General features: G+C 47.2%; 1 long non-coding RNA gene across 6 annotated transcripts; it reads right to left on the reverse strand.

Annotated features, from left to right (window-relative positions):
- Positions 1–40989: 40989 nt before the first annotated feature.
- Positions 40990–113063, reverse strand: LOC119820323. 6 transcript variants are annotated; one of them, XR_005286479.1, is made up of 6 exons: positions 112517–113057; positions 107064–107158; positions 99879–100014; positions 51340–51516; positions 48086–48230; positions 40990–41577 (listed from the first exon to the last, which is right to left on the reverse strand). It is a non-coding gene; the product is annotated as an uncharacterized LOC119820323 (long non-coding RNA). The 6 variants fall into 6 exon arrangements; XR_005286480.2 differs by lacking the exon at positions 40990–41577 and adding an exon at positions 53385–53599 and having other exon boundaries at positions 47913–48230; positions 112517–113063; XR_005286478.2 differs by lacking the exon at positions 40990–41577 and adding an exon at positions 100539–100604 and having other exon boundaries at positions 47913–48230; positions 112517–113059.
- Between the last annotated feature and the right edge of the window lie 31116 nt (positions 113064–144179).

The raw sequence follows: 144179 nt of genomic DNA on the forward strand, positions 1-144179 counted from the left end.
AGCTATGTGAGGTGGATCATAGCATCATCACAGAACACAGAGGGATTCTGGGAGCTACATGAGATAGATCATGACATCACCTCACAGCACAGGGATTCTGGGAGCTATGTGAGGTGGATTAAAACATCATCACACAACACAGGATTATTGACCCCTGCTGCTGGGACTCCAGGATCCTTAGAGGGACCTGGAGAAGAGATGAAAGAGCCAAATATGGTCACATCTTTACTGAAGACAGTGGCAGAGCAGGGACGAACATGGATCAATCTTATTCCACCGCAGTAGGCTTTCGTGTTGGCAGGACTTTCTGCCCATAGAATACAGAGTCTCTTGAAGACAGCACGGACCTCTTGTACCCTCCAGCCCCCCCACTCTCCCAGTGTTCCCCTCTGCTCCAGCTTCTCTGATATGGAAGGACCCAGAGAACTGGCCAAACACCACCCAAACCTACAGCAGTCAGCCCAGAGATGTGGATCTCTGGGGAGAACTACTCTTCAAGCTTTTAAACAAAGTGATGGCCCACTAGAGCGTTGGGCTAGAATCCGTGTCTGATAGGACCGTTCCTCATGTAGGAAACTCAGGATGTATCCAGCAGAACTGAGAGGCTGAGGGCTACGTGAGGTCCCTCGCAGCTCTGCGGAGTTTTCTGTCTTTATCCAGACAGGTGTGGATAACACGGTGACATTCAAACAAAAAGAGCCCTGGTGTCTAGCCTGCTGAGTGACGGATGGGCACAGTGAGAGGGAGGTTTCTGCTGTGCCTTCTGACAACAGGAAATCACAAATTGCATTGCTTAAGAATCTTCGAAAATGGGATTGTCGGACTAGAGAGATGGCTCAGTGGTTTGGTGCACACTCTGTTCTTCCAAATGACCTGAGTTCAATTCCCAGGCTAAACATTGAGTGGCTCTCAATGATCTATAATGCTAGCTCTCAGAGAATTCAAAACCTCTGGCTACCCCAGGCACTGCCACTCAAATGCACACACCCCCACACAGCCCTCCCCCCCACCACACATATATAATTAAAATCTATGATAAGTTTATCCTCATCATCCCCTGTCTCCCCTGCTTTCTGCTCTCCTTGGCCTTTAGGCACTGGTATGGTCAGCACTTAACCAATTTGAATTTGGAGTTGAGAATGGATGGAAGAAAGGAGGAGGGATAGTGAAATAGAGACGTAGACCAGGATAACCCAAACTCAGCTTTGTCATGAAAGAGAGCCGAACAAAAGGTTGGAGAGCTGACGCTTAATTGAGAGCAGAAATAGAAATGCATTTGTTCCCTTTGCCTTGACTGTGCGCCAGTCGGCACGCCGCCGCTTCTCTCTGTGTCTGTGTGTCATGCGCTGGGTGGCTCATGTTTTCCCTCCGCCCCGAATTCAGAAATACTTGAGAAGATTCAACAGATGTGATTCTATCTCCGTTTCTCTTTGTTATTTAAATTAGGGAGGGAAGCGACATTTCAGGGCAGTGGTTTTAATTAACAAATAAAATAACAGCATCTCAAACCTGCGAACTAGCAGATCTGAACTTGATTTGCGAAAAGGAATTCGTTAATCCCTTCGACGGTTTTTGAAGCTAGGGTTGTGGAAAAACGTGATTCCGCTTTCACAGGGAGACACTGCCTCTGTGAGAAGGGAGGGGGGTGTACATTAAGGAAGACTCTCCGAGAGGCAACGGCTTAAACTCCTTGTAAACATCAGTTGAAATGGAAACCAGAGCGAGGCTGCATCTCTGTGAATCACCCGCACCCAGATGTGGCAATCTCAGCTGAGAAACTCCTGCTCTGGCTTCCAGATGGCTTGAAAGCGGCAGCGCGGCCATCACTGGCGTGCTTCTTGTCCGTATTAGGCGAGTCCGAACTTCCTACTCCACAGGGCAGTGCCACAGTGAAGCTGGCCATTATCCTGCCAGGTCTTTGGGGTGGGGCTGGACAAAAAAGATCCTCAATGAAGACAGGACAGTGCTGGAGAGTTGGTTCTGAATTTGCCTGTTAATTCTCAAGGCGGTCTTGGTGCAGACCCCGCCCTTTCCGGTGTTCGGGCCCCAGTGAATTGCATGGTGGTCCCCAAAAGGATATGCCCAGGTAGAACCTGTTCTGTGCCCTTACTGAAAAGTCTTTGCTCGTATAATTAAATGAAGCATCTCCAGATGGCGCTACTCGGCCCTAAATCAAATGACAATTGTCCTCTTAAGAGACAAAAAAAAAGATGCCAGTGGAAGATAGAACATGACCATGTGACCAACCAGCCAACTGCCTAGAGCTGGAGGGGGTCGGGCGGGCAGGTTCTCAGCCAGAGGAAGCTCAACCCTGCCCCCTCCTTAACACTGGAGTCTGGCCAGTCTAGCCTGATTGGTGAGCTCCGGTGGGGGAATGGGGCAGCCTGAGACTCCAGCTCAAAAAGGAGGTGGGTGGTATTCCTGAGAATGACATCAGAGGCTGACCTCTGAACTCTATATACAACACACACACACACACACACACACACACACACACGAAAACACACACAAGAAAACACACTCATGCTCTTTCTCTTACACACACACACACACACACACACACACACACATTTTTTTTTTTTTTCGAGACAGGGTTTCTCTGTGGCTTTGGAGCCTGTCCTGGAACTAGCTCTTGTAGACCAGGCTGGCCTCGAACTCACAGAGATCCGCCTGCCTCTGCCTCCCGAGTGCTGGGATTAAAGGCGTGCGCCACCACCACCCGGCACACACACACATTTTTAAAAGGTATTACCCTGACCATTTTATATTTTTTTATCTTTAAGACACACAATTCTCATAGGAAAAGATGCTAATGATTGAGGAGTTTCTCACATAAGCCACTATTCTTTTGGGAGAGACACCAAGACCCAAAAAATAGCTTGCCCAGGACACGAGGCAGTAGATTTTAGGATTGCAAAACTAGGATCAATTCTAGAAAGGGAAGTAGGACCCCATGCCTCACAGGATACCTAAGGCAAGAGATCCCCAGTTCCACATGGAAAAGACATACAGGGGGTCGGGGGGCTCTCAGTCCTGAGCCTTCCTCTTTGGATGGAGCCCATGTTCTCCGAATGGTGGTATTTTCCAGTTTGAGATTAGAATGTTAAACGTGTGTAAGTGAATCTCTAAATTCAATACCAGCCTGGTCTACGTAGAGATTTCAGGACCTGCTAAGGTGCGGTGGTACCACTTCACTAATGGGCATTACAGGATGGGTGCCTCCAAAACATAGGTCAGGAGGACACAGTAAAAACGGCAACTGCTGCCGGGCGGTGGTGGCACACGCCTTTAATCCCAGCACTCGGGAGGCAGAGGCAGGCGGATCTCTGTGAGTTCGAGGCCAGCCTGGTCTACAAGAGCTAGTTCCAGGACAGGCTCTAAAAAAAGCTGCAGAGAAACCCTGTCTCGAAAAACCAAAAAAAAAAAAAAAAAAAAAAAAAAAACAAAACAACAAAAAAAAAAAAAACACGGCAACTGCTTAGAAGTCTGTGCAAAATAAAAATAAAACCCAAATTAACTGGAGCTTGAAAAATACTACTGAAATATAAAATAAAGAAAGCAACAAGACCACCAAGACAGACTCGGTGAAGAACTGAAAAAATAAAAAAATAACAAACAGGCAGAGTCTCGGGACCTGTGGACGATAACTGGAGGTCTGTGTGCATCAAAGTCTCAGGAAGAAAAGGAGACCCCGGTCCAAGAAATAATAACTACGGTTATCCAAATTTGCCCAAAGATATGAACATACACATCTGAGAAGAAATCCCAAATGGGATAAACTCCACATGTAAAGCTGTCGTAATCAGCACAAAAGATGGCTCCCATAAACTGCTTGCCTTGCAAGCAAGACAACCCCAGCTCAGTCTCCAGTCCCAGCACAAAAAAGTTGAGTGAGCCTTGTTTCTGTCAGCCCATGCTGAGAAGGCTGAGACGTGCGGGTCCCTGGAGCTCATGGGCTAGCTGAGCTGGTGAGTTTTCTGAGCCAATGAGAGACCATGCTTCTAAGAACAGGACTGACAGCTCTGGGGGTATAATACCTGAGGTTGCCTGTGAGCACACAAGCATGCACACACACACACACACACACACACACACACACACACACACACACACACATGCACACACGCACACCTTGGAATCAGTAACAGGAAGCACTACTTGGATCCAGGAGGGAGCAACTTGAAAGAAGGTGGGTTTCTCTGTAGATGCCAGGACACAAACCCGAGTGCCATGCCTGGAATGATGCTCTGGAATAGAAACGTGACCCGGAGAAAAGTCATTGCAAGTGTGTGCTGCCGGCAAGCCTGTCTGAAGGGAATATCCAGGGACATTCCCTAACAGAGAGTGAGAGGCCTGTGGGACCCAGAAAGCAGGGCCGTGGAAAGAACCAAAATGATGGACAGGCTACTTTGGAGGCCTGATACTCCAGACCAGAAATGTAGCCACCCAGGCTCTGACCAAGGGTGTGTCAGAGAGCTTCAATTTAGAGCGCCAGAGCTCCCCTTCCAGGAAGCCGTGATGAGGCCAGACCCTCTCTTTCTAGGAGCTGACAGGACCAGTCAGAGAGAGAGGATGGTGGGTGGGTTGGAGATAATAGGTGTGCCCAGTAACGAGGCTCAGAGGTCAAAGGTATTCACTTGCTGATCTAGAAGAAGCCTGCGGATGACTATGGTTGGCAACTTCCAGGAGCCAAGGGTCTATAGCTGCAAGGAATCCCACCAGCAACTTGAAGGAGCTGGGAAGAGTCACCCGATAGGACCCTGGGTGAGCAGTGTCGAGACTCTTGGTTCACAGCCGCTGCAAGACACCAATGTATATTGTTTTTAACCACACATAGACACACACAGCAATTACACAGTTCACTGACAACAAAGCTATGTCCAAGTCAGTTGATGGTTTACTTAAATGCAGATTGTCAGTCAGTAAAATAATAGGGCACCATTCTGGGAGTGTTGGTTCAGTGAGAACATTTAGTTAATAGTTCTTGAAAAGGAAATGTGGAATTTGTCGTTTATATTCATTTCTTTTTAAACTTTTATTTTTTTATTTATGCATATGACTACTTGATCCACAAGTATGCCTGTATGCCACAGGCATGCCTGGTGCCCATGGAGGCCAGAAGAAGGTGTTGGATACCCTATACCCAGAGTTACAGATGGTTTAAGCTGCCATGTGGGTGCTGGGAATCTATCCTGGATCCTATGGAAAAGCAGTCATTGCTTTTTAACTTCTGAGCCTTCTCTTCAGCTTTTATATAAGTTCAGTTATATATGGACATGCTTAGCTGATAGCCCTGTACGGTTAATGTCATCACTTGATAGGATCTAGAATCCCCAGGAGATAAACTTCTAGGGCTGTCAGTGAGGACCTTCTAGACTGGGCTAACTAAGGTGGGAAAATCTGAGTGGCCTGTTCCTCAGGGCTGGGGTTCCAGACTGAACGGAAAGGACAAAGGGAGATGGGTACCAGCATTCATCTCTCTCTGCTTCCTGACGTTGGGTGCCATGTGACCAGCTGCCTCACGCTCCTGCTGCCATGGTGGCTGCTCCCCTTGAACTGTGAGCTGAAATACAGCCTTCCTTTCTCAGGCTGCTCTTGCCAGTTCATCTGTCGCCGCTGTGAGAACGCTAACAGGATCCCTAACCGCCGGGAGTGCGGCCCTGTGTGAGTCGTGGCGCATGCTCACAGCAAGCCCCAGCCATCCAGATGAAGCACTGAGTGCATACACATGCCAAACCTACCAATGTGAAGCCAGTGGAGCAACGTGCAAACAACTATGCTACTTGATTTAATTGCTATAAAGGACAAAATCAAAACTTGGACAACCCTAGCTATCTGCAGTGTTAAGTTGCAATCGTTGGGAGCTTCAGAAGGCGAAACAATGGAGCAGGCTTTGGGGGTGCTGGTCATCCTGATGGCTGGGTTCCTGTGTATAGCTGGTTTGTATGTGCTGGGAAATCCCACTGCTCTGCTTGGATTGGGTGCTGGCCTCCTAAGAACCGCAGATCACATCCACTCCTCCACACACAACGCTACCCCATGGCCAGATGTGCACTAGGCTATGACATCACTCCACGCCAGGAACCATTCCAAACAACTGGGCTCAAGCCTGTAGACAAATCTCATTTTCCTCCCTTTAGAACCACCACTGAGTGGAGTAGGGACGGCAGGAAGGTGCTGTCTCAGTAGGTAAGAGTGCTTGCTGCCGCAGGATACAAGATTATCTCAATAAAATTAGTAGCCCTCCTTTTCACAGATGATAAATGGGCTGAGAAAGAAATCAGAGAAACATCACCCTTCACAATAGCCACAAATAGCATAAAATATCTTGGAGTAACTCCGACCAAACAAGTGAAGACCTGTATGACAAGAACTTTAAATCATTGAAGAAAGAAATTGAAGAAGACACCAGAAAATGGAAAGATCTCCCATGCTCTTGGATAGGTAGAATTAACATAGTAAAAATGGCAATCTTACGAAAAGCAGTCTACAGATTCAATGCAATGCCCATCAAAATACCAGCAAAATTCTTCACAGACCTCGAAAGAATCATATTCAACTTCATATGGAAAAGCAAAAAACCAGGCTAGCCAAAACAATCCTGTCCAATAAAGGAACTTCTGGAGGCATCACAATCCCTGACTTCAGACTCTACTACAGAGCTACAGTACTGAAAACAGCCTGGTATTGGCATAGAAATAGACAGGAGGACCAATGGAACTGAATAGAAGACCCAGATATCAATCAACACACCTACAAACACCTGATTTTTAACAAAGAAACAAAAAATATAAAACGAAAAAAAGCATATTCAACAAATGGTGCTGGCATAACTGGATATCAACATGTAGAAGAATGCAGATAGACCCATATCTATCTCCACGCACAAAACTCAAGTCCAAATGGATCAAAAACCTCAATATAAAGTCAGCCACACTGAACCTCATAGAAGAGAAAGTGGGAAGTACACTTAACACATTGGCCCAGGAGACCACTTCCTAAATATAACCCCAGCAGCACAGACACTGAGAGCAACAATTAATAAATGGGGCCTCCTAAAACTGAGAAGCTTCCGTAAAGCATAGTCAACAAGACAAAAAGGCACCCTACAGAATGGGAAAAGATTTCCACCAACCTCACATTGGATAGAGGGCTGATCTCCAAAATATACAAATAACTCAAGAAATTGGTCATCAAAAGAACAAATAATCCAATAAAAAAGTTGATGTACAGACCTAAATAAAGATCTCTCAACAGAGGAACCTAAAATGGCTGAAAGACATTTAAGGAAATGCTCAACATCCTCAGACATCAGAGAAATGCAAATCAAAACAGCCCTGAGATTCCATCTTACACCTGTAAGAATGGCCAAGATCAAAAACACTGATGACAACTTACGCTGGAGAGGATGTGGTGTAATGGAAACATTCCTCCATTGTTAGTGGGAGTGCAAACTGGTACAGTTCCTTTGGATAGCAATATCATGATTTCTCAGAAAATTAGGAAACAACCTTCCTCAAGACCCAGTAATACCACTTCTGGGTATATACCCAAAGGATGCTCAATTTTGCCACAAGGACATGTGCTCAACTGTGTTCATAGCAGCATTGTTTGTCATAGTCAAACCTGGAAACAACCTAAACACCTCTGAACTGAAGAATGGATAAGGAAAATGTGGTACATTTACACAATGGAGTATTACACAGCAGAAAAAAATAATGACATCTTGAATTTTGCAGGCAAATGGATGGATCTAGAAAACATCATATTCAGCGAGGTAACCCAAACCTAAAAAGACAAATATAATATGTACTCACTCTTAAGTGACTTTTAGAAATAAAGCAAAGAAAAACCAGCCTACAATTCACAATCCCAGAGAACCTAGACAACAAGGAGGATCCGAAGAGAGACATACATGGATCTAATGTACATAGGAAGTAGAAAAAGACAAGAGCTCCCGAGTGAATTTTCAGATCTTGATGGGCAACAGGCACACATATGATGAACTTGCATATGTATAGGCAAACACTCATACACATAAAATTTCAAAAAAGAATAAATTTTCAAGTCCCCATAGATGCAAATTTACTGCAGTGGTTCCCAACCTTCCTCCTTCTGCAGCCCTTTAATACCTCATGTGGTGACTCCTGGCCATAAAATGACTTTTGTTGCTACTTCATAACTGTAATTTTGCTACTGTTACGGATCATAATATAAACGTTTTTGGAGACAGAGGTTTACCAATGGGGTCACCACCCACAGGTTGAGAACCACTGCTCTAGACACTTGCTTAGCTGCTCTCTGGAACCGCTGACATCAGCTGCTGGCAAAAGTCCCTCCCATGCCACTTTGTCAGGTAGGAGACCCAGAGTTTAGGGAGGAAGGGGACTGCAGTTAGGAATGTTGGTTATTTGCTCTGGGGACAAGTGAAGAGCGGGCATGGAGTGGGCCAGGCAGGCTCCTTTGCTCTAAGTAAGTCCCTGCCTGGTCCCCACCTGCTCAGAGAATTATAGGAAGTCCCCTGCTCTGATTAGCTGGTGGGAAGCCCTGTCCGTTCTCTAATCAGCTGGAGTCTGAAGATGGGAGAAGGGAAGAGGCAGCACGCCCACCTGCCCCAGGCAGGATGCCCACCTGCCCCAGGCAGGACGCCCACCTGCCCCAGGCAGCACTTAGGGCTGAGGTGTCCTCACCCCTGAGCATCCACCAGCATCCTTACCTCTAAGGGTTGAGGGAACAGCCTGGTTCCACTACAGACCAGCTGCCTCTGTGGACCAGCTACACTCCTGGTCCTCTCTTCCCTGCTCCCTTAACTTCTGGATGGGAGCAGCTCTATGCCTTCTTGGTGAGATTTATGTGGCTTCCACCCCAACAGGCATCACCCCTTGTCCTCCTTCAGGAATCTTGGTACACTGGACTAAGCTGCTTCTGGAAGTATGATGGAGTGTGTTGTGTGCCACCCAATATCATCCCCAGATGTGCGGTCCACAGCTGTTCAATCTGGTATCTCCTAGGACGAGATTTTTCTGCTGCAGGTGGCCCATTTCCCACACCTCTGCTCAGAAGCCAATACCCACACTCCAGAGAGCTGCAGCCTTGTAGGATTAAGAAGTCAGGTTCTGTGGGAGACAGCCTCCTCCGCCCACCCCCCAGCAGTTCACCAGACCCTGGCAGAGAACTTAGAAGACTGAGCTTAAAGAGTCAATGCCAACTCTGCAGGGCCAATGGAATCCCACAGGGGCAGGGTTTAGATACGTCCATGCCCACTCGGAACAGGCACCCACACCTCCTAAACCAGGAGGCAGGTACTCCCAGACAGACAGCTCCTCCCCCTTCCCCAAACAAACAGAGATATTGGTCAGGGCTGCTCCCAGTGGTGACAACTCCGAATTTACCAGATTGCCAAACATGTTTCTTCCAGGGCCCCAACATTTTAAAGAGAAGGTTCTGTTTGCAACAGAAGCCACTACACCGTGGTTAGGACTGTTCAGAGGCAGGCTAATGCAGAGAGCAAGCTAGACACTTGTGGTTTCAGAAGGTAGCTGGAGTAGAGTCAATGACAAAGAACGATTCCTTCATGTGCCAGGGGAAGACCAAGCTAACCTCGCTAATCTCCTGGACTAATTGATTTGTGTCTCTAGAAACTCAAATAAAACGTTCTTTTGTCATCCCTGTCTATTCTCTCAAGTTAAGACTTTTATCTCGGATAACAAGCTATGTTGGAAGCCCCTTTTAGTTTTTTATGTAGCGAAGCCCATACTGGCAGTTTTTAGGATTTGCAGAATGGCTGTGTTTATCTCCCAGATTATAGGATCTGACTCCACGCCCTGAAACACAGCAGAGAGCACACTGGCTGGTGCTGTGCCCACACAGGGCACTTCCCCCTCCTGCCCCCATTGGAAGTGCTCTCAGCTCTTCAAATTAACAAATCACTTTGTAGCAAATCACTCCGAGGGCCTTTTGGGTCCAAGCACTTCTAAAGGACCCTGGCATTCGAATGTTTGGAGCAGGAAACCCACTTCTAAAGTCTTAAAATTAACCACTTTAAATCTGAAAACACATCAGGTGCCTTTTTTTCTCTCTCTCTCTCTCTCTCTTTCTCTCTGGTATTTTAGTTCATGTTTCAAGAGGCAGTATTATTTCTAAAGAGGAAAAACTACGACCATCTGAAGAATCCTTTAATTGTACCAGTCGGGCTACCCCGCTGAAGAGCCCAGCCTGTGGACTTCAAAACAGCTCTGTCCGTGTGTTAATAGTGGGTCTGAGAGCAGATCACGACAGAGGGTCATGCTCTCTCTAGGTTGTCCCGACTGTGACTTAGCAGTCAGGGGACCCTTCAGGGATGCACCAGACAGCTCAGAGAGGGCCTCTAAGGGAACACCTGCCTACCATAGGAAGGGTAGGCAGGCTTCCAGTTCCTAATGACTTATTGCCTCGAAGGTTGCAGGACTCCGGAGGGGTGAAGTGTGCTGCAATGCTGGAGCGAGGAGTGGGGGCGGGGCGGGGGGGAGAGTAAACAGCCATGACCATTAGCTTTTACTAGGGGAGCATGCTGCCCACGCCTTATTTTTTCTCTTAGAAGTGCCTCTCATAAATGGTGGGAACCCTATAAATATCCCCTCCCTAGATCCACCGGAGGAAGGCGCAATGGGGAAAGGGGAGTCTGAAGCTGTGGTGGAGTGGAATTCCACGACCCTAATTCAGAACCTTTCCCTGCAAGACCCTTCTTCTTTCAAGCGGTCCCTGTATGGGGCTCTCAGAGTTTGGAGGCTGGTGCCAAACCAACTATCTCTGCTTTTTATCTACTGACGGAAATAGGAGCGGTACACACAAAATTAGCTCCATAAATAAATGCCGAGGTCTAATTGCCCGGCCAGCCCTAGCCCAGGAGGTTGTGGAGAGACGCTCTGGTCTCTTTCATCTCTGGTTGCAGCTGGCCCGGCATGCAGGAAACCCTGTGTTTTCTGCCCTCGGAGAAGTGCTCTGGTGGCCGTGGTCCACTTTCCTGGTGGAGAAATATTTACTTTGTGCTAATTGGTCTCCTTTTGGCAGCCTCTGTGCCCCATCGTGATTCTTTGAGTTGAGATTAAGACCTCTGGGGAAGGAAAGAAGGTGGCAAAGCTGCGTGGCCCAAGGACACAGAGCTAAGGGAGACAGCTTGTGCTCATCTGGAACCCACTCACTAAACATCTGCTGAGGGACAAACTCTGTCCTTAGAGTCCTTGGCTCACAGTCTTTCCCCAGGGACACCTCTGCCTTCAGATACCATTTCTGTGCAAGACACTGATTGCTAATCTTAAAGTGCAGGATGTCCCCCAGGTCTTTCTGATTCCTTTTGCCAAGGACTCTAAATATCTTAAACAATCATTTGTGACTTTGATAAAGTGACCATACCCATGCTAGGAGATGTGGAGAATGCAGAAACAGTTATCCATGAAGACTGTCACAATCCATCACCCAGAGGAAACCACACCAGGAACTGGGGAGATGGATCCATAGATAAGAGGGCTTGTTACACAAGAGTGAAGTCCTGAGTTCAAATCCTCAGCACTCATGTAAAAAGTTGGGCATGGGTCTATAGTCCCAGCACTATGGAGAGGGGAGTCCAGACAGGAAGATTCCTAGAGTCTGCTGGTCAACGAGTCTAGCAAAAAGTAGGGAGGGGATGAATTTCAGGTTGAGTGAGTGACTCTATATCAAGGGAACAACCCAGAAAGTGATAAAGCAGGACACCTGGCATCCTCCTTAGGCTCCCACTCACCCACGGGCACACATCCCACACAAGCGTAAACAAAAAAACAAGAAGTAATCACCCTGAACATTGCCTCCTTAAATGGGCTTTGTGAGCCTTATCCGCTTTCAGCTAACAGGACAGGGACATTTTCTGCTCTTACTTCAGACTCTTGGAGAATAGTTTACATGGGCAGTATAAGGTTTCATCGCTAATTTTCTGGTATTTATTTGAAGACCCGCATCTGGTGATGGACACTTGGTTGTGTTCAGACTTCCTTCTTATAAATGAGGTGGTGACGAATGCCTTCAGGCTCAATTGTTCCCACTTTCCTTATCCCCTCCTCCCCAAAGAAGACGAGTGGGCTTGGCATTGCTGAATGATCGCCTTTAATCTACACTTCGAAATCACTTTCCAAAAACATTCAGTTGGCTAATGTCCCCACCCCTTCCACAAGAACCCACAAGGGCACCCAAATTCTCCCCACTTCAGCCCAGTGAGGACAATGGAGCTTTAAAAGAAGAGGCTTAGTGCTTGCTTGTCTTATCTACAACTTCATCAGTGAGGGTAAAAACGCTTTTATTTGCTCATACTGCCATCTGTATTCTCGTTACTCTTAGAGGCTCCCCCCTTTGAGATGATATACTGGTTTAAATAAGAGTACCCCCTATGGATTCACATATTTAAGTACTTAGTCCCCATTAGTGGCACTATTTGGAGAGGCTTCGGGGGATGACCTTGTGGGAGGAAGTTCATCCCTGGTGGTGGGGTTTGAGATAAAGCCCTGTGTCACTTCTGGTTAGCTCCTGCAGGTGAAGATGGGAACTGTCGTTTCTGGCTCCTACAGTTTGCTGGTGTGCCTTCCTGCCTGATGGACTCTCATCCCTGTCAACCGTCATCCCAAATAAACTCTTTCTTTCCTAAGTTCCCTTGGCCATGGCAAGAGAATAGGAGCTACTTGCTAAGCAGCCTAGGCCGTCTTAGTACCAGTATCCTCTCTGTAGTCTAGGCTGGCCTCGAAACTCATAGCAATCCTCCTGTCTCAGCATCCCAAGTGCTAGCAGTACAGGTATATACCACCATGCCTGGCTTCTATTGTTCTGTTTTCTTTTTAACTCTTTTATCTTATTGATGATTCTTACGTGAAGCAGACAGGGTGTTTGCTGAGGAACCAACAGATTCCAGTGAAGACCACTGATGGACTCGTGACTCTGTGATATTTGCTGCATAGTCACATTGCTCCCCCTTTTGGGGTGATTGCCTCTGCCCTCCCCAGCTCATCTGTCTGTCATCACTGTGGGCCCGTGTGGTGACAACAGACATTGCCTCACTGTATCCTGTCGATTCCTCCACTGGCGGTGCTGACGGCTGGCCTGCTGCTTCCCTCACTCAGATTCTCCTGCCTTTTCTTCCCTCCTGTAGTTTTCGAGGGGTTCTCCTGACCCTCGATACTCTGTAGTTTGCTACATCCTGCTGTCATGTGCACCTGTTCCTATTAATCTTTCTGGAACTCAGAGGGATCTTAAAGTCTCAGTGTCTGCATCCTCCAAACGTCTGGAGACATTTCCAGCATGTTCTCTGCAGACATGTCCTATTCCCCAGTCCCACCAGCCACCGTTCTCTCTGGAGCTCCTGTGAAATATAGGTCCAGGCTTCCCACCATGTCCTCTACGTCTTTATCTCTCGGTTGTATTCCCATTTCTTTATCTCCCAGGTCGCCTGCTGATGAATTTCCAGATTTTGCATCCTTTAAGTTATTTGTGTCTTCATTCTCATCCCATCTTCTGGCAGAGAGGCCAGAATGGGATTGAGGAATAGATGTTATTAGCCCCTGGCCTCTGGAGTCTTGGCATCAGCTACCTTCCAATCCAGACTGTTCACCTGAGCTTATGTCTGCTTCCATGCAGGCTCAGGAGGAGCACTGACCATCTCGAACACCCCAGTAATACTGGAGGATCCGCAGGATGTGGCCACAGATGTTACATGCAGAACAGGCCATGTCCTGCCATACGGAACTTTTCTAGGTTCGTTGGCAATTCACGGCATGTATACCCTGGCCTTCAGAGAGGGCCATGGGCATGAATAAGGTAACCAAACATCTGAGCGGTGTCCATAGAGGGGCTGGTTTTCTCTGAGCCCATAATTCTTAGCTACAGAGTACAGTCAAAGCAATGGTCAGATGGAGGTTCTCAAATAGCGACCAAATTCCCAACCTAAAAATTCTAGATTTTCTAGAAACTCTATCATCTGCACACGGTTACAGTTGACCCAGAGGTTCTCAAATAGCGACCAAATTCCCAACCTAAAAATTCTAGATTTTCTAGAAACTCTATCATCTGCACACGGTTACAGTTGTCCCAGACACAAATGGCACAGAGCCACAGCTTTCCTGGGACTTTGACAAGTTGCTGGTGAAGTTCCTCCGAGTCCAAAATCTGATTGTGGGCTGGCAAGACAGCTTAATGGTCAAAAGTGCTTGTTGTGTGAGCCTGGTGACCCGAGATGAGTTCCTGGAGCCCACAATGGGAGGACAGAACCAACTCCTGAAAGTTGTCATCTGACCTCGGCAGAGGTTCCATAGCCCATACACACATGCACACGCACAAACACACACACGCACACGCACACACATGTGCACACACACACACACACACGCACACACACATGCACGCACACACACACCATACACATAAATACTAATAACAAAATATTTAAAATTTGGCACATTAGGAGATAATAAAATAAATTAGTAGTAATAATAGGATTTAAACAAACCCTCCAGCCATTGCTACAGCTGCACTTTGGGGACATTATTAAGTAATGTCCTGGGAGAGCTGGACAATCAGATCACCAGGAAGCTGCTAAGAGACAACAGCCCACAGAACACACAGAGTGTGGACTTGCTGGGTGGAGGAGTAACTCACACCCTGGTAGGATGGGGCGAGATAACAGAGAATAAAATAATTAGACACCACTAAGTGCACAGTCTGCGTGCCTGGCTACGCTGAAGACCAGCTGCAGCTCAGCGCCTTTGTGGGGCTTAGTTTCCAGACTCTAGATTTCATTGTCTTCTGTATCAACCCTAAAACTACCTGTCCACTTGCTCGTATAATACCCAATGGTAAAAGGCTAGATGCTATCTCCTAAGATCAGGAGAAAGCCTGGGTATCCACACTTGCCACTTCGCTTAGCACTGCACTATAAACCCAAGGCAGAGGCATAAATAAATAAACAATAACGTGACATCCAAATCAGGAAGGGAGAAGTATGCGCTTGCAGAAGATCTGCTTTTCCACGTGACAAACCCTCGAGTCTAACAAACAGACCCATCCATATGAATGACTGGATTCAGGAACGTTGAGAGAGACAAAAATCAATATACAAAAGCCAGATGTGTTCCACACACTCACTATGAGCCATTCAGAAAGCTATTAAGAAACCAAGTCCCATTTATAGTGGTGTAGGAAGGAACAAAACACTGAGGAACACACCAAGTCCCTGAGGCGAGAGGCTCGCATGCGGACAGCCAGGGCACGCTGCCTGCGCTGCCTTGTGGACTGAGACAGCACTGACTGCATCCCCTTCACAGCAACCGATGTGAGCTAAGGGTCATGAGAGTAACAGTAGCTCCTTTGCTGGACCATGCTCACTCTTCAGTGTTGGGCTTCATATAGACGATTCTTCTCAAGTGCTCCATATACTCTGACCACATCCCCACCCTCCCCTTTAGCTCTCCACTCCTTTTGTTCTGGACTCTTCCCTTCCACAGGTAATCCTTCCTCTCTTCTTCTTCTCCTTCTTTTTCTTCTTCTCTCTCTCCTTTCCTCCCTCCCTCCTTCTCTCTTCCTCTTCCCCCTCTCTCCCTCCTCTCTCCATCCCTCATCTCTCCCTCCTTCTCTTTCACATATACACACAACATTCTGTATAACCAGGACCCACAAATGACAGGACACATTACATGAGATCACCTGACAGAATAATCTCTATTTGCATCCATTTTCCACCAAGTGGCATAATTTTATTCTTTCCAGCTGAATAAAGCCCACCGTGTATATTTGGTGCATATTCTCCCTCCATCCGAGGATAGGCATCCCAGCCGACTCTGCAGTCTGACTGCAGAGAGCGTGCACACACAGATGTCGGCTTTCCCTGTGCGCTGCTTTGGTGCTCCTCCATCACATACCTTGATGCAGTGGAGATGGATCACACAGTGGGTTTATTTTTAATTTTTAAACAGTTCTTTTTAACACAAAAGCAGTGTGTGTGTGTGTGTGTGTTATAGTAAATACAGACACATCTTTGAAGATTCCTTCAATCTCGCACTTCAGAGGCATCCACTGCTCATGTCTTGGTGTCCACCATCCCTTCCACAGCCCCTTTACTTATCAGCCCCCTTCTCTGTGGGAACGTCTGTACCCAAGACCCCAGTGGATGTCTGAAGTCAAAGACAGGACCACACCAGACGCCTGCCCTTCCTATACATACACCTGCAGTAAGTTTAGCCTATAAACCAGTCATGGTAAGATGCTAAACACAATCACTGTAATAAAACACAGCAACTATAACAAGAAGTGGTCACCAAGGTAGTGTGGATGGGCCTCTCTCCCTGCTCAAAGTATCTTACTTGATTAGGCTGGCATTTCTCACCTGTAGCCAACTGAGACCAGATGCACGCTGCAGATGCTGTGAGGTGTGGGAGGGAGGTGGGGGGAGGGGTCCTGACAGTTCTTGACACAGAAAGGCCAGCAAGTGCTTGCTATGTGTTGTTTACTTTTAAACTGAGATCTTTTAAAAAATGATTTATTACCTTTTAAAAAGTTAAATATACTTTAATTTGTTTCATTTACATTGTCATGTAGACACTATACATACTTACAGAGTATACTTCGTAATTATATATTTGTGTATCTTTTTCACATAAGTAACAATAATCAATTTGAGGGAGCATGGAAGGGAGGAAAGGGAAGGGGGAAAGTGATAAAATTATATTTTAATTTAAAATGTATTATAAATAAACAAGTACACAGTATTACTTCTGGCAGTGACGGGGCTTGAACCCTAGGCCTCACCCATGCTAGGTAATTGCTCTATCATTGAACTACATCAACAGTCTGAAGACTAGCTCCTTCATAGATTGCCTCTTAAACTGAAAGCCACAGCATCCACACCTACATGTATCATCTACACACGCCCAGCCATCCCAAGGCACCACGCTTCTGTTGCTTCCGGGTGGATTCATATTGTTATAGCAGCTGTAATTAACATCACCCAGCTGAATGGTTACACACTCTCACAGGCATTCCCCGGGATCATACTTTAGAAGTAGATTGCCTGGCTAAAGCTGTGTTCCCGTTATTGCTTTTTTTTTTTAATTACCAAGTTGCAAGAGGTACTTTGATAATTCAGTATTAAGGTTGACAAGATGGCTCATAAAGGCACTTGTCACCAAGCCCTATGGTGGAAGGAGAGAAGCAGCTCCTACAGGTTGTTCTCTGATTTCCACAGGTATGCTGTAGGCCACATGTGTGCACACACACATACAAATACACACACACATGCATGCATGCACAAAATAAAATTTAAAAGTAAGAATCTGGAACCCTACTTGTTCTCCTTCCCCACTGCACAGCCGCCTGCTTTGATGACAGCTCTGAACTGGCTCTTGCAGGAACAATGTCCTCCAGGAGGAAGGGCCTCGTCTTAGACAGGGAGGAGACTAGAGAGACAGAGGGACAGAGAGAGCTCCATAGCTTGGCTGGAACCAGACTTAGACACACTTCCTTATCAGAGGTCTTTTGAATTGGTTCAAGTGAAAAGCCAGCCAGTGGTTACTGGTGTCTGGCAGCTACATAGAATCTATATTTAAATCTTTATGGTGCACCTCCTTTTTACTTGGTGAAGTTTGTCCTTTTCAGCTGGGGCCAACGAACACAACTGTCCACCTGCCAGGGCAATTGTGATATCCCATTGCTCTCCAGCTCATCTCAGCCTTGGAATCAGGAAGACACAGACGTGAGTCCTCCAAAGGGAGATTTCATTTTAGGAAGTCCATGTGGCAAAAGCGCCTCGAGGTTCCCTTCCAGCCCACTGACGCTGTTTGTTCCAAATGTGGGAACAGCCGAAAGAATGTGTGTGCTCGGTGCCAGCAGCACTAATTCAACAAAACTTCCTTCGGAGCCACCCAAGTTCTCGGCTCCTGCCAGAGTGCATTTCACAGCCCCTCGTCCCTGGGATGCCCACCCAGGTTGAGTTGGAAGTCACTTTGCAGAGAAGTGCAGCGGAGCAGGGGTTACCATCCCCGGGGAAAGACAGGGAAAGCATGCAGACACATGAGCAGCCAAGAAGCAGGCCCCCTGTGTGCCGACGTGGTCCATGCGTTTGAGGTCCAGCCTTCTCTCTGCCCTTCATACAGTCAGTGCTGGGCAGGATGGACACTGGGAGGAAGGCAGAGCCACCAGCAAAGCTCTCTGCCACCGGTCTGTCTCCCTGGAACCTTCTGCACACACCCTTTGCCACAGCGCAGACTCACCACCGTACAGAGGCCTCCAGCTAAGAGGACCAATGGAGTCATGATGCAGAGGCAAAGCTTTGACTCCCAAGGGAGAACCACGCTGCGAAGCTGGGCAGGAGGGCTTGGTGATAGCTGGCAGAGTGGCATGCACCAGAGGGTTCAGTTCCAAGCTTCTGGTAGGCACTCACTCAGAGAGAAAAGGATCCTCCACAGCCTAGGGTACCCACACAGCGAGTCGCTTCCTCAGAGACTGCTTCATGACATCATCAAAGCAGCACCACAGAGATCAACATATGCCTTTGAATAAGGAAAGACACGAAACTCAAACACAAGGAAAAGTCAAACACACATGCACACACACACACACACACACGCACACGCACGCACGCACCCAAGCACACACACTTTTTTCATTAAGACAGAATTTGTGTGCAGTAAAAGGCCTTTTTTATTTTATGTACACAAAAGTCGACAGTCCTGTAACCACCACAGTAAGGGCCTGGTCACCACAAGCTGCCGCATGTTGACTACGTGGCCCCAAGAGTGACGACCCTTGGTCCAGGCTTGGCAGCGAGTGTGGATATATAGTGACATAGTCTCGCTAAAGTTGCTGTCTTCTCAGTCATCCTCAGATGGAGTTAGCCCATCTCCAGGAGCCCAGGAGTCAGTGAGGTCAAGCGAACTGAGGGATGGTGGAAACCACATGCCAGGCCCCAGACACCCACATTGGCGTGTCCAGACAGTCTGGGGTCTCCTTCCCCTGGTTTACTGGCTGCATGGAGAATGCTCCCACCGAGCAATTTTGCCAATGTCATAAATTGCTTTGTGCCCCAGGAAGGTCCTGAAGGTTCTCTGCAGGGGAACTCAGTCTTCACAGGAAGGGCATGCCCACTGCCGTACGTAGATAAGGGGTAGCCTCCTCACCACTGACTGGCAGGGCATGGGTCTGGTCTGAGCCAGGGTCTAGGTGTTCAGACATGCCACATCCCCTGTTCAGGATCAAGGGTGTAGTCGGGGCAGAAAAACAGTTTGGAACCATGAGCGTGAGTACTCGCTTATGAGGGAAGATGTGCCCACACAGACAGCACAGAACAAACACCGATTAAAAGTGTGTGAGGGAGCCGCATGGTGATGGCACACGCCTTGAAGCAAAGCCAGGCAGATCTCTGTTAGTCTGAGGCCAGCCTGGTCTTCATAGAGAGTTTGAGGCCAGCCAAGCCTATATGGTGAGAATGTTGTTAAGAAAAAAAATGTAGATACAGGATTTGAATAGATATGTCTCCAAAAAAGGCAGTCCGTGGTCTGTTAATGGGATCGAGAAGGTGTCAGTGTTAGAGGGAAACAAACCTAAACCCCAGAGGATCCTATAACCTCAAATCCTTGGAACAGATAGCTTTATGGATGTAGGTCAAAAACTGAACATTACATAGTGGGCAATGACAGGGAGAAACGGAATCTTTGTACAAGACCTGAGGGAGTGTATAATGGCACAGCTGTTATGGAAAACAGCAGGGCCATTCCATAAACAAACAAACAAACAAACAAATAAACAAACTAATGAATGAATACAACCAAACATAGACTCACCATTATGACCCACCAATCCAACTTCTGGGTAAACACCCAAAGGCCAGAGCTAATCCTTGAGCACGTATGCTAACACATGAGCCAGAGGTGAAACACACACACACACACACACACACACACACACACACACACATTCCCACTTAGGAATGGACCGATAAAATGTGGTATGCACACATGATGGAATACCATTCAGCCTTAAAAAAGGAAGATGAGACCAACAGGTGCCGACACCAACTTGAATGAGCCTCAAGGTCATTAAGCTAAGGGAAATAAGCCAGTCACAGGAAGACACGCGTGGAGTGGTTCCACTTGGGTGAGGTTCCTAGTGTCCTCAGTTCATAGAGACAGAACAGGATGGAGGGGCAGGAAAACGGTGAGGGAATGGTGGCCGTAGGGTTTAGTGGGAACAGGGTTTGGTGTTATAAGATGGGGAGTTATGGATCGTCGTAATGCTTGCATGGTGTAAATGGACTGGGTGCCCCAGAACTGGGCATTTAAAATAGTTAATATGATGAGTTTTGTATGTTTTTATCACAGTGTAAATCCTCATGAGTCTGCTAGCCAGTCCTCACTGTGTTAGGGCGCCTTTTCACGGTCTGCATTTTCTTTCTTTTTTTTTTTTAAATTGTTTTTATTGGACTATACATTTTTTTCCACTCTCCTCCCTTCCTCCCCTCTCCCCTTCCATGTTCTTCCATAGTCCCCATGCTCCCAATTTACTCAGGAGATCTTGTCATTTTCTCCTTCCTATGTAGTTCCATGTATGTCTGTCTCTCTTAGGGTCGGTCCTCTTTGTCTAGGTTCTCTGGGGTTGTGGACTGTAGGCTGGCTTTTCTTTGCTTTATGTCTAAAAGCCTGAGTGAGTGCATATGATATTTGTCTTTCTGGGTCCGGGTTACCTCACTCAATATGTTTTTTTCTAGATCCTTCCATTTGCCTGTAAATTTCAAGATGTCATTATCTTGGATAAAGAAAATGTGGTACATCTTTACACAATGGAATACTACACAGTCTGTATTTTCTTAAGAATGCACATGACAACACACGGAACTTTGCTGTCAGGAAAAGGACTGACGGTCCCTTCCTGAACTCTTCTCAGTCCCTTTCCTGCCCTCACCTCCACTGACTTTTCTTTCTTTGCCTCTCCTCAAAGATGAGAAGGTTACCATCAGAACCCTTAAGCAAAGAAGACAGAACCCGAGAGGCAAAGTGGCCCCAGGGTCACGTGAGCATCGTGGGCAGGAGCCCAGACAGGCCCTCCAAGTTCTAAATGCTTCTCCTGCAGCCATACTAGAGAGGCCTCCATCTCTGCAGACTTACCCCATTGCCTCACCCTGTCCGCTGGAATGCTTTTGTTTAAGTAACTGGAGTCTGCCTGTTAGAGACCCGTGACATGCCTCCATGGTGGTCATGTCTGGGACATGTCCATATGCAAATTTACCCAAACACAGTCAGTGCTGCCTCCCCCCCATCAACCCTGCTGACTGACTTCCGGGGAATTCCACCACTCTTGTCCCCTCTCCTGCGAAATCTCCTCTAAGGGGAGCCTGCCTGCTCGAGGCTGGCGGTGGCCCTCAGATCCCTAGCTGTACTTAGTATAGACGGAGTCCACCCCTGGAGCTGTCCCCTCTGAGTCCTATAGAAGCAGGGAGGCTGCTGTCTGGCTTCTGTGGTGACATATAGGTGACCTTTCCATCCAGCCGCCTCTTTCAGAATGCTATCTCCTTGGCTTAATGAAGTAGCTGGGCTGGGGGGGCTTCTGATAAGGACCCTTTCCAGGAGGTTGAAAGCAGTTGTCTGCAGTCCGCTAACTTCTCTCTCATAGATGCTGTGACCACAAATCGCATTGGTTATGGTCATTTTTATATTTGATTATCTTTGGTTTGTTATTTGCAATTCTAGCCATTAACAGACTACCTTGAACGGGCCTGTGGCCGCATAGGGAGCCATGGCCAAAGGTTGGTGCAGTCCAGGAGGGGACAGAGGGATACATACGGCCAGGCCTTAGGTCCCACCTAGAGCCACGTTGCATTCTCCAGCTGGAGACACCAGAGTGTGAGTGGTCAGGGGTGGACAGGCTGAGGACACTTGTTGGTTGATTACTGTCCTCTCTCACCAGGTCTCTTCCTTCTAGAACCTTCAGCAGCAGCACAAAACCAGGCTCTACAGTGCGTTCAGCCAGCTTTGGCCTCTGCAGCCCCACCGTGGGGGCCCAGAGCTGTGTTTATTTGGGTCTTTCTGAGGGCCCTCTCACCGTGTTCCATTTCTGGAGACATATTTGGCAGAGCTGCCCAGATTTCCTCTTCTTCTTTTTTTAAGTTGCAAATGCTTAAAATTCTGCCGGCCTTTGAGCTCCCAAGGGGAGCCCCCCATCTCCAGCCCCCATGTGCCGTTGCCATGACGACCTCTCCTTCCCTTTAAAGTCTGGAATGCCACATTCCATAAGATTTGCACAGAAAGTCGCTTGATCATACGCAAAGGCCCGTCTGTCAGCTCCAACATTCTGTATCAATAAACACGCTGGGAGACCCTCTCTCAGCCGCTCTTGTAAGAAATCAAACCTTGACACTCGTCTGTGGATGCTGAAGGACTCCAGGGCAAGAAAAGCCCCAGCCTGGTGAAGCCACCCCCCCCCCCCATGCCTTTGCCTGGGCATACCAACCTTTTTACACTATGATGACATGAGCACCAGCGTGTGTTACACAGCCGGGGAAAATTACAGTATGCCGCGGAATGCAACACCCGGCCCCAAATATTGAATTTTACACAGATACTAAGAGCATTTAAAACGGTAAAGCCCATTTAAGTCCTCAAATAAGTAAGTAAGTTTAATTACCTAAAGAATTAGATTTCTAGAAAATGATGGTTATTTGCTGGAGGAAAATAACATCTAAGCCGTGTTTACGACTTAATGGCTGTCATTCTGGGAGGCATAGTCTTTTTTTTTTAAGTCCATAGGTTCAACATTTTCCGAAATGAGCCCAGGACCAATTGCCCTTGGGTAAAAGATTGTTGTATATTTTGTCTTCCATCAGTTGGATGAAAATAAACAAAAGACACAATGTTTCTTTGTCAAAATAAGATTCCCACAGCTAGAACAAAGCATAAACCAGACACTGTCGATATTTCTGTTCCTGTTATAGAAAGCCCCGCTATACAGACTAATGACAGATTTTATGTTTGTTACTAAGCAGAGAGGTTTTGCCCTTAATTATTTCAAGAGTCCGTTGCTCATTGTTTGTAGCCTAGCTCGTTGTGATATTCAGCGGGCAGGAGGTGTCAGCTACTGATTAAAGGAGAGCCAGGAACACTGGCTAAGTGCACAGAAATTTTGGCATTGGTTGGCGATAGCCTAAGGGCAAGCCACACACCTGCAGGGCTTTGGCACAGTGATCCTGCAGAACCGGACAGAACCGGGCAGAACCGGGCTCAAGGGACAAATCAACAGGAATTTACACATCTGAGTCCCTCAGAGACAGCTGACAGGGAGACAGAAGACATGGCCAGGTCAGCTGTGTGTGGGCAGAGGATCCTCAGGTATGTCGTGGCTATAAATCTGCTGGGGGCACTTGGGTGACATAATCAAAGGCTGTGCAGCCTTCATCAGTAACTCAGCTCTAGGAACAGGCAGCGGATGGGGCCTGAACGACGGGCACAGATTCCTTCCGGGCCTCCAGCACCACTGATCCACAAAAAGTTAGGCTGCGGCTGGCTTTGGGCATTTTATCCTCCAAACAGTGACTGTCACATGGAATATTGCTTCAAATTGGCTCCTTAGAGCTGTCTGCTGTATATTGTTTCCTAATTATACAATATACTTCCCGTCGCGAGGCTTAGGCGGGAACTCAGTCAGCCAAGCTCGGCTTTTCCACAACGTCTTTTTTTTTTTTTATACAAGTTAATGAGTCAAAGCCATCCATTGTTTAAACACTGGGCTTGCGATTCAGAAAAACGTTTAACTTTGTGTTGGTTGTGTTTGTTTGTCCATCTGCGTAAAAACCCAGCCACGGGCATTGTGTACAAGTTACACCTGCCTAACGATCACAGCAAAGAAATCCTTCCCTACTGCGGCGACGCTGCAGAGCTAGGACGCGATTCCTAGGACTAATTTAAAGCAGATCCAGGAGGGCCTTATAACCTAAGGAGACTCCAGATGGAAAGGACTTGTGTTCTTCTCTTTTATGCCATCAAGTTCAGGAAAAGACAGGGCCCTGAGACAGGGATTCTCATTAACATCAAAACAAACAAAACAACGCACTGTGCCACGTCAGAGGTGTTATCTCCGGAGACAGCGGGCAAATCCAACTTCACCTCCCGGAAAATCTCTCCAGGAAGATGTACGTGATTGCCTACACTTCTGCCGAGTGTGAGGGCAATGGGCGAGAGGTTTCATTAAAACCAGAGCTTTAGGGTTTGTGTGCTCTTTGTTTTGTTTTGTTTTAAGGCAAGTTTGCGAAAATGAAATTACATTAAGGCTGACACTAGATTTATCAACTTTCTCAGCGTTTTTAATTTATTTCAATAGCTGCATTTAAGAATTCAGAAGATCCAGACTTTACCCCGGACCCATAAAAAGAAAGAAAACTGTGATTAAATAGTATCTTTCCCTGCGTAATTTTAAATTAGTTTTAACTTTTAATTAAATGTGAAATTGCTTGGGAAGGTGTTGCTGCCTCCTCAGCTGCGATAAAGAAGAAATTCATTTTGGCTCATTTTAGCAGCCTTCTATTTCCTAACGGCTCAAATAAGTGAAAATTAAAAAGTAATTTAAAAAAAAAAGAATTCCATTAACTAAAAATGGTCTGTATCCGTTTATTAGAAGTTATGGACTTGTTTCCAGAGCACACTTTCAATTTTAAAACTATGTTTTAAGAGACTTAAGCGGAACAGCACTTAGCAAAAAACAAAACAAAACAAACAAACAAAAAAACCCTTGAAGATCGTTCATGAGAAAAAAAAATATCTTGCCCTGATTCTCCAAAACCATTTAGGACAGATTGGGAATTTCAGAGTTCCACGCTGGGTGCCACCGTGCTCACACATCTCCTGGACTCCAGGGGAAATATCTCTTTATGGCACTTTCATTTTCTGAAGTGATTTGCTGGAGTTCGTAAAAACCGTGTGCTGTATGAGCTTGGCTTCGTTTTATGTCACTGCTCTCCTATTTGCGGTCTGAGTGGCACCACTGAACTATAGGTAACCTTCTGAGGACCGGCTGCCTTTCTGGGACCGGGACACTCTGCATCAGAGTGGTATGGAATCGGCTCCTGCTGCTATCCCTGTGACCCCGGAGCCTGGCCTGGGCTGCCCAGGGCACCTGGGAATTGGCCGTTTTGTAAACTGGAGGGAAGGAGACATTTGGCAGATCTGGAAAGACACAGACAGCCTGGCTGGGTGGAAAATGGCTGGCTCCCCCTGCCCCCCTGCACCCCAGGATTCAGAAAGAAAAACCTTCCAGGAGGCAGGGAGCGAGCGGGGGTACATGATTGAGTTTGGCTTTGCGCTGTAATTATGCTTTAAGGGAAGTGGCCAGGCTTGTAGGAGCACTGTTGAGGGGGAGAGCACTTCAGTCTGTAAAGGTTCCAAACACCAGGGTTGTAGACACAGGGAATGCAAAGACTGACAGCCGCAATAACTGTCTCCATTGATTATAACTAACCAGCAAGGGTGTTCTCAAAGCCCTCATCTTTGGTGCCTTGGGGCTCCTTGGGAAAGTGGGGGGGGGAGTTTAGCATAAACCTAGCAGTTATGGAGAGTGACTTTTGTATTTTTCCTGGAGATTCAATGAAGTGGAGAGAGAGCTAGGGAATGACACAGAACATGTGGCATTCTGTGGCCACATTGGACTTCCAGGCCTTAGTGGTAACCATACCGGGCCCGCAAATTCCCTCTGACATCTGCTAGTTTGAGAGCCACCCCCCTTCCACAAGCATGTTTTCTATCTTTTAATATCTATCCTAAAGAGAGGGAGTTTCGGCTTTCTGATCATTCCGAGTTCAAATCCAGATTATAAATTTCTTTTGATTGGGGATTGTAACCTCAGGCACAGCCTGATCAAAAGAGCCCTGGGTAGGGAAAGAGTTCTAGGTTTCCCCAAATACCTGTAACCCTAGATGATGGTGTGAGAAAGCCAGGCCTGCCAAACACCTTGCTCCAAAAAGGACACAGATTCATGGTAATAGGACTCTCCAGCATGCACCCTGCTGAGCAGGTATACTGACTCTAGCAGGACAGTGGCTGCTGCTGCAGAAGCAACCCAAAGCCCAAACAGAGAGCCAATAAACAGAAGATGTCTGCCCAGAGGATGATGAATCTCTTTTTCCCACATTGCAACACGAAGAAGACACTGTCCTCCATGCAACAAGCCCCATGCAAATGATAAACGCCACCAGAAACTACCACCAGCCACCCGTGTGAGTGTGCTGATGATCCCAGAGCTCTGAAGGCTAAGGCAGGACGATTACTGCAAGTTTGAGGTCAGCCGGGGCTTTAAAGTGAGCACATATGCTTAAGACAGTGTCTCAAGAGATCAGAGTGTGAGGAGGCAAATAAATACCATGTGGCAACCTGTGTGTGATGTCCCAAGAAAACTTCATAGGATCAAAGCAGAACGGCAGGTTCTGGGAACTAGGCAGGAGACCAGCAGTTAGTGTTGAATGGAGATGGGCTCAACTTGGGACGATTTCTGAGCAGTAATGGCTACATAACACTGTGAATGCGGTACACAGCGTGCTGCACCGGGCACCTGAAAATGACTAGCATGGGAAATATCATGATATATACATATTGATATATATATATATGTGTGTGTGTGTGTGTGTATGCAATCATAATAAAAAGAAATGACATTTTTAACCTCATACTAAATAATAACACAAACCCAAGAAAATTTGCTACCTGCTCCTGAGCCCCCAAGTAGCCCCTTCTGACTAGTACCTTAGCCAAGGAAAAGTGACCCAGAGCATCTGAGAGACAGGAGGCCGGTGAGACTCTGGGACTCATCTACCGTTCTATAAGCCTCTCTGGCTGGGTGCTGGGCAGAAGGGTCTGAACCTTGGCTCCTGGGGGAGATGGTGCCTGCTCAAGGTAAAAGGAGCCATAGGCAGTAATAATAACAGACAGCCTGCAGGGCCTCCTAGATCTCAGGATGCCCTCTACCCGGGGTCGTCCAGTCTCCACTGAAGGCTCAGGGCTCTTCAACTCCTGGGGCTAGTTGTGGCGTATGTAGCCAACGCTGCTTCCCAAACCACAGCTGTGTGATCTAAGGCTAGCCACTCTACCTGTCTAGGGGTCCAGTCTACCCTACTCTTGAATATGAAGACTGTCTTAGACATTTTTTCCAGTTTGGACACCCTGTGATTTTGGAATCCCCCCCCCCCTTTTTAAGCCTAAGATTGGTATTATTTCCTTACTGCAGAGGAGAGCACTGTGGTGTGCCATCTCTCTGACTGGTCGTCGCTGCGTGTATTCACGCATGTGGAAACAAGAGGGGCAGCCGAGCCTTTTCCTAATAGAGAACACATTGCCCACTCGCCTTTGAAGTCTTTCATCTGCAACGAGACCACAAGGGGGCGATGCACACTGGAATCTTCCAGCACCATGCTGAGCGCTGCCTTCAAGGAGGGGGCTTTGTTCTCTCCCGGAGTTTTGCGGGGTCCGGTCTCTGGAGATGCTCTAGGGGGTGGGGGTGGGGGTGGGGCTCCCACATCTTCAAGAGCAGAGCACTCGGGCGGGGTGGGGGTAGGGGGACGCGGCTGGAGATTGCCCAATAGACTTCACCGAACAATGAAACAAGGGGTGTTTTCGAGGCAGGTACTTGACTGTGCAGTAAGGCAGCCCGCGGGGGCTTGCATCCCTGCCTCTCAAAGGTAGGCTCAGAGTTGAGGCAATTTTAGACCTAGAAGCAGAAATGGCTCAACTACCGGTCTCCTGAAAGGCTGGGTAACTTGAAAACCGCAAAATTACCGTGGAAAGGAAGAGAAAATGACGTGTTTCTTGTTCAAACATGCTACTCTTCTACCTTGGTGGAAACTGAGGGGTTATGTCCTGGGTCTTGTCCCACTGTGTCTTCATTAAGTGACACAGTTACTCTTGTGGTTGGGAATGCCCTCCGTGTCCTAAAGAAGATATGATTTCTTTTTCTGAGGCTGACACCTGCTTCTGCTGGCATTCCAGTTGCCAGCTGCTGGTCAGCCTGACTTTGGACTGCCTGCCACAGGACTGACAGCCCTAAAAGTGCCATGCCCCTGGTGACAGTAGGGAGCAGAGTGTCTGCAAGCTCTGGTGTCTTTGCGTGGTGGAGTCTTGCCTCTGTCTTTTACCCATCTTATGCTGGAATTTTATGTAATTGATTTTCAAGAGCTTTTCACATGCCCATTTTAAGAATCTCTTTTCTTCCTTTACCTATAGACATTCCATACATTAATGATGGTACATTTCCCAAGCACCCCTTTGCCTGTGATCAGTTGTGCCCCGTACTGTCAACCATCAACCAAATAGCACCAGAACTGAGAATAAAAACCTGACTTCACTTGGCTCAAAGACAAATTTATTGTGTTCACGTTTCAGCCCAAACTTACGATAAGCACTGATAAATCATATCTCAATGGGAATTCCTCCCTAAGCAAACACTGAAAGCCTGGTGTATGCAAGACAGAGTTACTAAGCCTCCAGATTGCTGGGAGACTCAAAAGCTTCCTTGACCTCGGTAATTTAGTCTATGGGAAATAGACCCATGCACAAATCGACGTGGAAGACAACACTTAAACCTGAAGCTTGGGAAGCTACATTACACTTGTATTGAGACTCCCCGGCTAAAGTAATCGTTTATTCACATAGCCTACATACATTTGACATTTATCGAGTGCCTGGGCCATTTCAGGGTATTAGGAAAGACAGGTCTGGTATAGATAGAGAGAACCTCCAAACAGCTCTAAACCTTGTCAATTCCTTCTGGCCCATATGGAGCAACAGGACCAAGTCTACACTCTTCCTATGACAGAAACAAACAACAAAATGGGCTAACAGTATGACGCAACGTGCTTCCCATTCCTAGACCAGACGCTGAAGGCTAGCAGTCACTAGGGGATGGTGAACGGGAGATGAGCCCCAAATAGCCCAGTTCACCGCATTGTTTTCCAGCACACAGCACCAGGCCGAGTCCTCCAGGCTTCTGACACTGAGAAGGTAGAGCTGAGAGAATGGAGAGACCAGGCGGAGTCCCAGAGGAGAGAGAACTCTGGAAATGAGACGGCCAAAGACTCACCCCGTCAGAGCAGTGAGGCAAGGGAAAGAACTGCCCAAGAGTCTCCTTAAGGGAGAGGGTATTGTACCTGGCATTCACATAAACCTCACAGTGATGTCTTCCTCCCCCCAGACCTAGAGCTCAGGATTCAGAGCGCTCAGCGTTTACCCCCTGCAGAGAAGAATGAGAGCCCTAGATCCAGCGGCAGTGGCCCCACCTGACAAATCAAAAGCAGGACTCCAGACCATGAAGAAACTCAATCGCATCTTGAAGAAAGTTCAAAGTCACCCAGCACCCAACAAGATGAAATTCACAGTATCTGGCATCCAATCAAAAAAACAAATCACCAGGCAGGCAAAGAAACAGAAAAATATGACCTGTAACAAGGACAAAACCCAATCAACCCAAACAAACCCAGAACTGATATAGACATTTGGATTGACAGATGGAGAAGTTACGTGACCATAACTGTGCCCCATATGTTCAAAAATCTTTAGTGAAGACTCAGAAACTACACAAACGATGGAGTGAGCATTAGATGGGAGAGCTGTAGCATCTGAAATCAAACACAGCAGGGAGGGATTAGCGGTGGGTTGTTCTTTGCAAGGGAAGCTATCAGTGGACTTGAATACACGGCGATGGGAACTTCCCAAAAGAAAGCAGGAGGAGGCGAATTTAGAAACTAAGTGAAAGCAGGGCCAGAAAACTTCCACAGGCCTGAGCCGTGTGGCGTGAAAGTCCCGGAAGGGAAGGAGAGAGGGCCATGTATGTAGGCAGAGACACGTGTCGATGGGATGGTCAAACTGCTTCAGATTTGATGAAGACTCTAAGCTCAAACAGCCAATAGTTCATCCAAAGAGGAGCACACATCACACTAAGAAAGCTGTAGTGTGGAGCTTCACATCCCAGTGGTGGCTGGGGAAACCTTTAGGGTGGAGCATGACATTTTACATACAGGGAACCATGTGAGAAGAGCGTAAATTTCTCAGAAACATCCACGAGACAAGGGGAGCAGCATTCAAATCACAAACAAAGCAGCTGTCAGGCGAAGATTTCAGAGCTGGTTTTAATGTCAAGATGACTAAAGAAAGTAAAATAAAATCAGTCTTTTTTTTCTTTCTCAGAAAAAAAAAGAAGCCAAAGGAATTTACCATCAGCAGATCCCTCTACAGGAAATGTTCAAGAAATCGTGTGGGAAAGAAAATGGCACCAAATGAAAAGCGAATCCTCGCAGAGGAATCGGGGTGCTAGGACCCGTGGTCACAATAGGAGCATAATCTCCTTCCTTTTAGTTTATTCTGACTTCCTTTAAAAATTGTCTGAAACATCAACATGGTATAGAATTTATAACGTTTGCATGAGCCCAGTGAATGACCATGTTAGCATAAATCCCAGGAGCAAAGAAATGCAGGCAGCATTGCCTGGAGACAGGCAGCAGCAACTTACAGGCAGGCACCGTAAGCACAAGAGGGCCACTAAAGTAGCAGAAATCTAAGAAGCCCCCATATAAGAGAACATAATGGAATCATAGAAACCATGCATGGGTCCTTTAGCCTGTAGGCCAAAAGCACACAGACCTGGAGGAAGAAACAGGCAAATCACAATTCTCAAAGAGAATTCAATACACATCTATCAGTAATGGCAGAACATAAGGGCAGAACCCACAGAGACTGAGAAAATAGGTACAGCAGGCATGAAGACTGGAGTTCAGATCACCAACCACCATGAAAATATCAGACGGGCAAAAGGGCTAACTGTCATCCCAGCATGAGGACTGCAGAGGCAGGGAATCCCCAGAGCAAACTGGAGAGCTGGGCTATCAGTAAGAGACCATACCTCAATATATAATGTAATATATATGATCATGTGATATAATATAATATGATCAAGGAAGACACCTGACATCAACTTCTGGCCTCCACATGCATGTGCACCCACATATACATATGCACCCACACATGTGAATATGTAAACACATAGGCATAGCACATATATACTTGTGTGCACGTACATGTACACACATGTACATACACACACACTATAGAAATACATTCAGCGCCGGGCGGTGGTGGCGCACGCCTTTAATCCCAGCACTTGGGAGGCAGAGGCAGGCGGATCTCTGAGTTCGAGGCCAGCCTGGTCTACAAGAGCTAGTTCCAGGACAGGCTCTAGAAACTACAGGGAAACCCTGTCTCGAAAAACCAAAAAAAAAAAAAAATACATTCAGCATCTCAGACCAGCTTTTAAAAGATGAAAGTTCTAAAAAAAAAAAAAAGTCCAGCTGTGTTGATGGAGGTTTCTCCCTAACTGCCTGCAGAAGCTCCAGTGGGTGGAGCCTGTGAGCAGCCTGAAGCTGTTCACTTTCTATTTGTGGAGGAGGCACAGTAGATAAGGAAAGTTCAAGTTGAGCTTGGCCACAGATGAAGCTCCTTTTTGGAAGTCATAACCAAGCTGCAGAAGTAAACACCTCCTGGGTATCGATACCTTCAGATGATCCTGTAGCTCAATCCTCCCAACCCTCCCACCGGAGATCCAAGAAGACAGTTGAGCTGAGACCTCTGGGGATCCTTAATCTCAGGGACTCAGAAAAGGTTCACCAGGAGAACAGAAGAAGAAAGGGTACTTGGTTCACAGAGGAAGATCATGGTTTGGGAAACTATATACCGCAGGACTTGGAAATTAATTTTAGCATGTGACTTCTGAGTCCCCGTGGAACTCAGGATCATAGTCTCTGTAAACCTAGAGCTAATAGATTGATAACAAGCAAATTCCCCTCCTGTCTGCAACCCCTTGCTGGGGGAACCATTCCCAGCTCCAGATGAGCGCTTCTGGTCTTGCTCTACTCCAGACATGAACTTGACCTTTTCCAGTTACATTTGTGTTCCAAAAGGCTCTCTAAGCCCTGGTGTTGGCTCTTCTTGTCTAGCCCCTGGCCACTAGAGACTGCCACTGGGTCAACAGGCATCTGGTTCTACTGGCCTGGCTTGGCTCATGTCTCTTTTTAATCCTTGTTCTGGTCATTTCTTCTGCCTTCAGCTGCCTCCTATTAGTCCCCAGGACCGATGAGACCCAAGATAGCGTTGTCTGGTTACACTGCTCTATGTTCTTCGGAGATGTGCATTCAGTGCTGGGAATCTGACTCAGACAACACAGCTGCAAGGTCTGACATCCATGCTCAAGGCCACCTGCCTGAGTAGGAAGTCTGAGCTCTCACTGTTCAGTATCTCTGCTAGACATGGTAATGGAAAAGTGGAAACCAGCCTTTCCCGCCCACCACTGTGAGGCCTGGTGGGCTCCACTGAGACAAAAGCCTTACTAGGCCTTCTCCCTGGCCTGGCTGGTCCCTGACCCCTGGGGGACATCCAACACCAGCTCTTGGGGCTGGGGATTACCATTTAGAATCTGTGGAAGGGTTGGTTGCAGAGTGCTGAGAAGGGGCCAGCTGGGTGCAGCAGGAGGGTCTGCTGTCCCCGAGGGTGTCAGGTGATGCTGAAGGCCATAGCAGGGGTTAAGTCAAAACCTAAGCAAATGAGACAAGGCTCTGAATTGGTCTTTGACTCACTGAGGATTAGAACTCTGTTCTTCCTGACGTCCTATGTCAGACTAAGACCATGCTCAGCCTCGGGGCTCCCGGCCACCAAGGGAGGCAGTTTACAGTACCTAGAAACACCCTGCTCTCCCAGCAGTTTCTGCATTTCCAGATGGACAATGTCTGGCTCGGGGGGAGATGGACCAGGATCAGGGTGACTCTCTGGATGACCCCGGTGTCCTTGCACTAAAGGAAAGCATGATTCAAGACTTCTGTGGTCTTTGACATTAGCTGACACCCCTGGGGAGGGACCTCCGTGATGTACTTGCCTGCCTCTTCTCAGTCCCTGCAGCCACCTCTTCCACTGCCTGAGTGGAAGCCCAGCCCTGAGAGCTGGCGTCCTTTGACCCTCAGCAAATCGTCTTTACTTGGAGAAGACAAATGCATCTCAGACTCCACAGCCCATCGCTGCCTGTTTAAACAGTCTCTTATCCATCCGTTAGCTGCTTGAGATAGAAACTGGGGAGACAACCCCACTTTGGCTTACTCACTGCCCAATCGCTCCCAGATTCTGTCAGCTTTTTACCCAAACCATGTCCAGAGTCCTCTGGCTCTTCTTCGCACTCAATGCTATACTCCCATCCAAGAGCCCAGTCTATTGGGTCTCCAGACAAGGCTCATCAGGAACAATGCTCTAGTCACAGGGCGTCTCCAGGAGACCTGGGATGGGCTAAGGAGAGGGCGCTCCATCCTCTCCTCACCTACTGGGGCTTACATCCCCAACTACCGTTACCAGGATAGCCTCTTAGCAATGGAGAATAGCCTCCATCTTGCTCAGTACTCTCGAAAACTGTCCCATCATGCCTGGGGAGAGCCCGTATGCTCTTCCTCAGCAGGCATGCCTAAGATCTGGCCTCTCCTCCTGTCTTTATCTCTGGACTCACAGTACCCGGATCTCCCTAGACAAGCTTTCCATTCCATCCTTGGGGACCCTGTTTTACTTCCCCTCAAAGATGCCTTCCTGCCTCCCATTCTGGGGGCATCTCCCACCTCCGTGATCCTCAATGCCCTCCAAATGGAACCCTCCTGGTAACTGGTAAGCATCCTCCTGCCCCTGATCCCAAACTGCACAGGACACAGTCGAGCAGGGCTAGTTTGTACCTGTGTCTCCAGCACTGCTCTCTGACCTGCAGGCTCTGAGAGCGAGTAAAGAGCCAGTGATGGCAGAAGCCAGCAGGGCGCAACTAACACCTGTGGCGTGGTTCTTGGTTCCTCGGGTTTCTTCCCGCCATGCTCTGCCCACTGGGATTCTCGGAGATTGTCTCCCCCTGGACATCTCCCGAGATCTCCTTTGACCCTCTTCTGCTGTCACTAAACAAGGGACTTGCCATTCCCAGACCTATCTGGATAGGTCTCCTTGAGACAGTAACTCTAGCTCTGCAGGTCTTCCGGAAGTCTCGAGGACGGGCTTGCTGAGGACCTATAGATCTCCTCAGAGTCGTGACTGATTTAGTCACGACCAGTTTTCCCCAAGAACACGAGGAACACTTGCTCACAGTTGACCCCAGAGAGAATCTCTAACATGGCCCCCATTGCATGCAGATGTATGTTCAGGGAGCTCAGTCTGGCTATGAAGCATTCAAGACACAGACAAGACGTGAAGTGGGCAGGGACTGATCGCAATGGCCACACCAGTCTGTGGAGAGGAAATGGCTGTTACGCTCATGCAGGAGCCACTTCTCGGCGACTTTGCACACGGTTTCTTGATGGGCTGTGAAACCTCCTGAAAACACTCAGGGCCTTTGAAATGTCCATGTTTCTGAGGCACTAGAACTTGGCCATAGACTGATGGGGGTGGAGGTGGCGGTAGAGGTGACCTTCTTCTTGCTGGTCGTGAACGTTAATGAAGAGATCAGGAGCTGTGACACGGGAGAAGGCGGCAGGCTCGGCAGGAAGTGACTGGCCTGTGCAGTGTGAGCTTGAAGGGCTGTGCACATGAGTACAGCTTTGTTCTTCCTCTGCAGCAGCACGCTGGGCTCAGCCATCAGGCTGTCTTCATCTGTTTGGGAGAAGAAGGTGGCTGGTGGGCTCTCTGAGACTTAGGGTCTATTTGTAAACCACAACCCCTGTCCTGTGACCTTTAGGCCTTCTTTTTTCTTCTCTCCCTCCTTCCTTCCCTCCTTCCTTCCCTCCCTCCAACCCTCCCTCCATCTATCCCTCCCTCCCTCCTTCCCTCCCTCCTTCTGTCCCTCTCTCCATCCCTTCCTCCTTTCCTACCTCTGTCGCTCCCTTCACCATCTTGTCCTTCCTTTCTTTCTTGCTTCCTTCCTTCCTCCTTGTTTTTCTTTTTCTTTTTTCTTCTTGAGTCTGGCCTCAAACTCAATATATAGCCCAAAGGATGCCCTTGAATGTCTAACAACCCCCTGCCCCCTGTCTCCACTTCCCAAGTGCTCTGATTGAGGGCATGGACCACCACACCTGCTATTGTGCAGAACTAGGGGTCTAAGCAGGGCTTTGTGCTAGGCAAGCGCTCTGTCAACTGAACTGCATCTCCAGATCACCTCCTTTCTGAAAGGATTAAATGCTGGGAGGAGGTCAGAGCAGACTGAGCACCTTAGTCCTGGACATGTGAGCTCTGTGAGGTCACTGAACAGGGTGACTGTTGTCTTCCTTCCTTCTGGACCTCACGCAGCTATGTGCTGCTGCTGCTGCTGCAAGTGTTTGTCTTGGCGACACCTTCCTCTTCTGGATTCAAATGAAGCACAAGCCCACAGAGTCAGAGTACCTGTCTCCTAGGATCAGCCTTGCTCTTGTTCTTCCTCCACGTCTCCCACTTCAGGGGTAATGGCTCCTCCTCCTCCTCCTCCTCTTCTGCTTCTGCACAGGGCAATGCAAAGGACTCAGCTCTGCTCTCATACAGAAAATGCACAGGACACAGTCGAGTGGCAGCCACCACAGCAGAGTCCCTTCTTCCCTCATGCGACATTCACAGGGACTCTGCAGTCAGGTCTGATGAGCCGTATCCACCTCAGCCCTCCCTCTCAGCTGAACATCCAGGTCACTGTTTTCAGTTCCTGTGGAGTATGGTACTCACGTTTCCCCACCCTACAAGGACCTTCAAGTTGGAGTGCTAAAGAGAGTCTTAGAAAAGAAAGGGATTGAGAGAGAGAGAGAGAGAGAGAGAGAGAGAGAGAGAGAGAGAGAGAGAGAGAGAGAGAGAGGGAGGGAGGGAGGGAGGGAGGGAGGGAGGGAGGGAGAGAAAGCAGAGTGAGCAAAGGTTTTCTATATTCAATGGAAATAAAAAAAATTAAAAAATCATAGAGACAAGAAATATAAGAAGCTGCAAGCACAGAAAGAAAGCTACAATCACTAAATGGAATGAAAAGAAGAAAGAAAGGAAGAAAACTGCAGACTTAGGGGAAGATGCCTGACCTAAGAAGGATGTCATTTGGCTCCCTGCCAGGAGCAGATGTAAAGCAGAAACACAGGAACGAGGTGACATCAAACAGAACACACCGAAGTACTGAAAGCAAAAGCTACAGGTTTTTATTTCCCACACGCAGCCCTGGAGCTGTGTGTTAACTGTCGTGACGACACTTCAGGGTGGAGTGGGAGATGACAGTGCACACCAGAGCCCTGAAACAACACAATCTAGTCATGTGACAGAAAAGCCATCACAGCCAAAGGGGCGGCAGTCACGTGGCAGATGAGGAAGGGCAGGGCTTGTGAGAGCTCTCGGCTAGGGAAGTGTGAAGCCATGCCATCAGTAAGAGAGCGCATGCACCCTCTCCTTGAACACTCAAAGCTTCCAATAGGCTGCCTGTGCGTGGCGCTGCCCCGAAGGCTGCGGGAAATAAGACAAATGGAAGTCCTCGAGCAGATTGAGCTCAAGGGATAGACAACAAACAAGCTAGAAGCTGATCGCAAGTGCTGTGTGGGCAGAGGGAGCTGGGAAAGCCAGGAACACCTGGTGTTTAAGAAGGGACACCATGCCCCATGTGGGGATTCCAGAAAGGCTAAAGGTGTCTAGGGTCCTAGCTTGTCCTATGGCAAAGGACTCAAGCAAGCAAGCAGAGCAGGCTGGGTTAAAACAGCCATGAGGGCAAGGGCTGAAGGGACTTGTGGGTAATTTGAATGAGAACGACCACCCACCCCCCCATGCATATGTTTGAATACTCGGTCCCTAATTGGTGGGACTGTTTGGAAAATATTAGGAGCTGTGGCCTTGTTGGAGGAGCTGTGTCACTAGGGGTGGGCTTTGAGGTTCTAAAAAACTTGCACCATTTCCAATGTACCCCCTCCCCCGCCTCCTACATGCAGACCAGGATTTGAGTTCTTGGCTGTTCCTGTTGCCGTGCCTTTGTTCTGCCATCGTGGAGCCTAATTCTCTGAAACTAAAAGTCCAATTAAATGCTTTCTTTTATAGCCATGCTCATAGTGTCTTGTCACGGGAATAGAAACATAACTCTGCTCCTTCCCATTCCTGCCACTGATGTTGTGGAAGCTAAGGACAGGGGCTTGTTCAGGTCTTCCATGACTTCTGGGTGCTGCCTGTGATCATGTTTCTGGAGGAGACAGAGGAAGTGGGAGCAGGGGCAAAGTCTCAGAAGGCTATGATGCCACTTTTCAGGCAGTAGGAGGTTCAGGAGAGAATGGACACCCCCAGGTCTGCTTACATGGGTGGATGGTGACCAACATAGGGAGGGGTCATGTCCTGAAGAAACAGGAGGTCAGCAAGACTGAGGAGACAGTGATGGAGAAGCAGTGAGTACCCAGGAGAGGGCAGGAACATGAAAGGGGATCCACAGGATGGAAGAGAAATCATATCCCAAACTGGAGTTGGGAGGCAGACTGAAGAGAGAGGCGGGTGTTTGAAACCAATGCCCAGGAAGGGATGCTGCCATCAGGAATGATCAGATGAGCTAGGAACCATAGAGGAGAATAGTGGAGAGAGGAGCCCAGATACTGAGCAGGACATTTCCGAAGACAACAGGGATTCAAGAGCCATGAGGGAAAGCTTGCAGGGGAGAGGAAGAAGGGGCTAGAAGAGCTAAGGGAGGAAAGGAAACTCACAGAGCAGAGGTGGAGGAGGGATGAGCTGCAAACAACAGCAGAGCATCTGCCCACCCGGGAGCACAGCCACAGGGGAAAGCAAATGGGAGAGCAGGAGCTGAGCGCACCCGTGGGAGAGCGGCACAGACAAGGCTACAAAAGGAGGGAGGGGGCAGGGCACAGGAGAGGCAATGTTGCAGCAAGGACAGCAAGGCAGGGTAAGTGGGTGTCCTGGATGCTGAGGGTGTGGTGGAGAAAAGACTATGTAGTCTCCAGGCCAGGCTGCACTGTTAAAGTACGTATCCAGGGAGGAACACCCAGGACTGTGAACGCCTGGAGCCCAAGGTGGAGGTGCCACAGGGGGCACACATTGACACCCATGCACAAACGACATTTACCATAATCCTGAAAGGGAGGGTGGATGTGCATTCTGAGTACATGACCGTGGAGGCCAGGGGTGATGGTCCTTCATGAACTGACCTCCTTAGAAGTGACCACAGATGACAGGTCTGAGAGAGTACACGACACATGTCGTCAACAGACCGGAGGCAGAGACGCATCATCTTCCATCCACAGTGGTCTGCGGAAGCAGAACAGGGTCTCCTTCCCCTCACCAACAGGAATTCTGGTCCGTGTCTACGCAGTCGCCACCTCTGGCTCCACCCAGCCTCCCCGCTGCACTTCTGGTTCTGGGCAGAGCGTGGGAAAGGAGAGCTGATCCTTTAGAATGCACCCTGTTCTCCATCCAGGGGCTAAGCACTATTGCTGCACACAGAGGAAAGATAAATGGGAGCCTTTGCTAGTGTGCTGAGCCCTTTGACACGTGCTCCTTCGTGTGATAAGGGGAAAAATGTTTCTGCTAGTGGAGAGCTCCTTCCAAAGCTGCCGTGACCTAAGGGGATTATGGGACTCGGACTACACGAACGCACAACTTGCATAAGATGAAGCTGTCACCATCAACTTTGGGGACAGCTACAGGAAAGGAAAGATGCCTTTAAATAGTCCGGAAATATTTATATGAGGTGGGACTTTTGATCGTGGGTATATGGAAATGGAGGAAGGGAAGGAAGCTTCAAAATAACTGTAGCAAAGGTGCCCAACTCCATGGGTCAGATCACAGATCAGGGGCCACGTTCACACTGGCTTTTCCATGTGTCTTGCGTTCCATTCTGTGAAGGACAGGCAGGTTTCGGGTATGGGTAACAGAGGGACACAGGGAGGAGTGGAATTGGATTTTAACTCAATGGAGCAAAGACTGAAGGCTCTATCACACTAAGCCCTGAAGTGTCTGCTGAATGTCCCAAGAGACAGGCATATTAAGAATTTAGCATAGCCCTTTATGGCCAAGAAGTTGACCATAATTACTAACCAATATCCAGCTGTGTCCTGCGCTGTTCTGAACACACTTTCCCTAGACCCCCAGTGACAGGTGGCTTGTGTCTAAGCTTCATGTGACTAGCCAGTTCCAAGTGTTCAAACATCCTTCTGTCTCCCATTCTGGTCTCCACCCCAGGCAATTGGATACCTCAGACGCACTGATCTAATAGGTAAGCATCATGATTTAGACAGAGACATGTTGCCAAGGAAGGCTGTGTGAGAACAGTGTTCAGATAAAGAGTAGAAAACTATTCTCGTGTGGGAGGGGCAGGTGGGACTTCCCAGCTCATCAGAGGCAGAGCTAGTACAGCAAGTCTTTCTCTGCCCTTGACTCCAGCTGTTGGCTGCTTCTGACCCTGGTTTCTGAGGGCCCAAGACTGCTATCTACAGAAGCCCAGCAGGGAGCTGTCCCCTTCAGCACTGCTCTCTAGTGTCAAGAGCTGGGCACCCAAAGCAGAGTGCCTTGACATTCAGAACAACATATGGGCTCTTGAGAGTGTGCGGACCAAGGCCGAGCTGCCTACTGAGGACAAAGGCCAGCTGTCCCCTGATAAGGCCACTGTAGCATTTGAGCCCATATAGTACAGAAATTAAAATCAAATAAGGACAACTGCTTTAAAAAAAAAAAAGCATAGGCAAGATCAGCTACCATTTTCAAAGATTTATCAATGAAAAGTCAAAACGTGTAAGCTCAGTGAGCATCCTCTAAGCACCCACACTTGGTGGGGAGACCTTGCAATAGGGATTTGTCCTAAGCAAGACCACAGCTGGAGAGCCCGCCCACCTGCCTGCCCTCCTGCCTGCCAGGACACCCTGGGCACACGGTAGACATGGCTGAGGTTTGCTAAGCAGCAGGGGCTCTGTGCTCCATGGTGCTGCTGGAGAACCAGAACACCTGTTCTTCTTTCCATCCATGTGACCTCAATAGCAGCAGGATACATGGTGAATGACGGGGCGGGGGGGGGGGGTTGTGATGAGCCCTCCTCCTTCCATCTATGTGACCACAACAGGAGCAGGATACTTGGTGAATGACGGGGGGGGGGGGGGTTGTGATGAGCCCTCCTCCTTCCATCTATGTGACCACAACAGGAGCAGGATACCTGGTGAATGATGGAGGGGGCGGGTTTCTGATGAGCCCTCCTCCTTCCATCCATATTATCAAGGTTTATGTTGGGGTTAAACCCCCACACAACCTCTCAGAATTCAAAAGGACCGCTCTGGCAGGGGAAAACTGACTAAAAAGGTCTGAGGTAAATGAAATAAATTAGCTCACAAGAGTCCTTTCATCATGTCCTATTTATTCTTCCTGTGCTCTCTCCAATGCTCTCTCGATGTTTGCTTATGATGTTTCTCTTTGATGTTCCTCTTTTGCTTCTTTTGATGCTCCTTGCTGTTCTCCTCATCCCACAATGTCTCCAGTTTGTATTCCCACACAGAATTAGCTAACCATTCTTTAGTAAATAACAATGAGACCAAGCATGCATATCTTAGGGCTAATAAGATGGCTGACAGACTGACAAGGCCTTATGTCTTAGAAGGGGTGTGGCTGTGAAGCTCCCCAGCAGATACCTGGAGGATTAGGATGGAGCTTGGCCCCTGGGTTAAGCATCAGGATGCAGTATCTGCTGGCACCCAGGTGAGTAGGAATCTTTTTCTCTGGGGCTTGTTTAGTGACCCAAGCTTTTTTTTTTCCTGTATATTTTAGGGATAGAGGTACCAATAGGTAATTTCCTGGCCTTTGATATTGTGTTAATTGAAACTAAAGTGAAGGGTAAATACAAAATATTAATAGCGTGTTAGGGTAAAACACAGGTCACTAGACTACACCTTCCTGAGTCTGCTGCGAAAGAATTCAGGGTCACCAGACCCATTTGTCTGTAAGAGCAAACATGATATCTCTCTGCTCAGTGCCCCCTGCTCAGGGCTCCTTTCTTGTCAATAAGGCCTGTCAATAAGGACAATTGTGGGGAACTGGTTTTATGTAGATTTGACTATGAGAACAAAGATTTGGCTGAGTGAACACTTTCACACCAGGGCCCCACAATATGGAGAAGTTCATTCGGTTGCCCATACAAGAAGAAGCTGTCTCAATGAATGATTTATGCACTGCTGGGGTACTTCGGGAAGAGTCCCATTATGGAAGGGAGACACGTCGTGGCTTCAAAAGATTTCTACAGAATTGACAGTGACTATTCAACAGACAGGTGTTCCCAGAGCTCTGAAAATCAGGCTCCTCACTGCTCCTGTGGGTTTGTCACTGACAAACTGACCTGTCAGTTGTACTTTTACTGTGTAATGCTTGTGGCTGACAGAACCATGTGACCACAATAGGAACAGGACACACAGTGAAGGACAAAGGGGTTCTGATGATTCCACCTCCTTCCATCCATGTGACCACAACAGAGGGCAGAATACAGAGTGAATGGATGGAGGGATTCTGATGGGCCTTCCTGGGAAGATTCCTCAAGGTCTTTCTAAGATTCCTCTTCAGGCTATCTGCAGCTCAATGTCCCAGAAAGAACCAAAGATGCCCATAGCCTTCAGTGTTTCTGCAGGGAGCAGAGGGAGAATGGAAAGATAGAGTTAACATTTCTAACACCTTGGAATGAGAGAGACACATTTTGCTGCTGACTCAGAAACAACATGCAGCCAACAAGCTGTGAGAACCATGAGAAGCGGTGGGATTTCTGTTTCTTCTTCTATACCCCTTTGTGGGTGGATCAGAGCTTCAAAAAATAACATCCCAAGTGCCTGCTGCATGGACACCCTCTGAACACCCACCCTAATCCCCTGTCACTCAGCCTGCAGTGCCGAGGTCTCCAGCAGAAAGGGCTGAGGCAGAGCTGGTCCTGTGTCGACAACCCAGACTTCCCTGCTGGCCACCAGGGAGAAACACACACTGAATCTGAAGTATGTCAAAGCAAGATCTCACTTTTTTGCACCGAGGCAGGAACCTATATAGGGCTGAGGTAGTGGGCGGGAATCTTGGGATGGGGTGAGGTGGAGTAAGGAATAAGGGCCAATGATATCCTGCCACATCAGTGGTGGCTGGGCAGAGATTGGCCTAGATCAGGCTGTGCTGAGTTGCTCCTCTCCAAACTCAAGTTAGGCTCAGGAAGTTACACTGAGCCTCATGCCCCAGCCTCATGAGGCCCAACACTGCAGCCTATAGCAAAAGCCCAGTGGAGTGTTACATAGAATGAGCTACTAAGCTAGATTCTGGTGAGTTCTCTAATTGCTAACTGTATTTAAACTGTGCCTTTGATCCTGGTATAGTCTTTAAGATTTGGAAAGAATTATCCTCACCTCTAGCCACCTAAGTCATGGATACTCTCGACTCTTAAGCCCCCACTGTGTTACTGTTGGTACTAGGCTGTGAGTCTCAAACTCTTTCCCTACTGTCTCCATAATAGCCCTACATACTCTAACCCTGGTATCCTAGGTGAAGACACCAAGGCCACATGCCTTGTCCTGCCTTGCCCACCACCACATGTATATGCATGCACACAGGTACCCACACTCCATAGTCTTGGCCTCCGTGAGTCTTAACATAGCCCTGGGATGAGCCCTCCAGTATGTGAGTCACATCTACGCTGCTTCTCTGCTCTGTCTTGTCCCACTTAAGAGTAAAAGTCAAGGTCATCACGCTCCAGTGGATGGTCCCACGCCTAGGAGCGTCTAAGAAGCACAAATTGGACCCTATGTGTTCTTAAAAGAAAGAAAGAGCAAAAGGTGAATGATTCATACAATCTGAAGAGAAAAGCCAGGTGGTGGCGGCACATGACTAATTCCAGCACTCGGGTGGCAGAGGCAGGTGGATCTCATTGAGTTCGAGGCTAGCCTGGTCTACAGTTGGAGTTCCAGGACAGCCAGGGCTGCACAGAGAAACCCCGCCTTGAAAAACTGGAAAAGAAAAAGAAGACTCAAAGTTGGGAGAGGCTGGGGAGGTGGGGTAGATCTAGAAGGAATTAGGGGACGTAGTAAGGGTAAAGAGGTAAATAGAATCAAAATACAGTGGATGAACATCTCAGAACAACGGTATACTCATGGATTAGTGCGCTTCTCAGCCCTCATCAGAGAAGCTTCTGTTTGCAGGAGAAGGTGAGCAGGACAGAGACCCACCGCTGGCCCAGGTGCAGGGGCCAAAAGACCCCAGAATGCTAAATCCTGACTAGAACATCGATCCTGCATCTTTTCGTCTCCCAGGGATCATTGTGGAAGAGGGTCAGGAAGGCTGTGTGTGAGGGCCAGAGGTGGCGAATGCACATGCAGAACGTGTCCTCCAGACACAGCGGGGCAGCTGGGCATGAACTCACAGCAGTTATGACCGCATGCACTATACCTGTGCCAGCTCAGACCAGACCAAGCCTCAACATGGAGAGGGGAGACAGACGTGAATTCCGACCCTCAGTTAGGAAGCTGCTGACAGCTGTTAGCTGCCGGAAGAGGGACAGTCAGTTGGCTCTGAGAGTTGCCACTGGCGGGTCAACCCAGGTCCTGGTGGGAGGTCGCACATCAGTGGATATACGGGTAGCACAAGCTGGATTTGGTGGGTGAGAAAAAAAAGGGACGCAAGTTGGGTGGGTAGGGAAGAGGTATATCTGAGGATAGTTCTGGAAGGGGGTGAATATGGGAAAAACTTGGTATACAAAATTCTAAAAACAAAACCAAAAGAAACAAAAAACTAACAAAAATGACTAAAATGGAAAATATAAACAAAGTCTTTACTATGATCTTACTGGGTCTTGTCTGTGATGGGACCTCAGGGCCCGGGCCCCATCTCTGCCCCCCCTCACCACATTATCTCTCTGCTGCAGCCACATGGCCTGCCTGTCCTTAGGCACACACGACTTACTCTGGCCTCAACACCCTTTGTCTTCCTATCCCTTCTAGAATGATCTTTAAGGAATCCACACAGCTTGGTCTCATTCACCTCATAGTACCCCTAATACTCTTCTGCTTCAAGGACCCTGGAAGCTGCATGTTATACTCCGCCTGTCTGTGTCCCCCCAAATTCATGCTGAAACTTGATTCCAGACACAGAGTTGTGAGCAAGAAGGTCCATTGGAGTGCTGGAACAGACGTTTCTGCTTTCACTGAGGACCATGGGAACCAGAGGGACCCCTTTGTCTTCTGTTCCTCCACCATGTGAAGATACATCAAACAGGTCCTTACTAGCCACTAACAGCTGGCACCATCTTGTGTGGCGTGACTTATACAACAGCCATTTAAAAAGTTCTCAGTTTGAAGACTCTTGTTATAGCTCCAGGAATAAGCAAAGACACTGCCTTACTCGGATGACTTTCCCTGTGGTAAAACCCAATAAAATGCGCATTTACTTGTTTTGTTTTCTGCCTATAGCTTATAAAAAAATTCTGTGAAAATGGGGGCTTGTTTTACATAGAATCTCTCTCTCTCTCTCTCTCTCTCTCTCCTTCTCTCTCTCCTCAAATGATGCCATTTGGCGATGATGTTAATTAATTCCCTAAGTGAATGAATGGAAGCTTTAAAAAGCTCTGATGATCAAGCTATGTATCTATATCTATCTATTCAAGACTATGTAACTAAGCAAGCTTCACTAATACCATATAAAGAGAATTTTCTCAGGTCCTTATTCTTCAAAAGAATTTGAAGTGTGTGTAGTGTGCCTTGCCCTGTGGATATACAGGATTTATCAGCTACAGCCCTGTGTTGAGGAATTTGATTCCCTCTACATTAAAATAATGCTGCAAACAGTAGGAGCCAACCGCTGTACCATGTTCTTCTGAGTGTGGAATACTTACAGCATGCTGTCTTTGGCTTTGGGACTGCAAGAACAGCCAGGAGCCCATCCTTCATGTAGCTCCTCACAGGCAGACAGGCAGAGGGAGGAATGTGTTACAGGCCAGTCATGACAGACAGATCCCAGTGGGCACGGGACAGCGATTCAAAGGCTACCACCGCCAGCTGTGGGTGGGCACATTAACCCATAGGCTTTCCGCTTGACATTGCCCAGTGACATTTTCATTTCGGATACTATGTTTTTTTCTACTTAAAGTTACATTGCTTTTATACTCTCTTGCCAACTGTATCAAAACTAGGTGTACTATCCCTAAACAAAACTTGCAGTGGGTGGCTGTGTTGTCTACACATCTCTTGGTTAGTTCTGGTCATGTCCTTCTAATGACAAACATAATAGGTGAGAAAGGGGAGTGAGGCTGGGCAGGCCTCTGAGTGATGGAAGACGGTGTTGAGAAGATGACATCACACTGGCCCCTCCTAGTGCTGGGTGATACGCTGGCATCGCTCCTAGTGCTCGCCGATACAGAAGGTAGACAGAGCGGCCAGCCTAACTAATGCCAACCAGGATTGGAATCTATGCGTCAAACACTGCGCTGCTTGTGAGTCTCGGGAGCTGAGTCAGTGTGACAGACTTTCAACAGAAAGGGTCCAGGTAGGGAACCAAGCTTTTGAGAAAAGTGAAGTCTGTGACGATGGAAGACCTGGTCAAAACCCAGTCATGAAACACATAGTTTATGCCAGTGATGCAGGCAAGCAGAGAACATGCCCGCCGTGGCATGGCTTGCACTCTGGATATTCAGCTTGAATATTTCTAGAAGCTACAGTGAAAATGTAAAGCATTGCTAGGTGGCATACGGTCTCTAGAAGGCTGCACACTTAAAAATCAACGCATGTTTCTGCCAGCGGAAGGCTGGCTAAGCTCGGTGAAATACCCTCTGTTCCTGCAGCCATCCCGTGAGCATCCTGCTCAAAACCACCTTCCTAGTTCCAAAAGGTTTGCTTCGAGCTGCATCGGCTGAGACCTCGCTCAGGCTAACAGCTCAACCCTGGTTCCACAGACATTAGCACTGGGTTAGGATGACCTTTAACTGAAGCTCCAGGCTGGAAATGCTCCTTCCAGCTATGCCCCATGTGCCAGGCTGACGTGCCCTTGCTGGTCAGGAAAGGGGGGTCTGGAATAGCCACAGACCTCTCTGGCCTGGGTGAGATGGTAGTAGCACTGAGCAGGCAGGACTTGGACTCTGCATGCCATCCACCCAGGTGATTCCTCGGACTCCCTCACCACTCTTAATGCCATTTGGACCCCCGGCTTCTTAAATAGCATCCACGTCTTTGCTAAGATAAAACTTCAAGGGCATGGGTGGGTCCCAAGGGCCTACAATTAATTGGCCCTCAAATCTTCCTTCCCCAAAGAATGAAAGTGCCTTTGAGGATATGAATGAGATTAGAATTCCCCCAAGAAAGAAAGGCTGCCAGGGGTGATGTTTCCCTTTGCTATTGTTTAAAGAGCAGAATGTGTTTCTTTTTATCCTAATATAAGAACTAATGCAATCGGATAATAAAAAGCAGAGGTGGAATTTCTCCTTCAAGGGAATTTCAAAGGGCTGTAATCTCCCTTTGAAACTGAAATGACTTCTAAGTGGGACCTGCTCCATACACAGGGCAAGCTGGTTTTTAAACACGCCCAACGTGAGTTATCCACCTGACAGCTATGCGATGTGTCCAGATGCAGACAGACGGGTGCATCTTCGAGGTCACCTCTTTCAGCATGGAAACTATGAGAAACATCCACCTTGGAGAGGTTCGGTTTTGCCGTTTGAAAAGGAACTTGGCTGGTGGAGCCTTCCTTTTCTATTTCTGGTGCCATTTAAATTAATTCCAGTCTTCTTCAGAGGTGAGGGGAATTTCTCTGATAAAAAGCCATTGATGTCTTCAAGTTTTTCATCATCTTAAAAAAAAAAAAAACCCACTGCCCTGCACCATTTTATGGAGGCTAATTTAATGGAATGTCGTGTTATTTATTTTACAGTGTGGATCTGAGGTGAGGGGGCGGGGGGAGAAGCCTGGATCTTTCTGATAATGAAAAGCAGAGTTTTAAACATTGAGAAAATCAGAAAAAGGGCAAAATTATATAGAAGTTTTATGATATATAGATGCAGGAGGGTTTTTTTTTTTTTAGATTTTCTTTTCTTTTATGTGTATGGGTGTTTTGCATGCATGTATCTCTGCCCCACATGTGCACCTGGTGCCCATGAGGCCAGAAGAGGGTGACAGATCCCCTGGGACTGGAGTTAGAGACAGCTGTGAGCCGCCCTGTGGTTGCTGGGAATTGGGGAGGGGAGGATGTGTTTGGCTCACACTTCCATGGCACTGTTCATCATGGAAGGAAGTCGGGGCAAGAACTTACAGGGCAGGAACCTGGAGGCAGGAGCTGATGCAGAGGCCATGGAGGGGCACTGCTTACTGGCTTACTCCCTATGGCTTGCTAGTCCTGCTTTCTTATAGAGCGCAGGACCACCAGCCCAGGGATGGCACCACGCACAATGGACTGGGCCCTCCCCCGTCAATCACCACCAATCATTAATTAAGAAAATTCCTTTCTGACTTGCCCACAGCCTAATCTTATGGAGGCATTTTCTTAATTAAGGCTCCCTCCTCTCAGATGATTTTAGCTGTGTCAAGTTGACATAAAGCCAGCCAACACCGTTGGGAACAGAACGCCTTCCCAGAGCAGCGGCTGGCCTTGACTGGAAGGGAGGTGAGATGTGGCAGTCTCCAGAATGGATGGCCTCAGTGTGTGTCAGGGGGCAAATGACAGGAGCCTGGGATGACTCACTTGAGTTAGGAGACCCTTTCAAGAATCTGAAGAGCTGCCTAGCTTGGGGCTTTTTTGGGGAGCAGTGCCATAGGCTAAGCTGTGCTAGAGTTGGGGTTAACGTTTGGGATGAGTGATATGAGGCTGTGAACCAGCCACGCCTGACAGGAAGACAGCGTGGGATGGAGGAGCTCGACTCCAGAGGACGTATATGTGGCTTAGAGGAGATTGGAGCAGGAATTGGTGAGAAGTTTGGAAACAGAGAAACCAGTGTCTGAGAGATACCTGTCAGCGAGAGAAAGGCTTTACTTAATGCCCAGAGAAACGACAGGAGGGATCTGTGTTACAGGTTGGCTGTCCATGAAGGGAGTTGGGGAGAGGGTCAGACACAGGGCAGGGGTGACATGAAGAGAAAAGCTGGCAAGGGCAGTAGGGGGATCCTCCAGGAACTCAAGTGCCACCTTTTTTTGGTTTTTCATTCCTCTTCTTGTGTTTCTGGTCACAGCAGCTGATAGTGGGAGGAGAGAAGCCAGGCAATTCTAGGTCAGTTTCACCCTGTACTACAGTCTGGACAAAATGCTTCTCAATGGCCCACATGCTACGAAACTGGAGGCAGAAAAAAAAAACGGGCAGTGTGATGTCAGAGACACAGAGTCTCTGTCTCACCCCTTCCAGGCCCACCTCACCCCTTCCCCGCCCCACCTCACTCCTTCCAGTCCCACCTCATCCCTTTCAGTCCCACCTCACCCCTTCCAACCCACCTCACCCTTCCCCAGCACCACCTCAATCCTCCCCAGACCCATCTCAACCCTTCCCAGGCTCACCTCACCCCTTCCCAGCCCCACCTCACTCCTTCCAGTCCCACCTCAACTCTTCCAGTTCCACCTCACCCCTTCCCCGCCCCACCTCATCCCTTTCTAGCCCCACCTCACCCCTTCCAGTCCCACCTCAACTCTTCCAGTCCCCCTCACCCCTTCCCCGTCCCACCTCATCCCTTCTCAGCCCCACCTCACCCCTTCCCAGTCTCACCTCACCCCTTCCCAGCCCCATGATGTCTACAGGTCATTGGACCTGTGAACGGCACAAACGCTCCCACTTCCCACTTCAGCCACAATCTCTACTTTGCATTCTACATCAACCGACAAGGTAGCTTCGCTTTTCTCTTTTCCCACAGAGAATAATCTCTTTCAGTGGAACAAGTTCCCCTGCCTTCAAGTTCTACAAATTCACACACATTTGGGGGATCATGGTTTTATCTGGTGTTGTCTCGTTCAACTTTGAGCCTGTGCAGAACCCCGGGTTTATGCCCCAGTCCCAAGAAAGCACCTTGTTAAATCCAAGGGCAGGGGTCACTCGGGGTGGACAGATGTCATCTTCAGCTACTAAGACATGCTTCCACTTGTGTGTGTGTGTGTGTGTGTGTGTCTGTGTGTGCGCGCGCATGTGTGTGTGTGTGTGTGTGTTGCCCCCTTGTAACTGGGGACTGAACCTAAGACCCTGCACAGTCTAGGCAAGCACTCTACCACTGAACTGCACCCCAACCTCTCTTTACTTTTCATTTCGAGATGAGGCCTCACTAAGTTTAACCCAAGCTGGCCTTAAACGTGTAATCCCCCAGCATCAGCCTACAGGCCTGCACTGCCAGCCTGCTGTATGCTCCTTCCCTACCTACACGTCCTCATTTCCCACAGTCCCTGCTACTGTCATGGACTGAGGTGACAACTTCTCTGAACACAGGCAAAACAGAAGAACCAATAATTCCATGGAATAAAAAAAATATATATAAAAGGAGAGGTTTTGACTGGTCCCGGGTTTTGGCACCAGATGAATGAAAAAGAAGAAATAAAAGGAAGGACCTGACTGCTACTAGGTATGGCGGAGGAGAAAGTTTGTTGTGTGTAAAAGGGAGAGCAGAGGCAGAGGCGTCTGGGAGATACGGGCTTACGGTGACTTTCCTCCCACCCCCTTCGTCAGACTCCATCCCCCACCAGACAAATGCTCACTAGCCCCTCTGTTTCACGGACCCTGGCTCCTGCGCTTCGCCAAAGCTCTGTCAGGGAAAGGTGCCGGCCAGCTGTGGGCCTGCTAGGCCCTGGGACAAAGCAAGAGCCCTCAAGCATCTACTGGCTCATTCCACATAACCTCGAACTTGGCAGGTGTGCACCTGCTCAACCATGACCCCCATCTCGCCATTCCTTTAATAAGCACCCGACAGGTGTCTCTGCCCAACACCTGAGGAAGTTCTCAAGCTAAAGGCTCCTATTTGATACACACTGTGAAAGACTGGAGGATCTGAACCCACACTGGGGTGTGGCTGCACCCCTAGGAAAAACTAAAGTTACCAAGGGAAGACGATCGGAGTTGCACCTACTCGTGATAGCTGTGATTCTCAGTAAACCCTGCTTAGTTTTTGAAGGGATCTGTTGGGCACAGAGCCATGATCTACTGTCAGCTTAACGGGTACATGTTACCCACAGCGGGACACAGTAGACCAAGCAGACGCTGGCACCCGCCAGTGTGGTTTGGCTCCCAGCCCCACCCCGCCACTGTTCATTTCTGTGAATTCAGACACGCTCTAAACCCCACTTTCTGCACTTGAAAAATGTGGCAAGCAATGTCCCGTTCGGAGAGGAGCTGTGACTATTAAATCTGACAACAGTGTCAAGCAGCAGTGGCCATGGGGCTCTGGCTGCCCCCCTGCTCCATAAGTCACTCAGGTGCCTGTCCTTATCACACCATTTCTAGCGAGGTCCTTCTGAATACATGTATTCAATGACCCAATGCCACAAACAAAATTCCCACAGAGGAAACTGTGTATCACAAGTGTGATAGCTAGATAAAGGCAAACGTTTGGGTCTTCACTGACACCTTTCAAGTCTAACATTTTATATTCCATCATTGGGAAGCCATAGTCCGTGAAGTAAATTCTGAATGGAAGTGCAGTGGTTGTCCCTGGGATAAGGTGGTCAGGGCTAGAATCCTGTGTGTGCTTATGTGAATGCGTATATAAATGTGTGCATGCACACATGTGCATTGAATATACAAATACATGTGTATAGACTATGCATGATTGTATGTAAGTGTGTGTATATGAGTATGTATGTGTCTGCATATGTGTAGATGTAGGAGTTGGACTGTTTATGCATATATATATAGGTGTATGCATATATGCACATACATATATATCTGAGTGCATATGCATGTGTGTTTGTATATGTGTCAATGTGTATGCATGCCTGGCTATGTTTATACATGTGTACCTATGCATTCATGCCAATGTTTTCTTGTCTCTCCCCCATTCCTGTCTGCATAGCCTCCTGCCTCCATTAATCACAGAGGTGGCACCTCATAAAGCTGCTGGACTCTTGTGCCTCATAGAGTCATCGTGTAGATTTACGGTGTGACATGTGGGTGACTGGTAACTGCTGCTTTACCTCCCGGCAGATGTCCATGTGGTAAATGCAGAACCACGGCCAGAGACTGCTGGAGAGAGCCTGGGGCTGTAGCCAGAAGTGGGGAAAACACCTCATGCGTGGAAGGCGGCTAGTTGATGCCTTATGCCTCGCCTCTGCACTCATATGGATTCTGTCACTGTTTACAGCATCCTTCCACTGACTTTAACCCCTAGGCAGACAAAGAAGCCCCTGCCCTCAGGCCATGCTTCATTTTAAGATGTAAAACGCTCGACAAGCTATGTACCAGCACAGAATTTTACCGCAAGAACCTGGATCCCATCTTCCCGGGACAAGGCTGTATCATTCCCGCTGTCAGCCACTCGTGCCGTGATCTTAGGGCTGCCCCCATCCTGGGAGGTTCAGAGAGTGTTGCTCCACCAGAATCTTCTGTGTCAGGTGAACAGGAAGACTCTGCAATGTCGGGTGTCAGGAAGAACCTGCAATGAGCAGTCCTTGTCTATGAATGGAGAGCATGAGGTACAGGAAGACGAAGTTAGGAGCAATGTATGGGCAGAAATGAGATGGCACCTGGCTTCTTGATGGTCTCCATGGCAGCTCAGAGGTGCTCACCGCAGAGGAGCAACTTCACAGGCTAACTTTTCAGACATTGGTCTAAAGTGAAGCAGATCCTAAACCAAACCAACCATGGTTTCTCAGAGTCTATCCCCTCATCCCGCCCATCCTACTCTATGCCTACCCAATACAGTCACCAGGTAGGCATGGTTCTGGCCTCTCTGGATGTCCTTGTGGAGTTCCAGCTGTGCAGCTGGCACAGGCTGCTGTCGTCTCTGAGACTCACACTGGCTGTGATGATGAGTCCCAGCCTGTCCTCTCACAACTGGGATGCATACTGTAGGGCTGACACGAGATCACTCTGAGATGCTCTGGACCCAGGAAGTCACCCTCATCTTCATCATCCCTCTGAGATGCTCTGGACCTGGGAAGTCATCTTCATCATCACTACCTCAGCATGGCTAAAATATGGGGAGCAAAGTAGACTCCCCTACTCCTTAGAGAGTTCAGTAGTGGGTCCCTCTTCAATTAGACCACTCAGCCAGATCCCTAGGCTATCTCAGGACATAAAGAGCTAAGCTGCTGTGTGTTTGTGCTGGTCCCTTGCTTCGAAGCAGCTACCTGAGAGCACTTGCCAATGGCCTGTCTCTGTCTTGGTCAAACTTAATGACGATTCATCCCAGGCCTGAGTATCTGATAGGTAGTCAGGGAGCGGGTGGTGTGTGAAGAGAACCAGAAGCAGCCAGAAGAAGCAGATCAAAGAGCCCTGAGGTTATGTCCAAGTCCCTGAGGCAGCTGTGCGTCAGGAGCTGGGCACTATGTAGGAGGATAAATGGGACCAGGAGGCCAGTGATGGCAGATGATGGGACTCAAAATGCCACGTAGCCATAAGGAGCCGCAGAGGTTGAAGCAATGGCATGGCAGTGAGAAGCCCGGGGAGTGGGGAAGCCAAGGGACTAGTAGTTGCTCATCCATGGTCTGAAGTAGCGTGGTGGCAGAAAGGGGAACCACATGACAACGGTGATACTCTGGAGACCTGTGGTCTACGAGTCACAGCACAGAGAGGTCAGGAGACACGAGTTAGACCCGAGAGTCTGGAGAGCCTGTGGACTGTGAAATCAATGAATGCATAGAGAAGAAGCAGGAGGTTTATGGAGTTCTTGGATCAATTGTACAAATCTTCCAGAAGTCTGGTGTTTGACTGACAGGAGTTTCTCTTCCTGCTCCCTAGGCCTGAGTCCCTGGCATTTTTTTTTTTTTTTTTTACATCTTTGGACAAGCACCTGTGAGCTTTGAGGCATGTTTATAGCCCTTTTAGTCGTGGGTTCTCTGGGCTGTGAGTTTCCAGAAGTCTGACACCTACTGCGCCATACATCCTACGCTCTTGCTTATGTCTTCCTGGGTGAGTTCTCCGCAAACGGCTTCCTTGCTCTCACACAGAGGAGGGGACTCTCGTGAGTGGGACTTGATGGCCACCATTGCCGTAACAGCCGTGACCCGCCAGCAGCCACCTGCACACTTCATTAGCCAAGCTGCTCTCCTCTGGCCCATTAATCAAGCTGTTAAATACAGGACTTAACACCACACCAAGCCATTTATCTGCCAAGGCCTGGGCTCCAGGCTCCTCCATCCCCTGCGGCGGTTGAGGAAACTGTTAACGCCTCAGAGCCCACAGCCCAGCTCCTGCCCCTGCTTTGCACATTAGCCCGAAGCACACGACCCCCACTCTGGCCCACCTTACCCTTCTCCCCTCTCTGTGACAGGTATGGAAGGGGCCCACTTTTGTGCATACCCAGGCTTCACCAGTGTCTGTCACCCTCGGCTACAGCTCTGTGGAAAGCTCCATGGCTTTCTTCAATTTCCCTTTACATTGGTGGTGTGGAAGCTGCTTCTGGCAAAATGTCCGAAGACTGTGACTGTCTGCGCCAGCCGTAAGTCCACAGAGTCAGATGGAATTAGAAGGATCTCCACGCAGTTCTAATCTCACTTCAGATTAGTACCTGAATCCTGGAGAGCGCAAGCAGGTGGGAAGAGTCCTGAACCCCTTAGGTCTTCTCACCCTAGGCTGGACTTTCCCTTTAAACCACGCAACTACCAGCCTGGCTGGGGATGTGGGTATGGCTTGTCCCTCGTGACAGGGCTCCTTCCTACCTGTTATCCAAATTGCTTGACCACATGGTTTGTCTAGTCTGACTTTCCATGGCCAGGATGACAGAATGCACATTGTTCAAAAATGACAACATTTGTTAGTTTTCCTAAGCATGCCCAAAATGCCTCAGAGAGCACTCTGGTCAAGGAAGCAAGCAGGTAGGCTAACTGCAGATCTTCACCCCTCCTTCCACTCCTCCAAATCCAATCCCCCACTTTCGTCCACTTCTTCCCCTGCTCCCATCTCCAGGGGATCACACAGATCTACCCCTCCAACTCCTTCCCCATACCCACTGTTTTCCCCAAGTCCCTAACACCAGTGCGCACTCCCTGGGAGTCTACAGGCTATTCTGACCAGGGAAACTAGCGGGCTAACTGCAGATCTTCACATCTCCCTCCAACCCCCCAAGTCTAATCCCCCGGCCTCATCCCTAGCTCTGCAGCAGACCTTCTGCTGTGGCCTCTTCTCTCTCTGACCCCATTCCCAGGGGATTAAGCAGACCCTGGTGGAACACCCTGCTTTCTTCCCTCCTAGGGACCTCCTTCAGCACCCCTTCCTAGTCCAGCACCATTCCTAAATGTCAGGTCCCAATACCTAGCAATACATTTTACCTGGCATCCACAGTGCCCATACCCATCAGGAACCCAGAAGAATTTCCTTCAAGGCAACTCACAACCACGACACCAGCAAAATGAAAAGACAGAAAACACACATGCATTTGAATCCATGAGCTCACCCCAACTACAGAAAGACCTGTTGGGAGCACAGCATGAAATCCTTGTGCTCACAGATCTCCAGAGAAACCAGGAATATGACACACTACACAGGACTGCGTCTCCGATGGGAAAAACGTAAAACCTGCTCTTCCATCCAGAAAGCTGGGAATTGGAAGCAATTAATAGCCTGATGGTCTGCCTTATCTGTTGAGCCAGGCCATACCAAACTTATACAACCAGGACCAGAGGTGGCTAGTAACCTAACTGATCCTTACAGCCAGGGGCACTCCAAACTCTCATAACCAGTACCAGAGATACCTCATGGTCTAAATGACCCTTGTATTATCTGTATAGCTAGAGGCTCCCCCAAGCTTCCACAACCTGGACCAATAATAACCAAAATGACCTCTACATTATCTATTTGACCAAGATCAGGCCATAGCCATCTTCAGATCCTTAAACTAGTACAGATGGTCTATCTCTAGAAACCATCTTCTTAGAAGAAGTGGCCTGTACTCTGAGTCAACCTTTGATATGATTATGCTTCCTCGTGTACCAGGGGTTGTATTACACCAAGAAACTTTTTTCCAAATTATACTTTGTTTAAATTTGTTTGGAAGAACTCACCTGGCATCACACTTTCTGTGGTGGTTTGAATAGGTATGGCCCCCATAGACTCATGTATTTGAATGCTTGGCCCATGGGGAGTAGCACTATTAGGAGATGTGGCCTTGTTGGAATAGGTGTGGCCTTGTTGGAGTAAGTATGTCAATGTGGGGGTGGGGTTGGCAGTCTCATGTGCTCAAGCTATGCCCAGTGTGCTAGACAGTTCACTTCCTGTTGCCTACTGATCCAGATGTAGAACTCTCAGCTCCTTCTCCAGCACCATGTCTGCCTGCATGCTACCATGCTTCCTGCCATGATGATAATGGACTAAACCTCTGAGCTGCAAGTGAGCCCCAATTAAATGTTTTCCTTTATAAGTCTTGCCTTGGTCATGGGGTCTCTTCACAGCAACAGAAACCCAATCTAAGACTCTCCCTAAGTTTGATCCAGGTTGATGAAATCAATCTGGACAGAGTTTTCATTCTCATTTCTTTGCCGTTCATTTCACTGCCTGCTGTAAGCACCAACCAGGTCCTCTTTAAAGACCTAACAATGAAAGAATTGCAGGCCGATTTCCCTTATGAACACAGATGCAAAAACAATCAATAAAATTACTTGCAAACTGAATCCAAGAACACATCATAAAGATCATCCAACATGATTAATTAGGCTTCATCCCAGAGATTCATGCATGGTTCAATATATGTTAAACAATTAATCTACCATGTAAACAAACTGAAAGACAAAAGCCACATGATCATCTCATTCAATCCAGAAAAGTTCTTTGCCAAATCTAACACCCCTTCATGATAAAAGGCCTGGAGAGATGAGGGATACAAGTGACATACCTACCTCAGCATAATAAAAACAGCTTACAGCAAGCCCATAGCCAACATCAACTTAAACAAAGAAAAACTCAATTCCACTAAAGTCAGGAGTAGGACAGGTTGTCCACTCTTTCCATATGTACTAAATATAGTACCTGAAGTCTTCACTGGAGCAATAAGACAACTGAAGGAGATCAAGGGGATACAAATTGGAAAGGAAGAAGTCTAAGACTATTTGCAGATGCTATGATAATATATGTAAGTTGTCGGGGAATGTGTTACAGTTGTAGTGTTGTAGAGATATCCTGACTTATCGGGAGGCCAGGCTATACTTAGAGCTGCAATAGGACAGCTCTGGAGGCTGGAGTCTCAATAGGACAGCTCTGGAGGGGTAGAGTCACAATAGAACAGCTCAGCCCTGGAGGAAAAGGTGTCCTATCGGGAAGCCAGGCTACCTGAAGCTGGGATGCAGTGGGGGATGGTCTCCCCACAGACTATAGCAATCCTGGATATAATCTTCTGGAGAGCCACTACAGATGAGCTCTGCTCTTTTCCCTTAAGGGAACATCCTAGCAGAGTTATGTGCTTCTTCTCTGGTGCCAAGATGTTTCTTCTTTTGCTAATGCTCTGCTAAAGGGGAAACCCCTGCAAAAATGTAGCAATCTCCGGCTCCAGGAAAAGTTGTTACTTTTTCTGCTCAGTCTTGATCAGCCCCCCTTTTAAGGAGTATCCTAGCAAGGTTCTTCTGTTCTGCTCCACCTTGCTCAACCACCCTAAGAAAGCATCTCAGCAAGGTTTTTCTGCTCAGTCCCCTAAGGGACATCCCAGCCAGATTCTTCTATTCTGTAGAATGAAGATCATCACCCAAAACTCTTTTGGAAAAAAAAGATTTATTTGGGAAGGAGGAGTCCAGGAGAGTGGCTGCCTCTGCCAGGGAGGGATAAACCATGGCCCTTAACTGAACAGGCAGAGAGGCTTATATAGGGCTTCTTAGGGGCAGAGTTTTCCCAGGGAGAAGAGAGATTGGTTAGTTCCCCCTCCCCCCCCACCCCACCCCCACCCCCCGCTAAGGGATTGGCTAGTTTAGTTGGTCAGAGGCAGATATGGCTCTGATTTCATGGTCAAACGGTGCTTTTTTCATTGGTCCTTTTTATCTTTTTGACTCTAATCTTAGGACCAGGGCATATTTCTTTCACTGGCTCTGATTCAAGGAACAAAGTGTGTTTCTTTGACACTAGTTTCAGAGCCAGAGCATGTAGTGAGGAGGCGAGCAGGCCTGCTTTTCGTCCCGCCCGGCTCCCACATGGCTAGCTTTACACCTGAAATAACAAACACACAAATTGTATTCATTTAAACACTGCCTGGCCCATTATATCTAGCCTCTTCTTGGCTAACTCTCATATCTTGATTAACCCATTTCTATTAATGTGTGTAGCACCATGAGGTGGTGGCGTACCGGGAAGATTCTAACCTACATCCATCTTGGGCCAGAGCTTCATGGCAACTGCCTGACCCTGCTTTCTTTCTCCCAGAATTCTGTTCTGTCTTCCCCGCCTACCTATGTTCTGACCTATCAGGCCAAGCAGTTTTCTTTATTAATTAACCAATGAAAGCAACAGATAGAAGACTCTCCTGCATCAAGGGCAGGGATAAAGACGTTTCTTTCCTGTCCCAGGTCTCTGATCCAGGGTGTGTTTCTTTCACTGGCTCTGGGTACAGAGTCAGGGTGTTCAGTGCCTGCTCCAGTTGTCCCTTTTACCCTATAAACAACAAAACAAGTGAGAGACTTATATGATAAAATCTTCAAAGAAAGAAATTGAAGAAGATATCAGAAGATAGAAAGCTCTCCCATGCTCATGGATTGGTAAGATTGACATAGTAAAAACAGTCATCCAGCCAAAAGAAATCTACAGATTCAATGCAATCCCACATCAAAATTATAACACAATCCTTCACAGACCTTGAAAGTACAATTTTCCGCTTCGTATGAAAACATAAAAACCCAGGATAGGTAAAACAATCCTAAATAATAAAAGAATTGCAGGAAATATCACTATCCCCAATAAAGTTGTACTACAGAGCTATAGTAACAAAAACAGCATGATATTGGCACAAAAACAGGCCTGTTGATAAATGGAATTGAACTGAAGACCCAGAAATAAATTCACACACCTATGGAAACCTGATTTTTTTTTTTTTTACAAAGAAGCCACAACACACACTGGAAAAATAAAGACAGCATTTTTAACAATTGTTGCTGGTCAGTGTGGATGGCTTCATGTAGAAGAATCTAGACAGATCTATACTTACCACCCTGCACAGCACTCAACTCCAAATGGATCAAAAACCTCAACATGAAATCAGATAGAGATGTTGAACCCGGTAGAAGAGAAAGTGGGGAATAGCCTTGAATACACTGACACAGGAAAATGCTTTGTGAACAGATCACTGATATCACAGGCACTAAGATCAACATTTAATAAAGGGAACTTCACAAAACTGAGAAGCTTCTGCATGCCAAAGAACATCATCATTCAGACAAAAGAGCAGCTGCAGATGGGAAAGATTTTTTTTTTTACCAACTACACATCTTATAGAGGGCTATTATCCCAAATATACAGAGAACTTTTTTAAAAAACTAGTATCAAGACCACAAATAACCTAATTTAGAAACTGGGTGCAGATCTAAACAGACTTCTCAATAGAGGAAACTCAAATGGTTGCAAATCACCTAAAGAAGGTTTAACATCCTTAGCCACCTGTGAAACGCAATCAGAACTACTTTAAGATTTAATCTTATATCTGTCAGAATGGCTAAGATCAATAAAACAAGTGACAGCACATACTGGCAAGGATGTGGAGCAAGGAGAACACTCATCTATGGCTGTTGGTAGTGAAAACATGTACAGCCACTGTGAAAAACAGTGTATTAGCTCTTCCGGAAGATGGGAATCCATCTACCGCACGATCCAGCTATACTCCTGGGCACATACTCAAAGGATGCTTCATCCTACCACAGAGACAGTCTCTCGACTATGTTCATTGCAGCTCTGTCTATCATAGCCAGACGTTGGAAACAACCTAGATGGTCCCCAACAGAAGGATGAGTAAAGAAATTGGGGTACATTTACACAATGAAGAATACTCAGATGTTAAAAAAAAGACATCATGAAATTTGTGAGTAAATGGATGGAACTAGGAAAAAAAAACATCCATAGTGAGGTATCCCAGACCAGAACGACAAATATGGTATGTACTTGCTTACATGTGGTTATTAGCTCTTAAGTCAGTGAGAGGAGGGGGATGAGGGAAGGAATACAGGACAGACAACTAAAATTAAAGGGTCATTGAGGGGTGGTATGGAAGCCGGAGAGAGTAGAAGTTTCTTAAAATATATACACATATGAAGGCGACATAAATGGAATAGCCAAATAATGGGTATGATGGCTAGTCATGGATATCAACTTGACTACACCTGGAATTAACCAAAACCCAAAAACTGAAGGGGGACATCTGTAAGGACGCTTTCTTTAATTTGAAGTGGGAAGGTCTACTTCTAACCGTGATTACACCTTTAATCCAGATATTTTGAGCTTGGAAAACTCACCTCTAACCTGGGCCATGCTTTCTGCTGGAAGCCTATATAAGGACCTGGAAGAAGGAAGCTTTTGCTCTTTGCCTGGTTGCCCTTGACTCGACAGAAAGCTCATTACGTCACTGGCATTAGAGCCTACATTACAGGATTCCAGCCTATACTGAATACCAGCTGAGGCATTCAGCGCCATGACCGAGCAGCTCCTGGGTTCTTGGACCTGTCTTGCTCAGCCAGCATCAGAGAAATTTCCTCCTGCAGCAGACGAGAACAAATGCAGAGACCACAGCCAGACATTACACAGAGAGTGGGAGACCTTGGAACACTCAGTCCTACATGGATGTCTCCGTCAAATTTCCTCACCAGGAACCCCAGGGAAGAGGAGGTGGAAAGAGTGTTAAGAGTCAGAGGAGATGGAGATGTCAAGCAAACAAAGCCTTCTAAATCAATGCACTCAAAGTTCACGTGAAATTACAGAGACAGAGGCAGCATGCACAGGGCCTGCATGGGTCTGAACCAGGTCCTCTGCACATATATTATGGCTTCCATTTTAATGTGTTTTTTTTTTGTTGTTTGTTTTTTGTTCGTTTATTTGTTTTTTTTTTTTTTTGAGACAGGGTTTCTCTGTAGTTTTGGGGCCTGTGGTTTAAGGGAATCCCCTGGTAAATAGAAACCTGCCTTTTAGGCCTCTGTTGAGCCAATAACAATCTTTCTGTTTAATGGGCCAAAACCCTTCTATTAGAACCTTGCCACCAGCACTGCCATTGTGGTGTTCCCCCACACACATTGGGCCTAACAATAAACTAAATAGAACAATTGTCAACAGCAAGAATAAAGCAATAATAGTTTGCCAGCAAAGAAAAGCCCAGAAACAGACAAATTTACTGCCAAATTCTACCAGATCTTTAAAGAAAAATTAACACCAATGCTGCTCAAAATAGTCCATAAAAGAGAAAGGAAGGGATACTATCAGCCTCATCATATGAACCACTATTGCTCTTATGCCTGAGCCAGAGAGGGAAACAACAGGAAAGGACCCTTTACACTGCCCAGGGGAATGTAAGTTATGTAGACACAATGGGAATCAGGACAGGGGTTCCTCAAAAAGCTATGGGGAAACCCAGAGGGCAGATGGGGTACACAACAAGAAAGGAAAATGGGTACTGAGGGGAGAATGTGAGCACAGTTCATTGATACATATGTATGAAAATGTCATAATGATGCTTCACATTCTGTAGACTAATTTATAAATATACATTAGTTCAGTTCAATGTCAGGTCAGTTCTATTCCGATTTTAGAGTCAAGTTTTATGTCCACACAAATATGAAAGAAGAGCTGTAATCTTTGGCTCTAGTCAGTCTACCCATTGAAAACGTATTTGTTGAGACTGAGGAGTTTGTACAAAGTGTTCTGCTGGCCAGCAAAAACACAGAGGGGAAGAAGGAGCTTGCAATGAGGAAGGGGGACGTCACAAAGGAACTTGTGTAAGGTGGGGCCTCAGAGCGGGAAAACTGAGGCTGGGGAACACAAAGATGGCTCCACCCTGAACTGACAGAGTGCTGATTGCAGAACCCAGGCCCGTCTGCAGAGTGGGCAGGAGAAGCCCACTCTCTAAAGTGGAGTGTGGGAGAGGCAGCTTGGAGAACAGGAGTAGCTAGTGATACGGATGAGCCTGATCATGTCACACCAGCCAGAATCATGTGCAGCCAAACCGTGGACTTGGGTTGTGCCTGGATGAAAACCAGGATATGACAGCTCCTAGGTTTGATTGAGGATAAGGGTTTTATTGTAGATATGAGGGAGAGACAGCCAGAGAGGCATCCGCAAGAGTCTAGGTTGAACCAGGCCATGGGGTGGGTGGGGAAGAGGACCAAGAGAGAACATACCAGAAATGGCAGGGTGTAAGGAAGCCTTGGGAAGGGAGGGGAAACCCAGCCCCTGGAGAGATTTAGGGTAGGGAGTGGGTGAGAGGCGATAGGAGGAGCTACAGGTACTGAGTGAGACTAGTCTCACGTTTCCTTGGCATCTGACCGCGCCCCTCTGCATTCCAATGTTAGTCACGTGTGTGCGTTTCCATTCTACCACACCCCTGACCAAGGTTTGTTGTTGGTCTTCGTCTTCATGGTCCTCGCCACCTCAGGTATGCAGGAGCTTGGGCCAAGCTGGAAGGAGACCATGGGACCAGCCACATGATCACATGCTGAAATCCTTGAGGGGTAAGACAAAGCTTGGGGCAGGCGGGACAGCAAGCCTCCCCACATCCTGGTTCTTATGAAGGCCGTTAGTCAAAGTGAAGGGAAGGTGAGCGGACAGGGCCATCGTATTTGATTGCTCATTGGCCTGAGTTAGTGAGCTACGGCTTGAGGGCCCTGTTGAGTGTTTCCCTCAACCTGGAGCAGAAGTGGCCTGCCTTGTCTGTGATAAAAGGCAGATGCCCCCTAAGTTTGTTGGACACTGTTGGACACTGCAGGTCTCGGCATTTAATTTTTCTACTTTGGGCTAGATCATCCAGGCAGTCAACCTGAGAGACAGCACTCCCAGGGCCACACTGAAATAGAACACCCTCCCACCCCCTTTCCGTCTTTTAAAGAGTTCTTAGCTTCCCTGTTCTCTTATCCTGGGGAGTCTTAATGCACTCTTGAGTCAAAGTGAATGAAATTCAGAATAGATGAAGCTGAGACTCCGCTGTAGCAGTGGCAAGGGCTGCCTCCCCTCTCCTTTGGACCTAACCACACAAAGGGGAAAACTGAAGGCTGGGGTGACTGCCGGGGCTCCCCCACGCTCTGTCTCTTCCACTGGGTCAACAACTGATCATACCAATATGCTCCCGCAAGCACACTGCCAAATTTCACCAGGCCGTTCCAGCAGCCCCATGGGCTGTTAGGTAGCAATGTAAATGCAAAAGGCAAATTAGCCACAGAGTAACAGTTAATCATGAACACTGACTCCTCTTAGGTTCTGGAGTTGCCCAAGGTCACCCCAAGGCCATGGAGATGTTGACATTATAGCATCCTCTCCAACAAAAACAACAGAAATTTCAAACCAAGGGTCAGATTCGAAGTGACCCTCAAATCCCAAGTAACTCTTGAGTAAGTCTGTCCCTGCAGGAGGCAGGGATGGAGAGGGCCCTGTTGTTGATAGACGGCTTTTCTCAGGCTGTGTCGGGTGGAGGATCCAGCCTTCAGAGGTCCCACTGCAGTGGAAGGATGCTGTGGCAGCCAGGCCTGGATGGGGAACAGTGCTGCAGGCACAACTGGTATTCAGCTCAGCTTCTTGTTTCTCAACTCCAAAGACAAGAAGACAGTGGGAAAAGAAGGCTGGCTGAGGCCAGATCTTTAAGATGCCACACACACTCCAGACAGCTTCCCTGCACCTGCGGCTTCTTCGGATGCCATGCGGTCTCATTATGTTTCTAACCATGAGGAAATGTGTGGTGGGACAGAATATTCTGAGGAGCTCAGAGAAAGGCCCGAAGTAGAAGGACTAGAGAACTCAGGCCAGGGAAGATGAAGGCCCTCGAAGGCTGCCTCACTGGAGGGAGAAGTCTCGGCAGGTGTAATCATGGGAGAGAGACAGATATTGGCCATGGGTGGGAGGACTGAGTCAGCGAGGCCAGCCAAAGCCTGGAAGGGAGCAAAGTGACAACTGACTCTGCTGAAAATGCAAACCCTGGCCAAGTGGCCACGCCCACGTGCGTGAAGCCTCTCTTCATACCACGGAAGGGCCACCTATGAAAAGAGGAAGGCCAGTGTCTCCATTGGTGTTCCTATTGCTGTGAATGAGACACCATGACCAAAGCAAGGCGGTGAGGAAAGGGTTTATTAGCTTCTGCCTCCACATCGTAGTTTATCACTGAAGGAAGTCAGAACAGGAACCCAAGCAGAGATGGAACCTGGAGGCAGGAGCTGATGCAGAGGTCATAGAGCCGTGCTGCTTACTGGCTAGCTCTCCATGGCTTGTTCAGTCAGCTTTCTTACAGAGCCCAGGACCACCTGCCTAGGAATGACACCACCCACAACGGCCTGAGTCCTCCCCCATCCATTACTAATTAAGAACACACCTTCCAGCTGGATCTTATGGCGGCGTTGTCTCAGTTGAGGTTCCCTCATCTCAGATCTCTAGCCTGTGTCAAGTTGACATAAAACCAGCCAGGAAAGGTGGGCTTCAAATTACCCTACTACCCAAGCCACTGAGAAAAGAGCAAACTCGGCCTCGCCCTGGCGGGTGGGATCATGAAGTGCCGTGGACCCTTTAGAGAAGAGCCTGCAGTTCCTGAAATGATGGCACACTGGCTACCGGAGAGTCACAGCAAGGTGCAGACCCAAACAAAATGAAAACATGTGTCCACAAGAACCTGTGCCCCAAGGCCAGGGACATCTCGAGTTACAGCCCTGTGAAGCACAGGTCAGCTTCCAGGCAGATTAAAATAAAACCTCACATGAAAATTAGTGGAATTGAACTGCAATTCAACTGTTCCTGGATTGAGCATTAATTGACTGGGCCTCCTGATATTTATAGAATACCTCGCTCAGCCACACCAGATCCACATGCCTCTGGCCTGGAGCCTTCACTACAGTAGACCACATTCTGAGACATAAATTAGCACGCCCTAGAAAAGGTAAAACAATAGAAATCAGGCCACGCTGTGGGTTTTTTTACCGGAATGGAGGAATTGCACTAGAGGTTTAAAATAAAAAAAATGACATAGTTGGATAATGCCAAAATATCTGAAAACCAAACATATTTCTAAATAACACACATGCCAAAAATGAAGTCCAAAGAGAAAGTTGAATGTATTTGTATGTGCTCATGAATGTGCTTGTGTGTGTGTGTGTGTGTGTGTGTGTGTACCAGAAGACAAAAGATAACCTCAGGTGTCATCCTCAGGCACCTTGTACTTTGAGACGGGGTCTCTCATTGGCCTGGTTCTCTCCAAATTGTCTAGGTTGGCTGGCTAGTGAGGCCCCAGTGTTTAGCATCTCTGCTCCCCTAGTTCTGGCATTATAATTTTTTTTGTGTGTGAACGCAACACAGGCCAGGGTCATCTTGGAAGAGGGAATTTCATTTGATAAATGCCTCCATCAGATTGGCAGGCTAGTCTGTGGGGCATTTTCTTGATCAATGAATGCATGGGAGGACCCAGGCCAATGTGAGCGGTGCCATCCTCAGGCAAGGTTCTGGGTTGTATAAGAAAGCAGGTTGTATAAAGCAAGCCAGTAAGCAGCGTTCCTCCATGGCCTCTGCATCAGCTCCTGCCTCCAGGTTCCTGCCTTGAGTTTCTGCCCTGGCTTCCATCAGTGATGAGCTGTCATCAAGATGGGTAAGATGAAATAAACTGTGTCCTCCCGCAAGCTGCTTTGGTTACATTGTTTATCATAGCAATAGAAACCTAATTCAGACAAGGCCATACCTGACATTTTCACATAGGCCCTCAGACTCCATCTTTGGTCCTCACGCTCATGTGACAAGCACTTCACTGATTGAACTATCTTATCCAAGCAAGAAGGACATTTGCTCATCCCCATGGGCAACCTCACAGCCAGACTGGGGCTGTTCAGTCTCAGCTCTGACCTTTGGGGTTGGATGAGCTTTTGTTATTGGGTGCTGACCCACACACCATAGAGTGCTTAGCAACATCCTTGATCCCTCATCCCCGGGGCACATGAAGTGCATGTTCTTCCCATGGTGCTTGCTTCTGGTACATTTTACTGACTTCTCAAGGGAATGCCATCATTTTTTTTGGGGGGGGGGGTTCTTTTTGAAACCATTGGATTCATTTTTTCATGTTACCTCCTAGCTGTCTGCATCAACTCAGAGGTTTAGGGGTTTGGTTTTGGGTTTTGGGGTTTTTAGTTTTGTTGTTTTTAAATCAAAACTGTAATGAACGTCTTGAATTTATAATCTCAAATGACAGAGCTGCTCCCCTGACCTTTGGGGCCAGATGAACTCTTGCTACTAGGAGGTCTATCCTGTACACAATATGGTGTTTAGCAATATCTTTTGTCCCTATTAGTCAATGCTACACATCCCAAATTCCAGTAATCAAAACTGTCTCTAGACATTAACCAGTCTCCTGGGGACAGCCCAGCTTTGATAAGAACTCTGAGCTAGGTGGATGACTCCTGGTCAGAGGAAGGGGCCAAGAGCTCCCATTTCTGCCCCTCTGAGACCAGACTCAGAAGTTAAACATGCAACAGGCCTGCACTTCCCACTCATTAGGACACTCGGCTCTCAAATTCATCCCATGAAGAAAACCCACAGTCAAGATGTCAAAACTAGGGGCTCTTAACGGCTGAGACATCTCTCCAGAGGACCCAAGTTCAATTCCCAGCGACCACAACCATCTGTAATGAGAACTGGCGCCCTCTTCTGGCCTGCAGGCATACGTGGAGGCAGAGTGTTGTATGCATAATAAATAAATAAAATCTTTAAATAAATAAAAAAAAGATGTCAAAACCGAAGCATGAAGCAGAAAACACACAGCCAGTTGCCCAGGATCCCTGGGCTAGGTATCACGGAGGCGCTGATTCACTGACCGTGCTAATTTCAGGGTGACATTTCTGTCTTGCAGGCTTCCCTGGCACAAGAAGCAGCAGCTGGGCTTGAGGCTGTGGGAGGGGCCAGGTTATCTGTACCTCTTCACTGAGTCTCCACACTGCGCATGCGGCACCCACCGAAGGGCCTGGCTTTTTACAGATACTCAAGCATGTTCGGCATTAAGGCCAGGCAGTCGCTGTTTACAGCGGGAGCTCACGAGATCTCAGCCCTTCTGGGAAGGATATAAAAGGCTGACTTGAACGTTATAAAAAGTTTAGCGGGAAAGGAATGCTAATGATCACACAAATACAGAATGTGAAGGAGGGGATGGCCAAGAAGCCACGGAGTGCAACGGGACACAGGTCCTGGACTAATGGACGGATCCCAGTGAGGGAAGAAAGGAGCTTGCTTTCCCGTTTCATCCAAGTTCTGATGACTGCAAGATAAATCGCATTTGGAGGGGAACCAGCACGACTGGATTAAGTTTTACCGCGGTGTTCCTGGCGTTTCTGGCAAACTTGGACCTAGGTCACTTCATTGAAATCTTACATCTGCCAAACACTTGAAGTCTTGCTTTCCTAAGATGCTGTGGAAAGGCAGGCAAGGCCCAGGAAGAGGGGAGAGTCATCCCACATAGGACTGGACTGGACTGGGAGTGAGGTTTTGCCCAGAAATGATTCCGGGTTCCATTCAGCCTGGGGCATGATCACTCTTTGCCTAAAGGTCGAAGGTCAAAGCAACTCCTCACAGAGGGCTGAGCTTTGGTGTAGCATCTTCTCACTGCTGGGATTCCACAGAGCCCAGAAATCCCGACCCCCTCCCTCGAGGGAGGAGCTGGACTTCTTATCTACATTCTTCAGTGTTCCAGAAACACCCTGAACTTGCAGGGTTGGGGGTGGGGGAGAAAGAAAAAAAATAAACACCAAGGCTTCCAACCTGACTCTTGAAATTGGCTGAACAAGCTGCTCTCCTAACCAAAGCACTCTAGGCCAGCCAGGGCTTAGGTGTGAGGAAGCCAGGCCCACTGGTCCTCGGCCATATTGCTCACGGTGCAGTCCCAGGGAGCTCGTATTACTTTCCCCTCCCTTTGTTATGACAGAAGAAACTTAACAGAGATATTTGTTTTGGCTCATAGCCTTCATCCATCATGGCAGAAAGACTTGGTGGCATGCAGGGTGACGGGCTCCTAGCAAGGTCCTCTCACATCCTGATGGTACAAGAAGCAGAGTTAGGCCAGGAGAGAGAGGGACAGTGTTATTACCTCAACTACAAAGGATCCGTCCCATATAACCTACATCTGCTAGCCAGGCCCTCCCTGTCTCCCAAAGCTTCAATAACCTCCTGAAACAGCGCCACTGGCTGGAGACCAAAGGCTCAAACACGCGAGCCCGTGGGGAGCATTTCACATCCACCCCATAACAGTCCTTGTGGTCAACAGGCTCCTGGGTCCACACCTCAAGGCTGAACTCTGTGTCCAAATGTGCCTCGTCTAGTGGCAGGGACCTGAACTGTCCATTCTCCCAGGGCAGCCTCCTCCAGTGGCTTCAAACTGTGTCTGCCTTCAGTGAGGGTGGGAGAGAGAGGGTGAGCAGGAGATCATTCAGAAACAACGCTCTACACAGGCCTGGGCTTTGGGGGTCTTCAGAGCTGGGTGGGACCCTGGTTCTTGTCATCCCCAACTGTGACACATTAGCAAGCTGTGTAAAGCCACGCAGCCTCGAGAAGTCTCACATGTGGGCTGGGTGTTGTCGCAGACTCAAAGTCACAAAGTTCTCCCTAAAACTGAATGTTGACTAAGCACAATGGTTCTCAACCTTCCTAATGCTGTGTGACCCTTTGATATGGTTTCTCATGTTGTGGGGACCCCCAACCATACAATTATTCTGTTGCAACGTCATAACTGTAATTATTTCGCTTTTATAAGTAAATGTTTGATATGCAGGATATCTGATATGCAGGATATCTGATATGCGACCCCAGCCACAGAGATCCCAATCCACAGGTTGAGAACCACCGCCCTACAGGAATGAATAACACAAGCATGGCACAAACAGAGCTGTGTGTATTCCTGCCCGGAAAGGTCACCGTCTAAATAGAGCATGACATGTGACTGATGGTGGGCTCTCTTCTCCTAGAATAGATGCTACACAAGGGCTGAAATTGCCCTCCCTGCCCTGCCCTCTGTCCCAGGGCACTGGGGCACACAGGAGATGGTGGATGTGATGTTAAGTGAGGTCAGAGCTGGGCACGCACACACCCATTCTTTCTCCTACTCTGTACACATCCCATCTGCAGTGCCTTCCACAACCTGGATGGGGTATTTCCCCAACAGACAGATAAAGAAACGCTAGTTGAGTGAGAGACCAGAGCCACGACTGACTTTGAAAAGCTGCTGCAAGCCGGGCGGTGGTGGCGCATGCCTTTAATCCCAGCACTCGGGAGGCAGAGGCAGGCGGATCTCTGAGTTCGAGGCCAGCCTGGTCTACAAGAGCTAGCTCCAGGACAGGCTCTAAAAAAAAAAGCTGCAGAGAAACCCTGTCTCGAAAAACCAAAAAGAAAAAGAAAAAGAAAAGCTGCTGCAAAGCCTGATTGTACTGCCCCTTAATAAAACGACTCTAAAATATGCAAAGCAAAGCAGATAAACATTTCAACACCATTCTGTCAGTGACAGGAGAACAAGACAGAAGAACTGAAGATGGCAGTAAGGCACTGGGCATCCGCCAGTCCACTTGACGTGACTGGTCTTACACCGTGTTTAAGTACGCAGAGATAGTCACTAAATAAAATGTGTACCAATGCTGTCAAATAAGTCTCAGTACATTTAAAGGCACTGAAATTCTAGAGAATATGTTTTCTGACCAAAACAAAAGTCAGTCACAAACCAATAAAAGAAAGATACCTCTATTTCCCCCGCCCCCAAAATATTTGAAAATCAAAGTGAAATGAATCTAAATAACTTTTGGATCAAAGAAGAAATCACACAGGAAATTACAAAATGCTTTTAGTTGCCTGTTGGATGAAACCCTTGTGACAGGGAGTGTTTGGGGGAATTTAAACAAAGAAGAGACAGCTAAAACCTATGGTCCCAACTTCTGCCTAAAAACCCATTGTTAGTTATCTTCCTGTCTCTGTGACAGAAAGCCCTGACAGAATCAAGGCAGGAGAGTGTGTTGTTCTGCTGTTCGCACTGCCAGAGAGCTCAGTCTGGGGTCACATGATCCAGTGTGCTTGGGCAGAACACACCCACAGCAGCGTGAATGTGTCCTGGAGGATGCTACTCACTTCACAGGAACCAGAAAGCGGGAAGTCACAGATACCGTGCCCCAAGTGTAAGAAAGACTAGCACGGTCCGTTTTCAGCATGAGACTCTCTTTTTTTTAAATATTTATTTATTTATTTATTTATTACATATATAATATTCTGTCTGTGTGTATGCCTGCAGGCCAGAAGAGGGCACCAGACCTCATTACAGATGGTTGTGAGCCACCATGTGGTTGCTGGGAATTGAACTCAGGACCTTTGGAAGAGCAGGCAATGCTCTTAAGGCAATGCTCTTAACCTCTGAGCAATCTCTCCAGCCCATGAGGCTCTCTTAAGAGTTCACTGGGCAGCCTACTGTGTGACTGGCCCATGGTCAGAAAATGGGACAGCCTCAAACCCCAACTTATTATTTAATTAGTAAGGTCTGTAGCCTAAACCAGTAGGAAGGGGGCTTTGAGAAGGCAATTATGCAAGATTGCGGTTCTCTAAATCCCGGCCTGTAAGAAAATGAGGACAGGGATTTCTCATAGTTGAAAATTTAATAACTGTCTTGCACCCAATCAGCATGCCACTCCTCTTTGCCTCTTCTCTATGCTGGTTCCTTCTGCAGACTAGAACATTAAAAACCGCTTCATTTCCACTGCCCCTTGACTTGGTATTAACTTCTTCCTCACATAAAGACCCGTCCCCAGGGGCACATCTCTTCCAGTTAGGCCCTGCCTCTATTCATCGCTGCTTCTCAATAAAGCCGCATTGCAGCTCCACCAAGGGGATTAATCCACGGATTAGTGAGAGTCCTTGGGACCTAGCTGGGTCTGGGGATGGATGACCTCACTGGCTCTCCCAGGGGGGTGCCCCACAACCCCTGCCCCAGGTATTTCTTAGTCCAACTACAGAACACTCAAAACAGCAGTAGGAGAAATGTGAACAGCCTTTGCAGATTTCCTACAGATACTTCAAATAAGGGGCGGGCCCTTTGAGCACGGACATCTCAGCCAACTAAGGAGAGATGGTTTGAGAAGAGTTCCTGGCAATGATAGTCACACTGCAGCCTTGGGGTTGTCCGGTTAAGTGAGACCCTCTCGCACAAAGTCACCATCACAAGTGCAATGTCCTGTATGGCTTGGTCCTGGAAACCTGACTGGAGTGGCAAGAGAATAAAGAAAGGACAGGCAGACAGAAACGCTGGGATTGGGTGGTCCACGGTGCACTCTGATGGACTGGCACCAACTGTGGGACAATCCAGACCCTTACCGAGATTATTACCTACGGCAGAGGGTAAGGGTTAGCTAGCTTGGGTAGGAGGCATCTGTAGGAGCGCTCTCAGGCTATAAACACCTTGGAGGAGGGAGCTGTCAATCATTCAAATGTCCACATTTGTACTGAGACTGGAGGAAGGCTTCGCCATCCGCTGAGCCTGACCCAGGGAAGGCTTTGCCACTCCCACTGGACCGAGGTGTTGGTCCTTGTCACGTTACGCCCATGCCAAACAATACACATTCACTTAGGACTTCATTTCCTCTTTACACGTTCACTCTGGGCTTCTCAGCTCCCCACACAGGGTGTCCAAGGGAGATGACCGATAAAACCACATGGGCAAATCCCAAATATTCCTTTCTCCCTCCATTAGCTGTAATAGATACTTCTCTGACCAAAGTGGGGAAAGCCTTACTCCTGCCTACGCTCTGCCACACCACATTTTCCTCAAAATTAAAACATTTGCTTCAGGGCAAAGGAGGAGGCTCAAGAGACTTTGGAGATAAATAAAAGCCCATGTGTCTAGGACAAGAGAAACTTTGAAGATTCTCACAGCCTCTCCTCAGCCATATAAAAAGGAGTCAATAACCGCTGCATCGGGCAGACTGGCCAGCCCATCTGCAGAGAATGATTCCAGGATCGGCGGTCCAACTGCCTGCAAACTCTGCCAAGACTGCCAGGGCTGCTGCTCTGGGATGGGGGGGCCTCTTTGGTGATGCAGCTCTGCCCGAGTTCTTGCTCCTGTGAGGAGCCCCTCACTCATCTTCCTGTTAGCTACCCCAATTAAAAATCACACGCTACCAAGCTGGATGTTGGTGCAATTGGTACAATCATTACTTTGATCTGTTGTGGATACTCTTTCTGGAGTGAGTGTATGTGTGTGTATCTGTGTGTGTGTGTGTGTCCGTCCGTCCGTCCGTCCGTCCGTCCATCCGTCTGTCTGTCAACTCTTCAGGAAAAGTCTGTATGTAGCACATTCCTCTATGTAATGTTTATTCGGCCAACCCTAGAATCACTTCTACTTTCCCCCAACTGCCAGCACAACATGGAGCCCCACCCCGTCAAACTCTTCCTCCCAAGCATCCCACCCAGCCCCAATCCCTAGCTGGTCCCATACCTCCTCCTCGGTTATGTCAAGCAGTAACCAGAAGTGCTCAGCTGCAAACGGAGGTCTGGTGGTGTCCGTGACTGTAAGATGGCAACAAGTTCAACTTTTTATTATTGTGTTCTATGTGTATGAGTGTCTTGTCTGCATGTGTGTCTGTGCACCACATACATGTAGTATCTACGGAGGCCAGAAGACCCTGGAACTGGACACGTGGGTGCTGGGCACTGAATCCAGGCCCTCTGAAAAAGCATCCAGTGCTCTAACCCCCTGAGCCATAACTTCAGCCCAATGAGGCTTATATATTTTGATATCTTCTGCTATACTTTAAAGCAAGGTACCGGGCTGGAGAGATGGCTCAGTGGTTAAGAGCACTGACTGCTCTTCCAGAGGACCTGAGTTCAGTTCCCAGCACCCACATGGCAGCTCACAACTGTCTGAAGATCCAGTTGCAGGGGATCTGATACCTTCACACCAATGCACATAAAATAAAAGTTAAATAAACCATAAAAATATTTTTTAAAAAAGCAAGGTACCAGCCAGTAATTAAGTTTAGAAGGTTTTTAAGAAAGCTTTTAATATTTGTTAATATTAGTTAACAATGGAAAGGGAGTGACGCTGTTGGGATGAGTGGCCCTGCTGGAGGAAGTGTGTCACTGTGGGGTGGGTTTTGAGGTCATTTATCTCACAGCTTCCCTCAATGTGACAGTCGGTTGACTTCAGTTGCCTGGGAGATGTGGCAATCTCAGCTACTCCTTGTCAGCCAGCGCGCTGCCACGCTCCCCACCGTGATGATAACGGACAGAGCCTCTGAAACTGTAAGCAAGCCATCTCAACTAAATGTTTTCTTTATAAGAATTGCTGTCGTCATGATGTCTCTTCACAGCAATAGAAAACCTAAGACACTAGCACACTTACATTTAACACACACACACACACACTTACACAGTCATACACATGCAGACATACACACAAATGCACAAGCACATTTACACACCACGTCTGTACGCACACATACACGCATGCACACATGTACATAGTCTGTGTTTGCAAATGTACAGGCATGCACACCCAGCACACTCAACCCACACAATGTGTAGGTCATTCAAAATCAGTGGGTTATAATTATATATATGACATATATGCATATATACATATGATAAAAAAACCTGCTATTTTATGCACTAAAATAGTTAATGAAAATGCAAATGTATACAGATGAACTTGTAATTTATCTATCACATTAAGAACAAGAACAATTCAAAAAATGAGGGTATTGTAAAAAAATGTTTACACATGTGCTGTGGGGAAAGCATACATGAATTTAATAAGTGTACAACCACATAAAGATTAGGAATCTTTTTATTGGATCGTTGAAACAGAAGTCACTGAGTTTGTCTGAAATGATCATATGTACCATTTTATAAGAACTGTGGGGCCAGGGAGATGGCTCAGGAGGTGACTGTGTTTGCAGCTAAGCCAGAAAGCTTGAGTGCAATCCCCAGGATCCACAGGAGGAAGGAGAGAGCTGACTCCTACAAGTTGTCTTCTGCTCTACACACACACACACACACACACACACACACACACACATACATACACACACACGTGCGCACCACAGTAGAAAAATAAATACAATTTAAAACTTTAAAAACGAATAGAGATTCTAATCAAATAAGTTGGGCAATTTTTACAAATAATTTTTAGATTAAGTTCTCAGCACCCTCTTCCATATTGTTCTTGTCCCTCAGGAGTTTGGCTGAATTTGTACAAGATCATCACAGAGAAGCACAGTGCTCCAGGCTCTGATGAGTCCACAACCCTGTGTGGATGAGGCATCACCCTTCTCTAGCTTCTACCTCCTTCCTGCCCAGGGCTTCTCCTCCCCACCAGGGGCCTGATGAGCCATTGGTCTCTGTCCTGCTCATTCCCAGTGTTCCCTCCCCTGACATGTCACCCTGAGGGACTAGGAGTAGACAGACCCTCTGGTAGGCAGACAGATAGGGAAAGATGGTGTCACTAGGCAATAAAGATGGCGAACTTTTAATATGTATGGCTGACTTCTTCCTCACCCTCCTGACCTGAGACGGCAGCCTGGAAGCTTTAGACAAAGGCCTTTAGGCTTTTTGTCTTGCCAGCAAGCCTCCTGCTTGATCAGAGAACAACAGTTGTGGACCAATAGGAATCAGCTGCCCTGTTCCTCAAACTGACCAACCCTAAATTATGGGAAGATGACCCTTTAAAGACTTTAACACATACACACAAACATGCATACATGCACACACATACCCCACACCCCACAACTGTCAAGGAGAAGTTGAATTTGGCTTCTAGAGTTCTTCCTCTGCTTTACAGAGAATCTCTCTCTCTCTCTCTCTCTCTCTCTCTCTCTCTCTCTCTCTCTCTCTCTCTCTCTCTCTCCCTCTCTCTCTCTCTCTCTCACATGTTTGTGTTTATGTGTGTGGTGTATGTGTTTTCCTCACTCCTAATAATGTTTTCTTTCCCAGTTGATCTGACTGATTCCAACTGGTTCTGGCTGATTCTGGTTGCTGTATTCCAGACTCCCAGCTGTTAACTATTCTCCTGACATTTTCGGTGGCAGAGAAAATGAACTTAATCAAGACCCCTAGATGGTAACAATCTGAGTTTATACTGATACTCATGAATAAGGGTTTGTGCCTGCTTCCCCTGTTCCTTCCTCCCTGACCTATGAGGGACCCAGAACACTGAGAGAACTCAGCCAGTGTAACTAAAAGCCAGGGGTGGGAGGAAGGAAAAGGGAGGAAGCCAAGTGTCCTTGATCCTCCCAACTGTGCTGGGATTTTTTATTTGAATATTATTTCTATGATTTTAATGGGAGGGAGAATTCGTGAAGAGCCAGGTGACCTTTGCTTTGGCTCACGCCAGGCTTTTCATTTCCTTAAAGCCAGTGACCTCCTCCCCAGCAATCCAGGATCCCTGCCTGTGACTTGACCTGCCAGTCCCTTCAAGGGATTTCTCCTGACACCACTCCCTGCTCTTGCTGCCAGGTGAGAGTCACTATTCCCATGGCCACCGTCCACAAGCTACATCAAAGACCATGACCTCCCCTGCCTCTAACATAAAGCTTCTTCCAGAAAAGTGCTTCTCAGGTCTGTCGTTTTGTGTAATATCGCAGCATCAGGAGTCATGATTCAGTCTCTTAGCCACATGAGGAAGCCTGTGCTGGATCCCAGTGCCAACACACACATGCACCAAAGGCCCCGGGGTCATGAGGTGGGGGCTGAACAAAGCTCATTATCACGCTTCATCCTGTTTACCACCCAAGGTAGCTTCATGGTATGCACACGGAAGAGATGAAGCTCGGGGCAGCCAGAGACCTGCCATCTGTCTCCCTAAGCTCACTGCCTCCCCATCATTTACCCAAACTGCAAAGCACCACAGAGCCCTGCGCCTCCCGCAAGAACTCAGGAACCATCCACTGCCCCAACTGTGTAGTCCCCAGGGAACTCAGCCCTGAAGAGTGCACAGTATGTTCCCAACAAGGGCCACTGCATGGTTGGAGGCCAAGGTCACTGAGGATCAGTCAGAGGGCAGAGGTGGAGTGTAGGGCATGCTAGCAAGGCTTATTTGGCGGGCTGTAGGGAAACAGTCTCCTCTGATGTCTATATGTTAAGTGTGAATGCTGAGGCTGCCAGATGAATTCTGGACAATTAACTACACAGAGGAAGCTCTATTGTGACAGAGGTGTGCTGTAAGTGGGGTGTGTGGAACCCTGAGAGAAGGACTAATGTTAATTGAGTGATAGTTAATATTTGGGAAAAAAACCCATAACCCATGGATTTGCCTGTTCCCTCAGGGGAGATTTGGCCCCTCTGGTTTGTTCAGACTTACCAAATTATGTGCTCAACATGCAAGCTAAAAAATCCATCTATAATTAGATCTGCCCCAAAGTGAATAAAAAAGCATTCCAAAAAGGTTTTCAACAAAATAATGTTCAAATGGCCATATGTTTCACTTGGCTTCGAGTCACAGAATATCACCGTGTTATGCGCTATTCATGTTGTAAACTTATATGAGTTTTCCAACTGATCCAAAAGCTATAGAGCAAAAAAAAAAAAAAAAAAAAAAAAAAAAAAAAAAAAAAAAAAAAAAAAAAAAAAAACCAAGTTAAATAAAGAGGAGGTGAAGGCTCTAGATATAGGAAGACGACACACACCCAACGTGTTTATTAAAGAAAAAAGCAATTCAGGTGACTCCAGCATCCACAGTGCCTCTTTCCAGTGTGCAGACTGTGAACCGAGTTCCAGGAAGCAGCCAAGTTCCTGGCATCAGAGCCAACTTGGGCCTGGCAGAGCCATATCTCATATTCATTGGTGTTTGTCGCTACTTGGACGTACTACCTTCACAACCCCGATGGGCAGTCCTGCATTAAAGAACAAAAGGCTCCACAGCAGCCACAACTTTGGCTCTTTGATATAGTGCAGAACACAGTGGCTAGAGAGGCTACGTAAAAGTTCCCTGGTGCTAACATCACATCTGTCTGTTCTTTGTCAGTACCTTAGCTCCCCCATGGTCATAAGATAAATAGATGCACAATATTGGGGGGAAAAAAGGAAAATGCTAAATAGTATGAAATTACTCAGAAGTTCCACTTCTGGAAACAACAGAGTAGGTAATTCCCACCAACACTTCAGCCAAGAGAAAGCAGAAAACCCAGACTAAAGAAAAGCCCGAGAGAAGACATCAAGCGGCTAAGGCGGCAGAGGAACATTACAAGGCACAGATCCAGGAAAGGGGAAAGAGCAGACAATCTGGGCTGTCTCCAGGGTCCTGTGTCCATTCCAGAAGAAGCAGGTATGATCTGAGCAGAGATACAGATTCCAGAATCAGGAGGGCACAGAGAGTCCACCACGGAGGGAGTTCCTGGAGAATCTGAAATTTTGGTTCTCTTTCCAGGTTTTTATACACCCCATCTGGCAATAAATAGGAACAAGAAAGCCCCAGGTTTACAAAAAAAAAAAAAGAGTAAAATGATCAAGCTGGAGACTTGATCAGGAACGGAGGAGTTCCTGCTTAGCAAATAGGATAATGTGTTGTACATGGGGGAGACAGACTGACAGACAGATAGGCACACATACACAGAGAGGACAAAGACAGAGACAAAGAGAGAGTCTGAGAGATTAAGAAAATAGATTCAAGGGAAACAACAGATTAAAGAAGTAGATGTGAAGCAGTCTGAGACTACAATAGACACAAACTTTAAAATAATTAAGATTTAAAATAATCATCACCAATGCCTTTAGCTGAAAAAAAGACAGAGTAAGAAATCTTACCAAAGAAGGTGGAGACCTTTTAAGTGGGTGTTAGAGACACATTGAGAACATTGAACACATGGGTGTGTGGATGGATTAGACACAGCTGAAGAGAAAATAGAAGCACGGAAGAGGGAAGAATATCTAAGCAGGAATTCAGTGAAGCAACAGAAGGGTTAGGGAGAGGACACAGAAAAGCTTTGAGGCAGCAGTCCCTGGTGGAGAAGGGAGGCCGGGTATGGAACATTGGGAGTGCAGGATGTGTTTAGTTGCATGGATTTTCATGAACTCAAAAGCACAGAGAAGTATACATAGTTTTTCAAGATGTTCAGTGTGTGTAAATGACAAAAAACATCTTGGCTTCCAAGTGTACCAATATCCTATATGTAAAATGCACAAATGTCATATATGTGTAGATAGATAAGTAGGTAGGTAGATGGATAGACAGACAGACCAACAGATAGACAGACAGACAGACAGACAGATGATAGATAGATAGTAGATAGATAGATAGATAGATAGATAGATAGATAGATATGATGCACAGATGTTCTATATACATAAGATACACAGAGGCCCTTTATACATAGGATATACATAGAATACACAGATGTTCTGTATACATGATGCACAGACATCATATACGTAGATAGATAGATATGATGCATAGATGTCCTGTATGTATAACATGCACAGATGCCCTTTATACATAGTATTTATAGGCGCCCTATATGCATAAGAGGCACAGGTGCCCTGTATATTCAAGACAGCAACAATACAAACAGTGGGAATAAGAGCAGAAAATGGAGCACAGAGGCTATATCCTCCGACAAAGTAGGAAACTGGAATTAACTGGGATTAACGAATTAATCTTTATTGTCAACTTGACTAGATTTGAATCCGCGTGGAAACACACACTTCTGAGTGTGCTTATGAGGTGTTTCCAGAAAGGCTGAGTGAGATGGGAAGAACTACCCTGAATGTGGGTACTATCATTCTGTGGGCTGGGTTACTGAACTAAAGAAAAAGAGAAAGTGGGCTGAGCAGCAGCGTTCATCTCTCTGTTTCCTGACTGCAGCTCTAATGTGACCATGCTTCACACCCCTGCTGCCACGCCGTCCCCGCTCTTACAAAGCATGTGTTTGAACTATGAGCTGAAGCAAAAGCTTCCACCCTTATGTTGCTTCTGTCCCGTGTGTGATTACAGCAACAAGAAAAGTAACTAATAGGGGAGGATAAAGAGAATGGGAGCTGGGCATGGAGATACACGCTTGTTACTGTAGCACTCAGGAGGCAGAGGCAGAAGCATCTGTGACTTCAAGACCAGCCTCAGCCACATAGTGAGATTGTGTTTCAAGAAGAAAAGAGAGAGACAGAGAGACTAAGTCCATGGATTGGTATGTAGGTAAAAATACATTGTCATAGTTGGAAGTAAAAAAAATGTCATTAAGATAAAGAAAATAATTGAATATTAAATAAGAGATAGGCTGTGGGGACATAGGAAGACAATATGTAAATTAAAATGTTAAGTAAATATTATATGTAAAATTATCTATAAAGTTATATGAAAATACAATTTCCATATTGTATTTCACATATAAACCTCATAAACACCAAACAAACCACCTCACAAACATAAAAGGGACAAATAAACCAGGTAAAAAAATTTTTTTAAAGGAAGTAAATACACATTAACTGTGACAAAGAAAAGCCAAGCACTGTGTCACAGCAGAGGCCACGGAGGGGTGTTGCTTACGGGCTTGCTCCTCATGGCTTGCTCAGTCTGCTTTCTTATACCACCTAGGACCACCAGCCCAGGGGCGGCACCACCCACAGTGATATGGGTCCTTCCACAGCAATCATTAACCAAGAAAATGTCCCCATAGTCAAGCCCACATGGAGGGGATTTCCCAGTGGAGGGTCCTCTTCCCAGGTGCATCAGGTTGACAACTGACACTAACTAGGGCACTTGCCTTATTGATATAAAGTCAGGTGGAGCTCAAGCAAAAAGGAAGGAAAGCATTGAGCAAAACCAACCATGTCTGACAGAAGCTACTGTACCACGCGCATGGCTCTGCTCCACACAAGAGGACACGGCTCCTGAAAGCAGCTTCAAGAGAGATGAGGAGGGGGAAAGGGAGAAACCCAACAGAGCATCTTCACACCACATCTGCCTGCTTGTGGTTGGATGAACAAGAAGCCAACGAGGCTATAGAAAACCTAAACACACTGCCACATCCAGTGCATGCAGAACAGAGACGGTGGTGCCCACAGACTCCGCTCAACAGTGACTGAATGTCATGTTCCATCCCAGAATGCAGAATGAACTCAAAGAACACTTTTCTGTCCATACTGAAACAAAATGCAAAATTAATAAAGAAAAAAACCTTCTACTGGGTAATTAGAGTCAGATTAAAAACTCCAGGGTCAAAAGGCAAAAAGTCAAACCCCAGTTAGAGACTGTCTAAAACACAACGAGACTGGAAAAGACACAGTGAGAGCAACAGGCTAAAGTCGACGCGCGGCCAGAGGAAAGGTCACAGGTCAGAGCATAAATCGATGAAAGTGAAACAATAAAAGATTAAATATCTTATCAAGAAGCTGAGAGAAACACAGTAATCAAAAAGAAAACAGCAAAAAGGAAGTTGTAAAGATAAAAGTCAAAACTACTTAGAAAAACCAAACAACAGTGAAACTCATAAACTAAAACTCTAGTTGTCTGAACAGAGCAAGGAGGGAGGGAGGAAGGGAGCGAGGGAGTGAGGGAGGGAGAGAGAGAGGAGCAAACTTGCTCACCTAACCATATAAAGGCTGAAAATACAGACCCACAAAAATCTGTGTTTATATATCTATTAAAACAAAAGCATTTGCTTTTGGTTTTGAAGTTTTGTTCTTTGTGTCTGTGAGTGTTCTGTCAACATGTATGTAAGTGTCAACATGTATGTAAGTATGTATGCCTAGAGCCCACAGAGGTCAGAAGAGGGCCTTGGACCTCTTAGAGTAGAGTAATAAATGATTGTAAGCCACCATGGGGCTACTGGGAACAGAACCTGGGTCGTGGGTTTATGAGGGCAGAACCCACCATAAACTGAGCAGAGCTTATGATTTTTTTTTCCCATCCAGGACACATCTACTGAAAAGCACCAGAAGCCATGTTTGAAGTTACAGGGAGCAGCAACAAAGAGAGGGTCGTGGGTGAGGCTGGAGGAGGGATGGAATGGGCCACAGGACGCAAGGGGCAGACTCAGAGCGCAGGTCTCTGTAGAAGGAGCCTGGGCCAGAGCACACAGCGGCACACAGCCCACTGTCCTGACCAGCCCATTCTGATCTCTCTCAGACCTGTCTCACCCCTGCCCTGCTCCCCAGATGAGCTGCCATGTGCCCTGCAGGCAAGGAAGAACCTCTAGAAGAGAAAATCGGACAGTGTCATTCAGTTACCTTCTCGAAGCCAAGCCAGAAATCTCTGAGGTGGCAGTGGAAAGAGTCAACCCAGATAAGACCTTAAGGACAGGCCCCTTCTGGATGTCCAAGGAGCCTCGGAGCAGAAGGGCCACCCCCTTGATTCCCATGTACTCAGGAATGAGCTCCATGTGAGCTGATGTAGGCAGGGGTTCACCTTCAGGTTGCAGACTCTGCGCTAGCCAAAGTTCCTCTTCCTGCTTGCTAAGAACTTGGAGGGCCCTCAGGAGAGGTAGAGGCCCACCAAATACTGATGCTGATAATAATAGAGCATTGGGATTGAAGATACCCAGAGAGATCAAGGCTTGCCTGGATGAGACATTGCCCCTAAGCCTCACCTCAGTGCCCAGTTGGCACTCACAGAGCCACACTTTAAAGACTAGCTGAGAGACCACACCCATGAGAGCAAGTCTGGAGGAAGCCTCCAGGGCCCAGAGGTGAACTGCCCTGTCTCAGAGCCAGGAAGCTGGAGTCAGGCACACAGGTGGCATAGAGAAAACTGTGCAGGGCGGGGGTGGGGAGGACGACTTCCTGGGAGCCCTAGGTATACAGAGAGGATGCTGTATCCCGGAGCCTTTCCTGACTGCATCTGTCCACTGGCTTCTTTATCCTCTAGCCAGGCCCCAGGGCCTTCAGCGTGGCACCTGTCACTAACTAGGATTGTAAACGAGACAGGGGATGCACCTTCCTAGTGTCTATCAGTATTACACATCCCACCCCTGGTGTAGGAGTTCCTTCTGTATTTGTGTTGATTTCATTGGTTGAATGAAGAAGCTGCCTTGGCCTTTTGATAGGGCAGCCCTTAGGTGGGCGGAGTAGACAGAACAGAATGCTAGGAGAAAGAAGGCAGGGAGAGAGAGCTGCCATGGAGTTGCCAGAGTCAGGCATGCTGAATCTTTCCAGGTAAGGTAAGCCACGGCCTCGTGGTGACTTCCAGATTATCAGAAATGGGTAGAATCAAGATGTGAGAGTTAGCCAATAAGAGGCTAGAGCTAATGGGCCAGGCAGTGTTTAAATGAATACAGTTTCTGTGTAATTATTTCGGGTACAAGCTAGCCGGGTAGGACGAAACAAAGGACCCACTCCTCCTTACTACACACCCCCATGTCTCTGAGCAGTCTCAGGCCCTTTCACCAACCACAGGTCCCCAAATGCAGGCTTGCTGGGTTCCAGGACTGAGTGGGGTACACAGCCCACACAATACCTAGATCTGAGGGAAGAAAAAAATGCATCATACCCACACAAGCAGCATGGCTTTTCATGGGGGACGATGGCGAGCATGCAGGGACTAGTCTGTGGGTAGCAGCACTCCTGAGTGTCACTGCCCTGGGTAATCCCTCTCTGCAGCTGTCTAGTGAGGTCCACCAAGACTCCAGAGCACATCCTGGAAATCTGATGTCAATGTCAGTGTTAGGCCAAGATCTTGGGGAAGGATTTAGCCGGGGGAACCCCATGTGAGGCATCTGAGTGGCCACCAACTCTATTCATAGTTGCGGTGAATACTTCTAGATTGAGTCATATTCCAAAGCTACACAAGACATCAGGGATGCTGAGACAGCTCTGCTGGACCTAGCTGGGCTCTTTCTGCAACTTCTAAATGAGGCCACAAATTAAAAATCAATTAAGTAGAAATGCATACAGCAGAATAGTTCATTTAGCTCAAGTCTCAGATGAGTGTTCCAGGTCTAGGGACCATACGCATAGTTGTTATTAAGGTGGTCTCAATGGAGCTGCGAGTAGCCTGATTATGGTCTACATAAAAGGAACCTTGATATTAGTTTAGGGGACACTTTAAGCTTGGACTGGAAAGACATCCTTAGGTAGGAATAAGGACAAGGAGAAGCCCCAGGCTCTGGACTCCTGGGCGCTGGCCTTGGAAATAAATGAGGACCTGAGCTCTGAACGATCATCTCCCCACAGCCCGGGGCAGAGAGTAAGTGACCCCAGTTGAGTTCTGTCTTCACAGAGAGTCAAGTTCACGGGAAACGCCCAAGCATGTTCATTTGTTCCACCAAACTTGAGCACGGGCCACGAGATCTTGTTCATGCTAAGCAAGGGGTCCAGGCCAGCTGGGAAACATCCCTGCTACCTTGGAATGGTCTCACCTCTGCGTTGGCTTCCAGCTACACCCAGGACTACAGCCTCAACCTCCCAGTGTCTGGAAAACGGGCAAGGGCTTAGGAGCCTTCATTTCTAGAGCACAGTTGGAGCAGCCTGAGTAGACATATGGCTCTCTTCTGATCACAGAGGAATGGAGCCTGGATTCTTGTCTTAGCTTTCTTTCAAATACCGTCTATTTATGAGGCCTGGGCAATTTTTACTTTGCAGCTTTGAAATGCCTAATGTTTGAGACTGTACATCTGGGGGAGGGGGGGAATAGATCTTTCTTGGCTGTATTTTTTCAGCCCTCTGAATACCTGAGGCCAGTCCACTGAGTCTCAAGTGTTCACGCTGCACAGCAAAAGAGGCTCAACCATTACATTACCTCCCAGGAACGTTTGCATCCTGGGGGAGAGGGGGTGGCAACCATCAAAGGACGCATGATGTCACCGGGCCTGCTCCATCATAGCCTACACATAAGTCAGCTTAACAGGAATCTGGTTTTCAAAGAGCCAAGCTGTACAGCAAGCGTTTCTGCTGACACGCAGTGTCCCTTGCCAGCTGGCGGCACTGAGTGCTGTGGGCCATGGAAGGCAGCTAATGAGTTGTGTTGCCTTCAAACAGACTTCTTGCAACATGGAGCCAAGATGTATACGATAAGTTGTCGTCAGGATCCAGTGGACTGTAGAGAAAGCATAGTAAGTGCTCAAAAAAAACCAGAACTATCTCTCTTCTCCAGAAGTCCGTGGTGGAGCCATGGCCAGCATGCAACTCTAAACCACTTCCTCCATGTAAGGATGGCCTGATCATAGACATGTTTGATCGGGGGTCTTAAAACTTCAACCCAGGCAAGGTCAGCTTCTAAAATCCAGCTTCAAGCCTTCCTGTTCCCTTTTACCACACTGAGCCCAACAACCCCGGGGCCCTTTTGAGCAAGACAGTGAGATTCAGTGACTGCTGTGGGCTCCATTCTGGAGTTTAAGATAGATGCACAGAAGCACACAGTATGAGCAAGCGCAGGGAGGGCTTGGGGCTGTGAGTCCTGAACGTAGGCAGCTTACAGAGCGAAGATTACACGAGTCAAAGATCAGGAAACCCAACAATGTCAGCAGTGGGGGATTGGTGTTGGAAAGGCACGTCAGGATAGAAATGACAGCAGGGCGGAGGCTCGGCTACCAGCACCTGAGACTTCTCCCCTACCCCAGGGGCAAGATGACACTCAGGGTAAAATACAAAGAAGACTGATCATCAGCTGGCTGGAGTCATGAGGACCCAGGAAGAAGTTAGAGGAGGCAACCAAGTTGAACGATGGAGTGTCCCAATAATGAATTTTCATTAGAGGAGGCAAGCTGGGCTGTGAACCTCAGCAGCAGCCACACCACCTTAGATGCAGGCACCGGTACCCAGGGCAGGGACGGGCTAATCTGTGAAGGAAGGGTGGGAGTCGGAGGCTGTGGTCAGAGCAGGCTAAAGAACACCTGGCCCTCAGACCAAAACCCAATGAGCTCATCCTCTCTAGAAGGGAAAGTCAGGGGGCCAAGGACCTTTAAAAGAGCCCCCCCCCCCCGCCGCTGCTGCCAATACCACAACAAATGCAGAAGGACTCTAGCCCCCTTGCTCTCCCAACCTGAGGAAGACACCCAGTTGGCTTCACTGAAAAAGTATTACCAGGTGGAACACAGGAGCCCAACAGAGAGAGCAGCAAGACACAGGGACCATGTTTGTTCTCTGCAACCTCCATCTCTGCTTCTATACCACATCCCTTTTCTTCTTCTCTCCTCTGCTCCCATTTCCCATCTCCCCCCCCCCCTTTCTAGGACCCTCGAGCCCATGTCTCCATGCCAAAATCCCAGTGACTGGAAGAGGATTTCATGCCTGTTCTCTGAGGCAAACCCCATCAGAACTCCAGGAAGGAACGAGTACCTCCTTCACAGGCCATAGAGTAGGTCTGTAGTGATGGGAGTGGCGGGCTGCATTCCTGCCCTGCTCGCGTGGCACCCGACTAGCTTTACCCGAAATAACAACACACAAATTGTATTCTTTTAAACACTGCCTGGCCCATTAATTCCAGCCTCTTTCTCACATCTTGACTAACCCATATCTAATAATCTGTGTAGCACCACAAAGTGGTGCCTTACCAGGTAGATTCTAGCGTGTGTCCATCTTGGGCTGGAGCTTCATCGCATCTGGCATCTCTCTGAGGAGAGGCACGGCAGTCTGCTCTAACTTAGGAGAGGCGTAGCATCTAACTGATCCTTCTACCTCACTTCCTCTTCCTGTTCTGTCTACTCCACCCACCTAAGGGGCGGTCTATCAAATGGGCCAGGCAGTTTCTTTATTAGCCAATGAAATCAACTCAAACAGAAGACTCTCCCACATCAGTAGGTCCACTCCTGCTTCAATGTGATGTCTGTAGTTTGGGTGAGGAATGGCCCCTGACCAGGCTAGGGATGTTGGGAGCAGTGGACCCTTTTAGAGGCAGGTCCTAGTAGGAGGTTTGGGGTCACTGCAGTGTGTACTCAATTGAGATTATGGGTCTAGGCCCACACCATGCACTCCCTCTGCCTCCTCTGCTGTGCACCCCAGGACTAAGTGATCACGGACTGAAACCCTGAAAACTATTAGCTGAAATAAACATCTATCGGGTGATATAAAAACTGCCTTGAGTGTTTTCCTATTGTGATGGAAGTCTGACACCCGGTACAAGGCTTAGCCTGCCAGGCCCACCCACCTCCGACTCCCCTCAGGATCTTCTTGGAGCTGTGCTGAGTCCCCAGCCTCAGGCTCCACCCATGAGTCCTCACCCAGGAATCTAGACTCTAATCCTCAGGCCTTGCCACCTTCATGCCATCTGGGTTCTCCCTGAGCTCTCCCTGACCCCCGATCCCACGCGGTAGGTAAATAATCAGATCTTGCGCTCTTAGCCTGCTGTCCCTCAAGGTCTCCAAGGAGGATGGGTGGAGGGTGTTGAGAACCACGCCAGAAAGATCCACGGCAGGAACTGAGAGGGGATGCTCTGACACTTCGGGTGTGGCCACCCTGGGTCAATGGCTCAGCCTGATAGAATAGGCTGTCTGAGCCTACTGAGCTTGGGGACAAGGGCAGGTTTGAATGGTCTATGTGGGAAACTCATCAGCAGACAGGGCCTGCCCTCTTGCCTGCCTTTGTTTTGGATTGGAGCATCTTCTAACTCAAGGGACCTGAGTCAGAGAGAGAGAGAGAGAGGAGAACATGTAGGTCTGTGGGTCCCTTCCAGGGAGAGCTCAGTCAAGTTGGGCACCAGCCCTGTTGTACACTTGTCTCAGTACCCTCCCTTGCTTGCCCCTCCCTGTCTCTGGCCTAGTCAGTTCCCTAAAGAACATAGGGAGCCCCTTCCTGACTCTGCTTTCAAGGACCTAGCCATGCCAATGAACTGACGTCACAGCCCGCGGAGGCCATGGCCATGCACAGGAGAGAGGCCTAAGTTGAGGACAAGAGGACCAAGCCAATGATTTGTAGGTCCGCAGATGGGAAGCCTTGACTCTTCACTCCGGGATGGCATGTCTGTAAGGCAGAACGGGTGTCAGTGAGATGTAATAACTAGGAAACCAGGGTTTTTCTGGCCTCTAGGGTGGTGACTGGAGCAGCTAGTGAGAGATACGGGAGCCTAGATGGCTGCCCCCTTTTTATCCTTGAGGTATCCTATACCCAGAATCCTTTTTTGCTCTATGACCCCAGGCAGAAGCTAAGGAGACATGAAGTCCCCAGCTGCCAACCTCAGAAGCAAATGGCACCTGGCCTGGGGAGATGTCAAGTGACCCCGGTGGAATTCAGGGCTCCACTTGGGATCTACAGACATATGGAGCCCATGCCTCAGCTTTCCCCTCCCTACTTCTTCCCACCCTCTTCCACTCCTTCCTTCTTCCCTGTCTCCACTGCAGAACTCAGCGAGTTCTTCAAGCCTGAAAAGGAAGCCCAAGTCCACTCTTTGGGTGTCAAGAAACTATGTGACCTTATGCAACTCACACAGTTGGCTCAACACCTTATAACTGCACCCAGACACAGCCCTGGCCACTACAACGAGGCAGTGTAATCAAGTGTGAGCTGTTAGCCTCACAAGGACTCCAGCTCAGATAGATACTTCATGCTCCCACCAGACTCTGGGTCACCCCCAAGATCTTCATAGTAACAACATGAGGTGTACACTGCATATAGGAACCCAAGAACAATCCAAGAAGACTATGCCCATGACCACAGTGTGGGCCAAGCCACCAGGAAATCCCACCCTGGCTGGCCCTGCACCCTGCTGTCTGAATAGCTAACAATCCATTGCCTTACCTCAATGGCGTTTAAGTCTGAGATGTCCGTGAAACCCCACCCAGTGGCCCTGGGACTGACTGACTGAGTTTCCTCATGCTGTGAACTGCTAGCATGTCTGTGAGTGCAGCTGCCTTTCTTGACTTGACCTAAGGAGCTGGAAGACAAGATGGCCCAGGGTCCTGACACAGGACACATCGCCCTGGCACGGTACGCACCGTACGCATCCTCTGTACCCATCAGGGCTGCTAGGAGGAGAAGGCGCTGAGCATTAATAGGAGCTTAGTGTGGCTGCATTAAGGGAGCAAGCTGTGGGCGGCGGCCTCAGCGCGCTCTCTCTCTGTGTCCCAGGCACTTTTTGTATAGGGCCATACGATGTTTCCACTCCGTTCTCTGACATCGCTATGTTGGCAATGCCTTTTACACCCCAGGAGCGTAAGAAATATCCGCCAATGTGTCCCTTGAATTCTTTTACCGTTTGCCTTGTGTTCTACTTATCTCTTTAAACCATCTGGAGTTTATTTCACTATGAGGTAAGAATCTAACTTTAGGATGGGGCTATTTTTTTTTCCGCTAAAAAACCTTAACGACTTATGCTGGTGACATTTATTGCACAATCCATCTTTCCCACACGGATTTAATCTTCTCTTTTCATGTAACGAACGCGGACTGTCTTGAGTCATTTCTGAATGGTCTTTTTTGCTGGTCTGTGAGCATTGCCTCTCTTTCTCCGCTACGATCCAGAATTGGTTCTCCTTTTTTTTTCTTTTTTAAGAGTTGTGTCTATGCGTAATTACGTGTATGCGCATGCGTTGTGGGGAGGGTGGTTAACCATGGCGGCCAGAAGAGAGTGCTGGATCCCTGCAGCAGGTGGTTGAGAGCCGCCATGTGGTGAGTGCTGGGAACTGAACTCTGGTCCCCTTGGGATTGCATACTCTCAACTGCTGAACATTTTATCTATCCAGCCTTGGTCACCCTTGGGCATGCATCTAAGACAGTGTTTCTCAACCTGTGGGTCACGATTCCTCTTGAGGGTAAACGACCCTTTCACAAGAGTCAATTCTCAGATATCCTGCATATCCGATATTTATATTACAAGTCATAACAGTAGCAACATTACAGTTATGAATTAGCCATGAAATAATTTTACGGTTGGGGGTCACCACCACGTGAGGAACTGTGTGAAAGGGCTGCAGCATTAGGAAGGTTGAGAACCCCTGTTCTAAGAAAACATAACATCACCTTACCCCCAAATGGACTCTTGGAGAGTTAGCTCACGGGTCACCCACAGAGCGTAGCTTGGGAACCCTAGTGTATGTAAGTGAGCTCCTCTCCCAGGAGTGTGGGCTGCTTTGTGAAATCGTTCATTCAGACACCAGACAAAGGTTATTCCCCCCCCCCCCCGGGCCCAAAATCCCCCTTCCTGTTATTCGTATAATCTCCTCCCTGAGCATTCTGGAGGTCTCAGGCTCACCCTCCACTCACTGTGGGAACTTCCAGAAGGATCCATTTTGCCCTTTACTGAATCTAAGGTTTAGCATACGCTCCCACCTCAAAGGCATACACTCCTCAGCCCAGGCCCCTTTCACCTCCGCTGCCTCTTGCCTGCCCTTCCCACCTCTGTTGCTTGTTATTCTAATTTCATTTAACTTTTTCTTGGAGTCTGAGACTATAGAGCAGAGCCCCGTTTAGCCGTGGCCTCTGCTAGGCGGTTGTCCCAGCATCACAGTGGCTTCTGCTGCACAGGGTCACACTGCCTCCCCTGGACCATGACCCCAGCCTTACATCTGGACACCTGGCCACTGAAGCCCTCCTCCCTGACTCAACTGACTTCTGAAATCTCCCAGCTTCTGGGTACTGGTCCTCTCCACTCCCCCAGGGTGTTATTTGCAGGAGACAACATCCCAGGTGCTTCCACATCCCAGGCCTCCTGGCACCGGTCACATTGACCCCATTCAGGCTTTTCCTGACTATGACTCCTAAAAGTTCTCTAAACTGCAGCCAGTCCCATCAGCCTCACTCTAGCGGGTCATTTCTCAGCAGAGGCGTGAGTCAGAAGAGTTCAACCTGTGTCTTCAAATTCACACTTCTGAAGACATGAAAACGGACTGGGAGCCTCCCGAACCTCTCATTCACATGCCCTCCTCCATTTCAACACCACCAAATGCTTTAATTCTAGTCTCTTCTCTTGCCCAAGGACACCACACCCAGCAAGAGAAGTAACCAGAAAAGCACCAGCGGTGTCAGAATGGCCTCATGGGAAATGGGGATGGCAGGCACAGACGCCTCAGTGATGGAGGAGAGTTATCTGTCTATGTTTCTTTCATTGGTTAATTAATAAAGAAAACTGCCTTGGCCCTTTAAGAGACAGAAAATTAGGTAGGTGGAGTGGACAGAACAGAATTGTGGGAACAAGGAAGTAGAGTGGGGGAGACGCTTCAGGCAGTCGCGATAGTGAGTCTCCATGCTTCTCCTCTCCGAGATGGACGCAGGTTAAGATCTCTCCTGGTAAGGCACCCCTCGTGGTGCTATATAAATTACTAAATATGGGTTAAAGCAAGATATGAGAATTAGCCAATAAGAGGCTGAAACTATGGGCCAGGCAGTGTTTTAAAAGAATACAGTTTCCGTGTAATTATTTCGGGTGTAAAGCTAGCCGGCGGCCGGGTGGCGGGACGCAGCCCCACCGCTTCCCACTACACCTCAGTGCTTTTGAAGGTAAAGAGGCACCATTCCTCACCAAGGGCTAGGGAGCTGAGGAGACCCGGGGGGGGGGGGGGGGAATGAGCAGATACAGAGGATAAGCACCTGCAGGGGGTGTGATGCCACAGCAGATCAGAGGGTACCAGCAGGCAGTGAGAGGAGGGTTGGACTTCTGCTGCTATGATGCAGCCTTGAACTCTTTGGGGGCAAAAGGAAGCCTGCACCCCTGCTTTCACCTGCCCCGGAGGACCTCACCACCCCCGAGGCAGCACTGAATCTTGGATCTGCGAGTGACTTGTAGAACAGGAAGTGTCCTATTAATCAGGTGATTTTTGTCACCTTCCAGCTTGCTTTGTCAAATGGTGTTGGCTAATGTATTATCCATTTGTTACTATAATGCAGTCCCTTAAGCAGACGACTCTATGAAGAAGACGGGTTCACTCGGAGCACAGTTCTGGAGGATGAAGGGCATAGTGTTGGTCCCTGCCCAGCTCTGGAAAGAGCCTCGCGATGAATGAGGCCACTGTGGTGCACGCAACAGTAAGGTTAAGGGGGTGACGGGAAGCCAGAGCAAAGAGGGCCAGGCCTGCTCCTCTGTAACAACCTCTCGTGAGGGTTAAGCAGGATCCCAGACATACCCCCCATCAAGCCCTTCCCAGGCAGGTGCCTCAGTCACCTCCGTGACCCATTATCCCCTAGCGTGCTTTGCTGAGAAACACACTTCCAACACATGAGCCCTGGAGGGACAGGTTATACCCAGCCTCCAGCAAGTAGCCATGCCCTGCCAGTCCCTCCACCGGGCCCGTTCATGGTTAGTGTCTTTCTCACTGCCACGTCACTGTCATAACCCCACTTACCTACCTATCTGCCAGGGAACATTTGCCTGCATTATCTAATCCATCCCTCATGGAGTCCCATGAGATACTTAGACATAGATCACTCTGGGCAACATGCGTTTCACAGATAAAGGAACAACGCCTGGGCCCAAGGCTTGGATGCTTCTTCCACGAGGGGAGGTAGCTTGTCCAAGCTCACGAAGCCAAAAAGGGCTGCATCATGTTTGGATGTGAGCTCCGTGTCGTCCCCCACACTCCACTCCTCAACTGAAGTCTAGAAGGAATGAGAGGCCTCAACAGGCTATAGCTAGAGTCACAGCAGAGAGAATGGGACCAGCAGGACAGAGGGCAGAACACAAGGAATACCCACACTCCAGGCCCGTGTCCAGGCAGGATTCCTGCATGGCCAGCTCACTGTGTCCATTTGATCCCAGGTTATGAGATCGCAGATCCAGCAACCATTATAGCATGCGCTGAGCAAAGGGCACAGGAATAGAGGTAGAGCAAGGAACACTGCTGATAGAGGGCAAGGACAGCTAGCAGTACCTGACTTCCAATCAGTCAAAACCCACAGGACATTCTGATGCATGCTTTGACGCTGAATATCTGTCCCCAATATTGTCAGGCAGCGCACATTCTCTTCCAGTTCCTATGAGTTAATAAAACTTCTACTTTTTTATGTAATGGAGAACAAATGAGCTGACAACCCTGGAAAGATTCTCTGCTCTCTGGGAGGGAAGGCGCCTGGCCAGCCCACCTCACTTCTGGGGAGGCAGCCCCGTTTGGAGGCCGCAGCAGTGGCCTTGCTTAGGGACCCAGGCATGGCCTGAAGCCCAGGCTGCTGGCTGATGAGATGCTGCTGGACTTAGGTACCAATAAGGAAGTCAGGAGATAGGAGGGCCCTAGAGGCCATCTTTGACTGTCAATTATGTAAAGAACAAGCCAGAAAGGGGGCAAGGCATGGCATCTCCCAGTTCCTCCCTCTCTCTTTCGTCTCTCCTCCCCTTCCCAGTGTCTCAGGACACTGCAGTCACTGTCACCAGCAATCTTCACCTAAAACCGATCCTTGCTCCATGAAATGCCAGCACACTGTGGATGGGTGTTTCTATCAAACACCACTGTCTACTCGCCCCTTGAATCCAACGTCCAGCCCCTGAACTGTTGACACTTCTGGCTCTCTAGTCTGAAGGATGCTGAGCCGGGCTGAGTCTTTCCATAGAACCCTGCCTTTCTGGGCCTATGGCACTCCTCAAGCTCATCTCTTGAGGCAGATATGGCTTCTGAGGTCATTCAGTTTGTCAGCGCATTTCTAGCCCCACAGCAGCTCCCTCTCGTGTCTCTCCTTCATTTTCAGCACCACCAGCTTCCCTTAGCCAGTGTCAAGCAGGGGCAGGGACAACTCCAGTCCTTAATGTGTGTCATGTGTGTCATTGTCTATAAGGAACTGCTTGTTCCTCCATGGAGAGGAGTCCTTTTTGGTACCTTCCCTGCCCAACAGCCCAAGAAACTTATCAATAGGCTCCAGGGGGTTAGAGTCCCTTTCCCCACAATGCCTGTCCTGTGATCCCAGCCCCGCTCGACCTGGTGCATGTGGAGGTCTACCCAGGGCAGCTGTGGGGCCACCGAAAGCCCAGAGCTGTAGAGAACGTGGTCCCTGGGATCTCCCCTCGAGGCTGCACGTAGGCCTCGAACTCACAGGTAAAAATGCATTGTCCTTATTCACAGCCTCAGCCCTCACCGACCTGCAAGGAGAGAAAATGAAATGGCGGGGGGCGAGACCTCTCCAGTCCAGAGAACGTATCAGGAGACTCACGGCCATCCTGTTCAACTCCTGACCTGGAGGGGAAGTCCCAGGCAGATTCTTCACGATTAATCCTATTCAACTCTTGCAAAGCGATGACAACAGAACTCAGCTTATGATCTCATTTATCACCCGCCCTGTCACTAAAATATGAGATGCAAATGCCCCACCTAAATATTTGAAGAGAAGCCAGTGAGCACCGAGGATAAATTCCCTCTTTAGCAGCACTGGCTAGAGAAACCATCCCTACGGGGTGCTCTCGGGGCCCGGCCACCCCTCGTGTCAGCTGGGGTTTGCTACAGAGCAAGTGAAGAAATGGACAGGATTCAGACTTTTGTCCTGGGACTCCATCTCCTCCGAAGCCCACACGAAGGCACGCACTCCATCACGACATGCGTGGTAAGAGATGAAAGTGATGAGCTCAGGCTAGCGTCCGAGAACAAAAGTGGCAATTGTTTGCTGGAGGGAAGGAAGCATTTGTGAGCTTTTAAAACTCTGAAAAAGTGAAAATAAACATTTGGGTGATTCACGGATGAGTCATGGTAAACCGCCTGCCTGACCGCTGCCAGGTGGATGCTGGCTGCACTGACTTGGGCTAGCCCACGTTCCTGCCCTGGGTTCTGAGCTAACTCTCAAACCGGCTGATCTAGGAATGACAGTGGCGGATACACACAGGACACCAGGTGTCTGTGTGCAGCCCTGCGCTGTGCCCAGTTTACACAGGAAGGAAGAGGCTGGGCGATGACGGGATTCCTAGGGAAGAAACTGTGGTTGGTGTGCTTTCTTTCTCCAGCAACAGAACTGGACTAGCCGGGCATTCAGGATGGAACATTCTGGATTGATCTGGGGAGGACCACAGCACCACCAGTGTGGAATGACCCAGCTTGAAAGCATCTAGCGAACAACAAGCACCCAGACTTGTAACTTGGCAGAGGCAACTGGTGTCTGCTTCCCTGGTCCCCACTGCCGCCTACTAGAAGAGCCTGTGGCTCTGTCTTAAGGCTTTGTCTACAAAGGACAATGGGACCAGAGGATCAGGGAGTTGAGGGCCCTGGAACAGCCCTCCCAGGAACTGGTAGAAAGCTGGTATATATATATATACACACATATGGCACAGTTCCCTCTGCCTTGCTAATTCTAAGGTACATTCCAAAGCAGGCCGTTATACCCAGGGGGAACGGGCCCTGCTGTCCCCAGAAGTCACTGCCAACCCTTCTGTTAGTTTTCTTTCCATCTCACATGACATTCACTGGCAGCGCTTTCTGGAATAACCATTTGTGTTGGATCTTTGTCTCAGAGTCTGTGTGGTGTTTGAATAAGAATGGCCTCCATAGGCTCATAGATTTAAATGCTTAGTCACCAGGGAATGGAACTACTTGAAAGGATTAGAAGGATTAGGCGGTGTGACCTGTTGGAAAAAGTGTGTCACTGGGAGTGGCCTGTGAGGTTTCAAAAACCCATGCCAGGCCTAGGTTCTCTCTGCCTACTGATCAGGACATAGCCCTCAGCTACTGCACCAATGCCATATCTGCCTGGGCCACCATGCTCCCCACCGTGATGGTAACAGACTAACCCTCTGAAACTGTAAGCAAGCCTCTAATTAAAAGCCTTCTTTCATAAGAGTTGCCTTGGCCATGTGGTCTCTTCACAGCAATAGAACAGTGACTGAGACAGTCTGCTCTTTGGGATAGCCCACTTGAAAAGAAGGTGTGTATGGTGTTTGGGTCAGTAGAGAGAAGGGGAAGAGAACATGGTTCTCGCCTCTGGAACCTCAGACTCTAAACCTGGGGAAAGCAGAGAGGCTGACAGGCAGCAATGTGAAGCTCAGGCCCAGATCAACTAAGCAGCCTCTGACCATGCCCAGAGGGGCCTGCTTCAGGCGTGGTATGACCCTCAGGGATCTCCATGAGCCTCTGACAGCCAACCAGTTATGCAGAAACTTGAATCTCAGTGACCACTGTCTGTGAAACCCTAACAGCCACTGGCTAGACTCCTGACTCAGGTAGACTCTCAGTCTTTTGGGTTCTGAATGGCACTTCTGTGTGAGTAAGCATTAAGCACGCGGTCACGGCGATGTTTCAGGCCCACAGGAAACACACGGTTACTTACCACATGGCATTTAGTAGCTAACATGCATACATAAAGTTAAGCTCTGCTCTCTGTCTTGAGCTAAAAATCGTTTCAGTTGTGATTAAAATGGTAAGCATTAAACCAAAGTGAAATTACAGAAGTCCTAAAAAGAAACGTTAGTTAAATCCACATACAACCATAAGATGGGTGAATAATTTCCCAAGTGGCCTCAATGACAAAAGCTATATAAAGAGAGAATGCACACAAATCTGCTTTATAAGCAACAAGATAAAAAAAAAAAGGAAGAGGTCAAGGCGGGCACGTGTTTGCAGCCAGGATGGGCACAAGGCTTGCTTGCACAGTATCAAGTTCAAGGCAGAGTGTGTCGATATACTGACAACATCTTAAAAGCAGTAGGTCGTGAGATAAAGACTGTAACTATCCACGCTGTGTAAAATGGAGAACATATACTCATTCTAGTTATTGAAGAAGGCCATATCTTATTTCCCCTCACAAAGAAAAGAAAATGTGAGCAGTGGGGCTGGGGGAAAGGCTCACGGGATAAAGTGTTAACCTCACAAGCATGAGGATCTGAGCGTGACCCGCAGAACTCACAAACAAAAGCCAAGTATGGTGGCACAGGCTTATAATCCCAGTACTGGGAGTTGGAGACCCGTGGACCCCTGGAGCTCGCTGGCCAGACTAGTCTACTCAGAGGACTCCAGGCCAGGGGCAAACCCTTTCTCCAAAAATTAAGGTAGAGAAGTACTGGGCAGCAGAGACATCAGATTGACCTGTATCCTCTACACAGATACGCACATACATGCACATGCAACTGCACCCACATGATCACACACACACACACAAACACACACACACACACACACACACACACACACACACACACACACACTGCAAAGAAAAGGCACAGCTACCCAGAAACCTGGACAGGAGCGTCATTGAGCTGAAGACTTGAGATGCACATACACCACCAATTTCCAAGGGACCCCCACCCCCCACTCCATGAATTCTCCTCTAGCAAGTAAGTACTCCTCCTCCTGACATGTAAAAGCTATGTCAGGAAGACGCTAACTACAGGAGTGTTTTCAAGGACAAGACGTTAGCTAGAAACATGAATTTGATGGAATGAACTAAGGCGAATCAAACTGTAGGAGTTTCTACAGTTGTGAAAAATAACACTGAGCCAACGCAGGAATTTGTATAGCAAATGTTCACAAAGGGAAGGAAGCTGAAATCAGAACTTAAGTGTAGGGGGCTCGAGGCATAAACGTGGAGATGCTCGGATACTCCCCAGTGTACTCCCATAAAGTCTAACTTTAATAAGGGTATATAATAAGGGTAGAAAAAAATCAATCCCAGATATTTCATTTTAAATAAAATGATTAAACATAAATCATTTACGCATTCAAGTAAGACAGAAAGGGATAAGTCTTCCCATTTGAAAAAAAAAACTAAAAAGAAAGAAAATCATAGGATATGTAGAAAATAAATTAAGAAATTATGAAAGAGAACCACACCAATAATAAATAAAGCCATGTGTTCTCAGAAAGAGCAATAAACAGAAAAGCTGGGGAAAGCGTGCGTGTGCTCTGTGGTCCCTATGGTGTTTAAAAGCATAGAAAGCACCAGAAGTAAACCAGCCAAGACATTAGATGCCACATCTGGGCTTGTGTTCAGATAACTTTTTCTATAATTTTAAAACTTTCATTTATTTTCCAAATATTCTCTAATGGATATGGGTTCGGTTACCATAAAACTGATCCCGAAAAGCCACACAGAGGGAAGGAGATTGTGAGCAGGACAGTTTTAAGTGGAAAATGTTGACAGGAAATGATGCTTAAAGGGAGTGAGGTGAAATCTCAGATCAGCAAGGGTGGAGCTGTGGGCTCAGCCAACCCAGTTCTGCTCTGCATCGTGCCCTGGACCCTCAGAAGTTATGTGAGAAAACAGCAAACAGAAGTTACCCAAAGGTTGGGGACCCCGAGCCTGGCAGAGAGAAGGGCTCATGAATCCCAGACACTGAGGGAAACTGTCCATGAACAAGGGAAGAGAGGATGTGGACTCAACAGCGGGACGGAAGGTGGAGACACCCCTTTCTTGGAGTTGTCTCTGTGTGCATTTCAAGTCCCTTCCTTTTTAATTAGCACATTAATTTCCTGACAAGGGGTTTATTCAAGTTGCATGCTGTCTCTCAGATCTTCCAGGTATGTTGAGTCAAGTGCTACAGACACTCCTCAGAGTGCAGTAATCAAAGTGCTGAATTTTAAGATGTGTCGGGGTTTCCAAACTTTAATGGGGAAAGCTCCGGTGGAATATCCACCTCCCCCTACACTGCAGAAGAGAACAAAAAAACGCAGGCGATCCAATGGGGGGGGGGAGTTCAAGATACTTAGCAAAGTCCTATTTTCATGTAGCCTTTGGTGTCCCCACAACTCCTCCTCTAAGACAGATCTGAAGGGCACACTAAGAAAGACATGCTTATATAAAGGTGTAAAACCGATCACCGTGACTCTGGTTACTATGGTGAAATGTGGCAGGCAGCACAAAGGAGCTTAAAGGGGAGCTGGGGAACTAAACTGTGGTAGATCCATAGATGGAGTAGCATACAACTATAAAAAGCAAAGGAATGTCTTTGTGGTAATAAGGTGTGGACATACTTAGGAGATATATATGGTGTGGATATATTTAGGATATACTGTTGAATTAAAAACCCAAGATCTCGGCACTAGAGAAATGGCTCAGAGGTTTACAGCGATTGTTGCTCTTGCAGAGGACCTCATTCAGTTCCCAGCATCCACAGAAGTTGGCTCATGATAACTCCAGCTCCAGGGGATGCACTGCTCTCTTCTGGTACCCACATGCACACATAAACACAGAAATAAAATTTTTAAATCTTTTCTAAAAACCAAGATAGGTTCAAAATGTCATTATGGTGGTTTGAATGAGAATGTGCAATTTAGGCACGTGATTCTGAGCACTCTGTCACCGGCTGGCGGCACTGTATGGGAGGGCTTAGAAGGTACAGCATAGTTCGAAGAAGTATGTGACTGGGACAGGCTTTGAAAGCTTGTTCCCTCTGCTTCTGTGAGCAGCTCAAGCTGTGACCTTTCCACATCCGGTTCCTGCCGCAATACCTGCTGCCAGGTCTGCTACTTGCAATCCAATTCAATACAATAGCAACAAATACAATTTTAAAAAAATGTGTAAGTGTGTATTCAACTTCTAAATGAGAGGAGAGAGAAAACATGAAGTCAAAATCACCTGCAGCAGGGAGAAGCAAGGGACTGTAGTGATGTCTCTGAAAATCACACAGCTTCGCAGACCTGATGATCCCTTAATAATAAGCACCATCATTGTCCCACACAGTCGTGTGATGTGCTGGCTATGTAGCCCAGGGCGAAGCCAGGAGCTGTTTTGGAATGCTGTCTGTCACACCGAACCCCAACACATACTTAGCATCTACCCTACCCTTATAGATGCCCTGAGGTTGAGAAGAACCTCAGCCATCAGAGAGGTCCGCACCCTGGCCCTCCACCTGGTGCATTTGACCTTGGTGCTGGCCCCGCAAGCAGGTTCTGCTCAGCCGCAGCCTAACCAGTCCTCTGCTCTGCCTTCTTGGTTTGCCTCAAGTGTTTAGCATTTCCAGCTTTTTCCTCCACCTGCGAGAACCCTGTGGAAATTATTCTTAATGGTCCATGAACAGATCAAGGCCCAGCCAGGCTCAGATGTCTGCAGTTGCTGTGTTCTAATTTATTGGCAATATGTCGAGTAATGTTTTCCTCATTGTTTCCTAGTTCGGGCTCTTTACCAGATGAAAAGTGGCCAAAGACAGTTATTAATTAAATAAAAAGGCAGCAACCAAATGTAAAGGGCCCAGAATGCTAGGTGGAAGGGAGCCGGTTGTTACCTTTTTATGTATGCATTCATTTTCAACGCCCATGCGCAACTAACTTCTGGTTTCGTCTCCTATTCAAATGATTCTTTGAACTTGTTTTCCTTCTAAAAGCACCCCGAACAAACCCCTATTAACTCATGAGTCACAGCACGCTCATTAAAGAGAAACCGTGGAAAGCAAATTGAATCCATTTCCCACTCTGAAGAGGAAAGGGTGAAAGGGCCACGGACTCGGCGGTCCATCCATGATGCCACCCTCCCCTCTTCAGACAGCTCTCTGAACCCCTGGCATCCTGGGGGCAGACAGAACAAAAGACGTTCTTGAAAAAACTCCTTATGTGACAGGTAAAGTGAGCAGGGCGTGTTGGGGTATCATTATCAACATCGCAGGACTCCAGAATGGTTTGTATGGGGGCTCCGGATCCCGAGGGGCTCCCCCTTGGCCCCTGGAACAGGGCCAGTGAAACCAATCAAAAGCATGTCCAGCCCACGTGTGGTTCCTGAAGAGGCTGTTGCTAACGGAAATGCGCAGTGACGTAAATTGGGCAGACGCTCATGTGTTACTGTTTTGAACAAAGACAGAACATGTGTCTTTGCTTTGCCCCCTGTGGGAGAATCTTTTGCGTGAATGTGCTGAGCTTCAACCCTGGCAATCCTCTGTAGGACGGGACGAGTGGGGGAGGGGAGCTTCTGGAACCTTCTCTCCTGAGGCTGAGTACTCTCGCTGCCAAGGGGAGCTGAGAGACCCCTACCTAACTGCCTGGGCAGGCTTTTCTGTTCCTGCTGACCTGAAGACCAGTTGTCTCTTTACTTAGCAGAGAGCTGGTGAGGTTTCATACGTTATTCAAATCGTTTTTGAAGCTTGAAAAGAATTTGCAAGTGATCCGTGGCCTACATGAGGGTATTTTTTGTATTGCAATATAGAAAAATTGTCAAAGTTTATGAGTTTTGTAAATGTGAGCTTTTAAATATTTCACATCTAAACTCAGGTCTGTCAACCTTAATGCTATCAATACTTGGTGGGGTGTCACACAATTCTTTGTTGTGTGACTGTCCTGGGCATTTTTGTAGATGTTTGCAGCACCCCTGGCAGAGGGGCATTGCTAAAACACACAATGCTACGCCAGATGTGGTAGCTCATGCCTTTAATTTCAGCAGTTGGGCAGTTGAGACAGGCAGATCTCTATGAGTTCGAGGTCAGCCTGGTCTCAAAACAAACAGATAGCGTACAACAACTATAACCATCACTAACATCTCCAGACACCACCCCGTGTCTCCTACGGATGAAACCACCGTGGCAAGCACTCAGTCAAACACTGGCTATATATTGCAGATTGCAAAATACACAGTACCTGCTGTCTTCCGGAGCCAGGAAGCCCTCAAAGAAGCCACCCAGTAAAGGCACCCACCAGTTACCACCAAGCACATTTCTATAGTTCCAATTAGAGACTCTTCCCCCAAGGCAAAGCTGCTCCAGAGCCCAGCAGCCTGAGGACCAATCCAAGCCTACAGTCAACTCCTGCCCAGCACAGACTGTTGTGGATGGAAAAAGGATGCTCATAGCAGGCAGCGTGGGGCAAGGAGAGCAGAGGCCACACATGATGCAAGCATGTGGCCTACCTGCAAAGCTTTCTCTCTGCGAACTCTGCTTCCTGGTGCTGGTTCTTTACATTAATTACGGTAATAATGTCACAGTATAGAAAATTTGGAAAGCACATAAAAGCACAAGGAGACACAAAAACATCTTACCCCCCATCTTACCTTCAAAGAAATTGCTCTTGATAGATGCACATACTGGGGTCCAGATGATGCTCGGTGTGCATTTTTGCCTTGTTAAGGGTCCATTTGTCTTGCTTTAAGATTCTGTGTTGAAGCCTCTTCCTCCATTGAGAGACCACTGTGGAAGTAAAATGGATTATAATTTAATTAACCATCCAAGTATAAGAGACACAAGACAAAGTGTTTTTTCCAGTTTTTGCAGATAGTCTTCATGCCTGTAACATACATAGTTCACTGCACATTAAAAGCTAAGTTGGCCCCGGGAGCCGTACTGTCTTGGCAGTAGTAACCTGTTCCCTAAAAATCTAAACTCCACTAGCAGAAGAATGTCTGCTCATAAAACTTTTCCTGCAGTTAGATACCATTGCTCTTCATGAGCAAAACTGTTACCAGTTTCTATCTCAATTTGCATTTCTTTATTAGGGAGTTTTAGTTAAAAGTCCTCTTCAACAGATGTCTGTCTTTGACCTTGTCCAGGTGTTTTGGACTTCCTTCTATCTAATACCCATGTGTGTCCTCCTCTTAATAATTTACTGTACACAGGGTTGGACAGATTGCTCAGTGGGTAAGAGCACTTGCTGCTCTTGCTGTGGACCCTAAGTTTCCCAGCATCCAAGTCAAACAGCGCACAACCACCTGTACCTCCAGTTCCAGGGCGTAGGACGCCATCTTCTGGCCTCTGTGGGTACTGCACTCACACAGACACATCTGCACAGAAATCAAAATAAATCTTTAGGAGCTGGAGAAATGATTCAGCAGTTAGGAACCCCAGATGTTCTTCTGGAGGACCTGGGTCCATTTCCCAGCACCCACATGGAGACCCACACCTGTCTATGGCTCCAACTCCAGGGGATCAGACACCCTTATGCAGACATACTTGCAGGCAAAAACACTAATGTACATGAAGTAAAATAAACAAATCATTAAATAATTAAAAATCTTTTCAAAATCTTAATAATAAAATAATAATAACAGTAATAATGTCTTGTTTAAGGCTCATTTATAACCTTCTTTTTATCCAGATACACAATTAAACACGAATTTGTCCAAGGGTTTTAGTGCCCACCTGGACATAGTGAGCTTTTAAATGAGGCACCAAAGACTCCAGAGAAACCCTGTCTCAAAAATCAAAAAAAAAGAAGAAAGAAAGTATGACATCGTTGAGAAAATCCTGCCCCTAGGGCAGTTCAGAGAACCAAAGCACAGGAGAACTCATACTTAACGGAAGAAGGAGAAACGGGACAATTAGAAATGAACTTTAAATCATTGGCGTTTATGGCAACCGAAGGCATAGCAGCCATTATGGGGGAGTAGACATGTGAGGTTGGAGAAAAGATCCTCCTGGAGCCCTGCCACTGGAAATCACACCACTGGGGTAACAGCCAAAAATTATAAAGGAGCTGGCTTATAGTGTGTGGCAGAAACGACTAAAGAGAGAATCGATGAATCAGAACACAAGCCTGAGGATCTCACTCAGGAAGCCACATAGAAACGAAGAACGCAGAGACATAAGGGAGTGATTGAATCACTTTGAGATATATATATATATATATATATATATATATATATATATATATATGGAGTTACAGCAGAAAAAGAAAGCAAATTGCATGAAGACGATTCAGTACAACTGCGGAGAATTACCCCATAACCGAAGAACCAGTCTTGATGTTGAGGATGTCCACTTATAGATGAGAAGGGCAAAATTTTACAAAGGATTTCAGATCACACATCGGATGAGGAGAGAGAGAAGACATTGCTGAATACCAGTGAGAAAGAACAATGAGTGTCAGGCTGCCCCGAAGCCTGGAGCCTGCAGTTTGGAGAGGCTAATGAAAACCAGCAGCTAACCTAGAACTCCATGCTGGGGTCAGCTGCTGTGGACACAGCCAGCCACACAGAGACTGGGGACACCTCTGACTCAGCTGCCAGGAGGGTTTCACTTTTGCCTGTATGCAGACCATCAGAGCACAGCGATTACCTGGATCCTAGAGCATGTGATCTGACCAGGCTGGGGTGGAGAACATCCTAAAATGAAGATAACTTTGGCATCTCCTGGCATAGAGAGCCCTTCACTGAGCTCCACCCCCATAAAAAGCAGTAAGAGTAGGTATGGTAACATCTAGTAGAGGAAGCCATAGTCCATGGTCCCATCTGAACGTCAGATGATGCCAGAATCAACGTGCGTTAGAACTTCATTAAACACAAATAATGATCTGAACAATGTTGGGTACCGGTATTCTAATTAGTGAGGAAGGAAGACGAGAAGATCAGATCCTTCTAGACTCTTGCCTTCACTCAGAGTAAAGTGAAAAATGCATGAGGTCACGTGTTTGAAAGCTACAGGTGACCTTTGGAAGAATAAAGACTTAGCTCTCAACTGGTGAGTATGGAAATAAAGATGAGTCTAGCAAAGCTAAATAAAAAAAAAAACAAAGAAGTCAATAGAAAAATTAAGACAAAATAGCAGAAAACAAAACAGGTCATGAATGTTGATGGGGATCCCAAGCAAAGAGGAGCGATGAGTGGGGCCAATGAGGGAAAGGGAGGCCAGAGGAACAAAGTGTGTTATATACATGTACAAGATGTCACCATGAAACCCGTGGTTTTATGTAAATGCTTTTTGTTGTTTGTATGTTTCTTTGAAACAGGTCGCTCTATTATATAGCTTTGGCCGTCCTGAAACCCACTATGTAGACCAGACTGGCCTTGAACTCACAGGGATACCTCTACCTCCCTAGTCCTGGGATTGAAGGTGTGTGCACCACCATGCCCATCCTTGTTATGTGCTTTTAAAAAGCATGAAAGAAAAATCTAGATGTATCAGTAATCACGATGTCAATAAATTAGATCCCCATTTCTAAAGACAGTGTTTTAACTACCACAGCTCCTAAAATTGAAGTTTTTCCTTTGATTGAAATGAATGTGGAATCCTAAACGAAGCATCAGAAGCATCAAAAGAAACACGGCACGCCAAGGGTCAGCGGTGGGGCTTGCGCATGCTCAAGAACACCGCGAGAAAGAACACATGTGGAACCTGGGTCGAGTGGAAGTGCTGCTCTGAGCTCAGTTCTCCTGAGCAGCAACAGAAAAGGCGAAGGTCCTGGAACATCAGAACTCACTGAGTGGACCCTGAGGTCCAGACATGGAGACAGAGGGTGAGGAGGGAATGGACCCCGAAGGCACAGCACACGAGGGAACATGAGCGTCAGTGACTGGATGCCAGGGTGCCCCATGAGAAAGCCAGGGGCAACAGCTGCTAGGCCCTCAGATCACCTACACCCGCACCTCCCTGGCCTTTCGTCACAGGCTCCATCCCTGAAGACCGGAAGCTCTGTTTACAGCTGCACTAGACGGAGAGACCCGGAAGCCTGTGGCTCTCCACCCACGAGGCTCCGCAGATGGGTAAGGATGGCAATCTTTAAAAGGTGTTAAGTGAAAGCTTGGGCTGCATGTAACAGATTTCCGAGCTGAGATTTGTTTGAGTTCAGTTGGTAATGTGAAAGTCGGGTGTGAGTCAAGCCCTTGCCTAATCCCATAGTTGTGATAGGCCACGACCAATGAACGCACTTAAAAAGGCAGGGAACAAACAGAGTCCCACTTAACCTGTCATTGGAACACTCCACATTTTGCTATAGAATACTTAGCCCTATGCACTCTAGGAGAGACACACCCTACACACAGGGAAACTGGAGGGAGGGGGGTGAAGATAAAGAGCATAAAACATGTACTCGGTTATCAAACAAAAGAATCCTGAATGGCTTTATGTATATTATATCAAACAGATTTCAGGGCAAGAAGTGTGGTTAGAGATGAAAAAGATCAAAGAGGTAACCCTAGGGAGACTGGCAGCCCCCAGCCCACGCACATCTCAAAAACGGAGGCAGCTGTAGGAAGACAGCCAGTCTATGGGCCGAGCAAGGGGTTCGGTTACACTCTCCTTGCTAACAGATGAATTAAGCTTTCAAAGTACCCAGAAGAACAGAAAATATTGAAACCCCAAAATGTGTGTTATTATGCCTCTCACAAATAGACATTCTTTCAAACGCACATATAATACTTTTTTTTTTTAAATTGGCCACATACATAGGGGATCAGAGAGGAAGTCTTGAAAAAAAAATCCCAAGATTTGAAAATATGCAGTCAACAATGAATTTAGAAATAAAAGTTCAAAGCCAGCTAAAATGTACCCGTACATTTGGAAACCAAATAACACCGTTAAATAATTCATGGGTCTGGAAGAAATTGTAATGGAGATTATGAACATTGAGAACTAAGTCACAATGAAGGAACTATGCAAAACAACTGTGGAGTGCAGACCAGGGGCATCTTATAGGGAACTTAACAGGAAATACACATGAGCATTAGGAAACGAGACTATTTTAAATCAATGAGGGAAGAATTTAGAAAGCTAGAGGGATAAGTAAGAATAAAACAAAAAAACAGAAAATAGAATTATTGAAAAAGTAAATAAAAATTAGAATATAGAAACAAAACAAGAGTGTATTCCTTGCAAAGGACTAACTTTAAAAACAAACCTTTTTGGTTGAGCATATTAGAAATTAGTTATCAATAAACAAAAATAAACAAATGACCTGGGACCAATATACTCGAAATAGTATATACGCTTGACAATTTTCTTTTAAAAACTCAAATCTTGAAGCTTCTATGTCAGCTGCTCTTTCCAGGGACTAGAAAAAGATGAAAAAAACCATCCCTACCACAAGCTAAGCTCCCTCTAGCAGCAAAGCCTATGACGGGAGAGGGGAAGAAAGGAAGAGCGGGCTCCACAATCCCAAACAAGGGCAAGGGAGAGAGAGAGCTCAGCCAGCAAACGTGCTTCCCACCAAGTCTGATGATCTGAGTTCACTCCATGGGACCCACAGGGCGAAAGGCAAGAACCCAGTCCCTCACGCTGTACTCTGACCTCCACACGTGCACCATGGCGTGTCTACATACCCGCTAGCAAGAATCAACCCGAGAGAATTTGAAACAAAATCCCAAACGCGATAGTAGCTAGTATCTTCCTAAGATTCGCGGGACACTATAAATCCTGGTGGAGATGTACCAAGGAATCCAACCATGGCTCCACATTAAAGAATCCAGTGCGATGATACAACTAGGAGTGAAAACAGATCAAGAAAAACCGCTTGATGATCTAAGCGGATGCAAAGCAAATGCCTGACAAAAGCAAGCATCCATTACTGATGAGCGGGACGTTTTTTTTGAAAAGTGGGAATAGAGAGCAGTTTCTCCCTCCACTACGAGACAGCAAACGCAAACCTCCGAGAGATATTCTGGTGGGGTGGTTACATGTTCTCCTAAAAATTCCATTTGCCCCCCAGGGAAAAGACAGATCTCAATGCTTTAAAAAGTTCTCGAAAGACCAAAGGAAAGGGGCAGTGCGGAGCTGTTCCCAATGAGACGGGGCCTGAAGGGTTGACAGCTAAATGCAACGTGCGACTTTTTATCTTTCCTGTGGGGCAAGAGAAGGAACCCAGGGTTTCGCACATGTTCAACAAATGTTCCATTCCTGAGCCAACTCCCCGGTTCCACTGTGTGGTTTTTGATTGGTTTCTGAATCAAGAAAAAAAAAAAAAGGCCCACAGTACAGGATCTTATGGAAGAACAGTTGGCAAAATCTGAATATCTGTCACATAACTGATGGCAGTGCCATCAATGCTAATTTTCCTGGGTTTAGCTGTGTCCTAAATGACCTCATTCTTAGTAACTGAAATGCATAGGATGAAACAGCACGAGGTCTGTAAATTATTTGTAACGCGATTAGTAAAAACCCAGAGATAGATATCGGGGTTCAACGTTCAACCTGAAGGTCAGAAAAAGCAGAGCAGCCAGCCACTGGCTCTTACCTCTACCTCAGACGGAAATGGCGATCCTGCCTCCAGGGGTCCTCAGAAGGAGACTGTGTCTGAGAGCTGTCTCCTTCCGTCTTATAATCCTCTCTAGTGCTGGGATTAAAGGTGTGTGTCACCACTGCCTGGCCTGTATTACTTACCTGACCTTCAGGCAAGCTTTATTTATTAAAACACAAATAACATACCACTATAACTATTCTTCAGTGGCTTAGAAATAGTGATAAAGAATAAAGTGACCAAACGTTAACAACTGTTGACAAAAGGCAAACCGCTTAGGCCGGGTGGCGGTGGCGCACGCCTTTAATCCCAGCACTCGGGAGGCAGAGGCAGGCGGATCTCTGTGAGTTCGAGACCAGCCTGGTCTACAAGAGCTAGTTCCAGGACAGGCTCCAAAGCCACAGAGAAACCCTGTCTCGAAAAACCAAAAAAAAAAAAAAAAAAAAAAGGCAAACCGCTTATAGGTGTTCGTTCATTCTGTATCTTTTCTGAGCTTTGGCTCATAATAAAAAGCTGGGAGATAGATGCCTTTCTAGCTTTATTTTGTACATATCTGGTGCTGGGAATTGAACTGGGGGCCTTGTGTGTGCTAGGCAAATACTTATGCATGCTAGGCAAGCACTTGTGCATGCTAGGCAAGTACTTGTGCATGCTAGGCAATACTTGTGCATGCTAGACAAGCATTTGTGCATGCTAGGCAAGCACTTGTGCATGCTAGGCAAGTACTCGTGCATGCTAGGCAATACTTGTGCATGCTAGACAAGCACTTGTGCATGCTAGGCAAGCACTCGTGCATGCTAGGCAAGTACTCGTGCATGCTAGGCAAGTACTCGTGAATGCTAGGCAAAGACTTGTGCATGCTAGGCAATACTTGTGCATGCTAGGCAAGTACTCGTGCATGCTAGGCAATACTTGTGCATGCTAGGCAAGTACTCGTGCATGCTAGGGAAGTACTGTGTCACTGAGCCCAGCCCTTGCCTTCTGTTTACTTATCCAAAAGCAGGGTCTGACTATGCCTTGAAGTCACTCTGTACCTAAGGAAGTCTTTGGAATTAAGATCCTCCTGCCTCAGCCTTCCAGGTAGCGGGGACTACAGACCTTCACTTAAACTATAAAGGGGGAAAGCGGAGAAATTCTTGCTGGCCCTGGATTCACACAGTTCTAAAATTACAGCCAATGCAATGAGACAAGAAAAATACGTAAGGCACATGCAAGGTATAAAAGAAATTATTTTTTTGTATACATCATGACAATATACACAAGAAAAAAATCTTAAGAATACAAAATAACTTACTAGCTTCTTCTACAGGAGCAGTTACCAGGCCAGTGCTATGGAACTCCCAACTCACTGTTCAAGCAGGGGAGAAGCCAGAAGGGACCAGTCTAAACCTGTGTTAGAGATCTGCATTAAGAAGAGCAGCATGCTTTCCCACAGGGTACAGAGCAGACTTACAACAGCGAACAGCATGCTGGCAAACAGGAAGACACCCAACCACGAAGACATTGTTTCTCCACAAGATCATTAACTGCCCTTCCCAGTAGAAGTCCAGCGCTTTCCTGGGCTTGTGAAAGTTGCTCTTGACACTAACAAGCATGCGGATGAACTGAAGTTCAGGAAAAACCATGACCCTGTAAACCGATGACAGGGTCTGCATGTTAGCCAGGTTTCTCTAAACTGGACCCTCTGGAGTCTAGAGCAGTGCTTCTCAACCTTCCTAGCGCTGTGACCCTTTAGTACAGTTCCTCAGGCTGTGGTGACCACGCCCCCAGCCATAAAATTATTTTTGGTGCTACTTCATAACTGTAGTTTTGCTACTGTGATGCATTGTAATGTAAATACCTAATATGCAAATATCTGATATGTGACCCCTGTGAAATGGTCTTTCTACCCCACCCCCAAGGGCTGAAACCACTGGTCTAAAGGAGCAAAACTGATAGAATAAATACATAGAGAAAAGGAACTCATTAGCATGGCTTACACATTGTGATCCAGCTTATCTAACAATGACTCCCTGCCAAGGGAAAGTCAAAACATCCAGTAGCTGGTTGTTCAGCACAGGAGACCTGCTGTATGGGCAGAATCCCAAAGAAGAAGGCTCTAATGCCAACGGAAGACTGAACTTGCCAAGGATGAGGGCAGGTAGGGAAAGAGAGCAAGCTTCCCTTCTTCCATGTCCTTTCTATAGGCTGCCACCAGAAGGCATAGGCCAGAGTGAAGGTGGATCTTCCCAGTCCAAAAGATCCAGATTGAAGGTGGGTTTTCCCATCTCAAATAACTCAGTCGAAGAAAGGACACACTTCCAGGTGTGTCTAGTTGCTTGGGTTTCCGTTAACTCCAGATGTAGTCAAGTTGACAACCAAGAACAGCCATCACACCGGCAAAGTGGCCCCGTGGGTAAAGGGGCTTGCTGGACAAGCAGAGCAGGCCAAGTTCAAACCCCAGAAGCCACGTAAAGGTGAAAGGAGAGATTGACCCCACAGAGCTGTCCTCTGACCTCCACACCACACACACACACACACACACACACACACACACACACACACACTAACAAAACAAAAACATGTTTTAAAGAGGGGCCAGAGAGTTGGCCTGGCAGTTAAGAGTGTTTGCTGCTCTTGCGGAGGACCGGAGTTCAGTTTCCAGCACCCATACAAGTTGATCCACTATTGCCGGTAAATTCCACTACCAAGGGATCAATGCCCTCTTCTGGCCTCCATGGACATCCATACATGTATGGTATAGTCTCACTCAGACACACATGTACACTTAAACAAAAATAAAATTATAGTCTTTTAAAGTTTTATTTTTGAGACACAGTCTCACTGTGTACTCCTGGATGACCTGGGACTTGTTATGTAGATCAGGCTGGCCTCGAATGCATAGACATTATCTGCCTCTGCATTCCAAGTGATGGGATTAAAGGTAGGTGCCACCATGCCTGCATGATGTGTGTGTGTGTGTGTGTGTGTGTGTGTGTGTGTGTGTGCGCACGCACACATACATACAAAGAAAGGGTTGCATCCCCCCTCCAAGTGCCAGGACTGTGCTTACAAATAAGGGATGCAGGAAAGTTGTCCCCACAACCACAGTCAAACATCCCAGGACCTCAGGGCAGACCTGAAACCAGAGAAAGTGCTCTCTACCTAGGTAATTCCCACACTAAAGTGTCTGTGATAGTTTACTCCATACGCTAGGCATGGTAAGAGATCAATCAGCAGAAAACAGGACAATGATAACAATGTATTCTTTTTTAATGTGCATTGTTGTTTTGTCTGTGTGAGGTGGTCAGGTCCCCTGACATTGGAGTTGCATACAGTTGTGAGCTGCCATGTGGGTGCTGGGAATTGAACCTGGGTCCTCTGGAAGAGAAGCCAGTGCTCTTAACCACAGGGCCATCTCCTCAGTCCCAAAACTGTATTCTTATGAAGTTGTAAATGTCACTGCTCTTGGGTCATTAAATCCAAAAAGGTCCCGTGAACACGAGTGCTTCAGAAGCTGAAGGGATGCTGGTGACTAACTGGTTGGTAACACACACTGTGTGGAAACGCGGGACGAACACATGACTCACATCCTGGGTGAGACAGAGCAGGGGCACCTTGTGTCATCCCACTACCCAGAACAACACAGAAGGGGAAATGTGTCCATTGCTTACTTTGGGGATTTTCCACTTAGCATTTTCAGACTGGAGTTGGCCACAGGTCACCGAAATCAAAGAGCAAACCCATGCCTGACAGACAGAGATGATTAAGCTAGTAGTAGAATAGGTATGGTAGTCAGGAAAAATTTTCTAGATGTGCAAAGGTCATGTGACCAGCCGACATGCTGTGGGGCAGGGGGGGGGGGATGAAGAAGGCCCACACAGAACAGCCTCCGTGAGGACCAGCATGGAATTACAAATGAACAGGAGTTCTGGGAAGTGGACATTGGTCCCTTCCTGCCGAATCCCATGGGGTTTTTTCCCCCAAGCCCAGCTCTCCAAGTATACCCACAAAGGGAGTGGCTAGGGTCTCCTGAGTTTTAATTTCACACCCAGTACCTGGCGGGAGCTGTGATGCAGGAACCAGGCAGCTGGTGAGAAAGTGCAAGGGTGGAGAGAGAGGAAAGGAAGTTCCCAGGGAAGCCATGGCAGGGACTTCCTGGAAGACGGCTGTTGGGGTGTGGTGGCCACGGGATGGGGAGACCCATGTGTTTGAGGGGGCAGTGTTGCCGAGGCTGAAGGAAGAAGGTAAGCTCAGCAGGCCACAGGTTTCTTAGGCAATCCTGGAGCTCACCTGGGGGCCAAGAGGAAAAGTAGCCATGGGGATGTCTGTCATACTGGAGAGCCAGTTTAGGGGACCACAGTCTGCCGCACTATGGTCCAAACCTGGGCCACAGGGAGATTAGACCATATCTGCTCTAGGTTACTCTCTGTTGTACCAACAGAGGCTTTCGGGTCATGCCTTTTTTCTAGGGTGAATGCTTTTATAAAGCAGCAGCTGGCACTACTTTGGTGATGTTACATGTTGTTTGTGCATATAGGTATCACCATCTGCCCAGCTCCAACCATGACACGTGAACCAGTAAATGCCATATTCACAAAAGAACAAGGTATAACCCAAAAACTTAATGAAGTAGACTCGGAACATGTGGGCCCATAGGTATATTAAAACCGTGTCAAGAATACAAAGACACAGCCTGCCAGGTTGCTCAGAGGGTGAGGGTGTTTGCTGCCCAACCTGAGGACCCGAGTTCAGTCCCTGAACCCCACATGGTGGAAGAGAGAAGCGATTCCTGCAAGCTATCCTCCGGCCTCCACAGACACGCATGCCAGGGCACACGTGAACCAACACACATGCAATACAAAATAAATGTGGGAAAAGTATTTTATCAAACACACAAGCCCAACAGAGCATGTAACACCTTTCCTGAACCCTGTGGTGGCCATGGTCTCACTGACATGCCATCTGATAAGCTGGCATGTGACAAGGAACCAGCAGTCAGAGGACTCCCAGCTGTCCCCAGGGCTTCAGCCAGTGGAATCCCTTGACCTGGCCTACTCCAACTGCCTTCTGCCCTCCACCCATCTATTCACCTTTCGACCTATCCCTTCACTTCTAATGAATGCCCATGTCATCTATCATCTGGGGCTGGCTCTTGGTGCCTCCAGAACCGAGCCTTCAACATCCTTCCTGCCCATCCGAACTGATGCCTAATCATTATCAACTCTCTGCCTCTTGATCTAATTGAGGTCTCATAAACTCTCCAAAGTCTATAAGGTCATGCTGCAACCCACATATATGTACATATACAGATGTACAGATGTGTGTGTGTGTGCATCTGTGTGTGTGTGTGTGCGCGCGCGCGCATCTGTGAACTATAAAGTGTGAACTGAGGGCTAGTACTCGTATAAAGACTGGAATAGAACTGATGGTTGCCAATCAACAGGATGGAGCCAGGGTAAAAGTGCCAGCTGCCAACTGCCAGGCTGAGCACCTAACTCCATGAACCACGTGGTAAAAGGACGGTACCAATTCCCACTAGCTGTCCTCTGACTTTAAGGGTTTGTGGGCTCCCTCCCCACAATAGCTACTGGAAGAATATCTCACCCCCAAGAACCTAAGGTGACAGTGGCAGAAAGAGGCCACTGAAGACAAATTCTGCCCTGCAGATAGCCCAGGCCCTCCTGCTGGGTCCCCTTCAGGAAGGCCCATGTGATGGGTGTCTGGTCATAGCAGGAAAACCTTTTCCAAACTGAAATTCTGAAAACAGATTTCTGAGGGCCAGAGGCGGGCGAGTCTCTGGAGACGGCAGCTGGGCCGGCTGGAGGTCGAAAAGCAGGACACATTTGTCCCTTTCAGACCATTGCCACCAAGGAGCTATGCCCTCAGTCCAGGCTTTCCAGGGAAAGCCCCATCCCCAGCTCCCCTGGGGTTCCCGTCAGCATTCATAATGATTTTCCGCAGCTGTCTGCTGAGATGGCTCCCGTTAAACCTTAATCTCCTCCATGTGGCCTCCTTCTGGGCCAAGGCTTCAGCTAAAAATAAAATGTACTCATCAACAAATACTTCAAGATTGACTTGCTTCCTGGGCATGCTGGGAAGCAGCTTGCACAGCCACGCACAGCGACATGCCATTGGTAATGAAGTATTAAATCCAATGACACTTGAGAACATGCGCTCCTCCGGGCTGCTCTTCGTGTGTGAGACCTAACAGCCTCTGATCATGAAGCATCTGCTCCCTGACAGCGAACACACAGATGCCCAGGCTGATCGTTCTCTCCCGGGCCTAACCTCCCAGACCAGAGGTCTCAGTTTGGAGTCCACTGCTCTGATCAAACACCATGACTGATAAGAATTTGGGGAGGACAGGGTTTCTTTGACTTACACATCCCGATCACAGTCCATTATTAAAGGAAGCCACAGCAGGGCAGGGACTCCAGGCGAGAACCTGGAAGCAGGAACTGAAGCAGAGGCCATGGAGGGATGCTGCTTATTGGCTTGTTCCCCCCATGGCTTTGCTCCTTTCTTATACAGCCCAGAACCACCCACCTATGGGTGGCACCACACTTCCCGGATTGAACCCCCCCCCCCCACACACACACACATACCAATCATAATTTTTAAAATACCCCACAGACTTGCCTACAGGTTGGTCTAATGGGGGCAATCTTTTTTTCGGTTGAGGTTCCCTCTCCCAGACGATCCTACTGTATTTCAAATTAACAAAGCAACACTACCCAGCATGCCCCAATTCCTTTCACACGCCACCTGCTTCCTGTGAGGCCAGCTGCATCGATTCCACCTGCCAAAGTCTGTGCCCCTTGACGGGTAATTCCATTTTCACAGAGCTTCCCTCTGATGTGAGGTGATGAGAAGCCCAGCCTCACCCATTTAATGGTAAAGCAACATCCAGGAGAGCAAGGCCACGGCTCTTTCCTCACCCCTGCACGAAGCCAAATGGCAGTTCCTCTCCTGTGAGTTTTCTAAAACCGTGATCCCCATTGGCTTTCGTGAACCTTTGGACTCGGGCTTGTGGGCTCCTGTACAGCCTGGGTCTGGCCTCCCAGGTGCTCTAGCGACCGATGTCTTCAAAGCCAGTTTGCTCACACCTGTGCTGCACCAACGACGAGGCTGGCCTATGCTGAGGGTGGCTGAGGAGTCCCCGGCCTGCAAGTCCGGGCCTTTCCTTTACATTCTATTTGCAGACCAAGAATCCTTCTAGCTTTGTGGTATGGTTGTGTTCTCTCCTAGGTGGGGCAAGTCTTTGTTCCCCGGAGGTGACCCGTAGAGTTCCACTCTGCTCCAGTGGGGAAGTTCAGTTTTGGAGCAGAAAATGTGACTGACACATTGAAGGGGAGTTTTAGAGATTTTTACCAAAGTCTGAGATTGAATTTAACACAGGCAAATAGAAAAATAAACAAATTTTATAGACCATGGGGTGATGATTAACTTCAGGGAAAACAGAAATATCAACCAAAAAGAGAGACGTGGTTTGAGCACAAAAAAAAAAAAAAAGGCTTTGATTGTAGAAAATAGTTACGCGATCAGAATAACAAACTCCAAATTCGGTTCTGCCAAGAGCGGTGAAGGCTGGAGGTGGCACTCGGGGGTAAGGGACTGTCAGGAAGACCCTGTTTATTCAGGGCTGACTGAAGCCAGGCTTCAAGCATGTTACGCAAGCACACTACCAACTGTGCTACATCTCAGCCCTGTGTCTCTAAACAAAACATCCACCGGCTCCCTGCAGTGGAAGAGGGGAATGAGTCTCCCGGACCCAGGGTCCCTGACTGCCGTGTGCCCCACTGACTTCCTGCAGCGGAAAAAGAGGAGCCTCCCGGACCCACGGTCCCTAACTACCATGTACCGATTAGAGCCTTGGTTTGTTACTCTGACCACATAACTGTTTTGTTCACTGAGAGATTATGCCTCCTGGGTGCTGCGGTTGCAGGTGTGTGCACCACCATGCCAAGTCCACCTTGTGTTTTAACTTTCAGAAATAAAGTCTCAAAATACAACACTGAAGAGTAAGGGTAAGTGTACAAAGAAACCTCAGTAGATGAGAAGGCTAGCCTCAACAGAGATGATGGGGAAGGATTTTTAACGAGCTGTTGTCCTGGGGTGTGTGTATGGGGGAAGGGAAGCTTTCTGACATCAAAAATAAATTAAAATACCTGGGCACAAAGGATTTAATCACTAATTTTGATAAATCTAGATTATGAAGCTGTGTGGAAGGACAGATTGATTCCTAAAAGTCATCCTATGACCTCCATACACCTGCCATGGCATGGACACACTCACACACACGTTCACACACCCCACATACATGGAAAAATCTACAGAAAAACAACAGGTCATCAGTGAGTTGGTGGGCAGCTTCAGGAGATGCTGTGAACTGTCATTCACAGTGTTGAGGGGAGGATGGCCTGTGATTCTGCATGTGGGCAGATTCTAGGGCTACCTAGAGGTGAGAGAGGGCATTGCAGAAGCTCTCCGATCCCTAAGACTGAGTTAGAGACCCCGTTTGAACTGCTGAGATGTTTCAAGGCTGTAGAGGTATAGCCCTGCCCACTGTATCTGCAGACCAGGGGCTACTGGTTTAACGTCTCACACGTGGCTGCTGACCAGCCTCTCTCTGCCCTCTCTCCCTGCCTACTCCTACCTCCTCAGTTCTCCTCCCTAACCCCTCCTTCCTCAGGCCATTGAAGACTTGAGCAGTCAATGGACAAATATTTTAAATTATTGAAGATTCTTATGCTTTAAGGAAATCTTATCCTTTCAGGTCCATACATTGCTTCAAAAACCCTCCATATGCACAAATTTCTGACAGGGTTTCAAAGTCCCAAAGAACAGGTCTGAGTGAAAAGGCAGATGTTCAGCCCTTTCAAGATGTAACAGAAGCTGCCATCTTGATCAGTTTGGGTTTTTTGTTTGGTTGGTTTCTTTGACAGCAAATCACCTATGGTCTGAAGTGCATGCAGGGCCTGACAGACACCCTGCTTAGCCCTGAGAGGCTCAGAATTCCAAGGCTTCTGCGAGAATAAGGGCTGTATCCCACGAGGCAGCCAGGCCCATTCTAGAACACCAGGTCAAAAAGCCAGCACTCTGGGCTCCAGTCTATGGGAATCTGGCATCCAACATCCAGGGATCCCAGCCCACAGAGTCTGTACCCGGAAAAGTCTCCCTAAAGTCACCCTACACTTGGATTGGAGCAGAACGTTCACCTCCTCAGAGGCTGGACAGAGCCATGGTTTACCTTAAAAATTAAGGGACTACTGGTTTTTTAAGAAGAAAGAAGGAAGAAAGGAAGAAAAAGGAGGAGGAGGAGGAGGAGGAGGAAGAGGAAGAAGAAGAAGAAGAAGAAGAAGAAGAAGAAGAAGAAGAAGAAGAAGAAGAAGAAGAAGAAGTTCTTATGAACAGAACACAAATGGGTGAGACCCAGTATTCCAGTGGGAGAGGGGGAGGAGAAACTGTAGATGTGCCAATTGTTTCTGTATCGCTGGGACTGAAAATACCTGATAGAAGCCACCTATGGATGAAAGACGGATGGGCTCCATCACTTCAGAGACGCTATCCTGGTTACTTGACACAACCTAGACTCAGCTGAGCACGAGTCTTAATTGAGGGATTGCCCAGCTGACACTTCTTCTGTGGACATGTCTATAGGGGGTAGTGTTGACTACTAGTTGATATAGGAGTGTCCAGCCCAGAGCGGATGGTCCTGGATTATAAACTAGCTAAGTATGAGACTTTGAGTGGACCAGCAAACTTCGCTCCTCCATGGTCCTGCTGCTCCATCTTGGCTCTGAGTAAGGTCCTTGCAGAAATAATGTCATATGTGACAGCAAGCAGGCCTGCCTTGACTCCCTGTAATGGTGGATTGTAACCTGTAGACTGAAATAAACCTTTTCCTCCCCGTGTTGTTTTTTTGTCATGGATGAAACTAAAATCTAAGGTCAAGAGGAGTGGATCAGCCACACTGTACAATGTGGGGTGGCGCTATTGGCTCAGCAGAAGCCCAGAGGCAGAGACCAGAGCAGGCCCTCACATGACACTCAAAGCCCACCCCTAGTGACTACCTCCATCCTGTAGGCATGGCATCCCAGAGAGTCCACAGCCTCTCAACACAGCATCACCAAAATGCAAGCCTGGAGGAGCCATTGCAGATTCAAATGGGGGCAAAGGTGGTGTGTTGCTTTAGACTCCCAGGGAAGGTTCTAAAATAGGTAGAAACCCCATAGAATCATCGCGGTGATGATTCTATTCCTCTTACCGCCAGCGAGTGGCATGCTCTATTGATGTCATTTGACTCTCATCTCAACCAATGGCTTTTTTTTCTTTTTTCTTTTTTTTGGTTTTTTGAGACAGGGTTTCTCTGCAGCTTTTTTTTTTTTTTTTTTTTTTTTTTGAGCCTGTCCTGGAACTAGCTCTTGTAGACCAGGCTGGCCTCGAACTCACAGAGATCCGCCTGCCTATGCCTCCCGAGTGCTGGGATTAAAGGCGTGCCCCACCACCGCCCGGCATCAACCAATGGCTTTTTAAATCATTTCAAAGTCCTCTCTCCTCTGTTATGCCCGGGCAAGCCATTGGTGCCCCCTGGTGGGTCCCCACCCTGCCCTGCTCTTCAGAGCCACTGCGGGGCTAGGAACAAAGACACGCACCTCCCGGGTTTAATGAAGCCAGAAGAGTGGACTTTAGAAAGCACTCTGTATTTTTTTTTCTGATCAATAAAGTGATGATACTTGGCTATTGTGAAGTATGCAGATAATAAAGAAAATAGAAATGGCCTGTGGTTTTACCAACCAGAAATGGGCTCCCACTGTCTAGAGCATCCCTTCCAATGCTCGGCTTCTCTCTCCATCGCCACAGCTTTACCTGATCACACTCCTGTCTTGGCCTCTGACTCTCAGGGTGCAAGAACTTTTGACTCCTCCTCCAGGCCTCTTGGGAAGCATTTCCCAGTGTAGGCCAGAGGATTGAGAAGGTCAGGGAGTCGCCTGCCATGAAGATTTTTCTCTTAAACCCCTGGGTTTCTGTGTTTCTTCCTTTGTCTTCAATTTGATTAAAACAATACCAGGCCTGTACCTCCTGTGAGGCATCTGTTCATTCTCCCTTCTTTGACTTTTAGAAGGCTTAAGGCATGACTCACTCGTGTGTGTGTGTTGTATGTATGTATGTGAGTGTGTGTGTAAAACAGGAGGGAGAGGAGGAAAGGGAGGGGAGAGAGGAGAGAGAGGCTGTTGGTGTGTTAATGGGCTGTTGGCTCCAGACCCTCTGTGCATATAAATCTGAGATGCTCATGGCACAGTATTTGCCTATGACCTACACACACCTTTCTGCATTCTTTGGCCCATCTCTAAATGACTCATAACCCCTATGACCAGGCAAGTATGTAGGCAGATGTTATACCCTGCTGTTCAGAGAGTGACGTCATGGGAACATCTGTGCATATCCAGGACAGACATAATTTTTTTTCAAGTATCTTCAAATTATGTTGCTTTGAATTCTTAGATACAAAACCCAAGAACACAGAGAGAACACATAATACATACATACATACATACACAATACACACACATGCATGCACACATATAACTGCCCATCCTTAGCTGTCAGGAAAGATGAAGATTAGCAGAGTCAAGGTACAACTTCAACATTTCTACAAAGAAGCATGAAAGGATTCAAACTACAGACAAAAGAAGCAAAGTAAAGATCGAAGCAGAAAGTCATCAGGAAAGGGGAATTAGCCGTGGTCTGGTGGGTAGACATAAAAGATAATTCTTCTTAAAAGTCAACATAATAGACAACTCACTGGAAGTCATTTAAATACTGTATATGTCACTGTATAAAGTGGAGCATTCATAATGATACCTTTTTTTCAAATGTATAATGTTCTTTGACAATATTCACTTGGCATTTCCCTCTTCCGTCCCTCCCATCCCTCCCCTCTCCCATCCCAAACGGTTCCCCTGCTATACTCACACATGTGTCTGTGTCTGTGTTATTTTTCTATTGCTGTAACCAAAAAAAAGGCCCCTATGATCAAGGCAAGTGTTTAGTTGAACTCACAGTTCCAGAGGGTTAGAGTTTAGGATGATGGAGCCAAGACACGGCGACTGGCAGCTAGAGCAGTAGCTGAGAGCTCACATCTAGTTCTACAAGCAGGAGGCAGAGAGAGATAACTCATTGAAACCTCAAAGCCCACCCCAGTGACATTTCTAATCCTACCCATCAACCACCCAGTGAGGACCAAGTATTCAAATATGTGAGCCTACAGGAGGGCATTCTCATTCATACCACACACACACACACACACACACACACACACACATATATGTATGGGAGAATGTGTGACATATTTGTCTGCCTGTGTCTGACTCATATGGTAGCTTTCATTTTCCTTCATATGACTTAATTGTGTTCTTCTTATTGAGAAGCAAAACATAGAAGCAACATGCAATGAATGACATTTACATTTGCATTTATATTTATATATTTGAAAACCTAAATCAATTAGTATTTTTCTAGAAAAAAAGACAATATGCCAAAATGATCCATAAGAGTCAAAAATCCCGGTCAAGCAAAACAGAAATAGAAGAGGTAAAGTATTGCTTTTGTTGGTTTGGTTTTCTTCTTCTACCCTCCCCCCCAACCCCCTCCCCAGACAGAATTTCTTTTGTGTAGCTCTGGCTGTCCTGGAACTTGCTCTGAAGACCAGGCAGGCCTCGAACTCAGAGATCCACCTGTCTCTGCTTCCCGAGTGCTGGGATTAAAGGTGTGCGCCATTACCTACCCACCCGCAGCATAAAGTGCTCCCTCTAAGACCCCAGGCCCTGGTAGTTTACAGAAGAAATTGTATCTAACCTTCAGAGGATCGGGAGTATCAGCTTTACATAAATTATCCTAGTTCTTCCACTAAGCAAGGATAACATCGATTTCTAAAAATAAGAAAAATCATATCAAAGCACGAGCTATAGCCCTTTCCTTCTTGGAACATCGATTCCTATACAAATTCTTCATGATTATGACTAGGGTACAATTTCCTGTATAGATTTAGTACAATTAATTGAATTAAGGAATAATAGAGAAAAAAAAACATGATCATTTTGCATCCTCTCATGAAATCACAGATCTGGGGGTGAAGTAAGACAACCACCTGTGACTGAAGACTGTTGTGGAATATCAACTTAAGACCTGTTACATTCGTTTATGCTGTGGAACGTTTGTTTAACGCTACAAAGATGTGTTGCCTTCTTTCATGTTGCATTTGTTTTTCTCTGTAAAGCTCTGGTTGGCCTAATAAAGAGCTAGAAGGCCAGCAGCTCACCAGGAGAAAGGATAGGCGGGGCTGGCATGCAGAGAGAATCAATAGGAAGAGAAGAGCAGAAGAGGAGGGAGCAAAGGAGGAGGACGCCAGGGGCCATCCACCCAGCTACACAAACAGCCACCGAGGAAGAGGGAAAGAAAGAAATATAGAATAGAGAAAGGCAAAAGTCTAGCGGCAAAAGGTAGACAGGATAATTTAAGAAAAGTGTAGCACAATTAATAAAAACCCAGAGACAGATAATGGGGTTCACCCTGAAGATCAGAAAAGCAAAACAGTCAGCCACTGGCTCTTACCTCTACCTCAGTTCGAAATGGCGATCCTACCTCCAGGGAACTCAGAATGAGACTGTGTGTGTGAGCTGTCTCCTCCCGTCTTATATTCCTCTCTAGGGCTGGGATTAAAGGTGTGCACCACTACTGCCTGGTTTCTACGGCAAACTAGTGTGGCTGCTGGGATTAACGGTATGTGTCACCACTACCTGGTCTGTAAGGCTGACCAGTGGGGCTGTTTTATTCTCTGATCTTCAGGCAAGCTTTATTTATTAAAATACAAATGAAATATTACTACAGAAAAGCTGGCTAGAAATAAGCCAAGCTAAGATCAGGCATTCATAGGTAAGAATAAGTCTCCGAGCTGGGTGGTAGGCCCCCGAAGAGCCAAGAGTAACAAAAACAACCCATTACAGAAGCAGCACCAGAGTCCTGGCAAAAGCTGCTTGTGAACCCATGGTCAGTCTGCACCTCCTGACATTGGTCACTGGCCAGACTTGAGAACCATTCCCCACCTCCGCCTCCCCCACCCCACTTCTTTACTTTCTAACTCTAAAAGGCTGTAGAACACTGAAGAACCCTGAATGTGAGCCACAGTTGAAGTAAATTAGCCGATGCTTAGGTGGATTTTAAAATGCTAACACCCAGAGACAGGGGTTCTGGAGACTATTCTCCAGACGAAGAAACTGGCCACCCCCAACATCCACGGTGAGTTCGCAGAAAGCCCAGATTCTAATACCAGAGTTGTATCTTTACTCTTCTCCCCAATAAAGAATTATTTGAGACTCTCAGCTTACTATAAACTTAATAACTATGAGCTCTTTCTTTCTATAAGAATTATGAAATGCAAACAAATTGCATTCATATTTTTGTGAAACTGACTTCTTATTTATAAATCTTAAAATCCCGTTTCTTTTTCTAAAAGCACAAGCCACATTTACTAATTCCAGCTTCGCAGGATAAACAAAGACAACAAAACAAAATCTTTATCACATGTGCGCGGACAACAGCAGTCAAGGCCGCAGTCCTGGAAAGTCTGAGTCCCCACCAGGGCATAGCTCACAAACATCTGAAGATATTTACTTGAAAGCTTCCCCCAAAGTCGTCTCCTACTGGTTGATATCTTCAACATGCCTGTCTGATTTTTTTTCTTCCCAAGTGGACCTCAGTATTGCGTAGGAATTGAAGGAGAAAGGTTTGAGGTGACTTATCAATACTGAGGTATTCCATGTGTCCTTGTTTTCAGAGACCTCTGTCCTCGTTAGGGTTTCCATTGCTGTGAAGAGACACTACGACCACAGCGACTCTTATAAGGAAATTGAGGCGGCTTATAGTTTCAGAGGTTCAGTCCATTGTCATCATGGCGGGGAGCATGGCAGAGAGCAGGCAGATGTGGTGCTGGAGGAGTAGCTGAAAATCCTACATCTTGCAGGCAGCAGGAAGTCAACTGAGACACTGGGTGATGATATCCTGAGCATAGGAAACCTCAAAGCCCACCCCCACAGTGCCACGCTTCCTCTAACAAAGCCATATCCACTCCAACAAAGCCATAATAGTGCCTCCTAATAGTTCCATTCCCTATGAGATTATAGGGCCTAATTACATTCAAACTACCACACCTTCCTTACACGGTTATGTGTATAAGAAACTGTTTCCCTTTCTGCTTGGTGTGTAGGGTGATGCGGCATGTTGACATTAGAAAAAGCCCCTGCTTCTTGGCTCTTTGGAGATTTTGGTTGGGATGGTAGCATCTAGAAGATGGCCCCGTGGGTCCAGCTGTGATCTTCCTCAACACCTACCTCAGGACAGTGCTCTCTAAGGGGTAGACCTGTTTGGTAAATCTCAACAGAGAAGTCAAAAGCATCCTGGGCATCACTGAGCGATCTGGAGATGCCATAGGACAACACACACATCCTTTTCCTTCCTTTCTCGGTCTCACAGCTGAGATCTGACCATGAGTAGACAGAAATAGCCCAGATTTAACCCTGCCAGAAATTAAATGTCTGGGAACATGTGTATGGTGGGTTGCTAAGCGTTTCTGAACATATGGAGTCACTCGATAAAGTGTTCGCTCAACTCTCTCACTTACAATATTTAAGTTCAGCTTGGTGATGGCTCAGCAGTTAAGAGCACTGACTGCTCTTTCAGTGGACCTGGATCCAGTTTTCAGCACATCACACGGAGGTTCACAAATGGCTGAAACATTCCTGTTTCAAGAGATCCAATGCCCTCCTCTGGCCTTCACAGGCACTGCACGCATGTGGTACATAAACATACATGCAGGCAAAATACTCATACACATAAAATAAAAATAATTTTAAAATACTTAAGTTTTGGCATGGAAAGAGAGTTTAGTGGGCAAAGGCGCTTGTCACCAAGCCTGACAATATGAGCTTGAGCCCAGGTCCCACGTGTGGTGAGATATTTGTACACTATGTGAAGATGTATTGCTGTGATTGGTTTAATAAAGAGCTGAACAGCCAATAGCTAGGCAGGAGGTATAGGCGGGACTTCTGGGCAGAGAGAGGAAGTAGGAGGAGACAATCAAGGTGCAGAGAAGACACCAGGAGCCATGGAGAGGAAACAGGAGGTGCAAGATGAAAGAAAGGTACAAAGTCACATGGTACAACATAGATTAATAAGAGCAGGTTAATTTAAGTTATAAGAGCTAGTAGGACAAGCCTAAGGTAAGGCCAAGCTTTTATAATTAATAAGTCTCTGTGTCATTATTTAGGAGTTAGCTGATGAGACAGAAAAAGGCTCATTAGACCCACAGGGTGAAAGGAGAAACTGAGTCCCACAATATCTCCTCTGACTTCTACCTGTGTCCCATGGCATCCCTCTCCCAACTGCCGCGACATTTAAAATTTTAGATGTTAAGTTTACTTCTCTGTCATAATTTTCAGAGATTCACTGAAGGTTTGGCAGTCAGGACTGCTGAGGGGGCTGGGACAGAAGAGGAACATTTCCAAGGTGCTGCACAGTAGCCAGGGAAAGCAGGCACCGGTTGGGTGTACCAAAGTTTTTATTTCTTCCAGATACTTTTAATTCTTCATGCTTTTCTTCACCGCCCCCCACAAAAAAATTAAAATGTGCTGAACGCTCTTGCCAGTTTCACAAAGGTTTTCAACATCTGACGGAAAAAGTTTTCTGGCCTCTTGTAAAAACATTGGTTAAGATAACTCTTCACAGACAGGTGTCTTGAGGTGGAGGTGGATCAAGAAATCTCACTCTAAAAAGCGCAGAGCCATGAGGCACAGCTCATGCCTATGATTTGAGCACCCAGAGTTTTAGGTCACCTTAGGCTATGTAGTGAGTTCAAGAGTGGCCTAACCTGCATAGCAAGACTCTGTCTCAAAATCATAACCAAATAAAAACAAATGCCAAAGTTCTGTGAAAAAGAATATAGACCCCAGGCTGCGAGGTGTCACTGGGTGAGTCCCCTGGCCAACTTTATTCTCAGTGGCCTCTAGCCCATAGTGACTCATGAGACTAGAAGACAAGAAGTCTACCTCAAGTGAGATCAAGTGTGGGGTCTGAACCTCAGAGGGAGAGCCGTGAGGATCCTGGCACACTCGTGGTTTCTCTCCCCAGAGCCCAAGAACTTTTCCAACTGTCGGACTCGAGAATGTAGCTTTTCTTGCCTACATAGTTGCCCCATTCTCTGGTTGTCCTTGATCCTCTGTAGTATTCTGCTGGTCTACTGAGATCCTTAAAGCCCCAAAGCTAACTGTCTGTGGGCTGTTTGTGATGTGCATGGTTGGCTGTTTTCCTCTGCTTTGGGACACAGGATTCTGTGTCTCACATGGATACATACCAGATGTGGCGATCAGCCGGCTAGCATTGCTGGGTAGCATGCTCTTACCACCCAAGGGCAGCCCTCAGAGATAGGGGCTGATGGGCCCATGCCTCAGTCTCTCCTGATTGATGACTCCTGGGCTTTTGATGGGAATCTCCATCTCTCAGATGTATGTGTCCGTCCAAGGTGGAAGCAACACAGAAGACAGGTGCCCCTAACTCCAGCCTGGTACCTACCAGACATCACGCCATCACCCCTACCCTACCCCTGGCAGAAGAGAGTTCTGCCAAGAAACAACATGGACTCCACATGTGTGCGGTGTCACCTGGTAGATCTGGGAACTCCTAACAAGCCAGCCTTGGCTCAGCAGATGGGGCACACAGCAGTACCTACCACACGCAAGTCACTCCAGGAAAAAAAAAAGTGCCATCCCCATGGCCCCTAGAGTAGAGCTGTCACCCTAAGTTTCACGGCTGCTCCTCTTCCGTGGGAGGTCAGCCCTCTGAAGGCGGGGACCTTTCAAAGGCAGCTGCGCCAGCTCCAGCTGCAGATCATTCAGCGTCTCCATCAGGCGCTGGCCGGAGTCAGATCCATTTACATCCACACGCAACTGTGGGGTACGCAAATGACAATTGTCAGGACAAATGGCTTGGAGCGGTTCCCAAAACCTCTGCTCTAAGACCACGGGGCCTCTGCACCCGTTTCCTGAGGGCCAAGTAGACCTGTACCATCACCAGAGAGTAATCCCAGCACCGACTTGGTTCTGAGCCAGCCTGCCCTCTGGTGTCGCTCACACCCTGACCAATCCTGGGAGAGCCTCACCTTTCCTGTGCCTTGGATACCAGCAGGCCCACTGCCTCACAGGTCAGAGAGCACCTATGTGGGGGTTTATTTATGAAAAAAGAAAGACGTTGAGAGTTGCAAACTTCACACAAGGTCCTATGGGGCTTCTTTTCATTTATTTTTGTTAGTTATCTTACACACATTTGGAAGCCTTGTGAGAGATAAGTAAGGGCCTGGCCTGGTGGCCTGCTTTTGTTGGAGTCTGGTAGCTTTTGTTAGAACACCCATGTGGCAGGGTGAGGCCGGACATTAAAGGGTCCCTGGAGATACTGTGCCACCCAGAGCCAAAAACTACAGAAGACAATCAGGGGCCCACAAGGACACTTGGGATTCAGGTGCCAAGCTGTGTTCTGAGACCCAGGCCCTTCTCCCATACATGTGTTGGTCCATCTCAAATGCTCTGGACAAAAAGCAAAAGTGGAGTTTGTTGACAGCATGTCCCCTTTCTTCTCCAGCACCCCATGGGCACCTCCAGACTGCTGAGCAGGGGTAAGAGACTCCCCAGCAGCTCAGCCTCCAGAGGGACGAGTTTCCCAGCAGGAACACGTTCCCACCCCAGTCTCCTTGGACTTCTGCTGTGACCAAGCACTCACAGACCTTCCTAGCGTCATCCTTAAGCCCTGCACTTGTCCTAAGGATTTCTCTGTTCTTCAGCCGTCACTAGTAAAATGGTAAGATGTGAACACTCCCCTCTTCAAAACACCTATCCCCGGTCTCCACTTGGCTTTGTGGGGCCTCAAACTGGGTAGAAAGAACCTCTGTCAACCAGCCACCAGGCCTGACCACCCATGTCACTGAACTCTAGGGAATTCCATCTTCTTGTCCTAATTCTCATTCTTGCTGTCTAGGAACCTTCCGGCAGTCCTGGCACATAGCCCTCCAGTGCCCTTTGTACGCCTCTGAGCCTCTGGTGATACGTGGCTCTCGGACTGCATTGTAGCCCTCCAACACCCTGGGCTCCCTACAGCTGCCCTCTGCATCCAGAACCTGTGTAATGATCTAGTTGTCTTCACTGCCCTGCGAGCTCCCTACCTTGGTCCAAACTCCTGGCCTCTGTGATAGCCAGTCTCTTGGGATAGGTAGTCTGTGGCTGCCATCATTCTTGGGGTCTTGTGTCCTTGCCTTATCTCCATAGTGGCAAGAACTTAGGCAACATTCTTTTAAATAGGAATGGCATGATCCCTATGATAGTGACCCGAAGAGAGTGGCCCTGCTGCACAGCGGGGTGTAACAGGCCTATGACAAGACTGTCATGCACGGAGGCTGTGCTTCCCCAAACGAGAATCTGAATTGAGTAACGAGCTATCACACCCCTTTACCTCATTTATCCCCTTCGCCCTATCTCACAATCAGTACAACCTGAACTTCAGCTCCATGTTAGCATTATCTCTTGTCCCTTGGCCTAGGGGTCCTCATGAAGTCCCTGGGCTTCCACAGGTCTGCCAACCCAGCCCTCAAGGGAGCGTTCCACAACGTGGTGGCTCTTTTCTTCTAGAAGGATCTAAACAGGTTTAGCTCTTACTAAGGGCAAGATTCAGGTCACCCCTTCTTTGGGCACATCCATATGGGACAAAACAGTAACCGCGCTCCAAGAGGGTGACTCACAGCCCTAATTTACAGGGAAACAAGGCAAGTGGCAGGGGAAAGTTCCTAAAGGAAACAGCGATCTATAGCAACTTAAACGTTCCTCTGAGATCCTTGTGACTTTCCTGCAGAAGGGAAGGTCATTCATACGCCTAGAGCATGAATGACCTAAGAAGTAAGTTATGGGCAGCCTCTGCTGATCTCCAAGCTTCTGCTGGCCCTCATCACCTACACACAATGGCTACATTTACACCTGTGGGCTCCCAGCAGGACGCAAACCCCCATGTAGGAATCAGCAGGTGAATGAAGACAGAACGGTGGCAGTGGATCCACATTCCTCAATTCTTTTCTACTTGGTCATTTCAGAAAAGCAGCCTGAGAAATCCTCGCAAGCAGATGGCAGGCAGAAACCCTCTTTCCGGATAAGGGCTGAACTGGTTTGGGATACCTAACTCGAGTGCCCAAATTAGGTGTGTTGGCAATTAAAGTGAATTCTGTGAACTCCCCCATCCCCCAGTCAAAAACCTCATAAAGAGTCTTCCAGCAACTTCTAGGCAAAGTTAGCTGTGCTTCCCTCCACCCCTGGTCCAGGACATCTGTTTAGAAAGCAAATTGCATTGGGCTGATGCATTCACCAGATGAGTGGGACATGCCCCCCGGCTGAAAGACTCAAGTGTGTTCAGAGGGTGCAGGAGACACAGATGTCAAACACGCCTTCCTAGCATATGATGGGTCTCTGACGCACACGGGAGCAATGTTGCCTCTGACTCACTAGGGGGTGGAGGAGCAGGCTGCCTGCTGACCTCGGCAGCCATTCTGGCCTTTCGGAGTGTGAAATTTCAATTTCTACATCAGAGCTCTCTGGTTTTGCCCTCCCCCCACCTCCCGCTTTATTCGAGAACTATGCTGATGCTTTCTGGGTCAGAACCATAGCTGGCAGGAACCAGAAGGGTAGAAGACAAAGGAGTAATTTCTACCAGGCTCACATCCAGTCCACACGATGTATTTTTATAAATACGCCATCTCCCAGAAGCCCACTTTCAAAAAAATCCCATTCTGCAAACCCCATACTGTGCAGGCACGGGGGTTAACCAAAACTCCAACCATCTCTGCAGCAGGACAAGAGCAGAGCTGCACGCCCAGGGTAGAAGGCAGCCCACAAGAGGCACGGTGTCCTGAGTGCCGATGGAGGAAGTAGGAACCAGGCCTGTGTTACCCAAGACTATAGTACCATCAGTACCCCGATTTGATGTGACTCCAGACACATGGTCAATCCTCCCTGTTTACCCATCCCAAGGCTGAGAGCCATGCCTGCTCTCAGCCTGCCTCCAGCACATGCCATCTCCATGAATGTACTTTCCATCCACACCAGATCAATCGACATGAAAAGCCAGCTGTGTGACCCGCCTCTGTTGTAGGGTTATAGCTTTTAAAATATGTCTGTATCCCATGAGATAGACACACCCATGTGTACCCAAAGTACACAGTCTAGACCCGTGGGAGGCACTGGAACAAATCAAGAAACAGGATCCTCAGGACAGAGATGACCGGGGATACCTCACCTCCAGTCACAGCCACTGTTCCCTTGGAGTTTCGTTCCTGGTTCACCAGAACACGAATTCTGATGCTTCAGTTCCAGGTCTGCCCCGAGATGTCTGAGGAGCCTCCCTGAATTTTAAATGACAGACTGTCTCACGGTCAAGGGCATTCAGGCCTGTCCTTAAGAGTTCTTTGTAAAGCAGTCCATGAAACCCACAAGAAGGCTGAGAGGATCCAGACAGAGCCTTCGTCTGGCGACAGATGGAGATAGAGACAGAGACCCACATGGGAGCACTGGACTGAGCTCCCAAGGTCCAGTTGAAGAGCAGAAGGAGGGAGAATATGACCAAGGAAGTCAGAACCACAAGGGGTCGGTCTACCCACTGAGACAGTGTGCCTATTCTAATGGGAGCTCACCAAAGCCAGCTGGACTGGGTCTGAACGAGCATGGGATCAAACTGGACCCTCTGAATGTGGCTCACAATTGAGGCAGACTGAGAAGTCAATGATAATGGCACTGGGATTTGTCTCTACTGCGTGTACTGGCTTTTGTGGGGTCCTATTCTATTTGGATATACACCTTCCTAAGTCTGGATGGAGGGGGGAGGGCCTTGGACTTCCCACAGGGCAGGGTACCCTGCCCTCTCTTAGGACTGGAGGGAGGGGAGAGGAGGATGAGTGGGGGAGTGGGAGGGAAATGGGAGGAGGGGAGGAAGTGGAAATTTTGATTCTTATTCTCTATAAAGTAATAAAAATATCAGAGGAAAAAAAAGAAACCCACAAGAAGGGATTGGAGCCCTGCTACTCTGCTGAGCTGAAAGGATGGACTGGCCTCAGGCTACTGAGGCAGGACTCATGAAGCCTGGAGATTGACAGGAGAGAGGAGAGGAGCCCAGGCTCTGCTGAGGTGGTGGTGACCTTGCTAGAGTCCTGGTTGCTATGGTATCCGAATTCCCAAGGGCAGCAGCAGATCAGAGCCTAAGGTTGGAACAGAGACTCTGGTGTGATTCTCACCTCCCCTGAGCAGCCTGGACCGACATGCGCCTGCATTTTACACTATATTTTCTGTGGACAGAGGCGAACATTTAGAGCACAGGAATCTGAGGTAATTTGAAAGCTGGCAGGACGAGGAGACCTCCTTGGGTCAAACAAGCAGACTCCCTGAGGGCAGGCACCAGGTAACTGGAGTATGGGAAAATATTAGACCAGAACAAGAGATACTGGGCTTTGGTAATATCTGAAATACTGGTTGAGTGGTATATATGTAAACGTTTACAAGAATAAAGAGGATCTGTGTCGACAGACACAAAGGAGAGTGAACTGGCTGATCTGAGAAAGGTCGAGTGTGCCAGCATCATGTAAGAAGGCAGAACCTAGACCGCTTAGACTAGGAACCAGCCAGCCTTCTCCCTGGACAAGCAGACCACAGCCTACCTTTGTATTACACTGATGGCCGCACACTCAGAGCTCAACCGCCCTGGAGACCAGAGAAGTGCTGGGAACTGATGATGTTTACAAAGTGCACAGCTGAAGGCATCTGCCGCGGGGGATCCACAAACAACTCTCTATTCGCTGTGGACGCTCTGCTAAACACGAGCGGATCCTAAGACACTGTGTGTCACTAGTACAAGCAAACCATCTGTAGGTCAATCTCTCTTCCACTTGGCCACCCCCTGGGGCAGGCACTGTTTCCAGAAAAATCTTCAGCTGTGAGTCTCAAATGTGAGCCACAGTCACTCACTCAGCTGACAGTTGTGAATAATTGCTTCTTCAGGAGCTCTGTGTGACGTCATGGCAGGGGAATTTTATGTTTGGAGATTCCTTATTGTAATTTCGTCATGTTGTCATGGGGAAGTTAGCAGGTTTCGTCCCAAGGAACCACAGTGCCCCCTTCTAGAAGCAGGAGGGCATCGGAGTTCTCTCTGAAGAGTCTACAGTACAGAATGGACAACAGGCTACAGCCTCGAGGCTGTTCTGTTTCCTGCGTGGAAACTGATATCCTCAGGCTCCAAGCCCAGTTCTCTTCTAAGGTCACATGAACGTGGTCTTCAGCCCATGTGGAAATGAGATCACAAGGCAGATTAAAGAGGGTTCCAGGGCGCTGTCCCTGGCTTGCGCTGACTCCGGTTCATCAAGGCAACTGTTTATGGAAACCGCCTCTCCTCTTCAAACACTCCCGTCTTTAATCACCCGCACGTGCGTGTGGAAAACCCAAGCAGGATAAGCCCAGTAGAGCGTCTCCACGGTGGCTCAGATCTATTTGGTACTTGGTGTTCATTTTCTACCGCGCTGTGAGTTCCTTCCTGTCACCCTCATCAGCACCAGCTGCATTTCCTTGGCTGAGAGCAATTGCAACAGCCTGCTGGGTGAGGAGCCAAGGGGAGATTTCCGTGAAGAGCTTTGCTTGCACGTTATAGGATGTATGGATGTACAACAGACTTGGTCCCCACCATCATAGATGATAAGTCCCATGATCCCCCGTCTGTAAGCCCATGGTGGGGTTAGATAGGGCTAAGAATCAGAGAGCCAATATGTAAATTCCAGACCAAGTCTGAAGTTCTAGGAACCACAAGTGCTGAGCTGATTTTGTGTCCAGTTAGGCAGACAACAATCAGCCTTGCCACGGCTTTTTGTTCCCTCCACGCCTTTCAGAATGGTACGATGCCCCAGTACGTCTGCCAACTTAAATGCTCACCTTCCCAGAAACACCCACAGACATGATAGGAAAGAAAGCCTAACTGGCTATATGGGCACCCTGTGGTCCAGACCATCTGATGTGCCAAATTAACCATCGTACAGGGCCTGTGCCTGCTGCTCAGTTCTGCTGTCACAGCGAGAAAGCAGCTGGAGATGGTGTAGGGATGCGTGCATGGAGCTATACATTAATGACCCCTACTTTACATGGGCTGGGAGTGGTTCAGTTCTTAGACTGTCCGCTGCATTCGTATGAGCACCTGATTTCAGAGCCACAGCACTCCCCAGTCAGTGGAAGACCCTGCCACATAAAATAAGATGGAGAGAGACTGTGGGGTGTTCAGTCATAAGAGAGAACAGCTACATCACAACCCCTCCTCCCGAGACTCTGGAAGAGGAAGCAGAGCCAGTAAGAACCAGAGGAGATGATTACTGAAGGGTTTGTCTAATTATTCTTTATCAATAAAAAAATCAAGATGATTACTGAAGGGTTTATCTAATTATTCTTTATCAATAAAAAAATCAAGATGATTACTGAAGCATTTATCTAATTATTCTTTATCAATAAAAAAAATCAAGAGTCAGCTATCAAGGTAAGAACCTGAGAGACCAGGGAAACAGTGCAGCAACCACCAGTGACTTCCTTCTTCTTCTGTTCCTTCCTCTCTCAGCCCCGCCTTAGTACTTCCTGTCTCCTCTCTGTCCGCAGTCCTCCAAACCTCTATGGTTAATTTTGGTCAGCTAGTGGCTAGCTCCGCCCTCTGACTCCAAGCAAGGTTTGTTTGCCAGAACACAAGCAGGATACCACACAACAGATGACTACATCAAACCTGAGTTTTTCAGACACAGAAGGGCAGCCGGACATGTGAACTCACCATCATTGTGACGGTATGAACAAGGAAGAAAGTGAGGCCAGGCTAAATGCCAGCATAGATGGGAAGGTAAGCACAAAGTCCCACCCCCAGCTGAGGAGCGAGCAATGATTGCTATCAACAGGGCCACATAGCCAAGAGTTTATGGACAGCACAAGTTGGACTCAACAGTTTTATTTGTTATAAATGAGGACACAAAGTTGAATGGGTATGAAATGGGTGGGATCTGGAAGGAGTTGGGGAAAGGGGATGAATATGATGAAAATAAATGTGACATTCTCAAAGGATTAATAAAAATAAAGTTAAAATATGAAAACTAAAAACATTGGAGAGAGAGAGAGATATGAAGATATCCAATGTCCATCTCTGGCCTCTACATGCACAGACACATGTGCATATACACACCACATACACGCATACATTTGACATGCACATACATATACACACGAAAGAAGAAGGTTAATTTAAAGACATTGACCATGGGCTGGGTTTACCCAGGAAGTTACATCTGGCCAGTGCGGTCACATGACACCAATGCACCTGCCCAGGGAGTTGCTCTCGTTTCAGGGGTGCAGCTGGGAATTTTACAATCACATATATTGCCATATTGCTTTTTTATTTTTCATTTTTTGAAGTATGGTAGCCCTGGATGTCCTGGAATTCACTCTGTGGACCTGGCTGGCCTCAGACTCAGAGATCTGCCTGCCTTGTCTCCTGAGTCCTGGAATTAAAGGTGCATGTGACCACACCAGGTTGAAGAAATTCACGTCATCCAAAGCTCTTGAGAGTCATACCATGACCAGGGCCTCAGCTGGGTTCCCAACTCAGAGGATGTTTGAGTGAAATTAACAGGGTGGTAAATGTCAGGCAGGGAGTGCAGGAGAATGTTCCAGGCTTGAGGACAACAGAGCACTGTCCACACAGTGGGCTAGAGAGAGGACAAGGACAAGGACATCAAAGGCAGACATGTAGAAGAACCATGAAGTCAGCAAAGCCAGGGAGACTACAAGCGTCTCTGTGGATAGAAATGGTCACAACAGGATCATAACAGACAAATATCAAAAACGACCCTACAATATGAAGATTGGACAAATCCATAATTTGGAAGTAACAATGAATTAATATGTAATGCTCCCCCAAAATAAGATGGAAATAAAGGTCCGGAGCATAAATAGCAAGCTTAACGTAAAGAGCTCACACAGACAACAACCTACAACAAGTGTGTGTGTTCCTCAGATATATATATTTGGAAATATATGTATAAGTTTTTTTATTTGTGGGTGAGTGTGCTGTATGTGTGAGCACTCACACATACATGTGTGCTCATAGAGGCCAAAACTGCTTGTCAGATCACCTCCAGTGTGAGCTGGAGTTCCAGACAGTTACAAGCCACCCCATTAGGATGCTGGGAACTGGACTTGCATCCTATACATGAGGGAATCTTGGGTCTGAATCTGTGAGCTTCCCTCTTAGGCCATAAAGCAAGCTTCCACCAGTTTCAAGAAACATTATTATGTAGACCGTATTACTGACACATAATGAAACTGAATGAGAGCTGGCTATGTTCACGAAGGCCCACCCATTAAGAAGAATAAATCTGAAAATAGTCGTGTCAAAGAATAAATCATACTGGGAACAGAAATACTTTAAACAGTGATAAAATACCATTAGCTGGGAGGCAGTCAAAATGGTTCTCGAGGAATTTATAGAAATGACAGATTGGAAATTAATGAACAAGTTACCCAACTGAGGTCAGATTTCTTTAAAAAACAGAATAAATTGGAATCAATTCAAAGAAAGTTAGGAGAAAGGTTACATACAAAAGTACTGAGAAGACAAACATCAATAAAAACGACAAATAAAAGTGGACTCAGAAAATAAACCTGGGTGTCTCGTGAGGAGAAGAAGACAAAATTCAAAATTAATAGCAGGAATGTAACGGGGATGTAATTATGGGGAAGGCAGGACGGAGCACACCGCCACCAACGACCGAGAGAGATTTATGAGACTTGTGTCAGTCACGAAATGTTTACTGCTTTCCCAAAATAACCCATTTTCTGTCTTTGAATGCCATCTGTTCTTGCTTTAGAACAATAATATAGCCAGATATTAAAATCCACACAAGGGAAATATGAGAAATAAAAATTAGAGTCCACAGTGTCTGCATTTACGAATGTAACCTAAGACTCGTGTGCAAAATATCAACACGGGAAAGGTAACAGCATTTAACAGGACAGCACGTTACTAGTTGGTGTATCTGTTACAGATAGGTAACAAAAGGTTGTTAATTTTATTGTTTGACTCTGTGTGTTTTTAGGGAGAACTTGAAGTTGTTTACATTTCTTACTAAAATCAAATCAACAATGGGTCTCTGTATTCTTGTACAATAGCTCTCTCCTTTTTTGTGGTCAACTAGCAATTCTGTGGCTTGGTGGTGAGGCCTGAACTCTGCTGCAAGCATGGAGTCTCTACTCCATGTGTCTTAGTGCACACCCAGCATGGATCATGTGGTGGTGCTAGGTTTAAATATATATATATATATATATATATATATATATATATATATATAATTGATTTTTATTGAGCTGCACATTTTTCTCTGCTCCCCTCCCTGCCTCTCCCCTCCCCTTCAACCCTTTCTCAAGGACCCCATGTTCCCAATTTACTCAGGAGATCTTGCCTTTTTCCAATTCTCATGTAGATTAGATCCATGTATGTCTCCCTTAGAGTCCTCATTGTTGTCTAGTTTCTCTGGGATGTGATTTGTAGGCTTCTTTGCTTTATGTTTAAAAACCACTTATGAGTGAGTACATGTGATAATTGTCTTTCTGTGTCTTGGTTACCTCACTCAAAATGATGTCTTTTAGCTCCATCCATTTGCCTGCAAATTTCAAGATGTCATTATTTTTTTTCTGCTGTTTAGTACTCCATTGTATAAATGTGCCACATTTTTCTTATCCATTCTTCAGTCGAGGGCATTTAGGTTATTTCCAGGTTCTGGCTATGACAAACAATGCTGTTATGAACAGAGTTGAGCACATGTCCTTGTGGTACAGTTGAGCATCTTTTGGATATATACTCAAAAGTGGAATAGCTGGGTCTTGAGAAAGGTTGTTTCCTAATTTTCTGAGATATCACCACACTGACATCCAAAGGGGCTGTACCAGCTTGCATTCCCACCAACAATGGAGGAGTGTTCCCTTTACCCCACATCCTCTCCAGCATAAGTTGTCATCAGTGTTTTTAATCTTAGCTATTCTTATAGATGTAAGATGGAATCTCAGAGATGTTTTGATTTGCATTTCTCTGATGACTAAGAATACTGGGAATTCCTTAAATGTCTTTCAGCCATTTTAGGTTCCTCTTTTGCAAGATCTCTGTTTAGGTCTGTACTCCATTTTTTATTGGATTATTTGTTCTTTTGATATCAATTTCTTGAGTTGTTCGTATATTTTGGAGATCAGCCTTCTGTCTGATGTGGGGTTGGTGAAGATCTTTTCCCATTCTGTAGGCTGTCGTTTTGTATTGTTGACCGTGTCCTTTGCTTTACAGAAACTTTTCAGTTTCAGGAGGTCCCATTTATTAATTGTTTCCCTAAGTATCTGTGCTACTGGGGTTATATTTAGGAAGTGGTTCCCTATGCCAATGCATTCAAGTGTACTTCCCACTTTCTCTTCTATGAGGTTCATTTTGGCTGGCTTTATGTTGAGGTCTTTGATCCATTTGAACTTGAGTTTTGTGCATGGTGATAGATATGAATCTATTTTCATTCTTCTATATGTTGGTATCCAGTTATGCCAGCACCATTTGTTAAATATGTTTTCTTTTTTCAATTTGATATTTTTTGCTTCTTTGTCAAAAATCAGGTGTTTGAAAGTGTGTGGATTAATATCCAGGTCTTCTATTCAGTTCCATTGGTCCTCCTGTCTGTTTTTATGCCAATACCAGGCTGTTTTCAGTACTGTAGCTCTGTAGTAGAGTCTGAAGTCAGGGATTGTGATGCCTCCAGAAATTCTTTTATTGTACAGGATTGTTTTGCCTATCCTGGGTTTTTTGCTTTTCCATATGAAGTTGAGTATTGTTCTTTCGAGGTCTGTGAAGAATTTTGCTGGGATTTTGCTGGGATTGCATTGAATCTGTAGACTGCTTTTGGTAAGATTGCCATTTTTTTACTGTTAATTCTACCTACCCAAGAGCGTGGGAGATCTTTCTACTTTCTGGTGTCTTCTTCAATTTCTTTCTTCAAAGATTTAAAGTTCTTGTCAAACAAGTCTTCCACTTGTTTGGTTAGAGTTACTCTGAGATATTTTATGTTATTTGTGGCAATTGTGAAGGGTGATGTTTCTCTGATTTCTTTCTCAGCCCATTTATCATTTGTGTACAGGAGGGCTACTGTTTTTTTTTTTTTTTAGTTAATCTTGTATCCTGCTACATTACTTAAAGTGTTTATGAGTTGCAGAAGTTCCTTGGTAGAATTTTTGGGGTTGCTTATGTAAAGTATCATATCATCAGCAAATAGTGAGAGTTTGACTTCTTTTTTTCTGATTTGTATCCTCTTGATCTCCTTTTAGTGTCTTATTGCTCTAACTAGGACCTCAAGGACTATATTGACTAGATATGGAGAGAGTGGACAATTTTGTCTTGCTCCTGATTTCAGTGGGATCGCTGGGAGTTTCTCTCTGTTTAGTTTGATGTTGGCTGTTGGCTTGCTGTATATTGCCTTTATTATGTTTAAGTATGTTCCTTGTATTCATGCTCTCTCCAAGACCTTTATCATGATGGGATGTTGTATTTTGTCAAAAGCTTTTCAGCATCTAATGAGATGATCATGTGGTTTTTATTTTTCAGTTTGTTTATATGGTGGATTATGTTGACAGATTTTAATGTGTTGAACCATCCCTGCATCTCTGGGATGAAGCCAACTTGATCATGGTGGATGATGGTTCTGATGTGTTCTTGGATTCAATTTGGCAGTATTTTATTTAGTATTTTTGCATCGATGTTCATGAGTGACACTGGTCTGTAATTCTCTTTCTTAGTAATGTCTTTATGTGGTTTGGGTATCAGGGTAATTGTGGCCTCATAAAAGGGGTTTGGCAATGCTCCTTCTGTTTCTGTTGTGTGGGACAATTTGAGGAGTATTGGTATTAATTCTTCTTTGAAAATCTTGTAGAATTCTGAACTGAAACCATCTGGTCCTTGACTCTTTTTGGTTGGGAGACTTTTGATGACTGTTTCTATTTCTTCAGCAGTTACAGGTCTGTTTAATTTGCTTATTAGGTTTAAATTCTTGGAGAATCTTCATAATCGCTAAACAAAAACTTATTTTCTCATATGTGGAATCTAGATGCATCTGATATATGCAGGGAGAGAGGGGGAGGGTATTATTAGGTAAGGGAAACAAGAGGGGGTAACAGAGCTGAATAAGATCACAGCACATATGTCTGCATGAAAGTATCAAAAAGAAACCCATTATTTTATAGAATTAATATAAAATAAAAATAAATTAAAATTTAAAATAGAAAACATCCAAACTATGAAAAATTATTACCAACATACAATTCAACATGTCTGAGTATATGAAGTCACCAAAGAGTAGCTCAAACCTCACCCTGCCCATCTTTTGCCTAGCTGGATCCAGGCCCATGATCACATTGCTTTTGGGTCCATGGTGAAACCCAAAGCAAATATGACCACCTTGTGGCCAGGAAGCAAAGGAAGCATTCCACTCTCTCCTTTGAAGACTTGCTTCATTGGCTTCACTTCCTCCCACTGGGTTCCACGTTCTTCACTTTCTACCACCTTCCAGCAGAACCTCCTGGGGACTAGCCTGGACGTCAGGTCCCACTGCTTACAGGTTCCATATCCCGGAAGTGCTGCCCTGGCAACCAGCCTTCAACAAACCCTTGAAGAACTCACATCCAAACCACAGCACCAACTGCCTCCCCCTTCATAGCCATCATCTACCCGGCACTGACTGTGTCCCAAGCTCATCAGCATAGGACTCAAATACTTCTTGCGCAGTACCAGGGAGACAGCCAAACATTAGCACAAGGGCAAATAGAGGGGTCTTCAAGTCAAGGTAAATCTAGACAAAAAATATCACATATCCATATGCAAAACACATAAAACATTAAAGGAACAATTAAGATAGAAAAGACGACGCAGTGACTGAGAGAGATTCATGAGTAAGTCTCTAGGCTGTTTCTGCAAAAAGGCAAACCACTGAGATGGTCAATTAGTCAGAAATAAAGAAACAACAAATGCATACTGTGGGGATTTGCTAAAGGGGGTATAATTTTAAAACCTAAGCAAGCATTTTAACAGCCTCACATGACTTAGAGGAGAGAATCTCAGGACAGAAGGTTTTCCTGGCAACAATCTCTCAACGCTGGTTATGTGAACTGTAGAATCAGTATGAAGATTCAGGCTTAGTATAGACACTACCATCTTCCTCCTGAGCTCAGCACAATCAAAAGAGAGAGGAGAGACAGGGGAGGTGGATGGAGGGGGAGGGAGAGAGAGAGAGAGATCACATGGCTGAGTCTCAATACTGACTCACCAGTCAGGCTATGTAACCTGAAGGTCTTCCAACACTCTCTCCACCTGTCACCCACCAAATCACACCAAGGGGTCTGTCACCCAGGTAGTCATCTGGTCCTTGACTGGAGAGAGAAAAGAAGGACTACACCTCCAGAACTTGGAAGTGGAAGGCCAGGACGTCACCCCTATTCATTAGGAAGAAGTGGATGTCACTCCTGCTCATTAGGAAGAAGTGGGTGTCACCCCTACTCGTTAGGAAGAAGTAGATGTCACCCCTACTCAACAGAAACCATCTTCTCCATAGGGAGCCATGAGGAAGGAACAGAGCAGGCAAGGGGTCCTGCACCAGTGGGATGGGAGCCCACGGGAAGGAGTCAGTGCCCTCAAGGGATCTGAATGGAACCACAAAGGAAGAAATCTGCCTCCACAGAGGGTGCCTTCTCTTGTTGGCAAAGTACTTCAAGCTATATAAGAACACAAAGCCGGGCGGTGGTGGCGCACGCCTTTAATCCCAGCACTCGGGAGGCAGAGGCAGGCGGATCTCTGTGAGTTCGAGACCAGCCTGGTCTACAAGAGCTAGTTCCAGGACAGGCTCCAAAGCTACAGAGAAACCCTGTCTCGAAAAACCAAAAAAAAAAAAAAAAAAAAAAAAAGAACACAAGATACTGGTGCTAAATAAAGTCTTATGACACCTAGTAAAAAAAATAGCAATAATAAAAATATTTTTAAAGACTAATTAAGAATGAAACGGGAACAGTTCATTTTCAGAAACCCATCACAATCGTTCCTCCAGACTTCTCTTACAACTCGCATGCCAGATTCCTCTGTGCACACCTAGGGCAGAGGTCTGCAGGGGAACCTACACCATGAGCACGTGAGCTCATGCCAGGAACGCAGCACAGGAAGTCGATGAGTATAAATTATGTCAGTCAGGAAAGGGATGAAAACCATGTGATCATCCCAACAGATGCCAAGAAGGCTTTTGATAAACGTCAGCGTGCATTGCCCATCTTCCATCCATAAGCACTTGGGCACGTGCGCGTGAGCACACAAACACACACACGCACGTGCACACAATCCAACACTGAGCTGCCTGCAGCAAGCAGAGAGGGCCACATTTACTTTCTCACACTTGACAGGGCACTGGGAAGGTATATAATAGTGGATGGAGTATTGGCAGGAGCACAACATAACCAACTCGGGAGCCATCTTGCTGGGACTTACCCACAGGGGAACTTCCTTAAAAGAGCAGAGGAAGAAGTAAGATAGCCAGGTCCAACACAGGACAAACATTTCACTTTTAATCTCACATAAACAACAAATAGCTTTTTACCATGCCTATGTCCCATAATGCACGAGGCATACTCTAAGCTCATCGTTATTGATCTGAAATTTATTCACAGTGCCCTGTATTTTTACTCGCTAAGTCTGGAAGTCCTATGGAGAAGCGACATTCACTCATAAATCATTCTATAGCAAAGTGTCAGAGGCTGGGTGATGTAAAGAGAAGATATATAACTTACCCACAGTTTCAAAGCCCAAGAATGAAGCTCCAGCGTCTGCAAAGCTAAGGTAAGGCTCTTCTGTCTGCCTCATATCATGGAGATGGACCCAAGGTGAGAGCATTTGAGAAGGAGTGATCGCGTGGCCACTGAGAGAGCAATCACATGGTCACTGTGTGATAGAGAGAAAGGAGGAGGATCCTACCTCACTCTCTGACAACAGATTCTTCCACAGAAATGGTGGTAAGGGGTGAGTGAGATGGGTCAACTGGTACAGTGAGTTCAATCCCCAGAATCTACAGTAGAAGGAGAGGAACAACTCCCCCAAAACTGTCCTCTGCCTCTGTATGTTTGCTATGGCACACACACACACATACACACACACACACACACACAAATAATAAACAAAATAACATAAACAAATAAAACAATAAATTAGACACTAGAAGATAGAAAAGAGCCACCATATTTGTGAATCAGATGAACTAATATCACAACAATAACCAAATCACTGAAGAAGATCTACAGATTTGATGCAATCTCCATCAAAATCCCAGTGGCATTCTTCACAGAACCTGAAAAGCAGCCCTAGAATTCCCATGGAAGTCTAAAAAGCTCCAAATGGTCACAGCCATCCTGAGCAGCAAGAACAACCTGGAGGCTGGACACAGCTACCAAACCGTCATGGTGCTCACGAAAACAGACACACAGACAATGGCAGGGACCCAGAAATAAACCCGCGTGGCTATGACCATTTGACCTTCAACCAAGGGGCCTGCAACAGAAGTGAGAGGAAAGACAGCCTCTTCACCAAGCGGTGCTTGGCAGACTGGAAAGCGACATGGTGAAGAAAGTCGGTCCCTATCACTCACTCTATACAAAAATTAATTCAAAATCGACCAAAGACCTCAGTGTAAGACCTGAAACTTTGGAAATGATAGAGGAAAACAACACGAGATAGAGACAAAGGCGTAGGCAATGACTTTCCTAAGGGACTCTGGCAGCCCAGTAATAATGACAAGGATGGAGAAATGGCTTTCTGGAAATTGGCACTTTAACCTGTGTGCTCGGTGGGAGAGAATCTTCATTTGGCTGTGTGATCATCCAAGGACTTTGAGACCCTTGGCTAACGCTTCCAACACACTACTTCACCCAGATTTCCCACCTACCTGTTCACATCCACTTTACTAATGACTAATTTCCCAAAGCCTAGTTGTCCACTATCCCCCAACTCAGTTTCACAGCAACCTCTATGAGATTTAACAATGTCCTCTGGATACCAATGACAAGCAATGGCCAACTTGACGGGCCTTTCTTCACAGGCAGGCTTCTGTCTCTGTCTACTTTGGGTATCCCCTTTGTCTCTGTTGTCCTCACAGATCTGTGTTATGTCTAGGTGAGCATTTCATCTTAATTCCTCCTCTCGGGAGTGTCGAGCTATTTCTCCCAGAATTAGAAAATTCAGGACTGTCCTTGACTCTGGAAAATTCAGGGTACTGGGAATTTCCCTAGTGCTATGTTTCTCGATAGCCCTTTAATGGCTCCCTCAATCAAGATACCTCTTTCTTTTCTTTCCCTCACTGCCCTTCACCCTTCTTGAGCATCCCATTCCTTCATGTTCTCCTCTTCCCTTCTCTTCTTCCCTCCCCCTCCCCTTCCACTCTCCCTTCTTTCCTCCTAATTTTCTCAGGAGGTCTTGTCTTCTTTCCCTTCCCCGGGGGATCCACGTATGTCTCTCTTAGGGCTCTCCTTGTTACCTAGCTTCTGACCCCAGCTAAGACCCTAAGCAACAGTAGAGAGGGTGCCTAAATTGGCCTTCCCCTGTAATCAGGCTGATGACTGACTTAATTGTCATCATAGAACCTTCAACCAGCAACTGACGGAAGCAGATACCGAGGTTTACAGAAAAGCACTGGGCTGAGCTACCTGAGACCAGCCCAAGAAAGGGAGGAGCAACAATAGGAGCAAAGGGGTCGAGACCATGATGGTGATGCCCACAGAAACAGCTGACCTGAGCTGGTGAGAGCTCACTGACTCTGGACTGATAGTGAACAAACCTGCATAGGACTAAACTAGGCTCACTGAATGTGGGAGACAGTCTTCAGGCTTGGGCAGTCTGTGGGGCCACTGGCAGTGGGAACAGGATTTATCCCTAGTGATTGAACTGGCTTCTAGGAGCACATTCTTTAAGGGATACCGTGCTCAGCCTAGATATAGGGGGAAGGCCTTGGTCTTGCCTCGAGGTGAAGTGTCAGACTTTGTTGGCTCCCCATGGGAAGCCTTACCATTTCTGAGGAGTGGATGGGAAGGTGAGGTGGAGGGGGAGGGGGAGGAAGCAAGAGGAGTGGGGGGAGTGGGAATGGGGATAACTATGTAAAATGAGAAAAGATTGTATTAAAAATCTTAATAAATAAAAAAGAAAAGAAACAAAGAAAATTCAGGTTACCCTAGGCTTGTTAGTTTGTTGACTTGAGACAAGCTAGAGTCATCTGCAAAGAGGGACCTAAGACTGAGAAAATACCTCCATTAGTCTGGTCCATAGGCAAGTCTGTGGGGGCATTTTCTTGATTGATGTGGGTGGTGCCACACCTAGGCAGGTAGTGCTGGGTTCTGTAAGGAAGCAAGCTCGGGAAGCCATGGGAAGCAAGCCAGTAAACAGCATTCATCTGTGGTCTCTGCTTCAGTTCCTGCCTCCAGGTTCCTGCCCTGACTCCCCTCAGTGATGGAGTGTGACTTGGGAGTTAGCTAAAATAAGCCCTTTCCTCCCCAAGTTGATCATGGTCTTCACCACAGCAACAGAAAGCAAGCTGAACTAAGGCAGCATCTGTTTCAATACGGATTTGGTTCTGTTCTCGCTTCTCTGCCCCTAGGGCTCCACTGTGCAATTGCACACCCGGCCTCTCTCAGGTCAGGCATGTTTTGATGTCATCTCTATCCCCACAAGTTCACTGCACTTCTCCCTGTTTCGCTAATGCCCCCGTTTGGGTCTGCTTCATTTCTTAACCTAGCGAATGGGTGTATATCAAATTTCTATTGCTATTTTTTTAAACTCCTACATGGTCCCTCTTGATCTGTTTAGGACTTCCCTGTCTTTTGTTGGGTTTTGTTTGTTTAATCTTCCCCGTGTTTTTAATTTTTCCTCAGTTGTATTTGATGACATCACCCGAAACACTTAGGGTGGTTTGGGCATGGGTCTGTTGTAGCATGTGCATGTGTGTGTTCACACATGTGGAAGTGCACGCTTGTGGGAAGGTGAGCAGAAGCTAACGGTTGGCATCAGCTGTCTTTCTCTAGGACTCTCTCTTACGTAGTGAACCCTGGCCTTCCACTTAACCAGAGCTCAGCAATTCAGCTAATCTGGCTAGCTTGCTTGTCCTGGATTTCTCGTCTGTCTTCTGTGCGCTGGCATTACAGTCAGATCGGCACACCCACCCAGCTTTTACAAGGTCCTCCCCCTAGCACAGCCAGTGCTTTGCCCACTGAGCCATCTACCCAGCCCTGCTGTTAGGAATTTATCTTCTGTTCTTATACTTGTTCGGGTCATTTTCCGACTCGGATGGGCACTGTGGGGTTTTTAGTACATCTTCCTCGAGGTCGGTCTGTGGGAATTCCTTGTGCGCAGACGGGAGATGTGCAGGTTTTTACTTGTTGGCCAGGTGCTCCAGAGAACTGTCAGCCAGGGTTAATCATACCCTAATGCCTTCAGTTAGTGGCTTCAGGACACTTGGTGTCATTTCAAATACCAACCATGCTCAGGGGAGAGAAAGATACAAGTGTCCGTAAGCAACTGATTCTCGGTTTCAGAGTCAGGCCGGGGTGCACAGGTTGTCAGTGATGTCCTTGTGTCAATGGTGGGTCTGTCATTGTTATTTGTCTACTTAATTAATGTTTCTTCATCTTCACTTCTCCTTCTTCAGACGAGTAGAGGGATTGGATTATTTTTTATTTTATTTATTATCAGTGTATACACTCATGTGTGTGTGTCTGTTTGAGTGTGCATGTGTGTGTGCATGTGTGTGTGCTATGCATTGTGTGTGTGCGTGTGTATGCATGTGTGTGTGAGTGTGCTATGCGTGTGTGTGTGAGAGTGTGCTATGTATGTGTGTGTGCATGTGTGTGTGAGTGTGCTATGCGTGTGTGTGTGTGTGCTATTATGTGTGTGTGCATGTGTGTGAGTGTGCTATGCGTGTGTGTGTGAGTGTGCTATGTATATGTGTGTGCATGTGTGTGAGTGTGTGTGTACGTACAGATGTGAAGGACAGAGGACAACTTTTGGGAGTCAGTACTCTCCTTCCACCATGGGATCAAGCTCAGGTTGTGAGATTCCCACAGTAGGCCCTTTTACCCATTGAGTTCTCTCGCAGCCTACCCCTCCCACTTTTTTGAGACAAGTTCTTATGTATCCCAGGTTGCCCTTCAACCTCCCACTCCACCTCCCAAGCACCATAAAACAGGTACATACAACCATGAAGTGCTGGGGATTGAACCCCAGGAGCCACACAGGTCTAACAAGCACTTTTTTTTTTTTTTTGGTTTTTCGAGACAGGGTTTCTCTGCAGCTTTAGAGCCTGTCCTGGAGCTAGCTCTTGTAGACCAGGCTGGTCTCGAACTCACAGAGATCCGCCTGCCTCTGCCTCCCGAGTGCTGGGATTAAAGGCGTGTGCCACCACCGCCCGGCTAACAAGCACTTTTGTAGACAGATCCACTTCTAAGTTAATAAGCTCCATAATTCATATCTTATTTCTGTTTGACCACAAAGAGCCAGGCACTCCTTAGGTGGTCACTCGGGGTGACATCCTCTGCGCTGATCTGTGCTATCCAGCAGCCTCCCCCTCTACCCAGCAGCCTCCGCTCTACCCAGCAGTGCTTTCTCTGTCCTGGTTTCTACTTGCTCGTTGGATTGGGCCCTGCTCTTCTCATGAATACCGTTTATTACATTTGTTACATTTAAACCGACATTCCCCACCCAGCATTGAGAAAAGGCTTTCGGAGTTTATCTCGTTCGTCGGATCACGGGAACCAGGTGTGAAGTGTGTGCAGCCCCTGAACTATGTCAACTGCTGCAGCGCTTACTCCAGGGCCGGGACACATCTGTCCCCACCTACCGAGGAGCCTTTCTCGGCCATCTCCAGGCCTCTGCCACCGAGATTTTTCTGTAATTTTGACTTTTGTAAAAGAGACATCTCTGGCCGGGCAGCGGTGGTGCACGCCTTTAATCCCAGCACTCGGGAGGCAGAGGCAGGCGGATCTCTGTGAGTTCGAGGCCAGCCTGGTCTACAAGAGCTAGTTCCAGGACAGGCTCCAAAGCTACAGAGAAACCCTGTCTTGAAAAAAAAAAAAAGAGACATCTCTGTACATGTCTATCAGTGGACAAATGAGATAGCAAGATTAATACTGAGAGGAAACTGGTACTACAATGGTGGCAATTGCTTGGGCTTTCGTGGTCTGAGTATTTGGACATC

Source organism: Arvicola amphibius, chromosome 8 (assembly GCF_903992535.2).
Source record: "Arvicola amphibius chromosome 8, mArvAmp1.2, whole genome shotgun sequence".
Classification (NCBI taxonomy): domain Eukaryota; kingdom Metazoa; phylum Chordata; class Mammalia; order Rodentia; family Cricetidae; genus Arvicola; species Arvicola amphibius.